Below are 124383 nucleotides of genomic sequence, written 5' to 3'. Positions count from 1 at the left end.
TTGATTTTTATAGATATATATATATATGTATAGTCTCGCATCGGTTATTAAATACTCATATATCCTCCAAAATGGATATTAAAGATTATTTCTGAATTAAACTTGAATAATTATTGAATCTTAGCCTTGAAGGTAAAGTGATCTCTTGATATATTATTGTATATATGTATGTTAATCGTTGTTGAAAGAAAAAAAAGTCGTAAGATTAATAGAGATTCAATTCATGACTGTTTCGGCCCTCCCACCAACCAAGATGTTTAAAAATGCAAAAGCCAACGGTCAATTATGGTAATTAGATGAATCAAGGGTCATCTCCTGAAAGAGTCCATTCAAAAACAAGACTCATGATCAAGTCAATCCAGTTTAAATATTTGAGCTATTCCCGGCCCCCTGTCGTTCCATATTATATCATGAACATTAATAGTAATGCATGCTCGATCTGCCCTTGTTCGACACATCATATATTATCATAAAAAAGGCCATTTTAATTAACAACTTAAGCTACTTCGACTTTATACATATAAAGATGTTGACTTATTCCAATTTCCTCGAAGCCAAGGATCATACACTCAAAAAAGAATAAAAGAAAAAGAAAAAAAAGTACTAGTTTACCTTTTTTACGTACATACCAGGCTGCCAACAAATTAGAAAAAATTCTATTTTCAAACCGATACGTAAAATACATGATTTAATAATGTATTTACAAGGAATAATTTGATTTGGAATATAAATTTAGAAATTTAAATTTTGCAAATTAAATCTGATTATTTAAATAATATGGATGATGTGTTCTAGATATTGACTCAATAATAGTATAAGTTGCAAATTAAACCGCTACTTAGTAATTTCAGCTTACATGTGAATGGCTCTTTCAAATTACTTAAGCTCCTTGGTCAAAACGTAAAATCCTAAAAGCCCACCGAAACCCCCAGCTCAGAAAAACGCGTACATTACAAAGCTTTAGCACTATATATATGTGCACCTACTCATACTTGATTCGTCACAAGTACATCCACAACTACAACCAGCAAAAGCTTTATTTCGAGTACGTACGTAGAAAAGTTCATACATTTCAGCAGTCTATAGCGCTTAATTCTGACGATGAATTGCAGAAAGATGTGCACTTTTTTAATCATATTTGTTGTGATCACTATGGCCATTTTAGGCAATGCAAGGGTTGAAGCAACCCGAGTGTTATCGGAGGATTTTGCCGGTGCTAATCACCTTGTCGACGTGCATTCTACTACCTACGAGAAGGCGAAGCAGACTATGGCGTCTTGGCTTGAACGGTTGCCGTCCGGACCCAGCGATAGAGGCGCCGGTCATTAGTTTGAGTCTTGAAATTAGGTACTCTTACACAAATATCACAGCTAGGATTGCGCCCAAGAAAACAATGATCATATATATATATATATATATATATATATATATATATATATACTCCGTGTGTATTTTTTTTTTTCAATTTGTCGAGTCATACGTATATATGTGAGTACTATACCACACAATTAATGTAAAAGAGAAATAAAATTCATTTATTTGATTAAATTATATATGTAGGCTATCACGATCTCCTCGTGTTCTTGACTTAATTATGTTTAATAAATCTCGGTCCTTCATCTGACAGTGAAATTAATTCATGATATTACCAACTCATCAATATTCCACTATTCTCGAAAAAGAAAGAAAAGTTACTAAAGAAAGAGCCATCGCCTTAAGTAGCCAACCATAATCTTTGAAATGGCACGCGACCACCCCAAAGGAATGGTTGGAGATCAGCCAGCCTTGCGCAGGGCCGGTGGCTAGAGTTCCCCAGGAGGAGTACTCATGCACCATGCAACCATGCATTGAGGCGTTTGGAGATCCACCTTGCACAAGCGGATTTCATATCCACACTGCATGCATGCGAAGGGTGAGCGCAGGTGGATATATATATATATATATACATGTATATATATATATATATATTGCCACCCTCGTGAATGGTAGTTACAAATACACCGGACCCTTGCGGGCAGTACTGGATCTAGTTAGCGACCTTAATCATATTGTACGTGAGTGGTTGGAGATGATCTGCAAGCTGGTGGTTTTTCGACCATCCTTGCATTACATTGGGTGAGTCTTGCCACCTATATATGCGGGGGTACTGGTCGACTAGCTATCTCAAGGTGATGTATTCATCTTTTTTTTTTTTTTTTTAAATAATTTTTTTATAACTATTTTTTAAGTGGATAGATTGTAGAATAACGATTGATCAGCATTAACAATATCAAAACCTTTCATTTTAATTTATTCATGAATGAATTAAGATTTGTTAAATATTAGGTTAAATATTAGGTCGAAAGAGAGATCATAGAAATTAGCAACAAATATACATGAATTAATTAGATTGGATTTCATATATATATATATATATATATCGGTCGCGTCCTTAATTTTCTCATTATGGGGGGAAAATTAATTAGATTGGATTTCATATACAAAATTAATTAATATTAATAATCAATGTAGATGATCAGCTAGGTTATATATATATGTGATCATGATAATTGTACGTACGTACGCATCATGCATGACAACAACATCTTTCTATAAATACATGCAACTGAATCCATCAAGTTACTTTGTCCACATGATATTTAATTGTGACAGCTAGCTCTTTCTCATTAATGTTCTGCTGTTCATGTAACAACAGATCTAGAAATTAAGTACTATAACATGTTGCAGCAAAAGTCTAGGCATCATCAAAGCATATATATCTTGTCATGCACGGTCCCCCCACCGACGAATTAATTAATTAACTAAGTGCCCAAGCCAAGGCACAAGGCTCCGATCTCTCACTCCCTGATCTGATTGTGAATAATATTATATATATATATATATATATCATGTTTTTCTGTACTCAGTCAAGAAAATTAAGAACCAATTTAATTAAGCATGGTACGGATCCATCAATTAATTAACATTAATTCTTCACAATTAATAATGGTAATTTACTGCATGGTTTAATTTATAACTTCTAGCTAGAAAGTCTCTACTTTAAACATGACTTATTATAACCTGTAAATTAAATATTTAGATGATATCAGTAGATCTGATCAATTGAGTTAAATTAAATACTATATATATATATATATATCGACGTGATTTGATCTGGCGACTCAATTGAGATTAATTAGTCGGAGATTATCCGAAATAATATTTTAACGGGTTATAATATTTATAAGTCTTGATCAAAGTATATATATTCATATATATATATATATATCTAGAGAGAGAGAGAGAGAGAGAGAGAGAGAGAGGGGGGGGGGGACGAACTATGGTTATCCATTTCTGACTAGGTTTATTTATGCCAATTAGTATATATGTGATTATTGAAAAAGAATAATTAATTACAGCCTACAAAAATATATATAATACTACATGAATATATATAAACACAGGTCAATATACATGTATATAAATCTTGAAATTTGAGATCAGAAAAATCTTCTCGATCTGTTCTTTTAAATATTTCCACGGTTTTTAATTAATTCTCTCTACTTTTTTTTCTTGCGAAAAATGATGATCTGATCAACGAGGTTGATCAACAAGCTGAAAGTGGCTGCTGGGCTGATCATTTTAGAAAAACTCAATTAATGGTAGTCATCTGGGTACGCATATAATTCTCCTAAATTTTTCTCATTTTCTGGCACCGCCCGTACGTCAGAAACAAGAACAAGATGTAGCTCGCAAACCAAGTCAATCGAGTTTTCCAAACTTTGGCCTCGACTAACAACGAAACTATATATATATAAAATTAATCTCACGAACGAACGAACAACTAGCTAGGCCCATTTTAACAATTAGTTCAAATATTAATATATATTCACACTCAATACTATATATATAGTCTTTATTTATAGATTATAGTAGCATGAGTTGACAGATTCAGACATAGAAATCTATGTATCCCATTTACCCAACAAAAAATCAACCTCCTGGCCAGCTCCTTGGTCAACACGTAAATCCTTGAAACCCACCAAACCCTCCCACTCAAAAGTCCTCCAAATACACAGCTACGTACAAATTAGCACTCTCGCTACCCCTATAAATATGTCCACCCATCTATACTTTTGTCACACACATCCATCAACAAGCAAACAGCACTCGCTAGCTAGCTTATATATTATATAGATCATCAGTATAAATTAGAATTTTATATATAACGTCAAAACCTCGATCTGATCATCTCACCAACCTAGCTATTTTGATCAGGAAAGAGCGAGGTTCATACAATCTGCGTTTCTGAAGATGATGATGAATTTCAGAAAGACGAGTAGTCCTTCCGGCCTTTTGATCATCTTTGTCATGATCTCTGTGGCCATCTTGATCGGCCATGGCGGCAGGGTCGAAGCAAGCAGAGTGTTAGCGGAGGCGGATTTTGCCAGTACGAATCACCTCGAGACATATTCGTTGTCTATCTACGAGAAGGCGAAACACAGCATGGCGTATTGGCTCGAAAGGCTGCCGTCCGGACCTAGCCCCAGTGGCCCTGGTCACTAGTCTATTCAATTTGTCAAAGCTGGTCTTATACAAATACGTACTACACGCCATGCGTACTGCGTGCACACAGAAATTACACAAGCAGCAAAAACACTGTATTTTCCTGTTTTTTTTCCCCCTCGACGGAGGATATATATAGTACTGTAACTCTTGCGACATGGAGTTCTACGAATTAAGCAAATAAAAATGAAAAATAAGCATTCATGATCTATTTAAACCAGCAAGATAGCTAATATTATTGTTTCTAATTCTCAGTTTTCGTTTTGTCCTTTTGTTTTGTATGCCTGCAGTACTACTGCATGCATGGACGTAAATTTCATGAAAGATTCGATCGGTATCACATGGCGCTGATCATCACCCTTATTGTGCATCTGCGAACACGACAAATATGATTCAATCCAAATAAAAAAGGACAATACATTAGTAAGAAGTATATCTTTTCTTTACCTAATTCTTTATATATATATATATATATATCCAAGATGACCAGTTTTTTTATTTTTTATTTTTATTTTCACACAATCCCTGTAAATGACGTTGGTTATGTTTTATGGCTAGTTTGTTTTCATAGATGAGATGAGATAAGCTGAGATAAAAGTTGAAAGTTTAATAAAATATTATTAGAATATGTATTTTTAATATTATTTTTGTTTTGAGATTTGAAAAAGTTGAATTGTTTATTTTATTTTATGTGAAAATTTAAAAAAATTATAATAATTAGATGATATGAGATGATCAAATGAGTTTGAGAAGTTTTGTAAAAGTATAAGTCTTATCTACATCATGAGATAGTAGAAACTGTTTTGGTGTAATTTTTCTTGACAGCACAGATCAGAATATTGTTTTTTTTTTTTTTTTTTTTTTTTCTGATTAAAAAATGCTTACCCTATGATATTATTGTATGCATTTGCAACCTATAATTAATCGATCGATCCATTAACTATATAATTTTGAAGTATCATTTTTGTAATCAATTTATCCACGTCAGCATCACTTAATTTATTTTTTTCTTAAAGTTTGATTTTTAGATCTTTATAACTAATTTCATTTTTGTATTTTTGTAAAAAGTATTCATCTGAAAAAAGTAAGGACAATCAATAAAAGTTTGGAGTTCCGTCTGGCCTCTTCCTTGCATAAAAGAAAAAAGCAAAAGCTAACGTCCAAAACGCCAAACAAATAAAAACATTTTAAATTAATCACCCCCATGACCCATTAATTAATTTACTACTCAAGCCAAAGGCACAAAGCAAATAAATGTTTCAAATCTCTGATATCTAATTAACTTTGATATCTATGGATCATATTGTTAGCAGGTATATATGTTTGCGAATATTTCATGATCATAGTGATCATAAAAGATAAAGAGTCATTCTACTCATCAATATTCTTAAAGCACACATCACATACATTTGATTTTTTATTTTGATTTTTTATTTTATTCTTGTTAAACTAAATGAATTATTCTACTCATCATTAATCATGCACCACACATTTGATAAGAGAAAAAAAATTAAAAAAATTAAAAAATCATATGTGATATATGGTGTAGGCCGTATGATGAGTAAAATTTTTCAAAGATATAAAAACTAAGTCCCAGACTTCAGTATGTATATATATATGAATCATACCCACAAACAGTACTTTTAGAAAAACATACGTATAATTTCCTGGCAAAAATGCTTGGAGTTTTCACATATGGTGAGTGGTAGTAGTGCTGGTAAATCAGGCATTAGCGAGCGTATATTTGTACAGCAAAAACTCGGAGAAAAATAAGTTAAGAGTCCCGAGAAAGTTTCTTAATTTGAATTATTTTGGTTAAGAAATTATTTAACAAGCTGCTGCATGCACTTGATCTGACGTACGGTTGATCAATAACTATTTAGTTTGGAACAAAGAAAGTATTGCATTGCGTAAGTTTAATCGATCACTTCATCCAAATTTCCTAGTTATCTTTGACTTGATCATCACCAGCATGACCACCCACCTTATAATCAAAGTTGGATTTCACACCTATATTTCTTTCTTTCTTTCTCCACGTGACTTTGCCAAAATCAGTACCCTCCGCCCGGCTAGTTGGATTATTGACTTGATGTCACGAGGAGCATGCATAAATGCAAGAACAATTTGATAAATTCAAAGTCTTCAAAATTTACTTTAATTGGAGTGAATTGATCTACATACTAAAACGTTTAATTAGTAGGCATGGAAATAGTGCAATGCTACGTACAGTTCTCATTTGAGGACTGCAATGCAAGTCTAGGTAATTCTATTTTTAAAATTTTTTAAAATTATAAAAATATTATTCTTCAAATGATATTTTTTCTCATTTAATAAATAACCTATACATGTAGTCTCTAAGTGGAGATTGTACATAAAATTTCTTATGAAAATATACCTATTTTGTATGGGCTTACGATAGTGCCATGTCAATGCTGGCGTGGCGTGCCACTTAGTACATGAAAAATTACTACACCTACGGCATAGCATGGTGCCACACTGATCGACCGGTTAGAGTTGATCGGGTAGACATGACATGCCACGTCAGCCTCGTAATGTAAAATGACCAGTAAGTAGGACCCTCCACCTATATATACTTCGATCATGGATGACATGTACATGAACACGAAATCCCAACTTAAGAAATTAAAATATTCTAAAATATATATAAAACAGGAGTTGACATATTCACGAATATTAAATGGTCAATGCATCCCTTTACCCAGCAAAATCCAAACGTCTTGGTCAACACGCAAGCGTAGACGCGCGGGTACAACGTCCATTAACTCATCTACCGCTATAAATACATCCACCCTTTTATACTTTTTTGTCAAACACATCCACAAGCACACAAGCACCCAGCTCTCCTTGTACTCTTCAAAGAAGATAACAAAACCTCTCACTCTCTCTCACCAACTTCCGATTATATTTTTAGCAAAAGAAACAGAAGTTTATAGATCGAATTCTAGGCGCTAATACTAATCAAGATCATGAATTCCAGAAAGGCGAGTACCCTTTTGATCATCTTTGTCATGATCTCTGTGGCCATCTTGAGCATTGCCGGCGGCGGGGTGGAAGCAAGCAGAGTGTTACCGGAGGATTTCGCCAGTGCTAATCACCTCGATACACCTTCGTCTATCTACGAGAAGGCGAAGCACACCATGGCGTATTGGTTCGAACGGTTGCCGTCAGGACCTAGCCCCAGTGGCCCTGGTCACTAATCAACGTACTCAAATTGTGAAAGCCCGTCTTTACACAAGTTTTATATATATATATATATATATACAGTGGGTATACACGGTACGATTACACACAAGATCAAATTAACAAGCATTATAAACTTTCTTTTTTTGTTTTCCGTGTTTGTTTTATTTATTTCTTTATTTTCTTCCCTCGAAGTAGTGGGGGAAGATCATATATTCATGTAACTTTACGACACAAATGGAAATGAAAAATAATTATTCATTTATTTAATCTAGTTACTATATATATATTGTTTCTGATTCCCCTTTTTGTTGTCTCTGTTTTTTTTTTTTTTTTTTGGTGCGCATCCATGGACGTTAATTTGCATGATCGTCAAACTACTGAGGCTCATGATCAATCTTAAACATTAATGAACGTGACAAAAAAGACATCGAACAGTACGATAAATGGGATTCATCAAAATAAAAGAAAAAACAACATATTTATATATATATGCATGTATAAGTACTTTGGGTGCGTATCTCGCGAATGTAATTAAGCTGCATGAGAACAATATATTTTACAACCGTTAAAGCCGTAAGGTCTCTGTCCATGTGGTAATATTTAATTAATGCATAGTCATGATATTGAACTCTCTCTGATCTGATCTCTCTCCATTAATCCTCATAAAAGTTACCCTAAAAGGCATGCAGATACAACCAATCGAGCATCGCTTACCTATTTACGACCTCAGCTAATAAAGTCCGAGGCATTCTAAAACATGCATTTATAATTATTAATCACCCCTACCAACTGATCATCCATCTCCTACCCGAACCAAAAGACAAATTAGCAATCATGCAAAATATCAGATCAATCTCTCTAGTACTAGTCTAATTATGTTCATGTTAGCATGCATGGGGTATTCACGAAGATGACGTACGTGAGAAGTAATATTGGGAACAGATAGAAGTCTTAAACATTCATGCTATCGATCAGATGAAGTCTTAAACCCAGCAAGTTAATTCACAAATTGAGACTTTTACTTTTCTGTTTAATGATCAGTAGTACTTGAGATCATGCAGCTTGCATGTACATGACCACATGTTATAGCCAAATAAACACTTTAGAGAGAGAGAGAGAGAGAGAGAGAGAGAGAGAGAGAGAGTACTTCCTATAAAACATTGACATATTTGTACATATCTAAATACCATCTTAAAACTAAGAAAATTAAGCCAATATCTTCAAATCAGTTCCTTGTGTGTTGATTTTATCTGAGGCTACGTCTTATATTATACATATTTTCTCTAATGATATATATACCTTTACTAATTTTTTTTTTCCGGAAGAAGAGATGAACAATGACTAATGCATAAATAAAAGCCAATCAGTACTGGTCATAATATTTTCAGAAAACAGAGCAGCAAGAAACCCCAAGCAAACAAAGTATTATTTCTTTGACTCTACTTGAATTAGTTTACCAGATATTAACAATTGATAAATATATTTGCAGTGAGTTAGCATTACTCATTTTTTTTTTTTTAAATTAATTTTTTAATAATAAATTTCACTTTTTTATAAAAAGAATGCACGACATTTATAGGACATAATTATATCTAGTATTAATAAAATTTCCAAACCTAAAATAGGAAACAACGAGGTATTTTCTCTTGCTTTATTTATTTATTTTAAATCTTTCACAGGTTTTGACCACAGTGGCATGCAGCTGGCAAATTGGGGAATTAGTCCTGAGAAAAACAAAGCCCACAAACAAACCAATTCTACTGTCAAAAATGCCCATCAACAGATTGGGAAAATCGATGGCCCTGGTTCCGTAAGTTCCTTTTCGTAGCAAGACAAGTAATCAATATTTCTTGATCTTTGACTTAATTAACAGAGCACCCAAAATCAAACTTAGGGTTTACACGCTACTCTTTGCTCACTTGACTAATCAAAGAAAGAAAATATTCATTTGAATGTATTGATACACCAAACAATACATTTAATTTTTGAATTTTTTTGAATTATTCGGCCTAGATTGGATAGTGAAACTATCTCAACTAATCTCATCTTATATCAACTAGGAAGTGATTTGCATTTAGAAATGAGTTGAGATGCGTTGAGATAGTTCGCGAATAGTAGAATAAAAGTTGAATTATTTATTATATTTTGTGTGAAAATTTGATAAAGTTGTTTTGATATTTGAAAAAGTTGAATTGTTTATTATATTTTGTGTAGAAATTTAAAAAAATTATAATAATGAGATAAAATGAGTTAAGGTGAATTTTGAATGCAAATGAGGTCTAATTATTACAACTTTTTCTAACTTCTAAATAAAATATAATAAACAATTCAACTTTTTTAAATCTCAAAAAAAAAAAATAATATTAAAAAAATATTTTATTTAATTTTTAACTCTCATTTCATTTCAATTGAAAGAATATATTTAATAATAAATTAGGTATTTACACCTAACTTGTAAGCTGTGGGACTCGGGATCACCAAAATAACTCTCCAACTGGATCAATATCCAAACATGCGTGGATGGATATATTTCCCAGGCTTTGAAACATTCAGCCCTTGAAATCCACGTACACACGTGAATATCCGTGAGCCTGCACAACCAAGTTGACCCTAGCCACTTCATAAAATATGAGAAAAGTTATTTTTGCAGCCTCAATAGCTCAGGAATTTGAATATTTAAATATTCTCATATTTAAATATGAGAATATCTGTGACAGATTGCTCAGGAATTTTTTTTTTAATTTTTATTTAGTGATTAAAAAAACAATTTTAAATGTATTGATAAATTTTTTTTATTTTTTTAAAATATTTAAATATATTAAAAAAAAAACAATTTGTCAATAGTGCAGAGTAACCCGACTCTTATAATATTTCAACCTCTATATATGAGTAAGTCAAAAGTCCTTGGCCAACACGTAAGCGCGCTCGATTCACAAAAAAAAGTCCATCAAGGCTCCTCAACGAACAACCCTACAGATTCTACGAATATATAATACTCTTCCTTCACCTTCATATATTTTTCATACCCATACTGCAATATACACACAAGCAACCGAAGCTAGCTAGCTTAGCTCTGCTCTGCTCTTCTCAAACAACACAAACTTTCTTTACTTCTTTCTTTGATCGTCAGGAAATTTCAAAGATGAGTTTTTTCCGAAAGAATAGTTGTACCATTTTGATGATGGTCGTCGTGTTGGTGGCCATCTTGTGCCAGTACTCAAGGGTCGAGGCAACCAGAGTACTACTGTTAAACGATCAAGCTTCTGACGTCCAGATATACTCAAGTGCCGGCCTTTACGAGAAGGCAAAACACACCATGGTTTATTGGCTCCAACGGTTGCCGTCAGGACCTAGTCCTAGCGGCCCTGGTCACTAGTTCTTCTACTACTTCGTTAATGGCGTTTGTACGTGAAATTCCTTGCACAACTTAATTAATTACAGAGGCCGCGGTTACACCCAAAAAAACACAAGCAGCTCATGCGTACTAGTGAGTGCTGTGACACTCGTGTAGGAGACATATATGCAAATACATATTGTAAATGAAAATAAAAATTCTTTGATGCTGTGATATTGATAATGATCAGTACTGGCTATTTTTTTTTTTTTTTTTAAATTTCATTGGAACTGATCCTTTGTCGTTTTGATAATATTAAATAAGTATGATCTGCATACTGGGTTGAAATGATGATTAATTGCTGTTTAATCATGATCATCTGTCTTTTTATTTATGATTTTTGCAACCATATATATTTGTTGTTATATATATATATATAATCATTGGTACATATATTAATCACGTCTCAGGTAGCTTAATTAACCTCGCCCACGTAAAAATAATAATATATTATATATTGATTGTAAAGAAGAGATTGAGGTACGGTACACATGATGATGAGTCACTAATTACCCGATGAGATCAAGCTAATTAATTTCTTGAACGTTTCGATTCACATCATGATAATGTCAGTATATCGAAAATTTGCTTGAAAACCTTCTACATGATGTTCATTTATGAGGCATGTGAGCTATTCTCTAAATCAAATCCAAATATTCGACTGATAATATATATATATATATATATATATATATATAATAGGTCCGTGTCATGCAAAAGTGAATAAATTATAAAATATTGTTGAATTAAGTTAATCTCTCGTTTTTTTGGGCTGGTGGGGGATCATGCATTATAAACATGACTTAGGAGGTTTACAAAGACATTTTGGATGGAAAGTAAATATATATATATATATATATATTTATACCTACCGTGCATATATATTATTGCATTCGTTGAAGAGATTCCTTGCATATTAGATATATGTAGCAAAACGTGGCCATGACATTTTGATCCTAGCCGGCGTACAACACGTTCAAGATCACAAACTAGTCATGCGCGCAGTCCATGCCAACTTTTCAAACTTTGAACATAAATGAATTATAATTAACGTGTGACACCCAAAATCAAATTGGACTTACACTAATTACTCATGTTGAACACTCTTGACACAAATAACCAAGTTAGCAGTAGAATATGAAACGTCGTCGTATATTTTCAAACCTGGAATTCCATGCATGCATCCCCTTTTCTCATGAGAACAAATTAATGTACATGCGCACGTGGCCCCTTAATTTTCTTTCCGTCTGCATTAAGTAATACTGATCGATCTTTAACAACACCTAATTAGTCAACACGTAGCCTCAAAAGCCCACAAAACATCAGGTGACCTAGAAGACTACTGCTACAACTCTTTCACTATAAGATCATCCATCCCCAGCTAGCTCCATGCTTTCTCATGCATACACATCCACAAGCACCCAATTTATAAAGCTCCTACTTAATTTTTGCATTTAATTTCCTCAGTTCTCTTTTTGGCAATTCAGGGGCACCAATTAATTCACAGATGACTTTTCGTTCTTTTTTGTTCATTTTTGTTGGCGTGAGCTATTAATAGAAACCAACTTAGGAAAGATACAACTGTAGACGCAAATATAGATTAGATGTTAATTAGAAACCAATTGAGGAAAGATATAGCTGTACACGTAAATATAAAATCATCGCAGACAAGTATGACATTATCTTTGGTCAGATATTTGTATAGCCAAAAATAGAATTGCAAGTTTCTATATATTTGTATTCTCTCAATGTAAAGCTGAGATAGTGTGAAATACGAAAGAAAAGAAAAGTGAAGTTTATCAATTTTTGTCATCACCAGCCCGGTGGCAATGATCTTGATCAGCTGCGCAATGGAGTCGAGGCAGCCAAGCTATTATATGAAGATTTTTCCAATATTGTGTTGTATTTATTATAAATTGTGATATTAAATATATGAATTTATTGAATGTGGGTTATGATTTATTTTCGTGAACCATTATCCCAGAGAAATGCATTGATTCGATGGTAATGATGTGTTGATTCAAATGAAAGGGTCGGAGTTTGAAACTCTACAAAGCCAGTTTTGCAATTCCATTGGACTATTTCCGTTGCAACATGTCCACGACATCAAAATTGCTGGAATTAAAGGTTTTTTGCTGCAATTTCATTTTTGTCAAACACAAAATCGCTACGAAAAACCATTTTTCTTGTAGTGAAGGGAAGTGTTGGATTTGGATAGACACAATACTTGGGCTGGCCAAGCCTTGCATGTGGGCCAAACAAAAAACAACACTTGGGTGGTTGCACATGGGTCGAATAGACACTTTAATAGGGTGCAATGCTTCAAAAATCAATTTAATTGAAAAGTGAAACATCTAGTGGTCCCACCAGTGTTCTCCTTTCCCAAAGGGAGGCACCTAACCACTAGGTTAGGCATACACTTTTGTCTGTAAGTGAAATATCATGACTTTTAAACCAATAATTGCCACTTGAAAAGTTACAAGTTAAGAGTTATAATCTTTCACATGGGTGTCACTTCATTCTCTATAAATAGAAGATGAGATCGACGAATTTTAACATTCTATTCTCCCATATTTTCAGTCATACGATTTTGTAGAGAAACTCTGAGGGAAAAAAATTTCAAAATTGCTATCTGCAGTCGGTGACTTTGTTGTATCATGGAGGTAAATTGCTTGTAACCTAATAGTAAACTCTTTCGAGTGGGGGTAATTATCACCTTAAAGATAGTATTCTACACGTCTCAAAGTCGTATTTATTTTTTTAAATTACTGAATCTGTACAATTTTCTTCGGAAAACTCTTGTGACAGGCGAATTCGAGGACCCATTGCGCACCGAACGCTGATGTGGAAAATGAAACGGAGTGTTTCATTGAATTCACCTACGTTCAACTTATCGATCAGCCAATGCTCCTTTTTGAATAAAACGCCATTTCTCTTTTCTCGGTCTTCCCACTCCCCGCCGAACTTCGCTATATATTTTCCCTCTTCTTCCAACTTATCTATTTCGATTTGTCTTTCATGGAGTCCTCCGCTGTTCTCCAATCTTTTTACTGTAACTCTCTCTCTCTCTCTCTCTATATATATATATACACACACACATACATCATCATCTAACATTGGAAGCAATGGTGTGAGCCCACCATTTCCAATTCATCAACGGGTTATGTGACTTTCTTCTCCAAAACATCCCAAGCTTCAGAAAGATAAGGCCTTGAGGTTGCAGATTCATCAACAACATCTTCTTCCTCATCTTTCTTTCCAAATCTTTGCAACCCAGGAACGACTGAAGCCAAGCTTGAATTCCTATCTTCTTATGAGAAAACAAAACCCAGATCCATAAATTTTAGCTCTTGAATTTGATGATCTATGTTTACTTCGAAATCCGATGAATTATGTACATTTGGGAGTTGTTTCTTGAAGATTTTGAGGCTGAACCAGTAAAAATCAAAGAGCTCCATGACCTCCTCTGGGTCCATCAATGGCGGCAATGAAGGATAAAATATAAGGATTTTTATAGTTTCGGTACAATAAGAACCTTGGTAAATGCATATATACTGGAAAAACTCTACTTAGAACAAATTCACCAAACACAAAGGGGAGGTGGAGGGGAGACGAAACTGGGTACAGGTACAACCGTACAAGTATGCAGTGAGTAGAGAAAAAGACGAGATGTTCTGAATTAGGTGATAAACTTTTGTTGTATTTTGTAGCTGCATTTAATGATGCAATAAATGAAAAGCCACGTAGTGTTAGGTGCACAATCGGTTCACGACATTGCTTGTACCTAGCAGGGCTGATTTTCTTCAACATATTGATCGTCCCAAGACAAACTTGTTAGTCCACCAAAAGGCAAAGTACACCATGGCCGAACTTTGGCCGGAACGATTGCATGAAGGGCCTAGTCATCATGGTGGCGGGATCAACTAGTTCTTAATCTGCATGAAGTTGTAAATGAACTTAATTACAAAAGTCAACCAGAAGCACTTTGTTAGTCCAATAAAAACATAAGAGGAAGGACATGACCAATACCCTCTTTCAGATTCAGAGTTAATTATAAAAAAATTATATTTTCAAGTCAGTGTATAAAATACACTCAATAAAATGCTTACATAACATAATTTGATTTGAAAATTAAATTTTAAAATTTAAATCTTACAAATCAAATCTTACCATTTAAATAATCATCATGTATTGGATGGTGTGCTCTTAATTATAATATACACGCATACTGCTTTTGGCTTGTTATTTTCCATACATTAGAGATTTACTTGACTACTTCAAATTATCAAGTCATTGCCTAGTAATTTTAGTCCATTTCTTATTGTCAACACTAGCACTTTTTAATTCTATAACTGTTTTTTTATTATTCTTTTTCCCATATATACTTGCAATAGCTAGCTAGATGGGAGTTTTTCAGGGACGTGTAAATTGCCGTGCTTTTGAATATTGTAATTGAAGAATTCTACTTATCATCCCACACTATACATTTTACATATTTTAATATTATTTTTTTTTATTTTTTTATTCTTATTAAACTAATTGAGTTGTTCTACTTATCATCCATACACCACATATATGTTATAGGAAAAAAAAATTAAAATATGTGTGGTGTGTGGGGATGATAAATACAATTATTCATAGTATATATGAGTCCTGCAAAACGGGATACGGGGTTGATATGAAATTTCAAAACAAAATTAAAAAAAAAAAAAAAAAACTTCTTCTCATCAGTTACTATTCATTACTCTACACCTCACACCTATGAAAAAAAGAAAAAAGAAAAGGCTGTCAAGTGTGGAGTGTAGGGGTGAATAGTGGCTAATGTATAGCATTCCCGATATAGGAAATACTCTTTTTTTATTTGTAAAAAGTTATTAAACAAAACTCTTCTTTTTATAAGCATTTTTAACACTGAAATTTGTCCACGACATGTGAAATTAGCATTTATCCCCTCTTCTCATAAAAAAATATTTGGAGGTTGCAATTGATCTCATACCAAACCCCCACCCCCCTCCCCCAAAAAAAATCAACTTCTGTGAATTTTCAAATATCATTCAAACACGAGAGACAAGAGTAATGTTAGATACAGTCATAGAATGTATAAATCTGTACACTCTTTTTAAAAAAAAAGTAGTCTACCGTAAAAAAATAAATAATTTTTTTATTTAAGTTTTAGACTTATCTAATTTTTTTAAAGAGAATGTATAAAACTTGCACATTTTAAAATTATAAATATGATTTCATATATAAGGTTGTAGATTAATTAATGCAGTTAAAATGGACGGAGTAGCCATGAAGCCGCGTGACGTGCCCCGGCCTGCTGAACCCAAATTTGGAGTTTGGGCTGAAGGTTTTAGCTTAGGAGACATATATATAGTATAGGTGCTGGGTGGGGCTGTTGTTTTAACTTTAAGGCCTAGACCCAAGCTAATTTACTCTTTTTTTCTTTTATAGAATTACCTTTTTGTCTCTACTTTTTCCTTTCCTTCTGAAAGACAATTCAGAGTACTCGAATCCAAGAGCTTAAAGAAGATTACATCTCAAGCAATTAAGGCTTAGATATTAAACTGGACTCTAATTTTTTATAAATAGTAATGAGTTGAGTAGTGAAATAAGTTATATTGAGTCTATTTAAAATGAGTTTAAAGTGTGTTTGAATGTTAATATGAGTTTAATATTTTTTTATGAGAAATTGAAAAAAATTATAGATCCCACGTATAAAAATGTTTTAAGTTAAAAAAAATTATGGGTCTCACGTGTAAGAAGGTTTTGAGTTAGGATGAATTTAATACTTTGAGAATTTGGTATTTGGATGTTAAACAAAACTTAAAATTAGATTGAATTCAATTGAGCTCAGTTGAATTTGAAAACCAAATACAGCCTTAAAGGTGTAAAATGCCTACAACAACACGAAAATAGGGAATACAGAATTTTCGGTCGGAAAGATGCACGAAAGAATGCACGCCCACATTGCCAAAATGAGCTTGCCGAAAACCAGAGCCCAAAGCTTTTGCTGGAGCCACTAGTTTTACTCAACCTTTGTTGACATCATGATCATGAGTTAGGCGCAAAGATAAACAATATGCAATATGCTGTTAATTTTATACACGTATCATATTCGTATAACCTAGTGAGGATGGCTTAGATTTGATTACCAAATACATATATTCCCTCATCACCGTTACAAACTCTCTAGTACTTATAATTGGGCCAATCTTCTTCATTTTGTATATGAACATCACCCAATGGAATATTGTTGCACAATTTTTTTTTTTTTTTTAACAACAGGGACCAATTAATTTCAAATAAGACTGAATTAATCCAAGCACCAATACAATAATTTCCCAAAAACCAACATATTTGGGCAAGATTAAAGATTTTAAACTTCAAATTCGGTTTCAAGGAAAAAGAGATCAATCTTCATAGATAAACTAAGCCAGAGCAAACTGGTATCCAAAAAATGAGATGTGTATACGTACTAACAACTGAGATTATCACCAGGAGCAATCCCAAGTAGATCGCAATACTTGATGTAATACCCAGTACGAGATTGGACTGCACTAGGGTTTCCACCGTTGCATTCAATTGCACCGTTAATGACTTGAATTGTTGCACCGAATCCTTCTTGACTTAGTCTTTGGTGTACATTGATCATCCAAAACCATAAGGCTGTCTTAAATGAAATAACAGGGTCTGTGGCTACAGTTTCAGGAGAGTTTAATCCATCAAATCCAATGCTATTTCCAGCAGCTCCATAGTTGTAATTCCAAGTTAACTGAAGTGGTCCACGACCAAAGTATTTCTTATCAGGGTTGCATGGATACTGTGTATTGGTCTCATCACAGTAGTCTTGCGAACCACCGTTTATCTCTTCTATGTAGCACAAAGCTGCCCAAATATAAACAGTTTACTTCAATTTTCAGGTTCATGTGGTTCTCTTTACATGAATGTACGCATGCAATAGCTCAATAACCGACTAAGAATGCTACAAATTAAGCTGATGTATGCCTAGCTATGATCAATGACATATGAAATTAATCATATATATATATATATATATTCTGTTGCATATTTAATTAAGGTTGTTTCAGTAAGTAGGATATGTACATAATTATATTTAAAGATCAGAGAGGGGGAGTAAGATCTTACATCCAGTCTCATGTGCAACATTGGCTAAGAAAGCTGCAACCGCACGCTTGGAATCATCAACAGAACCAGCGGCGAACTGTTTATACGCGCTAACAGCATCAAGAAAGGCTGCTCTAGTATAGAAGCTCTTCCCTGGACAGTCTCCATTACTGGTCTGATTAAGTATCCCATTAAAGAAATCATCCGTTACAAAATCAGCCACCGAAACATCGATAGAGCTACCAAAGAAGGGCAGACAGTAATATGTCTGGGGAAATGATGAAGTATTAGTACAGGGGCCTTCTTTGCACCCCGAGCCGCAGTAGTCATTGCCAGTGCCACAATACCCGAACTGGCTGCAGCATACGTTTGGTCCACAACCACAGTTTTGACCCTTCACATGAGTGCTGGGGAAGACAATTACTGCAACTAAGATTCCAAGTAGATTAAGCGTTAGTAAATCTTGCCTTGCACTAAAACCTGCCATTTTAGGTGGGTATCTTGCTCTATTTTCCATTTTCCTTCTCTTCTTCTTTGACTGAAAAAAAAAATGGAGAAGAAGAACGGGTGTCTATGGAGATGGCTTTAGGAAGAGGAAGTTTCGTTGAACGACCTGAGAAATTGCAGAGGAAGCGTAAATGGCGGGTCATTGACTGGACTTTGACTTTTCAACAGCAATACGAGCTGGACTTTGCCAGCTCGCCTTTTTTTTTTTTTTTTCAATGATTAATAAATAATTTTTAATGATATTATGAATTTTTAAAAAAATATATTTAAAAGTATTAAAAAAATACATATAAAAAAGCAAAAAAAAAAAAATCAAAATAATTAGCGGGGTATTGTGGACTTTGTTTTGTTTTTTAGAAATCTTTTAAAGAAAATGATATTTTCACTATTAGTTTTTAATCCTCGATATTATTGTTTGAATTTTTTATTTTATTTTTTAATTTTTTTAATTTAGTGATTAAAGAAATACTTTTTAATAGTATTGTGATTTTTTTTTATTTTTTAAAAAAACATTTAAAAATGTTTAAAAATACATGTAAAAAAAATAACAAAACAAAAAATCAATTATACCAAACAGAAGCTCTCAGCGAGATTCTATATATATATATATATATAGAAATGATTTCTATAAGTTTAAGGAAAAAGCTATTATGCCTCTCTATTTTGTCTATTCTATTTGATCGCTGGTTAAATTTTTTTTTTTTTTAAATAATTGAGGAAGTGATTTTAAGTATATTAATATATATTTTTTATTTTTTTAAAATATTTAAACGTATTAAAAAAATATGAAAAGATAAAAATAAAAAATAAAAAAATTTTACAACCCAACAGCCAAGTTGGGGCAGCATAGTAGCGCACCCTAAGTTTAAATGGACGATCTTCGCTTAAGCTTTGCAACAGTTTTGTGGCTTCCCTGCATATATGGTAACAGCTCAATGATCTTCACGAGACCAACGTATCATAAGTGTTACCCTGTTGCACATGGTGACACTTACGATTTTGTTTGGATCTTTGAAATCTGATCTCTCTGTATATAATTTGGCCCCTGTAGTTCAGATGCTACTACTTTAGATAAATGATATTTATAGTTGTGAAGTGCGTAAATATTGTATAATCTTTTTAAAAAAATTGAATAAATATGAGATATATATAAAAAAATAAAAATAAATTTTTTTTTTAAATAATTATATAATACTTACGTACTCTACTACTATACATTACTATTTAAGTTAAGTGTTAGTCTGACTGTTAATCACGATTGACTGCGAGATACCGATCGACCGTAAATATCAAACTGGTCATTATCAAATGATGCTCATGTGCAATGACTACGTATTATTTTAGGGCTTCCAAAATTTTAAAAAAATTATCATTTCTTATAAATTATTAAATATTACGGAATTCCGAGACATATATATAATTCTTTTATAACTCATTTACGATTCCATATTATAATTAATTAATATAAATATACCACTTTATTAAAATTACATAGTTGCCCGCCGTTTGCATCTAAAATTATGAAAAATATTACTTTGTTCGTTCATTTTGTCCTCTCTCATGTATTTTGATTTTTTTTTTAATTTTCTTTTACTTTATAAGTAAGGAATTGATTATTTGTGTATTAATTTTTTTTTTTATTTTTTAAAAATATTTTAAAATGATAAAAAAATATAAATTAAAAAATTAAAAAAATAAAATGTTGACTTTAGCGATCAGATTAAGCGGGTTGAGCGACAGGGTAATCCCACTCATTAATTATATATGTACAATTAATTTGTAAAAAAAAAAAAAAAAAAAAAATTTCATTAGTACTGAACCAAAATATATATACAACTAAGAATATTCTTAATGGATTAGTTAAAAGTTAAATTTATTGAATATTTAACTATTAGAGAGTAAAATATACTTATAATAGATTAGCTAAATTCTAATATTTAGAATTTAACTACAGTGACTTTTAAAATTTTTTTTAAATTTAAAGATTATTGTACATATATAAAATATATATTTTATTAATTATTTTTTTCTCTCTTTCTTTTTATCACATATTTGATTATAATTGGTATATTAATTTGAGTTAGTGATATATTAATTTAATAAGAATATGATTATTAATTAATATATAATAAGTAGAATAGTAAAATATGATAAAATAAAATAAATTAATAATTAAAAAATTAAATATTTTTAAAATTATTAGTTATTCATTATTATATAATGAATAAATAAATAATTTAATATAGAAATTTACTATAAATAATTAAAATTAAAATTATTTTATATTATTTTATTATTATATAATAAAAAAATAACTATTTCAATATAAAAATTTATATGAATAAAATAATTAAAAGTTAAATTTTTCTAATATTTATAAAAAATACTTTACTATAGCCGAAAAGGTTCTATCCAAGCAAAATGGATGGTCTTTATCTATTTATTTATGAAAAATTATTCGTATCAGTCTATAACCGTAGCATACAGTACACTGAGGTGTGCTGCGGTATTTAAAAAATAAAATAAAATAAAATAAAAATTTGTGTGATGCGCTCCGAGTACATGTTCATGCGTACAATTGTTCTTTATTTAGAGGGAGACACAAAGGGATCCCGATCCCACAATCTGACGTGTTACTTTCTCTCCCTACCCCGCGCCCCACTTCCCCTCCCGTCCCCAGCAAATAGCCGACGTCGTTCGTCGGAGCCAGTCCCAGGAAACCGCTAACGTCGTCTCTCCGCTCTCATTCCTCGTTGACAGTACGAACAGTTTTTTTTTTTTCCCACCATTTCTCCCTTCCCCTCCCTTTCGATGATCTGTTTTTGCAATTTCTTTCAGTTTCTCAACAACCAGACAGAGACAGTTGCAAATTCATTATTTTCCTTTCATTTTCTTTAATTTTCTTAACAGCCAAACAAAGAGAATCAAACAGAGAGCAAGTTGCAAATTCATTATTTTCCTTTCATTTTCTTAACAGCCAAACAAAGAGAGATTCATACCTGGCAGTTGCTTCCATTTCCTTTCAACTCCTTTCATTTTCTCAACAATCAAACAGAGATTCATACCTGACAGTAGAGGGCTGTCGGCGACGTCGTCTAGCTATCTGGGGGCTCCGGGAAAGGAAAGTGGGAGGAGGGGTACTGGGCGCTGGGTGAAGAGAGAGAGAGAGAGAGAGAGAGAGAGGCACGGGAAAGAGGGGGGAGAGAAGGAGACAAAAAAAAAAAAAAAAGGTGACATTATCAATGTTGTGGAATGCTTTTGTGAAATTTCTATCTATAATTTTTCCATTTATTTATGAGTCTCCATGAATACAGAGTCGTTGGAGATAGCTCTCCAATATTCAACCTTTTTCCTAGTACTAGGCTAACTAAATTGCATGGCACCAGCTTCGACAGCTTTATCTCTTTTTATTTCATACATAAAAGGAAAAAAAAAAAACGTAATTAATAAATGGTGATAACAAAATACATGATATCCCTGATCCTAGCAAGACAGATTATCGCCGGGTGCTACACCAAATTGTTGACAATATTGAGTGTATTTGTCGATACGGGACTGAACCTTCTCAGGTTCTTTACCGTTACATTCAACATCACCATTAATGGCCTTGATGGTTGCTCCAAACCCCTTGCTCACAGATTGTTGAACACTAGTCTTCCAATACCATAAAGCAGCCTTAAAAGACACAACTGCGTCTGTGGCAACAGTTTCAGGAGAGTTTAATCCATCAAATCCATTGTTGCTTCCGGCCTGAGCGTAGTTGTAGTTCCAGGTTAGTTGGAGTGGTCCTCGGCCGTAGTAACGCTTGCTAGGGTTGCATGGATATTGGGGGTAGTCTGTGTTGCAGTAATTCTGCGTGTCAGGAACATCCCTTTCTTCTATATAGCAGAAACCTATTATATTCAACAACAACAAAGACAACAACAAAAAAAATCAATTCTTTACACTGTAATACGTACACCTCATTCCCATGAGTACTCCAAATATTTATTTTGTCTCTGTTTCTGAATCTGTATCTTTATTTACAAACAGCATATATATCACATACAAAGATGCATTCTAGCTTGCAAGTAAATGGCCAAACTTGTAAGTTTCAGTTCTTGATCTAAGTTTGGGTTTGCTGATGCTGCTAAACATTTGATCCAAAAATTCAAGTATCTTTATCATGAGTTTGATTAATCTTGAACTTTCGATTTGCCATGAAAATATGTATATGTATGTATGTATGTGTGTGCATGTACTTGATAATGAAGTTCTAGAGAAAATTGAGATCTTACTTCCTGTCTCATGTGTGGCATGGGCGAAAAAAGCAGCGATCTCACGCTTAGAATCATCGGCAGACCCAACCCTGCCAAACTGTTCATAAGAATTAAGGGCATTAACGAATGCAGCTCTTGTGTAGAAGCTCTTCCCCGGACAATCTCCAACGGCCTGATTAAGTATCCCATTAAAGAAATCCTCCGTCACAATATCAGGCACCGAGACATCATTAGGGCCGTTGCAGGGGCCTTCTTTGCAACCCACACCACAAAATTCCTCGGTCTTACCGCAATAGCCGTATTGGCTGCAACATTCATCTGCTGCACAGCCACACGAGCCCTGACCCTTCACATACCCAGGCACCGCTCCGGCTAAGAATACTCCGACCAGAACAAGGGTTAGTAGATTTTTCTTTGGACTAAAAGCAGCCATCTTGGGTGGTGTTCGATCAGGTGAAAGATAAAATGTGTTGGGAGTAAAAGTGAGGTCGATTGGTTGATATTTATAGAGCAGCTGGTACATGTAAAGAGAAGGGTACGAAATTACGAATAGCTTTAAGGAAACTTCTTTGCACCTGAGAAATTGTAGAGAGAGCGCAACTCGCGGTTCTTTGACTAGACTTTTGACTTTTCAACACCATAAACTGCTCTTTGTCGGACGATGAATAAAATTACGTTAACGTGTGCAATCCGCCAATTTTTCTTTTAATGAGCAATGCTGTGTACGTAATTAATTTTATTTTTAAATTTTTTTAAAATTATAATAATATTCTTATTAAAATTATTATTTTTTATTTAATAAAGAGTTTGCATACACAATCTCCATTTGGAGATTACAAATTTCTATTTTTTTTTTCTTATTTATCGACGTGAACTGTAGGATGTACACGTAAATCTTACATTTATATAATGATAGAATTTAATTTAATACGTTAGATTTATTTTATAAAAAAAATTATAATCGGTGGATCATATTAATTAACAACTTTACGCGGCTTCTTTAAGCTCCCGAAGTCAAAGAAGAAATTCAAAAACACCTCGTAGTCGTAGTCGTAGTCGGACTTTCATTTACGTCATTATTTCAAATCTAAAAAACATAAAAAAGACAATGGAGACTTGAAATTAAAGAATATTAACTAATTTAAATATAAAAAATCTACTCTGAGCAACTCTATACCACACATCTATTTATAAGTTTTTATCTTTTTATCTTTTTTTTTTTTTTTTTTTTTCTTTCAATAAATATGCGATTCAAGATCGCAAGATTGCGTGGGCATTCCAACCTTTCCAAGTTTCCAAACCCCATGTACTGGACATTCAGTGGGGGTAAGAACCCAATTGCATTTTAGATGGATTTGGTTTTGGGAGCTGCCGCTGGCTCTCTAGTACGTGTTTTTTTATATATATTTTTTAATTCTTTTTTTTTATATAGATTTTTTTAAAAATTTTAAATATATTAAAAAAATAAAAAAATTTACAATATTATTAAAAAATACTTCTTTAATTACGAAGTAAAATAAAAAATTATTATTTCGTCATTAAGAAAATATTTTTTATAGATTTTTTTATTTATTTTATGATTAAGAAAGTATTTTTTAATAATATTTTAAATTTATTTCATTTTTTTAATATTTAAAAGCATTAAATTTTTTTTATAAAAAATAATTAAAAAAAACATATAAAAAAACATATACTAAATCCAGCGATAACTCTCAAAGGAAGCCACCAGCGGTGGCTCTAGCAGTACTCTTCCGGCTAAATCCTCGAGCTCAGTTAAGAAATGAATCCCGAAAACAGGACAGAGACCATTGTGCAATACAAGAAGATCGGATAAGCGATCCAAAGGCTCGTATTGTGGAGATGATCAGAGCAAACCCGGAGGTGGGTAGCCATCTCCCTTTTGCTCATAAGAGGCCCCATCGTGAAAAACATGCCAACAGGCCTACAAGAAGGATCTGCTCTTGTCAGAAGGGTTTCATCGAGAACTAGGAGGCGTGTTGCATTAAATGCACCAAAACGTCCACTCGAGGGCAGGTCTGTGATAGGCAAGAATGGTCTTAAGGCTCGTACGGGTTACCACATTACATAAATGCTTTGAGATTTGAATTTGAATCTGTGTCTCGTTCTATTTTACTTAATAGGTATTTTTTAATACTTTTTAATATTTTTTAATAATATTATAATTTTTTTAAAAATATTTATAATAATTAAAAAAATACATAAAATAAAGAAAATAAAATAAATCAGTAAAATACACTATTTGATAGATTTATTTAGACCACTTTTTCGATGGCTATAACAGAACTATACCACATTAACATGCTCGCTCAAAGAAGTACGACTGCCAGACTGTCGAAAGCAGTAGGTGAGACTCATTAGGAGCGACATACAAATAAGGAAAGAGCAAAGATCTACAGGTGCATTCATACTCTACTTTGGTTGATTTAGAGAAATAATTTTTGTGGCAGCTGACTTAGAGCATTTTTGTTAGCTTGGTTAAAGTTGGAGGATAGTTAAAATTTAGATAATCTATATGAAAAATCTTACATTAGATTGGACATCTTTAAAATAATTTAAATTTCAGCTACAGTGTTTCATCAAATATAACTAACTATAATTGATTCATCAAATATTAAAATATTAGTTTCTCACTCCAAGTAAACAAATTAAATTAATTAGAATATAATTAACATTTAACATTTAGAATATAATTATTATTAACATTTAATAGTAATTTTTTAATATTAATTTAATTAGAATGTTAATTATTATTAATTTCATATTTTTTTAATATTAATTTAACTAGAATATAATTATTATTAACATTTAATTGGTAGAACTACAAAATGTGATAAAAATAAATATTTGGAGTATTAAATTAATATTTGGGTGAAAAATGTAATAGATATTTGGAGTTGTAAATCCTTTTCTGTTTAATGAAAATGAACTTGTCAACACTTCTAATATTTTTAATATACATTATTGCTTATCACTTATGCTATTTTTTTCCTCTCTAGCCCTCTTTGCGCAGTGAGGTCTGAGTAGAGGGTTCCCTTTGCCTAGTGCATTTCTATTTTTTCTTTGGTTCGTTTTCTTGAAAGTGTACTGGGTGTAGACGACAACATGAATGATGATCTAGATGGGTTATATCAACAGTTATCTTTGACGGAACAAAAGGAGGAAGAAGTGGTGGTGGACTTTAGTGAGTTGGAAGAACTTTCTCTGTGTAAAGGAAAGGGTTTGATTCTGACTCTTTTTTCTGATAAACATTTTAATCGTGATGCGTTTAAGTTAACAATGAAGAGAGCATGGCTTCTGGTGCGTGGAATGTGTTTTCGTGATCTCAATGCAAATCTGTTTCTGGCAGAGTTTGAGGATATGCGTGATAAGGAGAGGGTGTTGAGAGAGGGCCCTTGGTCCTTTGATAAGCAGTTAATGTTGGTGTAGGAAGTTGATGGGAGTAAGCAGGTGCATCAGATCAAGATTCAGGAAGCTACTTTTTGGGTTTGGATTCATGACCTCCCATTGCGGGCTCGTAATGCATGTGTGGGGGGCTGTATTGGCGAGAAAATAGGGAGGGTTAAAGAAGTGGATTTGGCTAAGGGGAAAGTGGCTTGGGGGGAGTTTTTAAGAGTACGGATAACACTTGATGTACTGAAACCGCTGCTCAGGGGTACTAAGTTCACAATGGGGAATGGTGAATCGTGTTGGATCCGTTTCTCTTATGAGAGACTACCCAATTTCTATTTCTTGTGTGGTTGCCTGGGACATGGGGATAGGGACTGTGGGTTGAGGCAGCATGCAGCACAGGTTGACACTCTAGACTCATTTCCGTATGGAGCGTGGCTTTGGGCATCTAGCTATGGTGACTTTTTCGTGAAGGTCATTTATGGGAACGAAGAGACAGTCAAAGATCAGGACGAAGGGATATTCCATCCGAGGGCCGTTCAGGGGGATGGCGGTGGCCGGAAATATTGCTGTAACGTCTCCTAGGGCCTTGACACAAAAGCCGGGGATAGAGATTAATGAGTCTGATAGTTATGCAATGTCAAAGGAGCAAGTTTCAAAGGAACTTATGGAAGGGTAAGAGAAATCAGGGAAAGTAGCTGAAAGGAGCGAGATTCCAGGGACAGTTACGGAGAAGATGCTTGTTCTTCCAGGGGAATTCAAATTTCGAATACTGGGCCTCTTTTGGATGGGCTTGCTAAGACGAGTAACAATGTTGATATGGGCCCTGAAACTAAAAAGCGACCTGATGGGTATACTAGCAGAAAATGGAAACGTTTGTCGGTTATTTCTACCCCTTCTTCGATTGAAGCCCCTCAACAGTCTTTACTTTCTAAAAAGAGGAAGGTCGTAACCAGAGAGGACGAAGGTGACAGAAGGCCTACTAAGCGTGCAATTTCAGAAGATGGCCATGCAACGGAGGCAACCCAGAGTCAAAATATTAGATCGACGGTGGCTGTTGAACATCACCGCCATACCTAATGAAGATTATAAGTTGGAATGTCCGTGGGCTTGGGAACCCACGGGGCATTTGAACCCTCTACGATTTGGTGAAGAGGGAAGCTCCCGAAGTCCTTTTTTACAGGAAACACGTTTGAGGGCACATGAATTTGAGGTATATAAATTTAAATTAGAGTTTGCAAATTGTTTGGTGGTGGATTGTTGTGGGGACGGGATGTAAACTTGTCAATCATTAATTATTCCCAATGTCACATTGATGCGTTGATTGAAGATGTTCCTGGGATTGAGTCCTGGTTTTTAACTGGAATATATGGGTTTCCAGAAATTTCTCAGAGGTACAAAACTTGGGATTTGTTGCGAACGTTTGGCAGGCAAAATGGAGAAGCATGGTTGGTGATTGGTGATTTTAATGAACTTTTACATCATCATGAGAAATTGGGGGGGGGGGGGGGGAGATCAAGGTCAAATAGGCAAATTGCTGCTTTTTGGGATGTCGTGAATGATTGTGCATTACGGGATATGGAGTTTAAGGGGACCAAATTTACATGGAGTAATAGGAGGGGAGGGCCGTATGGTGTTAGTGAGAGATTGGATAGGGCACTGGCGAATGTTCCATGGTGGAATAAGTTTCTTAATGCTACTGTGACACATGGATTGGAGGCTTATTTCGATCATATTCCTATTTGGGTGAATACTGAAGGGGAATGGGGTTTTAAAAGAGGCAAAAAACAGTTCAGGTTTGAAGAGATGTGGATAAGGGAGCCAGCTTGTGAGGATATTATTAGGCAAGTATAGAGGAGGGGGCATGAGGAAAGTCGAATGCTTGATATTATGAACAAGATGAAGAAGTGTGGGCGTCAGTTACTTAGCTGGAATAAAAACTATTTTGGTAATGTTCAAAAGCAGCTACGATTGGCAAGACAAAACATAGAACTGTTGCATGTTTCTGACCCAGTAGGAGAACAAACTGAAGATCATAAGAGGGCTAGAGAGAAGGTACATAAGTGGATGGAAAGGGATGAGGTGATGTGGAGACAATGGTCCAAGGCTTTGTGGCTCAAAGATGGTGATCGAAATTCCAGCTATTTTCACATGAAGGCATCTCAGAGGAGGAGGAAAAATCAGTTGGCAAAAATACAGGATAGGAAAGGGGTATGGCAGTATGGTGAGCAGAGGGATAGAGTTTTCTTACAATACTTTGAGGATCTTTTTACAAGTTCCAATCCAAGTGGAAATTCTGACTTTCTTGAGTCTCTTGCTGATAGAGTTACACCAACCATGAATGAGGGATTGAGCGAGCGGTATACTGAAGCTAAAGTTTTGCTTGATTTGTCTGAAATGAATCCATCCAAAGCGTCTGATCCAGATGGGATGTCCCCGGCTTTTTTTCAAAAATATTGGCACGTGGTGGGCAATTCTGTCATTAAGGCTGTTTTACAGGCTTTAAATTCAGGTGATTTTCCTCAATCATTAAATCATACATTTATCACGCTCATTCCAAAGAAGAAATATTCTGTTGTGGTTTCTAATTATAGGCCCATTAGTGTTTGTAATGTGGCTTATAAATTGATCTATAAAGTTATTTCCAAATTCCAATAGATTGAAATCTGTTTTGCCTAGTATTATTGGTGAAAGTCAAAGTGCTTTTGTGCCGGGTCGTTTAATTACGGAAAATGTGCTTATTGCTTATGAGTTGGTCTATTTTTTAAAGCACAAAAAGAAGGGGAAAAGGGTTTATGTCTTTGAAGTTGGATATGAGTAAGGCATATGATAGAGTTGAGTAGAGTTTTATTAAAAAGGTGATCGAAGTGATGGGGTTTCAGCCATGCTTTGTTTCTTTGGTGATGCTATGTGTTCAAACAGTATCGTTTTCTGTTTTGGTTAATGGGGAGCTAAAAGGACCAATTATTCCTAGTAGGGGATTGCGACAAGGGGACTCTTTGTCCCCTTATCTTTTTCTTCTCTATACCGAAGGGCTCACTTCTTTGTTGAATGCAGCAGGTATAAGGAGGGATATTTCTGGGATTAAAATATGTAAGGGTGCTCCCAATATTAATCATTTGCTTTTCGCAGATGATAATGTCATCTTCTGTAAGGCTAAAGTTGAGGAGAATAAGAGAGTTCAAGCTGTCCTAGCAGTTTATGAGAGTGTGTCAGGGCAAAGAATTAATAAGGAGAAAACATCCATGGTTTTTAGTAGTAATGTGGGTAAGGATGAAAGAGAAGAGATTCGGTTGCTATGGGGTAATGGTGAGATACAGCAGTATGAGAAATATCTTGGGTTGCCTCCTATTGTTGGTCGATAAAAAACAAGGGCCTTTCAATCTATTAAGCAGCGGGTATGGCAGAAATTGTAAAGTTGGAAGGAAAAACTGTTATCTCAAGGAGGAAGGGAGATCTTACTTAAAGTTGTGGCTTTGTCCATTCCCACTTATTCTATGAGTTGTTTCCTCTTACCTACAACTTTCTGTTTAGAGTTAGAAGGTTTAATGTCTAAATTTTGGTGGGGCCAAAAGAAAGAAGAAAAAATGATTCATTGGGTTAGTTGGAACAATATGTGCGAGGGGAAGTTTAGGGGAGGTATGGGGTTTAAGAAGCTTAGATTGTTTAACCTTGCTCTTCTTGCAAAGCAAGGTTGGCGGTTGATGCAAAATGAGGATTTTGTGTTATATAAGATTTTCAAAACTAGGTATTTTTCTACAACAAATTTTTTGGAGTCTAGCTTGGGAAAATGCTCATCTTATACCTGGTGGGGTACTTGGGAGGCAAAGAAATGGTTGAGGGAGGGATGTAGGTGGCGGCTTGGAGATGGTAAGACTGCACATTTATGGACAGATCATTGGCTTCCAGGGCATAAGAATTTGGCTCAAGAGGTGGGGTTACAGATGCAAGATAGAGACGCTGTTGTAGCTTTTGTGATCGATGAGGAAACAAGGGGGTGGGACTTTCCAAAACTTAGAACTCTCTTCAATCCAATGGTTGTGGCAAAAATCAGCACAATTTTGATCTTTCCTAAAGGTACACCTGATAAATTGATATGGAGCCAGGAAATAAGTGGACAGTTCTTAGTGAAGAGTTGTTACAAGCTTATTTTGGCACAAATGGGATCCAATATAGCAGAGTCATCTTTGATGGGGAGACAGCAGAAGTTATGAAAATCTTTATGGAGGATGAAAGCCCCAAACAAGATTAAAGTCTTTGCTTGGCGTGTATGCAAATATAGTTTACCTTTTAAGGATAAACTGCTATGGAAAAAAGTGATTACAGAAGCTACTTGTAGTTTCTGTCAGCATCCAATGGAGGATCTGGTACATGGAGTTTTTAGTTGTTCTCATCTTCGGGACTTATAGTTGCAGTTTTTTCCTTCTTTAATAAATCTTATGACTCTTCATGTTACTGACTTGGTGTTACAGTTTGTGGAGGGGTCAGATTCTAGTAATTTGGCGCAATTATTTTGCTAGCTTGGGGGTTCTGGTATCGCAGAAACAAGTTTGAATTTGAAAAAAATCAGATTAAGTCCAAGGCATGTCACTAATCACTCTTTGGGTCTCTTGCATAGTTACAAAGCTGTTGCTGTCAGTTCCAAGATGCAGATAAAGGACCATTTCAGTTGGAGGCCTCCTCCTCAGGGAGTACTTAAGCTAAATACAGATGGTTCAATGTTTTCTAATCTACAAAAGGCTGGTATTGGTGTCATTCTATGGGATTCATCAGGGATGGTGGTAATGGTAGCTTCTAAATATGAACCAGAGGTGGAAGAACCAAAGGCCATTGAATTGTTGGCAGTTTTCAGAGGCATGCAGTTTTGTTCTACTATGGGCATTGCACAAATTGAAATAGAATCTGATTGTTTGTTGATGATTCAATCATTGCAGAAGGATGATATGTTGGATTCCATGCTTGGCAACTTGTTTTCTGAAATTAAAAAACTATGCAGTTGTTTTGAGAGTATTTCTTTTAAACATGTTTATAGAGAGGGTAATAGGACTACTCATGAGCTAGCTCGTTATGCTTGGAGAGTTAATGATCTTGAAATGTAGTGGGATAGTATTCCAGATTTTCTTTCTCAAACCTTATAGTTCGATAAATGTCTATAATTTTTTTTTTATCTCAATGATGAAGTTGGTATTTATCAAAAAAAAAAAAAAAAAAAAATCTTCAAATTGTCCATCAAGTAATTAGTTAATAATGCACAGTTAAAAGAAATCCATTCAATATAAGTATTTTAGAAGCGTTTATGTTTTGCATTAACTAATTCTTAGACAAAAGTTTAAAACTTTACAGTAAATTTCACAAATATAAAAAAAATCCCTATAATAGAATTTTATACGTACATCCCTTTTATGACATTAAGTAATTTTATACATCCCTTTTAATACATCCCTTTTACAATAGGATTTTTATTGTAAGTTCTCGGGGAAAAAAATCCCTTTTATGACATTAAGTAATTCTTTCACAATTTAAAAAAAAAAAAAAATCCCTATAAAAAACCCTTTTAGAGGTTTTATAGCTTGGGAAATTTATTTATTGTATTAAAAAAAAAAAAAAGCAGTTGTAACCCTTTATTAAAATTCAGCTCATTTGGTGCTCTCAACATAAAGATAAAGTTTTTTTTTTTTTTTTAATAGTTTGATGTTTAAAAATTGGAAAACATTTATGTAACCTGTAGACCTAACAAAGTATGACCAACCTGATATTTTTTTTAAAAAAAAAAAAAATACACAAAATGTAGTTAAATAAAATGTGTAAAAACAAAATTGATCAGGTCTAAAGAGAATTTTGGGTTATCTTTCTACGAATTAAAAGAAATATGCTTTTTTGATCGATCTCTTTTAATTGATCGGAGCTCAGGACTTTTATCAGAAATAAAAATATGTTTCTAATTGATGAAGATTTATGATATTTTCAAATTTTGACTTACGAAAACATCATTAAACATTTTTTTTTATCTAGCTTTTAAAAGTGTTTAAGGTATAGGTAGAACAAATTGAAAAGAAAAACACAACTATTCAAAGAAGAATTTTGATCTATCTTTCTGTATTAAAAAAAAATGTTTGCAGTGGTATAATAATTTATCTATTCAAACAATAATTTTAGTCTGTATGCACTATCAATGAATAAATGTATTTTATTATATTTCATCTTATTATCTTTTTGTGCATGTTTTTCTTTGTTACATTTTTTATACGTTTTGTTTTATTTATATTTATATAAATTTTTGTTATGAAAAAAAAAAAACTTACAATGGCTTTTGTATTCAAATAGGAATTATTGTCCGTACCAAGAGATCTAAACATAGAAAAGATTCTTCTCTATTGATTTTATATTTATATATTTCGTTGAGAAAAAAAAAAAAAATCGGAACTTAAAATATCAAATCGATACAAATTTGTTGTGATGCTTTTTGTTTGTAATTTTTTGTGGGGACTCGCTTTGAGGAATTGATTAATTTTAACGGATATTCAATTTATGAATTTTGACATGTGATATGGATTTATGGTTTTTATAAGTTCTTTTTTCATGGGCATTTTTCCTAATTTGTTGTGTTACTTTGTTTTGTTCAATTCATTGTTTATTTAGAGTATCAGTAATTAGATATTATGTATTGTTCAGCGTAGGATTCAATGAAGTTGTTTGTAACATTTAAAATGCTTTGTTGGATGCTTTGTAGCATTTTATAATGAAACAAACAGGTTTTATTGTGCTGATGAGATAATTTCCTTGATCACAAATGATATTTTTGATCAACTTTATAATCGGTTTACTTTCAACACAGTTGAATCTGCACATTTTAAGACCTATATTCGAACATATAATAACAAGTTTGCTTTTTATGTTTTTAGGAGTTAGATTTGATAGAGAGCTTTGAACAAGGAATAGAGGAATTTATACATTTTGATCTCAAGGACAGTTCTATCACTACATCAACAATTTACCCCATTTAGATAGTCATCCTTCTCACTTGCATGAATTAGAAAATCTCATTTTTTATTTAAGCAGAATGAATCCATAAATTATTGTCACTTAGAAAAGAATAGCATGGTTAGAGTAAATTTTTAATGTTGCCATTTGGCATTAAGCTATTAGGCCTGCAATTTTGTAATATTTTTTTCTTCAATTTTTGTAGCATTGAATAAAAAAAGAAATGATTTAATTATTTTGTACCGTGAATATTATTGCTACAAGTTACAAATCAGATAAAATGTCAGATCTATTATGTTATTGTCTGGTCGTTTATTCCAACAATTTGTGGTTGATATGCATGTTAAGATTGAGATGTCAAGGTTGAATTATTTTCGTAATAGACAACAACATATTCGATCCAAATTAATGCTTCTAAGATTAAAAAACGTATTATTATGCTTTCATCTTTTATTGGGGGTCCAAGAGACATGTGAACAAGATATATGGAAGCAATGCTTTTAGTTCAGCGTTATGGTAAACAAGACAGTTTCTTGACAATGACATGCAATCCAAACTGTGAAGAAATTTCAAATGAATTGACGCCGCATGAAAAGACACAAAATCGTCCTGATTTCATTTCTTAAATTTTTCATGCAAAGTTAGAGAAATTAAAGGATCAATTATTCAAACTGGAAATATTTGAAAAAGTTTCATCATATCTCTATGTTATTGAATAACAAAATAGAGGATTTCTGCATTAACATTTTTTAATTATATTACAGAGATATTGGAAATTCTATGCCCTTAAATTTTTTGACGAGATTGTATCAGCAGAAATACCTGATAGAAATAAGAATTTGCATCTACATAATATCATTCTTAGGCATGTGATGCATGGATTGTGTGGCAGGTTGAATCTGACAAATGTATGCATGAAAACAAATGGAAGATGCAAAAACCATTATCCAAAGAACTTTTCATCAAAGACAATTGTTGGAAACGACTGCTTTCCAGTATATAACCGTTCTCACAATGGAATTACTGTCAAGGTCGGAGGCCATAATTTGGATAAATGTTGGGTTGTTCCATATAATCCTTATTTGATTGCAATATTTGACTATGATATTAATGTGAAGATTTGTTCTACAATAAAGACAGTCAAATATATTTATAAGTATATTTACAAAAGTCACGATCATGTTACTTTTAATTTGGTTTCTAAACAAACCAAGTAACAAATTGATGAAATTAAACAATTCTAATTGGCCTAATGGATTGCTCCACCTGGAGTTATGTGGAGAATATATGGCTTTATTGTTAATGAAATGTACCCAATAATTTATAACTTATATTTACATCTTGAGAATTAACATCAAATGCCTTTTTGGGCACATGAAATCTTAACCCACGTTCTCAATTCTGATTTGTCTGCAAAATTGATGTTAACAGAATCCTTCGCAACAAATCGAGTAGATGAGAATGCCAGAAGATTGTTGTACAAAGAATTTCCAAAATTTTATGTTTGGGGCCAATAATACAACATGTGGACTCCTCGAAAAAAAAAAGTTCTTATAGGTCGAATTGTTACAGTAAATGTGTTTGAATGTGAGATGTATTATTTACGGATATTGCTAAATCATATAAGAGGTCGTTTGTCATTTAATGATCATAGAATAGTTCATGATATTGTGGCTCTAACATTTTATTAAGTAGCTACTATGCATGGTTTGTTAAGGAGAGAGAGTAGTTTAGAAGATTGTTTATATAAAACATCTTTATATCAAATACCGTTCAGCTTAAGATGGCTATTTGTAACAATATTGATTTATTACAATCCAATAAATCCTAGAGAGCTTTGAGAACGTTTTGAATAAGATATATCAGTTGATTTTAAGTTAGCTGAAAATTCTTCATTGAATGTAAGAACACAGGTTTTGCACTCTATCTCTTTTGCACTTGAATCAATAAAAAAAGACATTAATCTATGCAAATAAGTTCTTTAGGTTTTTATTAATCATGCAAAGCTTTACATATATATATATATATATATATATATTATACAGGAGCATTTGCCATATATAGAGAATGTTACAACACAAGCTTCACAAAAAGAGTGGATTGATGATTTATATTGCTGCAGAGCCTGATTGATTTAACGAGCAACAGCACAAAAACTTCGATGTCGTCTCAATTGATCCCATACAAAATAACTCAAAATGACGAATCATAGTAGAAAAACCAAAGAAGCCATATTTTGAACTAATTTTTTCTGCTAGACTTGTACCTAAACAGTTTCCTAAAACTATCAATATGATAAATATGTATTAGATTATGTTGAAGTTTGAACTAATGTTTTTGTTTTCTAATCTATCCAAACATGTAATTATTATACTTCACTTAACTATTATTATATAAAAATATTTCTTAGAGTTTACATTTTTTTCATATGCATTAAATTATTAATTGAGGTCATTTTTTTATGAAAAGCATATTATTTTTCTAAAATAACCATTTCAACCAATTAGACAAACGTGCTTTACACGTTGATCCTGTAATAATATATATATATATATATATATAGCCATATTATAATAATAATGTTCTAGAGAGATATTGCTGGGTAATAGATTTAATTATTAGCATTTCAAGTACGAGGCTAACTAGGTGTAGCCAAACGTAGTACTCATGATCATGTCCGTCCATGCACTAAATAACACAGGGAATTAAGGAAAATTATAGTAATCTTTATGTTTTCCATTGAATAATGGCCATGAAAGCTATGGGCTGAATTCAGTACATTATAAAAATGATAGATATATTTCATCCTTAAATATTTTTTAATTAGCTAGCTAGGATCGATCCGACTTGATCCCCGATTCTGCCAATTACATAATTTATTTGTTGGCACCTTGCAGCTAAGGTTATCAGCACCAGGAGCAACACCTGCCATTTTAGGTGGGTGTCTTGCTCTATTTTCCATTTTTTTTATTCACGTATAGCCCTCCTTAATTCTCTTCTTCTTTGAATGGAAAAAACAAGTGATTGATCACATGATTGAGTCAGAAATTTATAAGGTGTTTATCATATTAATTAATTAGCTAGTTGAAGTACTGAATTAATTTATTTGACCATTTCTACTTAATATATATACACAGTTTTGTGTGATAGTGCCTAATTATATACAATGTACAATACAAGACTGTTCATTATTCGACCTGATCAGAACCTGCTTGATTCTAATTTGATGATTCCAACTTGAATATATGTAAAAGTGAGATAGTAACGTGGTGCTATTCGGCCCCGCCCCCGACTCAAGGGATAACCATTACCTACCTAGCTAATATAAAATAACCTCAATTAGGAGTTGAATCATTCTATTCAAATTAACTATGTTAGTGTCACAACTATATATGGATGGTTCTTTATTGATCACCTTCGAAGACAAAATATTGCCGACTTCTTATGAAATGTGAATCAAACCGTTAAAGGTTAATTATTACGTAGCTGCTCAAAACAGAAGACCAAAAGACTTAAAACAAAAGTCGTTACTATTGTTGTTGTCATGCTAGCAACACACTATATATATGTCGGCTATACATATCAGCTGTAATCTCAATTGACTTGATCCAATCAAGTAATAGAAACTAGAAAGGTTCATGGAGCTTTCAAAATAAAGAAAAAGAAAAATAGAGAATTGATTTCTAAATGGGCTCCAACCTCTCCCAGCCCATGTAGGACCTTCCATGGATTGTAATGAGCTGGGTCAATCTAAGCCCAATCTTCTCCTCAAGTTCTTTAGAATGGAAAATTTTAGGTACGTATAACAAAAAAATTAAAACTATGGGGAATGGATTGTGACATAGAGAAATAATATTTATAGTTTTGAAGTGTACAGCTTCTTTATAAAGAAATGGGTAAATTTAAGATTTACGTAAAAAAAATATTTTTTAATAATGACCCCTACTTTTTCTTAAAATGAGCATGCGGGAACTGTATACTCCAAAACTATATATAAAGCTCAAGTTTAGCATATATGCTACCAATGGTAAATTGGAGCTTGTAATATTTGTAGTGATGGTACTAAGGGTATTTAATTTTCGTACTTAATTTGAGATTATTCAATAACCTGCATTCTAGTAAGATTCTCGATCGATTATTGGAGCCGACTGGTACTTTGCGACATTAATTGGGTGATCGGCAGTGGATTTTTCAATATATAATTCCTCATTTATGATCATGACCATAAAATAATTAATTATTAAGCAAGCTAGATCAGTACATGATATCCAAGAAAAGATCGAGACGCAGACATCATGATCCAGCTCGCTCCGGCTAGCAACTGAGATTATCACCGGGAGCAACACCGAGTTGGTTACAATATTGAGTGTAATATTGGATACGAGATTGGACAGCACCAGGGTTCCCACCATTGCATTCAATTGCACCGTTAATGGCTCGAATGGTTGCACCAAACCCTTGGTTTAGGACTTGGTGAACATTGGTCATCCAAAACCATAAGGCTGTCTTAAATGAAATAACAGGGTCTGTGGCTACAGTTTCAGGACAGTTTAATCCATCAAATCCAATGCTATTTCCAGCAGCTACATAGTTGTAATTCCGAGTTAACTGAAGTGGTCCACGACCAAAGTATTTCTTATCAGGGTTGCATGGATACTGTGTATTGGTTTCATCACAGTAGTCTTGCGAACCACCGTTTATCTCTTCTATGTAGCACAAAGCTGCCCAAATATAAACAATTTGCTTAATTTAATTTCAAGCTGTGAATATATTTTCTAATTAAAATCTAATATATATACATATTATATATATACCCCTAGTAATGGACAAGAATATATGCTACAAATTAACCTGTATATATATATATATATATATATATATATGATCTATGATTAGTGATTATATATGTATGTGAGCTTAAAAGTAAAAGATCATACACTTTCCAGTTAAATATTTTGTGAATTCATGCATAGAAAGTTAGTGTTTTCATTAAAATTTAAGAAAAAAACATATATAAATGTAAAGTTATATATGCAATATTATGTTAATTATAAGTTAGTTGCTCCAAATGATCATGACATCAATAAAATATCAATCGGATATCATGCATGCGATTGTTTTTGGTGCCTAAGGTTGTATTATTATGTACTGATCATGATATCCAACTCGTTATAAAAAGTCACAGAGATATATATATATATATATATATATATATGTAGAGAGAGAGAGAGAGAGTAGGATCTTACATTCTGTCTCATGTGCAACATTAGCGAAGAAAGCAGCAACCTCACGCTTGGACTCGTCAGCAGATCCAGACCTAAATTGATAATACGAACTAAGAGAACTAAGGAAGGCAGCTCTTGAGTAGAAGCTTTTTCCAGAACAATCTTCATTCGCCTGATTCAGTATCCCATTAAAGAAATCGTCCGTCACAATATCGACCACCGAACTACCACTAGTGCAAGGGCCTTCCTGGCACCCCGGGCCACAGTAGTCGTTGCTGGTGCAACAATAGCCATGCTGGCTGCAACATTCCTTAGCTTGGCAACTGTTAGTTTTAAACAAATAAACAAGCAGAGTAAAAATAGAGGAACTCTTAAGAAACCTCAATCCCTTAGTCACGGATTGATTTTGTTGTTCTTTTATTCATCTTTCATTGATCATGCTTTTATAAGCTTACATAGAGACTCACAAAATTCATTAAGACAGAAATACAACTTCCAACTCAGACTAATAATAGGAAAGCTTAATATAGTAAAATGGAAATATGAAGAGTTTCTAGGAAATAAATATCACAATAACTTATCTTCAATACTCCTTGATGTGATTTCCAGTTACACCAATCTGTGATCTGAGGAACTGAAACTTGTCTCTTGGGAGTGCTTTTGTGAATATATCAGCAAGTTGCTCTTCTGATCTACAAAACTTCAAAGCAATTTCACCATTTAATTCAACTTCACGCAAGAAATGATATTTAATTGCAATATGTTTAGTTCTACAATGCTGGATTGGATTTTTGGCAATTGCAATGACTGATTTATTATCACAGAAAATTTCAATAGATTCCAACTGTTTCTCCCCCATGTCTTCAAGTATTCTTCTCAACCAAATGGCTTGGTTTGCACAACTTGCAGCTGCCACATATTCTGCTTCAGCAGTTGATTGTGCCACATTGCCTTGCTTTTTCGAATTCCAGGAAAACATAGCAGATCCTAGACTAAAACAATAACCTGAAGTGCTCCTCAAATCATCACGTGAACCTGCCCAATCACTGTCTGTAAATCCTACCAGCTTTGTATTTGAAGTTTTCTTATACCAAAGCTGATAGTTCCCTACAAGTATCTCAAAATTCTCTTGGGTGTTCCAAGATATATTTGGCTAGGATATTGCATGAATCTTGAAAGTAAACTAGTGGTATACAAGATATCAGGTCTGGTGTTACACAGATACAACAAACTTCCTACCAAACTTCTATAAATCGAAGCATCTACCTTATTTCCACCATCTTCCTTTTTCAATTTCTCATTAGGAATTAATGGAGTTGCCACAGGTTTACAGCCTGACATATTGAATCTTCTTAAGAGATCTTTAGTGTACTTCCTTTGGGAACAGAAGAATCCTTCAGCTTCTTGACTTACTTCCATACCTAGGAAATAATGCATATTTCCTAAATCACTCATCTCAAAACTTTCCATAATTTTTTTTTTTTAAATTTTCAATCATTCCAACATTACTTCTTGTAAAAACCAGATCATCCACATAAAGAGATACAATGATCAAATCATTACTATTTTGAGACTTTACATACAAGGTAGGCTCACTCTTGCTCCTCTTGAAGCCTTGCTCAATAAAATATTGATCAATTCTCCCATACCAGGCCCTTGGTGCATGTTTTAATCCATACAAAGCCTTTTTCAATTTATAGACTTTGCCTTCTTCTTTCTCAAACCCCTCAGGTTGATCCCCAAAAACTTTTTCTTCCAACACCCCATTTAGGAATGCTAATTTCACATCCAATTGCAAAACTTTCCAACTTTTTTTAGCAGCAAGTGAAACTAAGGCTCTAATGGTCTCCATCCTTGCAACAAGAGCAAAGGTTTCATTGTAATCTATTCCATGTTGCTGCACATACCCCTTGACAACCAAACTTGCTTTATGCTTCAGGATAGAGCCATCCAGATTTAATTTATTCTTATAAATTCATTTTACTCCAATAACTTCTTTATTTGCTGGTAAAGAAACCAATTTCCAAGTTTCATTTTTCTCTATCATTCTAATTTCTTCTCTCATAGCTTTTTGCCAAACTTCCTCCTTTGAAGCTGATGCAAAGCTATTTGGCTCAAGTGTAGCATAATTACAATGCTCGTATACTTCACTAAGAAGTCTTGTTCTTCTTATTGGAGATTCAGGAGTTGACTCTTCTTCATTGTCATCAGAGAATACTTGAGTAGCTATAGGACTTTCTATGTGAGTTTGCCGAATATCACTTGTTTCTGCTTCAGCTTCTTCTTCTTCTTCTGTTAGTGACTCAACTGGTACCTCTACACTTTGTTTAATCACTTTCTTAGCTTCCCAATCCCAAGATGCATTTTCATTAAACCTCACATCTTGGCTCACAACTAGTTTTCTTGTTTTCAACTTGAAAATTCAAAAACCCTTCAAAATGTTGTTGAATCCCACAAATATCCCTCTTTATGCTTTCTCTTCCAGCTTAGTTCTCTTTTGAGATGGAACCTGAATATAGAAAATACAACCAAACACCCTTAAAAAACTTGTAGAGGGTTTAATTCCACTTCAAGCTTCAAAAGGTGTCTGACTTTCAACTACTTTTGTAGGCACATGATTGAGCAAGAACACAGCAGTGTTCACTGCTTCACCCCAGAATTCTTGGGGCAATTTTTTCTCAAGCAACATGCATCTTGCCATTTCCATGACTGTCCTATTCTTTCTCTCGGACACTCCATTCTGTTGTAGAGAATAGGCCACAGATAGCTAATGTTCTATCCCCTCAGCTTCACAAAATTTTTCAAATTCTTTGGAGTTATATTCACTGCCTCTATCACTCCTTAAAGATCTGATTTTATGGCCTAACTGCTTCTCAACTAGCAGTTTGAACTTCTTGAAAACTCCAAAAACTTTAGATTTTTCATGAAGAAAATAAACCCAAATCATTCTAGTAAAATCATCTATGAAAAGAATGAAATACCTGCTTTGATTGTGAGTTGAAGTCCTCATTGGTCCACATACATCAGTATGAACTAACTGTAATTTTTCTTTAGCTCTCCAATTTCTTTCTGAAGGGAATGGCAGTTTGTGTTGTTTTCCAACCATGCACCATTCACATACTTCGGTTTCTTTTTCCAGGAGAGGTAAGTCTCTCATCATCCCCTTCTAAGGCAATAATCTCAAAGAATTGAGATTGTAATGCCCAAATCTTTGGTGTCATAACATTGTCTCATCCACAGTTGCCACCATAGCCTTAGGAAAGCTCCGTTGAATGGGAAAATTTCTGCTTCTCCCCATTTTTACCTCAGCCAATTCCATTTTATTTTTTTCATCATAAATTTTGCACAAATCTTTCTCAAAACACAAGGAATAACCATTTTCCATCATTTGGCCGACACTTAACAAATTTTGATCAAGAGAAGGAACAAGTAATACATCTTTAATAAACTTAGTACCTTTCTTTGTTGAGATGGCCACTATGCCTTTTCCTCTAGATTCAACAAGTTCTCCATTTCCCATCTTGACTTTGGCTTTAATAGAGGTGTCCAGATCAGTGAAAATTGTTTTATCAGAAGCCATATGGTTGCTACAACCACTGTCAATAAACCAGAATTTTTCTTCTTGAGTGAGGGCTTGACATGCGAAAAATAAATGCTCATTCTCTTCCTTTTCTTCAGAATAATGAGCTTGGTGATTGTTTTTAAATCTACAATCTTTTTCCATGTGCCCAAACTTCTTACAATTCCAGCATTGAGGCTTCCCGACATAATAGCAATTTTTCTCCAAGTGGTTTGTTTTTTTGCAAATACCACGGGAGGGAATTCTCCCATCTTTCCTTTCAACTTACATTCTTTATAATCAGAATTCTTTTGATCTCTATGAGGCTTTTTCTTATAATCTTTTGTTTTCTTATTCTTCAGATTCACCTTGGATTAAAAAGCATGCTCCAAAGAACCATCATTCCTTCTAGCCAATCTTTGTTCATGGGCCTGAAGAGAACCCATTAACTCAGTAACTAATAGGGTCTGTAAGTCTTTAGATTCTTCAATAGCTGCTACTACAGGATCATATTTTTCGGGTAAACTAATCAAAATCTTTTGAACAATCCTTTGATCAGTCACTTCTTCACCATGGGCACGTATATGATTAACTAATTCAATTAATCTGGAACCATATTCTTTTACTACTTCAGATTCCTTCATTTTTAAGTTTTCAAACTCCCTTCTAAAGCCTTGAAGTTTGATAAGTTTTACCTTAGTATTTCCTTGAAATTCTGTCTGTAGAATCTCTCAAGCTACCTCTGAAGTTTCAGCCCTCATCAATCTTGGAAAGATTGATTCAGACACAGCCTGTTGTAGGATGAACAATGCCTTTGCATCTTTGGTAGTTTCTTGCTTGGATTGAGTTGAATCTGAAACTCCTACTGCTGGAACTGTCACCCCATTTTCCACTACATCCCACAAATCTTGAGAGATGAAAAAAGTCTTCATTTTGATGCTCTAATAATCATAGCTTTTGCCACTGAAGATAGGAATAGATGTTGATGCTCCAAAGGTAGCCATTTTCAACCCTCAGATGAACCTGGTTTGCTCTAATGCCAATTATTAGTTTTAAACAAATAAACAAGCAGAGGAAAAACAGAGGAACTCTTGAGAAACCTCAATCCCTTAGTCACGGATTGATTCTATTGTTCTACTATTCATCTTCCATTGATCATGCTTTTATAAGCTTACATAGAGACTCACAAAATTCATTTAAAACAGAAATACAACTTCCAACTCAAACTAATAATAGGAAAGCTTAATATAGTAAAATAGAAATATGAAGAGTTTCTAGGAAACAAACATCACAATAACTGATCTTCAATAACCACAATTTTGACCCTTCACATTGCCGGGGACAAGTGCTCCTGCTAAGATTACAACTAGAACGAGGGTTAGTAGATTCTTTTTCAAGCTGAGTCCAGCCATCTGGGGAAGGTTAGAAAGAAGAATATTGAACAAGCTGATTGTGTGGGATGAAATGGGAAGTACTTGTCTGGTTTTTATAGATAGTAGTAGTGCAGCTAGCTAGCTCGCATGCAGCAAGTTGATCGGTAAACCCTATAGCTTAGATAGTTTCATGAATTCAATGACATTGCTATGACTCCCAGAAGGCGTGTATGATATGCGTCTTGTTGCTGGACTTTGACTGATTCATCTAGAACTATAACAGCTAGGCCGTAATTTAATTTGTTTGAATCATATTGATCTTGTGAACAAATATTTCGTCAATCCCTTAATTAAAAGTTGTTCAAAAGTTTCGTACCCATCTATATATTAAAGGGTAGTGATAGGGTTACTACCCTATTACTATCCATCTACTACCCAAGTAGATTTCAAGTTTTTTTATTTTTTTATTATTATTTTTAAGTATTTTTTTAACATCCTTAATCACTAAGAAAAAATTTAAAAAATATATAACATTACTAATACTTACTTCCTTAATCATTAAGTAAAATAAATAATTAAAAAAATTCAAATACAAATTAAGTAGTAAATGGGTAGTAGTAAGGTAGTAACCCTATCATTATTCATATATATATTTATATATATATATATATATATATATCTCTATATATAAAGAGCCTATGAAACATAATTTTCTTGTTTTAACGGAATATGCTAGTTTTCATTAACTTTCCCTCTGTTTGCAATAATTACAGAACACAGGGATACAATTGTATTTTCTTATACATTCCGTTTGTGGCTACTTATGTGGTTTCTATCAGTTTCTATTCCATTATTAATATCTTTAAATCTGCTAATAAAACAGATTTATTATAATAATAAATTATGGATGCAATTTCCAATTTGAAAATACGTTATAATAGGAAAACAGATTTATGTCGGTTTGTCTTTTCGTATTCATTATAATAGGAAAATATTATAATAATTTACAATTTGAAAAAACTCAGCAATTGAATTTAAATAGGAATTCCCATTATCGTCTGTGTCCCAAGTACTGAATTTGTCAATCCATGCATTGGAATGGTAGCTGCAAATAGTAAAAATATTTTAGAAATTAGATAACATATTATATTGCATGCAGTATTAAATTTGTGGAGGCAAATTTTAATCACTTGTAATTTATAATCACATGAGGCAGCCGAATGGCCAGGTATTGTAGTAGTCAGGTTCAATGTTTGAACACCAAGAGACATATTTCGTAGGAAAGCTAGAGGCATTAAACTGTATTTAAGAAAACCCTTCTGTTACTTTCAGTGCATTGGTGCTAAGTTTTGAAAAGTGACTTCATTTTTTCTTTTGCCTTCTTTTTCAAATAACCCTTCCATTACAAGCAGTGCAGTGGTGCTACGTTTTCAAGGAAGATTGGAAAGTGAGTATAACTGCATTTTCTGTGTTTATAGTATAAGCTTATCTATGGATTACATATTTTTGTTCTTGTTTCTAAGAAATGAAGAAACTGATACCATAAAACCTAGAAATCCATAAAACTTATTAAAAAACCTATCAGAAAACTCAATTCTGAAAACTTAGTGAATACGAAAAGGTTAATTCAGAAAACTCAATCCTTATAAACTCAATTCTGTTTTCTCCCAAATCAGGTGTGTGGAAGCAGTGCAGTGGTCCTAAATTTGTAAGGAACATTGAAAAGGTCAGTGTAACTACCTTTTGTGTGTTTATAGTATATATTTGTATATAGTTTATCTATATGACATCTCAAATATTTGTTCAAAACATGGGTCCTACGTTGGCCATATGATTTCAGTGGGATTAGAACGTACGATAATTAGATGCATAGAATCCTACGTGAGCAAGAAATGCTATAAATGTTGATTATTACTAATTACATTTCAACTCCTCACTAACCAAATGTTGGCAGATTAGGTGATCAAAGTACGTAGGACCATTTAGGAATAAGTATAAAAATAGAACGAAAAAAAGGTCAGAAATTACCTAGAGAAGGTGGCCATTCTATAGTGATCAAAGCCTTTGCTACCATCCTACAAAATACACACAAGGCAGAATGCTTCCAGCACAAATTCACATATTAGTAAAGAAACAAATTAGCATGGTTCTTGCATAAACACAATCATCAACTTTAGAGCACCAAAGTAGAGAACATAAATGGGCATGCTTGAGTACACATATTTTATACAAGAGAGGTGCCAAAAACCCAAAATGACACATACCCACACAAATTCCACATGTAATCGGTGTAGTTCCAAAGTAGAGATTTGAGTAAAATAAAATGACCAAAAAACACACAAAATTAATGGAAAATCAAAGCATGTGTTCAATAAGACATTTCATCAAATACAGAGAATGCCCAATATGAAACTAAACATCAAAAGTGTGAACATTTACCATCAAGATCGATATTCCACAGCAAACCAGCAATCCTCCATAAATTTGTTTTTCAAGTTCATATAAAGGAGTGTAGTTTTGAACAGAAAATGTAGAATTTAATCACAACCACAAAAGAAGTCGGTCACCCCTTTCCTGGCTCTCTCTCCTCTTAGCTGTCCTTTAGTCGCAACCACAATCTTAGTGGGAAAGTCAATGAGGAGCCCCTGGCATATTTTGATCATCTTAACAGATCTCATTATTCTTCTTTGCCTGTCAGTTCAATAAAGTTTGAGGGTAAGGGGTGGTATCTGATTAATTCCCTTTATGATAAGTAATCGAATCAGAGAAAAATATAAAGGTTACCATGATCGTGGTTTACGGAGGTGTTGTCTTGTGCCTTCTTCGCAGTCAGTTTAACTGCCTCAGCTGTATTATGTTTCCCAAAAATAAATATCTTACATGGAAAAGGGTATAAGAAATAGAAAGGCCAACACCTAATGCGATAAATAGAGCAGTTTAAATTGGCAGTGTAAGGCCAGTGAGTACTCTAAGATAGCAGTCAATTTGACCCAACAAAGGGAGACAATATTGGAGTTTAGCATTCCAAAAGTCATAAATAGTTTAGTTTGATGCATAAACAGTTTAGTATTTAATAAACTACTAAAAGAATGCAAGACATTAATTGATTTCACACTGACACTTATCAAAGTGAAATACTAATAATGACATATTACATATTTAATATATGAATAAGTTATAATTTTTTCCTTTACAAATACGTATAATTATAGTACTTTGCCTATTATTATTACTCTTTAACAGTTATAATCAAACATGTATGCTATATATTACTTATTTGTAGAATGATAGTGAACCATGGGCACATCAGCATGATTATTAAGTAGTGCTCGATCCAGTGCAAGCTCCACAGATTGTTTACAGTTTTCGTCAAACTTATATATTACTTATATAACATACTTTTAAATTTTAAAATTGATTTAAGGTTAATAAATAAATTATATAATTCATAGGTAAATGATGCAATTTTTTTTTACAAAATTATACATCTTTATAAATCATTAAGAAATGCCGAAAGAGAAAAAAAATCTACAAACAATTACAGATTTGTACAAAAATATAGAAATAGACCTGAATATTCATAGAGGTTAAAAATAGAGTGAATAAAACACTGTGTAACATTAAAGTTCATATCTTTAAATGATTTATTTTCTTAAGAATTTCATGAAAAGTTACTATCATTTTCGGGAAAAAAAAATAAAGGTCATTTCTGAAACTTTTGACAGCTCCATGAATTTGTTCGACGAGAGAAAGAACAACAAAATACAAGGAAAAAATACAACAAATAATAGAAGCGAATAAAAATTTTAAAACAGATCTTCAAATCAAGAAAACAAACATCCAGGAAAAGAAATAGAATTAACAAAAATCATACCCACAGTTCCTCTTCAAAACAGTTGCCTTTCTCGGTACATCTTGCAAAAATCCTTTAAAAAGCTTCAATCTTTCTCATCCTTTCTCTGGAGTTTACTCAACAACCAAACAAAACTACAAAAAAAAAAAAAAAAAAAAAAGATTTTTTTCCCATTTTCTACCTCTTTGGGTCATAAACAAAAAGATTTCATATGAAAAAAAAATATGTAGTACAATATACTTGAAGAAGAACTGCATATAAACGGTGTACACTAAGTCAGAGCTAGTCTTCTCTAGCCATGAACGGTGGAGAGAGAGAGAGAGAGAGAGAGAGAGAGAGAGAGAACGGTCACTACAAGAAAAACGAGCTTTTCTGACCATTTAATTGCGACGAAAAGACTATTTGTGACCAAAACAGACTCATTTTGGTTGTAAATAGTCATTTCGCTGGAATTAACTAGCCACAAATAAGCAGTTTTCTTGTAGTGGGTGGGCGTAAAACTACCGAAAGTGAGAAGACACCGTGCGACAGCAAATCTGAGAGGCTGGTTGAGGGTTGAGATCCATGGTGGATCCGAGTGTTGAGCCAAATCCGTCGCTTCGAGGGCGGCGACATCGGTTGCAAAGGAGAGAGAGCTCAGGGTGGAATGCGGCAGAGGGGAAAGGAGGAAGTAGAGAAAAGATGAGAAAGAAGAAATAAAGAATAAAACTTTAGGATTTTAACAAACGTAAACACAATAACAACGAAATAAAAGGAAAAAATAAAACCAACATTGGAAAAATAAACCTAAACAAAGAAAACGAAGAAACGAAGACCAAAAGAAAGAAGATGAGAAGAAGTAGAATGGAGAGAAGACAAGAAAAAGTTTGCTTTCGGAGAGAAGAGGAAAGAGAAGTTGCAGAGGAAAGAGACGACGAAAGAGATAAGACTGAGAGATAAAAAAAAAAACACTGAAGCTACCGATGGATTTGTGTGGTTTAAAATTTCTCTGAAAAAATATTACAATTGAAAAACACTGAAGCTGCCAAGGGTCTGCAAATTACGGCATGTATTTTACAATTTTAATTTATAATCGATATCTAATTTAATTTAGAATTTAACAATATTTAAATTTAAAATAATATATTCAATGCATTTAAAGTGTTAGGGCATATGTTGAACTGGACGATAATACTAGAAAGATAGCTGTTATTATGTATGGTGAAGTAGCAGAAGAGGCATTTGGTTGTTCAGCAGTTGAGTTGATGGAATATTCTGGAAATGTATGTTTTAAAATTTTTATTCAAAAATTGAGTTTGGTTATAATGAGTTATTTAAAAACAAAATTGGGTTTTAATTAATTATGTAAAGCTATTCAATCTTTTTTTTTTTTTTTGTAGGAACATCAACCATAAATTAAAAGCGTTGTGGATAAATTATCAAGAAAAATTTGGAAGATTCAAGTTTATGCAAATCCAGAGAAACTGAAGGAAAAAAAACATAAGCATTATAATGTCCTCTTTATTGAGATAATGCAAGTTGAGAAAAATGTTGGATCATCATCCTAAAATCAAAATTATCTCAAATAACTTTCATAAGACTATAGACGACGTTTATTTACAAGACCATGTTATAACTTCTATTAATGCTCTTCTTTTACTTGTGATGTTAATTTATACGATATAAACATTACATCGTTATTTAATTAAGCCAAAAAATTATGTCCTTATTAATATAAAAAATTAATTCTTAAAAAAAAAAAAATATATATATATATATATATAAACTAAGCAAACGTGCATTGCACGTTACTTTTACCTAGTGTATATATATATATATATATATATATATATATATATGCAATTCAGATCAAGAATAGTCAAACATCCATATAATATGTATCAAAAACTACGTATAGATCCAACCCTTTTTATAACTATCTATACAACGATTTCCTATAAAAATAAATAAATAAAAATAAATAAAAATAAAAACTATCTATACAACTATGTTTTAAATGATCAGATATATTTTTATAACTTAATAATATGGGTGGTATATAATATGTGACACAACCCATGAATCCAACATGAATTCAACATAAAATTAGTTAGTTTGTATTTGATATAAATGTGTTTAGATCAAAACGGACTGATCCGTTAAGACACGATTAATCAACGGGTAAATAACGGGTCAACCCACTTAATTAACCCAAAATCAACCCGTAATAACCCATTATACTTCAAAATTACAATTTTATTATTGTTGAGTTGTAATATTAGTATTTCTCAATATACTTATATTTTAATTGTTAAGATTGTAATTCTGGATATATGCTTATATTTGTTATTGTAGGGTTGTAATATTGGTTTTATTATATGTTAAAATTTGACAAATATTGATGTTTTTTGTTAGTAAGTAGTCTTATTATTATTTTTAGATATTGTGGCTACTAATAAATATAGATTTTAAATTGTATGTGAATTATGTTAATCATGATGTCAAATGGGTTATGCATGTTAGTTCAACTCATTTACGTGAAACGGGTTGAAATGAGTCGTGTCATGTTGAGTTATTTCTAATTAATTATTGAGTAATGGTAGTGTAGTGTATAGAATTTTTCTTAATTATTAAACGGTCAAAATGAGTGACACGACACGACTCGACACGACCCATTATTTAAATGGGTCGGGTTAGGGTTTGACACGTTTGAGATGTTTAGCTTAACGAGTTGGGTTCGGATTGACCTACTACTATATAATCAAATGTCCATGACTTGATACGAACACGATCCGAAAATACCACCACCCTTAATTAATAACGTACAAAAATAAAGTTATTTTACATATATACATATATACACCTTCATTTTAAAAAGTGGTTATAAAAAATATTGTAAAAAAGGTTGTGCATATATTATTACTCGTATGTATACCTAAAAGTATATATAAATAAATTTAAAAATTAGAACTTGTAAGTTGTAACCTTGTTATTATATATTCAAGTCTCAAATTACCAAGCTGTCGTAATTAGTTGAAGTGGTCCATTTTCAAAGGGTCACGTCGATCATTGTCCCTTCCTTTCTAATAATTAATTACCATATTAATTCGATCCTAATTAATTAAGTAGTACTCGATGCCCCAAAAAGTAATGCATCTTTCTTAAGTTTTTCGAAAGAAGTCATGGCCAGCACGGCAGCTCAAGACCCAGTGACTCCAGTATCGTCTTGACCAACTGATTGGCTCCTTCCCAGAGTGCACCAGTGTTTTCCTTTTATGCTTTTCTCAATTTTGTTGTTTTTTGTTTTCTGTATTTTCAATTTTATGTCGGTGTGTTTTGTTAGTGTTTGTTTGCTGAATTTTTGTTTGTAGGAAAAATAAAATAAAATAGACTATTGGACTTATGTCCATAGCAGTGGTTGTTCCTTCCTCCTCCGGTTTCGAAGATGGGTGTAATGTTTACTTCTCCTCCATTGGAGGATGGAGTGTGGATGAGGGTTGGTTTTACCTTTGTTTTGTATAGAGATTGATACTCTCTTTTGAAAGTTTTTTTAAATTTAGACAATGTTCGTCGCAAAAATATTTGTGTACGGGAAAGCTTACAACAAAAGTTAGTTTAGCTTGTAACTTGAGTCATAGATGTAACTTCCTTATAAAATGAAATGATCTCTATTTTCTATATATATATATATATTAAAAAAAATGTCATGGCCTTCCTAAGTCACACCCATGCAGCTCCATGCATTACTGATTTCTTCTCTTTTTCCAGCCGCCCCGGCCCCAAAAGTCAGAGTTTCGATTGGTTTCTACTCAACCAATTAATTACTAGCTAGTCGTGCTTTAACGTTTAGGGAATTGACATTAGGTAAGCTAAATGAAATCCTTAGTTAAAATTTAGATAAAACTTCCTCCTTATGTCCTCGATCGCCTTGGATTAATTATCTTAGAAAAAGATAAATTATTCATTACGGAGAAGTTTTTAGGACTTTTTCCTCTCTTAGGCGATAGGTTTGAGTAGAGGCTGGTTCTACTGTCTTCGTGCATTTTTTTGTTTACAATCAGTTTACGTGATTCTGTGGTGTGGAAAAGGGCATGGCTGAAAGTCTGGATGGGTTGCGTGGTCAGCGTTTGTCGTTGACGGAACAAGAGGATACAATAGTGATTATGGATTCTAGTAGGTTGGAAGATCTAACTCTGTGTAGAGGAAAGGGTTTGCTGATGACCCTGCTGATTGATAAACATTTCAATCGAGAGGCTTTCAAGTTGACAATGAAGCGTGCATGGCGGCCAGAGCAAGGGGTTCGTTTTCGTGATCTTAGCCTGACATTGAGTCTGGTTGAGCTCGATGATTTGCACGACAAAGAAAGAGTGCAGCGAGATAACCTGTGGTCTTTTCACAAGCAATTAGTAATGATGCAAGAGATAGACGAAAGCAAGTAGGTGCATCAAATAAAGATTCATGAAGCCACTTTCTGGGTTCAAATTCATGATCTCCCGTTGCGGGCGAGGAATAAGTATGTTGGGACTCTAGTTGGAAAGAAATTGAGATGGTTGAAGAAGTGGATTTGGATAAGGGGGAGTTGGCATGAGGGGAGTTTTTGCGTGTTAGGGTGACTTTTCATATATTCAAACCTCTGTTAAAAGGCACAAAACTTGCTGTGGGGGATGGCAATACAGTCTGGGTTAGATTTTCCTACGAGAGACTCTCAAATTTTCGCTACTAGTGTGGCTATTTAGGGCATGGAGATAAGAAGTGTGGATTAAAGAAAAATGTTTCACAGGTGGATGGTGAAGAATTTTTCCCGTATGGTGATTGGTTGAGGGCAACCAGCTATGGTGATCAATTAGTAGATGGTAGAATGTGGGAAAGAAGGGATACTCAGAGTAGGGCTCAACGAGTCTCTCCGGTGAAGTCTATAGGTTCGGAGGAGATGCCGACGGTGGACAATGAAGTTGAATGGGTCCCTGATTCTTCAACTAGATCAATGGAGAAAGTGATAGAGGAACCTCATAATACGGAACGTGCTGCGGAGAAAAAGACAGAACTAGTTGACGGTGGGGGGGGGGGGGGGGGAATCTGTATCCATTATAGATGGGGTATATTTGAATTCTGGAAATGAAGTTTCAGCGGGAAAGAAAGTGTTTTATACGGGGTCGTTTCAGGTTATGAATGAATTTGGGTCTCAGAGGCTGGTTGAATCGGGCTCGATTAATGAGGAAGTGCAAATGGGCCAAGTGGGGAAAGACCAACCCGATGGGCTCACAAGCCGAAAGTGGAAAAGGCTTTCGGTTTTATCCAGATCTCCTAATATTGCAAGTGACGAAGCACAACGGTTAGTAAGTTCTAAAAATAGAAAGGGTTTAGTTCGTGATGACGAAGGTGAAAGCAGACCTACAAAAAGGGGCAACTCCGGTGATGTTCATGCGACGGATGCTACTCAGAGTACAATTATTGAAGCAGCGTCGGTTGTTGACCAACCCTGCCGAAACCAATGAAAATATTAAGCTAGAATGCCCGTGGGCTTACAAGGTTTTTTTGGTCTGTTTGTTCGTTTTGCATATCCATTTGGATTTGGGATATATTTTCATTTTGCTATATTTTCGTTGTTCATTTTTGCATCTGAATGTGGTATATTATTTCGTTGGTCTTCAAAGTGCCATTTGTGTATGTCATTTTGGTTCTTATTTTTTCCCTTTTTGTGAGATCTGGATCCTATTTTGTGCCTTCTGTTGTATTTTTGTTATTCATTTTTTTATCTATATTTGGATCTAAAGGTTTTACTCGCATCTTTTCATTTTATTGTATTTTTTTGTTTAATTTTTGGATGTGCAAAACTTATTATTAGAAAAAAATTATGATATTAGCAAAAATGTTATGATTTTTTTTGTATTATTGTATTTTTTATTTTTATATTTTCATTAAGTTGTGTTTATTTCGCTGAGTAGATTTTGAGATGACCTATATAGATAGTAATGTTGTCAATATTCTTATCTGTTCTGATCCTCTGTATAATCCATTTTTTCATTCTTAGAAAAATATCTGCATTCAGTCTCTTAACTGAGATCTACGACATTTCCTTATCAACTGCAGTTCCATTTTTGTCGTCTCTATGATAAGAAAAGCATGTATATACAAAAATCGCCCAACAAACAGGTTTGGGCTGTTTGCCTTGAGGGTTGGCCTATTTCGTTTAAAATTTGTATGAATGTGAAGTTGGGTGATGTGCAGTTTTTTTTTTTGCATGCTGTTGTTGTGTGACATATTTGTCTGAGGTATTTGTTCTTTACTTTTTTTTGTATGATTATGGTTATTCTTTTCACTTTTATATTTATAAATATAAAGTTTTTCCCTGTTTGAATAATTTATATATTAACGTCAGATTAATGTCAGATTTTAGTCAAGTTTGCAGTTTGGATTTTTATATTTGCGTTTTTCCTACAAAATTAAGTTCCTTTGGTATAAATAAAATTTTTTCAAGTCCATTGTATAAAATTTAATCACACGTTTGAAGCAAATTTACCGCTTGAGTTGTATATGTATAAATTTTTGTAAATTCTTTCTCAGAAAAAAATTAAGGGATTTGTAGATTGAGAACTTTATTACATTATTGATAAGAAAATAACTTATATTGTACTGGTAAAATTAAAAAGAGAGAGAGAGAGAGAGAGAGAGAGAGAGAGAGAGAGAGAGAGAATAATTTAAAAGATTGTTCTAAAATAATAAAAAATTGTCAGAAATTTTTTTAGATTTTTTTACATTTGTCAGAAATTAAAAAAAAATCCATTCAATATAAGTTTTTTAGAAGCGTTTTTGTTTTCCATTAACTAATTCTTAGACAAAATTTTAAAACTTTACAGTAAATTTCACAAATAAACTATTCTTGGTAAATCTGAATGTAGGCTTAACATATGATGAAATTTCATTTATGCAACTTCTTGTTATTCTGGTGATTGGTCGCTCAATTAAATTCTTTTTCATAAAAAATTAAAAGTTTATAATTTGAAAATTTTATTGCATTATCTACAAAAAAAAAAAAACAAAGCAAAACACCTATTGTCTCCAGAAAGGAACACAAAGAAATAAATTTTTTTGTCCTGGAACCATTTTGCATTGTAGAATTTATCCAAGTTTTTTACCATTTATTTCCTTTTCTTTGGGCACAAGAGGAATGTTATTGGTGTTTTTGTTTTGTATAATAATATACTTTTTTTTTTTTTTGTGAGAATGTAATAAATATTTTAAATTGTAAATCTTTTTTCTCAAAATGAAAAAGAATCTGTCGACGCATCATAATTAAAAATAAAACAGGCAGTTGCATATTTATTGAAATTAAACCTATTTAGTACCCTCAACGTAGAGATTCCGTTGGTACTTTTCAAATGTGATTTTGTGATCGATGCCATTTTCAAGTTTCTTGATAGTTTTATGTTTTAGAAATGCTCTCAACAGATTAAACAATCTGTTGTTATTTTCCTAAACAAAGTTTTTCCAGTTAAACATCAAACCATCAAAAACCTTAAAAATGGTCTTGGTGCTATTGTCACGTTTGGATTTTTATTGTAAGTTCTTGGGAAAAAGATCTCTTTTATGACATTAAGTAATTCTTCCACAATTTTAAAAAAATCCCTATAAAAAACCTTTTTAGAGGTTTTATAGTTTGGGAAATTTATTTATTGTATTAAAAAAAACATGCAAACTGTAACCCCTTAAAGATGATTAAAGTTTTTTTATAGTTTGATGTTTAAAAATGGTCCCAGCAGAATTTTTGACCAAAAAAAACTCAAAAAAAAAAAATTATGCAACCTGTAGACCTAACAAAGTATGACCAACCTGATTTTTTTAATTTTTTTTTAAATGTACAAAATGTAGATAAATAAAATGTGTAAAAAAAATTGATCCGGTCTAAAGAGAATTTTGGGCTATCTTCCTAAGAATTAAAAGAAATAAGTTTTTTTGATTGATCGAAGCTTAGGGTTTTTATCAGAAATAAAGATATGTTTCTAATTGATGAAGATCAAAGGAATGTGGAAACATCCAAAATATTTGTTCTGCCAGGAAGATCTCTTTTGTATCTTTTGCTTTGGAAGATCATTATCTCTAATCATTAAGGGAGCAAGGATTTGTTGGAATTTTCTAAATCCCCTTCTAGGCATGTTGCAGATCGTATTAGATGCCTAAATTGTGACTGCCTTTATTTTCTATAAGAGGTTGGATTCTAAAATTAGTTGGCCTGCAGGTTGATAAAAATAAATCTTTGGGCAGGTGGGACATCCAACATGGTAGAGTTGATAAATTATAAAGTGTTAATTAAATATATTAATAGATAGGGTCTTTCTATTGTAAATTCCACCCTAACTGCATTTGAAGGTGGTTGGATAAAAGCATGGCCTAATATTGTGGGTTCTTTATTTAAGTTGCAACCATAAAATGCATACATGAAGTACTTGACTTTAGTTAAAATATACGTATGGTGTAAATACTAAGCAATGTTTGTGGTGAGACCATAAAACATGACATGAAGTAGAAAAGGAGTCTGACATTTGAGAATTTTGGGTTTTATCATTTTCTCATAGTTTCACTGGAAGTTTGGTGTGATGATTTTGCAGGATAAGACTAATGCATGGCCGAAATGAAGAATGTTGCTCATATACAAGCTCAAATAGAGAAAGTTGGGGATGATGCTCATGTTTAGGAGGCACTGATGAAGAATCTTTTGCAGCCTGTACAATTGCTGGTAATGGCCATCAGCTCTCTCTCTCTCTCTCTCTCTCTCTCTCTCTCATGCATGTGTTGGCATACATTTCTTGGCGGACTTTTGTTATTTTATTTGTTGTTTTTTCTCCTGAGTTGAGGGGTGTACTTTGCCATTCTATTTTTGCTTTGCTATTATTATACTTGACATATTTTTCTTGGAATGCAAACTTTTCTTTTTGATGCATGACATACATGATAGGGATCGTTAAGGGTGAATTTCACAACCCTGGAGTGGCTTTGGGAGACAACTCCAGCAACTTATGGAATTCCCAATACAATTACTATATTTCCCATGGCTTCTTACAAAATTTGGCTTTGATATTGTATATTGCAGTTGCAGTTAGCATGTAATGGTCTTAGCTATAGAGGTTTAGATCAATAGGTCTTGTAGAGCATACTAATTCTAAAAGCAAAATCACACAAGGGGATTAGGGTAAATACTAAATAGTGTGTATTGGAGAGAACGGCTATCAAGCAGAATACTTTCTATGGTTGGTTAGAAACTGTATATTGTAAAACACAGTCGATGCCAATTTTGGTCATATTAGTAGCTCAAACTTTGGATCTTTTTTTAGTATGTAAATAGAATATTATTGCAATCCATAGTGTAAGGTAAAATTGTGAAGCCTGCAAAACTTGGCTGTGTATAATATTTTTCTGTATTTTGTTTTGTGCATTTTTTTTTAATTTTCTAAAACACCTTTTCCGGCAAGTAAAATTTGCTGGAAATAATATTTTAATAGTATAAACATATTTGCAGCAATTTCATGTCGCCACAAATAGTCTTTTGCGGCGAAACTTACCGGCTGAAAATACTAATGACGACGATAATTTAAAATCGTTGGAAAAAATAATGAGGTTTTTGCGGCGATTTATTAACTTTTGCGATGATACATATTGCCGGAAATTACTTTTCTCAACGATTTTAATGGTAAACGGAAAGGCTATTTCCGTCGATTTTTGGGACATTTGAGACAGACTAAAATCGCCGAAAATAGTAGTTTTTTGTGACGATTTTTGCCTATTGCTAAAATTCATCAAAAGTGGCACTTTAATTTCGTCGAACATGCAGCGATTTCAAAATCGCAGAAGATGATCAAATACAGCGATTATTGAGGGTATTTGCGACGATTTTGAGCGCTGGAAAATGCCTCATTTCTTGTAGTTAATTTCCTCAGTACTCTTTTTGGCAAATTTAGGGGCACCAATTTCACAGATGAATTTTCATTCTTTTTTGTTCGTTTTTGTCATCACCAGCCCGATGGCAATGATCTTGATTAGCTGCAACGCAGCCAGGCTATTATATGAGGATTTTTCCAATATTGATCGTCCCGAGACAAACTCACGCGTTAGTCCACCCGAAGGCAAAGTACACCATGGCCGGATTTTGGCCAGAATGATTGCATGAGGGGCCTAGTCATCATGGTGGCAGGAACTAGTTAATCTGCAAGAAGTTGTAAACAAATTTAATTATAGAAGTCAACCAGAAGCACTTTGTTAGTCCAATAAAAAAAAAATTAAGAGGAATGACATATAATACCCTCTTTCAGATTAGAGTTAGTTATAGAAAAAATATATTTTCAAGTCAGTATGTAAAATATATTTATTGAAGTGTTTATATGCATGACATAATTTGATTTAAAAGATAAATTTTAAAATTTAAATTTTACAAATCAAATATTATCATTTAATTGATCATGTGGATGATGTGCTCTACATGTACACCAGCTAGTTATTTTGGCTTGTTATACACGAGCGCATATAACAAGCCAAAATAACTCTTAATTATAATATACACACGTACTCCTTTTGGCTTGTTATTTTCCATCCATTAGAGATTTACTTGACTACTTCAAATTCTTAAGTCATCGCCTAGTGATTTTAGTCCATCTCTTGTAAACGCTAGCACTTTTTAACTCCATAATATTTATAATAGTTTTTCATTTACTTTCCAACTACTGAAGGCAGTAAAGCAGAAAAAGTGAAGGACAGCTTTGGTCACCGAGAGAGACTCGCATAAAGGAGGAGCGGTCCACAGTTGGGGGGGGGGGGGAAGGGGATTCGCACTGAAGAGGAGCGGCTCACAAGCATGGTAAAAGTGTACGGGAAAAGGGTGGGGGAAGGACGCCGAGTGGGCTGGGGGGGGGGGGGCGGTGGAATCGAATAGAAGAAAAAAAAATACTGGTTTTTAGGCAGAAAAAGAAAAGCAAACCACGTCAGCCAAGGAGTGCGATGTAGGAAAGAACGGGGGAAGCTGAGTAGAATTACTTTATATATATATATATATATATATATATATATATATATATATACACACACACACTTGCATTAATAGATAGGAGTTAGATAGGAGTTACTCAGGGTGTAAATCGGCATGCTTTTGAATATTGTAATTTGTGCACCCTAACAGGCTATTCATGTATGAACACGTGCGGTATACATAGGCGATTCCGGTATATATGGTACTATGAGTTCTGCAGATAAGAATATGGGGTTTAAAAAATGAATAAAAAATACATTTTTATGAGCCCAAACAGCCTTGAAATCACTCGTGTACAAAGCATTGTAGATGTAAGAAATGAGAAAATATTCTATCAAGCTATTAAAGGGTTGAAAACAACGTCCAATAATTTTTTTCCAAGTAGCCCATCCATCACTACAACAAATTTAACTTTTAGGGATGAATTTTTTTTTTCGTCCCTAAAAGTCACTTTTAAGGATGAAATTCAAATCTTGTCTAAAAAACAACCCGAATTGTAATTACCGTTCAAACGGTAAGTTATCATACGAACAGTAACATTTAGGGATGAATGATTTCGTCCCTAAAATTGGTTATCCGTTTGAACAGACTAGCATATTCGCTCGAACTGAGTTAATTCGATTCGAATGGTACCAAACTCATTCAAACACTAATAATTTGTTCAAACTAGAATAATTTCCATTTGAACTAGAATAGTGTCTGTTCGAAAGGAAATAGTGTCCATTCGAACGGAAATAAAGTCTATTTGAACGGTAAAATTTCAGTGAAATTTTGTCGAGATTTGAAACGCGTTAATTTTTTGAGATTTTACCGTTCGAACAGTAGTAATTTGTTCAAACTAGAATAGTGTCTATTCGAACGAGAATTGTGTACATTCGAACAGAAATAGAGTCTGTTCGAATGAGAATAGTTTTAGTTCAAACGGTTAAATTTCAGTGAAATTTGACCGGGATTTGGAACTCGCTAATTTTTTAAAATTTTATCGTTCGAATGTTTTTTTACTTGTTCAAACAGTCAACAATGTTCTAAAAAGTATAAAGTGCCCCAAACTTTAAGAACTCTGGGATATTTTATAGCTCCTAGAGAGAGAGAGAGACTAGCATACCAAAGATGGAGAAATTTTGGGGATATTTTCGTGAAAAAGGGAATGAGAAGTTATTTTTCTTTCCAACATATAAGAAACTTTTTTTTTTTTTTGTAGTTTGAATATGCATTTCTTTCTATACTCTACTAATGTTGTTTCTCTTTTTTGTCCTTATAGGGAATGCTTAGTGCTCAAAAATTACTTTTTTGGTTTGTATTTTAGGTATACTTACATTGATTTTATTCTTGTTTTCAATTTTCTTGAAATATATAAAAAGCTTGTTGTTTGCTATAAATGTTGTTTTTGTGGTTTTGGTACCTTACTTTGTTTTTTATTGTTATAATATTATTTATTACAAATTTTGGATGCTTGGTGTATGCTTGATGTTTATATTTTGTAGGTTTTGTTGTTGGGAATATTTTGTAGGCTAATATTATTATTGTTCTTGAAAATTTTAGGGATTGTTCTTGACTACAAGGAAAGATAAAAAGTTCAAGACTTGAATATCCTTGAGTTGAACATATTTGGGAAGAACAAAAGAACTAAAGTTTCAAACTTGGTCCGTTTCGTTATTTTGTATTTTTTGCATGTTCAAGGCTGTGTAATGAGTTATGTAAACACTGTCAATTAATTTGTTATGGTTAAGAATTTGAGGAGATTTTGTAATGAAGAGTTTTTTGTAGCTTTTATATTAATTTTCTTGATTTTGTAAGACTATCTGCTACAAGGTGAAGGCAACAAATGCTTATATTTTTTTTTTTAATTTTACATAAAAATATTTCCTGAGAGATCAGTTCGCTACAATTGACACTTTTAGTCACAAACAACATTTCCTGCGAGATAATTTCACCGGAAAAATATTTTTGCGGCCAATATTTTCACCACAAATAGTTATTTGTGACTTTTAATCATGGCAAACGAGTATTTGCCACAATTTCTCCAAAAAAAAAAAAAAAACAACCATTCTATTATGACTATTAGGGATGAAATTTTCTTTTTGTCTCAAATAAAATCTATTCAAACGGTATTTTTTGCGTTCAAACGATATTAGGGACAAAATTTTTCATCCAAAAAAAAATCCATTTGAACGCTTTCGAATGGAAATGACGAATTTCGTCTCAAAAAATATTTTTTTGGACAAATTTGAATTTCATCCCAAAAAACCTTTTGAGACAAATTAGAGACAAAAAAAATTTTTCTAAAAAAACTTTTAGAGACGAAATGGAAACATTTTGAGACAAAAATTTTCGTCCCTAAAAAGTAAATTTGTTGTAGTGCATGGGACTATAACAATGGAACCGCGGATCATGGTTAGGACTCCCCATTGAAGTGAAAAAAGCTCTCGCCATGAGATCAAAACCCTATCCTCTCTCTCATCTCCTTTCTCCACAAGCGCTTTCTCAATCCTAAACTCCAATTCTTCGTCGGTCTCTCTAGACAGACACACACGGTAGCAACAACAATTCTAGAGAGAGATAGAGAGACAACGAGTAGCTCAAACTCACGAAAACTCATTCTCTTAATGAGAGAGAAAAAAGATAAAGAAACCAAAAGAGCTAGTCTGCTAGATTTGAGAAAGAGGGCAAAAGAGAAGCAAATCAAGTTGCTCTCTAGAACTTTGTATGCTTCTGATTATCGTGTTCTTCGACTCTATTTACCGTTGAAATTCAAAAGTTTCGTCAGTTTATTGGTTCTTTTGTTCTTCTTTTAGTTCGTTGGCTCTATATTTCAACAAGATTGATTTTGTTAGTAATTATGTTAGGATCATCTATTACACCGATATTTCTATTATAAAGCTTTGGATTTTGTTTTCATGGAAATTTTTTTAGGCAAAGTATATGGCTCAAACTATGTTGCAAAGTCATTTCTGTTTTCTCACATGCAATGAGGAGAGAGAGAGAGAGAGAGCTTGAGGAGAGGAAGAGCTTGAGAACAATGGGAAGAGAGCTTGACAACGAGCTCCAGAAATTGGGTTTTCCATTTGTTCTGCTTCGCCAGACTTTCCTCTCCCTCACCCCTCTCCTCTCTCCCATCGACGCCAGAGTACTCTTGATTCTACCACTTTTTTATCTTTTTTGTACCAAAAATCTATCCATGTTAACACTACAGCACACAAAGTAGCCACTCCAATACAATAAATATGATATAGATCTCAGTAATCTACTATGAAAATACAGTCTATAATTGTAGAATATAATGATTGAAGAGAAATATAGGATTTAGAAGATGAAGTGTAATGGAACAATTGAAAATCAAATATGTACGGGTGAGTTCGAGGCCACCCAATTCCGCCATATAGTTCTTGCTTCAAGCAAAATGTCCAAATCCTTACAGTGAATTCTCATTTCCCTCATATCCTCGTAGGAATAACTACCAAACAAATGACAAAATGACACATAACAAGTGAAATAACTAACTTCAGAATTAAAATGACTACAAGGAAATGAAATGTAAATGTCCCAGGTCGTGAAACACTGCGTTGCAACATAGGTTCATATCGTTCATCCACAAATGACATCGCTATAGTCAGGTTCATAACAAATGCCCTCCCTTTAAAGAACCTTGTCCTCAAGGTTTAGAGTAGTGATTATTCTCCTAACTCACCAGAGAGCTTGAAAGCATTAAGGAAAGAGTTGGGCCTTGAGAAAGAAGGTGCAAGAGGGATGGTACGAGACAACACATCCTTCTTTCGAAAATGTGGCCTAGGCATAAGGGATCCTTCAAGCGTGCCGAGACCATCATTGATGCATTCATCATATATGGAAAAAGATGCAAAAACGTAGCAAAGCCCTAACTAAATGGAGGACTCCTGATAAACAACCACCCTTACATAAGAACCAAGAAAGATACTGCCTGCCATGGAGCTTAACACTGCCCCAACTACAGCCAATGGCCAGAGTAGGATATCAAAACCAGCAAAAGGTACACATATTGTCTCCGAGAAAGGGCCTTCATTACCAATAAGTCTAGAAACAAACGGTGTCATCCCTTTAAGAGCATGTAAGGTCCTTTGCAAATAGCAATGAGTGAGATTAAGGAAAAATCAATGATGAAACCAAGAACTCCAACCATAACTACAACAGGAAGATAAAGCAATCTAATATCATAATAGTACACATCTGGAGGCCCCTTTTTTCGAAGGTCATCCATAGACGAGAACTAGAAATGGTAACAAACATGCCCAAAATCTATGACAATAGTGAGGCTCCCTTCAATAGTTCCCCAAGTCCCATTATAAAAACAATGGAATAGTTTATTAGTCTTTCCTTTTGCCACAACAACAAAGGTAGCAAATGTTGGTGGTATGCTCCACCTATGATACTCGCAATAATGCCAACCACTGGCCACAAAATCAAGAACGAAGGTAGAACACCTATGCAGAGAACTATTTTGCTATGAAGTTGTCTTCCTCTATCAAAAGGATAAAAAACCCCTCGAAATTCACTTTCAAATTCCCTATAATATTCATAAGCACATAGAACCACTCATATGTCTTTCCGCGCAAGACCGAGATTCCCCTCCATCTATGAAAGCAAATATGCCCACGGATTCCCACTTTCTTCAGCTGCTTCCCAGCCATTCTCACTAGAATCGATCGTGACCTGCCTGCGACCACCACCAGATGCAATATGTGCATCGTCGACATTATAGCTGCCAAGCTAATTATTAGCAAGCATGCAATAGCAACTAATATATTTCGAAGAAATATTGTCTTAGAAAATGTAGTTGAAATCCATTGTTGTTCAAAGCCCTTCTTCGTAAGTCCAATCTTGACCCTAATATCATATGTCACTTCAACCAGATAATCTCTTCCTTTATCAAATGGTTCAAAAACACCCTTATGTGGCCATTAATCCAACAACTTAGACACCATTCCTTGTACGTACACTGGAACCAAAGCATTCCTAAACCCCACACCTCTCTGAGGCTTTTTCTCGAACAACTCCCTCGCATCAACTAAACAACCAATTACTCTTCTGCACTCAAAATTCATCCATGGGAACCACTGGAAGAGAAGAGAACCACTGCCCAAAACACATACTACTAACAACGAAAAACTCAAAGGGACGTAGATGGGTGCAACATAACACCGAAATGACTCACCAGTTTCCTAAGCTCTTCTCCCTGAGACGTAGCAGTGGGCACTGCACCAGGATGTCTATAAAGAACTTCTTATCATCTCAAAGATCAAGCTTGATTCAAACAAGAATTATTGGAACACCCATAAAGTGATAAATATGCACAACATTAACAATTGCCCTGCATATTAAAGCAGCATTCGTCACCTCTTCACAACACCTAATGTCGAGAGCCTCTAGGTTTACACATTGATTGAGGATGTAGCTTGATGCAAATTCGGAGATATTTGTACCCCAATCCAACCGTAAGTTCTTCAGACTATTTTTATAAGAAGCAACAAGTAATTTTAAAGACTTATCAGATATGTCCCGGCAGCCACCTTGGATCTCAGAATAATCAGCGGGCAAATGGTCCTCATTGTAAGTCTGGCCTGTCAAAATGCCATGGAGGTCACTATCCTCACTGGCGACGTCTATGATCTCTACCACAGGTTCACCAATTGCAACCTTATGTGGAAGCCAGCTCGGAGAAGAAAATCGACCATGGCAGATGTTCCTTCGAGCTTGGTTCTCTTGTTGACATTGAAGAAGTCATTGCAAGCTTTGTTCACGTCGCTCGGGAAGGTTCTGGAGGTGTAGATTTACAACCGCTAGCTACTCCACCACGCACTGCTTCGCCATGACTAGGGTTTGGTCCTCCTCGTTCTGCCTTTCGTTGGCATGAGAAGCTGCTGGTCGGGGGAGATGCCCTTTTTTGTCTTGGTCCTCAGCCTTCACATGGCCAATGGTATTGATGGTATTTTTGTCTTCCTCCTTCTGTTGAGCATCAAGCTTATAGCCCTGTCTTGATTCGACCTAGAGTGAGGTGTGGGAAGAGGTGGAAAGCATCTTTACCGATGATTGCATAGGCATTGATTTTTCTATGACGGTATTCTAATTATGAAGATTGTACTGATTTGAAAGGTAAGTCCTCACCATCTCCATCAAATGATTCAAGCGGTCATTGATCTCAAGAAGACTCTTCCCATGAGCATCTATCTGCCGCTTTAAGAGCTCATGTTGTTGCACAAAAAGTGTGTCATCCTTCATGGATCGTCGGCTCGCTGATACCACTCGTTATAGATCTCAGTAAGCTACTACGGAAATACACTCAGTAATTGTAGAATATAATGATTGAAGAGAAATATAGGATTTAGAAGATGAAGAGTAATAGAACAATTGAAATTCAGATACGCATGGGTGAGTTCGAGGCCACCCAATTCCTCCATATAGTTTCCAACTTGAAGCAAATTGTCCATATCCTTACAATGAATTCCCATTTCTCTCATTTCCTCGCAGGAATAACTACCAAAACAAATAAAAAATTGACACATAGCAAGTGAAATAACAAACTTCAGAATTAAAATGATTACAAGGAAATGAAATGCAAACGTCCCAGGTCGTGAAACGCTGCGTTGCAACATAGGTTCATATCAGTCATCCACAAATGACACATTTATAGTCAGGTTCATAACTAAAGGCATACACCTCCTAAAAGCATAAAGCAAAAGCCAGTATTGGCTCTAGCGTTGACGGTTGGATTTCAAGAATTGTATCTAGAAGGAAAAGAAGAAGGCATCAACATGAGTGATTATGACCAAAAAAACTCAAACGTAGGATTATGCGTTGCACTGGGTGTCTGCGTTCGACTGGCTGGCGACGGACTGGCTGCGTTGGTCTGCTGGCGGCATCAAGATTCAACGGGTGGTGGAAGCAAGAGGCACAAAACATCGGGTAGCAGAGGAAAGGGAAAAACAATTCCTTGCATCGGGTTTTTAATTTAATTCTAGGTAGAAATCACATGTGATGATCCTCGTAGTTTTAATTTATGTAGTACTGAGATGTCATGTTCTCATTTGATGCTGTTAAAGGGTTGAAACCAACCTAACCGTTCCAAAGTGGTTCTGATAAGAAATACTCTTCTTTTTTTTTTTATTAAAAAAAAAATCAACTTGATCTGTGATCTTCCTAATACGAGTCAAATGTGAGAGACATATATATATATATATATGTATGTATGTTTATCTATCATGTGTGTGTGTGTGTGTATATATATATATATATAGAGAGAGAGAGAGAGAGAGAGAGAGAGTTGGACCCAAATGTGGAGTTTGGGCTGAGGGTTTTAGCTTACGAGACATGCATAGTATAGTTGCTGGGTTGGGCTCTTGTTTAATTTTAAGGACTCGACCTAAACTTTTCTCATTATTTCTCTACTTTTTCCTTTTGAAAAACAATTCAGAGTGCTCGAATCCAAGATCTTAAATAAGAAAACATCTTAAGCAATTAAGTTGTAAGATGCTTGGCTACGACAGCACGAAAATAGGGAATAAAGAATTTTCTGTCGGAAATTAGATGCGTAAAAAGGACTGGACCTTTACAAACATATATATACTTGCCCTCGATGCCAAAAACCAGAGCCCAAGGTTTTGTTTGGTCGAGCTGGAGCCACTACTTTTACTTCACCTTTGTTGAGGAGTAATACTAGAGAGAAGCTACTGTAACAGTGCATACTTTGCACTCACTACATGATTGCTTTTAGTTCTCTATTTTTTTATTTTAGACTTGAGAGATGTGTGGTCTAGATGATGTCACATCATGTGTACAAAATGGTTGCTCCCAACAATGACTTCTATCTATATTTATTCTATAATATTACGGCAGATGTAGATCATATTCGTACGTACCAATTGGGGATGGCATGCAGCTTTGATTTGATTACCAAATACATTCCCTCATCACTGTTACATACTCTACTTATAATTGGGCCAATCTTCCTCATTTTGTATATGGACATTATAACCGGCCCATGGATTCTTGTACATTTTTTTTTTTTTTTTTTAAACAAGTAGGACCAATTTGAGATTATAAGAGTACTGAATCCAAGAACCAATACAATAATTTCTTCCCAAAAACCAACATATTTGATCAAGATTAAAGATTAGATTTTAAAACTTCAAATTCGGTTTCAAGGAAAAAGATCTTGATAGACTAATTAAGCCCGAGCAAGCAAAGTATCCAAAAAACGAGATGTGTATCCTAACAAGTGAGATTATGATCACCAGGTGCAACCCCAAGTAAATCGCAATACTGGATGTACTACCCAATAAGAGATCGGACTTCACTAGGGTTTCCACCGTTGCATTCAATTGCACCGTTCATGGCTTGAATTGTTGCAGCGAATCCTCCTTTATGACTTAGTTTTTGGTGTACATTGGTCATCCAATACCACAAGGCGGTTTTAAAAGAAATAATAGGGTCTTCCGCCACGAGTTCAGGATAGTTTAATACGTCGAATCCAATGTTATTTCCAGCTGCTCCATAATTATAATTCCAAGTTAACTGAAGGGGTCCACGACCATAGTATTTCTTGTTAGATTTACATGGATATCGCGTGTTGGTCTCGTCACAGTAGTAGTCCCGCGAAGCACCATCTGTCTCTTCTATATAGCACAAAGCTGCCCAAAGACAATTAAACAGTCTACTTCAATTTTCAGGTTGTGGTTCTCTTTACATGAATGTACTGATTAGGGGTGTAAATTTAAACTGAGAAATTGGAAAACCGGTCCGAACCGGTTGGACCGGTTTTTGAATTATGCAAACCAGCCAGAACCGGTCCAGGTCTAGTTCCAGTTCTATGATTTTCGAAACCGGACCGGACCGGTTGGGGAAAAAAATATAAAAATTAATATTTTATATATAATATATATAATTATATATCATATATGAAATAATTTCATATTATAATTTATAAATTATAACATAAAATGTTAATCTTAAATATGAACATTTGTAATTTTTTTGATTATATGTTATTAATATAATTATATATAAGATGATGTTATTATAATTTATAAAATAAAATTTTAATCTTAAAGATGAAAATTTAATTGATCATATGCTTTAAACATAAAATATATATTAAATTATATTATATATAGTCTAATATATTATATAGCTATACTAATATGTAAGTTTATGACTAATACTAATATATAACTATACTAATAGTATAATATTATTACTATTATATAGTCTAATATATTATATAGCTATACTAATATATAAGTTTATAACTAATACTAATTTTTTTACTAAAACAAATTTTTTTTACTAAAACAGATTTTTTGAAGCAGTTTTTTTTTTTATTATTATTAACAAATTTTTATTTTTTAATGATAAACTTACATTTTAAAAAACTGAAAAATCAGACCGGACCAGACCGGAAACCGGTAAAACCGGAAATACCGGTTTATGAGGGTAACCGGTGCGTAATCGGTTTTGGAAAATACAAAACCGGTACATACCGGTTCGGTCCTAAATTTTGTCCAAAACTGGACCGGACCGGACCGGTTACACCCCTAGTACTGATCAATAGCTCAATAATCGACTAAGAATGCTACAAATTAGCTGTATGCCTATGATCAATGATTGTACGCCTGACTAATTAAGTAAAAGATACACATCCCCTTACATGTGCGCATCATGCAAACCTATGTATATATGTTTTCTCATGCCAGAATTACAACCTCAGATTTTATCCTAAGGGTCATGGACTCATGTAATAATTAAGGAATATTATTGTTATGATCTATATGTTGCGATCGAGTGAAAGTTAGTTGCTAAATCAAATGACACATGAAATTAATTAGACATATAAATGTTCTGTTGCGCGCATATATAAGGTTGTTTTAGTATGTAAGTAGGATATATATGTACCGAATTATAAAGATCAGAGAGGGAGTAAGATCTTACATTCAGTCAAAATACCAACATTGGCGAAGAAAGCTGCAATCTCACGCTTGGAATCATCAACAGAACCGGCGGCGAACTGATTTTTATACGCGCTAACAGCATCAAGAAAGGCTGCTCTAGTATAGAAGCTCTTCCCTGGACAGTGTCTGGTACCGGCCTCATTAAGTATCCCATTAAAGAAATCTTCCGTCACAAAATCAGCCACCGAAACATCGATAGAGCTAGCAAAGAAGGGCAGACAGTAATATGTCTGGGGAAATGATGAAGTATTAGTACAGGGGCCTTCTTTGCACCCCGAGCCGCAGTAGTCATTGCCAGTGCCACAATACCCGAACTGGCTGCAGCATAAGTTTGGTCCACAACCACAGTTTTGACCCTTCACATGAGTGCTAGGGAAGACAAGTACTGCAGCTAAGATTCCAAGTAGAATAAGGATTAGTAAATCTTGCCTTGCACTAAAACCTGCCATTTTAGGTGGGTATCTTGCTCTATTTTTCATTTCCTTTCTCTTCTTCTTTAACTGAAAAAAAAAAATGGAGAGAATTAAGAACGGCTGTCCATGGAGATGGCTTTAGGAATAGGAAGTTGTTGGTGCGAAAGGGGCTGCAAAACAATAAATAGTGAGAAAAAAGTTTGCTTCAAGGCACATTACGAATGTCGCTTTTCTTAAAACAATATTCGCCCCCACCAATAATGGTATGCACATGAGTTATAAGCGAATTTGCCTCCAAGATACAATGAAGCCCAGAACAAGTCTGTTTATCTAACTGCATTATGCACACACGAAATTAGACCCCGAATACCCTCAGATTTTGCTATTCAACCAAAAGATTATAAATTTGTTCTCTGCAGAATGAACAAATCATAATAACAAGTTTTGAAGAAATGAAAACTTTTAGGAGAGTGAGAATTTCGAAATTGCATACTTTCCTTCTATATTCTATATAATATGTTTAAATTCATAAGCCAATAGGTCTATTTATAGAGAGCCAAAAGATGTGACTGAAAAGTTGTAAGTTTTCATTTTTCTGAATCTGTTCCGAATGGGTATATATATCTATACCTGTTACCAAATGACACAATTGTTGGACCCCGTTGGGTCCAACGGTCATGTTGCTTCCTTCCCAAATAGACTGTATGGGTTCGATCCCAAACACCTTCAACTTTTGCAATTCATTTTCCAAGAATTGTGGCCTTTGAGCGCCAGGCGGTAGCGCCCCTTTCATGCATCACAACGCATGAGCCATGCGGCCTACGTAGAGCACACTCAACAAAACACCGCTCCTTTGAGGGAGGCGTGACTCGAGAACCCAGTCACATGGGGTAAATTCAGAAACTCTATACCACTAAGTCAGGTAATATAGACCCAAAGCATTATAACCATAAGCTATGCTTAATCTCTCTTTCCAAAATAATTCATAACTTCCAAAATAAATCCCTAAAATATTATTAATAATAAATATTATATATTTTATTTTAAAAATATTTCCAACAGAAGTTTCATTGAACGACCTGAGAAATTGCAGAGGAAGCGTAAATGGCGGGTCATTGACTGGACTTTGTCTTTTCAATAGCAGTACGAGCTGGACTTTATGAGATTAAGGTTGCGTTGGATGTTGAGCTAAACTCAGTTAAGTTGAGTTCTTTATGAATAGTAGTGAGTTGAGTAGTGGAGAGAGTTATGTAAGGTCTATCTAAACTGAGTTTAAAGTGTGTTTGGATGTTAAGATGAGTTTAGTACTTTTTATGGGAAATAGAAAAGGTTGTAGATCTCACGTATAAAAATGTTTTAAGTTGAAAAAGGTTATGGATCCCACATGTAAGAATGTTTTGAGTTGAGATGAGTTTAGTAATTTAAAAGTTGGGTGTTTGGATGTTAGACTCAACTTAAAGTTAGACTGAGCTGAGCAGTTAAGCTCAGCTGAGTTTGGGAACCAAACACAACTAATAATGCTAGTTCTACCGATTCCAGCTATCGCTCATTTTTTTTTTATTATGTTTTTATTTAAAAGTGTTAAAAATACATATAAAAAAAAACACATCAAAATAACTAACGGTAGCTTCCAAAGAGCTACCATCGGTGGCTATAGTGCCTTATTTTTCTATAATCTTTTAAGGAAAATGATATTCTCATTATTAATTTTTATTGTTCGGTTTTTATTGTTCGGTGTTATCGTTGGATATTGCTAAATCATATAAGAGGTCATTTGTCAGTTGATGATCATAGGACAGTTGATGATGTTGTGGCTTTAACATTTTATTAAGTAGCTATTATGCATGGTTTGTTAGGGAGAGATAGCAATTTAGAAGATTGTTTATACGAAGCATCTTTGTATCAAATACCGTTCAGCTTAAGATGATTATTTGCAACAATATTGATTTATTACAATCCAAAAACTTTGAGAGAGCTTTGGGAATGTTTTGAACAAAATATCTCAATTGATTTTAAGTCAACTAAAAATTCTTCATTGAATATAAGAACACAAGTTTTGTGCTCTATCTCTTCTGCACTTGAATCAATGAGAAAAGACATTAATCCGTGCAAATAAGTTCTTTAGGTTTTTATTAATCATGCAAAACTATTACATATTTATTATGCATGAGCATTTGTTATATATTGAGAATGTTACAACACAAGCTTCACAAAAAGAATGGATGATTCAAATTGCTACAGAGCCTGATCAATTCAACCAGCAGCAGCACAAATACTCAGATGTCGTCTTAATTGATCTCATAAAAGATGACTCAAAATGACGAATCACAATAGAAAAACCAAAGAAGCCACATTTTGAACTAATGTTTTCTGTTAGACTTGTACCTAAACAGTTTCCTAAAACTATAATATGATAAATATGTATTAGACTATGTTGATGTTGGAGCTAATGTTTTTGTTTTCTAATCTATCCAAACATGTAATTATTATACTCCACTTAACTATTATTATACAAAAATACTTTTTAGAATTTACATTTTTTCCATATGCATTAAATTATTGATTGAGTTCATTTTTTTTTATAAAAAGTATATTATTTTTCTAAAATAACCATTTCACCCAACTAAACAAACGTGCCTTACACGTTGCTCCTGTAATAGTATATATATATATAGCCATATTATAATAATAATGTTCTAGAGAGATATTGCTGGGTAATAGATTTAATTATTAGCATTTCAAGTACGAGGCTAACTAGGTGTAGCCAAAAGTAGTATTCATGATCATGTCCGTCCATGCACTAAATAACATAGGGATTAGGGAAAATTATAATAATCTTTATGTTTTCCATTGAATAATGGTCATGAAAGCTATGGGCTGAATTCAGTACATTATAAAAATGATAGATATATTTCATCCTTAAATATTTTTTAATTAGCTAGCTAGGATCGATCCGACTTGATGCCCGAATCTGCCAATTACATAATTTATTTGTTGGCACCTTGCAGCTAAGGTTATCAGCACCAGGAGCAACACCTGCCATTTTAGGTGGGTGTCTTGCTCTATTTTCCATTTTTTTTATTCACGTATAGCCCTCCTTAATTCTCTTCTTCTTTGACTGAAAAAAACAAGTGATTGATCGCATGATTGAGTCAGAAATTTATAAGGTGTCTATCATATTAATTAATTAGCTAGTTGAAGTACTGAATTAATTTATTTGACCATTTCTGCTTAATATATATACACGGTTTTGTGTGGTAGTGCCTAATTATATACAATGTACAGTACAAGACTGTTCATTATTCGATCTGATCCAAACCTGCTTGATCCTAGTTTGACAATTCCAACTTGAATATATGTAAAAGTGAGACGGTAATGTGGTGCTATTCAACCCCACCCCCGACTCAAGGGATAACCATTACCTACCTAGCTAATATAAAATAACCTCAATTAGGAGTTGAATCATTCTGTTCAAATTAACTATGTTAGTGTCACAACTATATATGGTTGGTTCTTTATTGATCACCTTCGAAGACAAAATAGTGCCGACTTCCTATGAAATGTGAATCAAACCATTAACGGTTAATTACTGCATACCTGCTCAAAACATAAGACCAAAAAACTAAAAACTAAAAACAAAAGTCGTTACTGTTGTTGTTGTGTCGGCTATACTTACCAGCTGTAAACTCAATTGACTTGATCCAATCCAGTAATAGAAACTAGAAAAAATTCATGTCGCTATCAAAAAAAAAAAGAAAAAAAAAACAGAGAATTGATTTCTAAATGGGCTCCAACCTCTCCGAGCCCATGCAGACTTTCATGGGTTGTAATGAGCTGGGTCAATCTAAGCCCAATCTTCTTCTCAAGATTTTTAGAAAGGAAAATTTTAGGTACGTATAACGAAAGAAATTAAAAGTATGGGGTATGGATTGTGTAAGAGAAATAATATTTGCAGTTTTGAAATGTACAACTTTTGTATAAGGAAGTGGATAAATTTAAGATTCATATGAAAAATTATTTTTTAATAATGACCTCTATTTTTTTAAAAAAAAAAGAGTATGCAGGAATTGTATATTCCAAGACTATGATTGGACCATAGCTCAAGTTCTACATATATGCTACCAATAGTAAATTGGAGCTTGTAATATTTGTAGTGATGGTACTAAGGGTATTTAATTTTCGTACTTAATTTGAGATTATTTAATAACCTGCATTCTAGTATATATATATATATATATATATAAGATTCTCGATCGATTATTGAAACCAACTGGTTTGCGACATTAATTGGGTGATCGACAGTGGATTTTTCAATGTCTAATTCCTCATTAATTATGATCATGACCATAAAATTAAGACTAACAAATGCAGAGGAATTAAATATTAATTGAAGCAAAATAATAATAATAATAATAATAATAATAATAATAATACTCTTTAATTAATTATATATTTTGCCAACTTAACTAGTTGGCACTCTTTATTTCATTTTATTGTATACATTATTTAAGTTTACTAGCTAATTAATTATTAAGCAAGCTAGATCAGTACATGATATCCAAGATCAAAAGATCGAGACGCAGACATGATCATGATCCAGCAGCTCGATCCGGCTAGCAACTGAGATTATCACCGGGAGCAACACCGAGTTGGTTGCAATATTGAGTGTAATATTGGATACGAGATTGGACAGCACCAGGGTTCCCACCATTGCATTCAATTGCACCGTTAATGGCTCGAATGGTTGCACCAAACCCTTGGTTTAGGACTTGGTGAACATTGGTCATCCAAAACCATAAGGCTGTCTTAAATGAAATAACAGGGTCTGTGGCTACAGTTTCAGGAGAGTTTAATCCATCAAATCCAATGCTATTTCCAGCAGCTCCATAGTTGTAATTCCAAGTTAACTGAAGTGGTCCACGACCATAGTATTTCTTATCAGGGTTGCATGGATACTGTGTATTGGTCTCATCACAGTAGTCTTGCGAAGCACCGTTTATCTCTTCTATGTAGCACAAAGCTGCCCAAATATAAACAATTTGCTTAATTTAATTTCAGGCTGTGAATATATTTTCTAATTAAAATCTAATATATATACATATTATATATATACCCCTAGTAATGGACAAGAATATATATATGCTACTAATTAACCTGTATATATATATATATATGATCTATGATTAATGATTATATATGTATGTGAGCTTAAAAGTAAAAGATCATACGTACACTTCCCATTTAAATATTTTGTGAATTCATGCTTAGAAAGTTAGTACTGTTTTCATTAAAATTTAAGAAAAAAACATATAATATAAATGTAAAGTTATATATGAAATTATATATGCTATATTATGTTAATTATAAGTTAGGTGAACTTATACTCCAAATGATCATGACATCAAATATCAATCGGATATCATGCATGCGGTTGTTTTTGGTGCATAAGGTTGTATTATTATGTAATCATGATATCCAACTCGTTATAAAAAGTCTCACAGAGAGAGAGAGAGAGAGTAGGATCTTACATCCTGTCTCATGTGCAACATTAGCGAAGAAAGCAGCAACCTCACGCTTGGACTCGTCAGCAGAACCAGACCCGAATTCATTATACGAACTAAGAGCACTAAGGAAGGCAGCTCTCGTGTAAAAGCTCTTTCCTGGACAATCTCCACTCGCCTGATTCAGTATCCCATTAAAGAAATCGTCCGTCACAATATCGGCCACCGAATTTTGACCCTTCACGTTGCCGGGGACAAGTACTAGTGCTAAGATTACAACTGGAATGAGGGTTAGTAGATTCTTTTTCAAGCCGAGTGCAGCCATCTGGGGAAGGTTATAAGAAAGAAGAATATTGAACAAGCTGATTGTGTGGGATGAATTAATGGGAAGTACTTGTTAGGTATTTATAGATAGTAGTAGTGCAGCTAGCTAGCTCGCTTAGATTGTTTCAATTCAATGATATCGTTATGACTACCAGAAGGCGTGTCATGATTTGAGTCTTGTTAATGCTGGACTTTGACTGATTGATCATCTAGAACTATAACAGCTAGGCCTTAATTTAATTTGTGAATCATATTCTTGTGAACAAATATTTCGCCAATCCCTTAATTTTTTTTGGGGGAGGGGGGCCAATCCCTTAATTAAAAGTAAGTTTCGTACCCATCTTTATATATATATGGTTATCATTTCTCTAGCTTTCTAGTTGGTGGTCCGTGCATGCATGGCCGGCCATAAATTAAAACTGAAGCAACATACTCTATTATAATAAGTGGCTATTTAACTGTGAATAGTAACTTTTGTTATTTTTCTATTAACTTTTCTTATTTTTTCGTTAAGTTTGTTAAGTCTTGTTTTACCAAAAGACTCTTAAAACCCTTGATCATTTGACGTGTAGCTCCCTTGTAGAATTTAATGAAGAATCTTGTTTTATCAAAAGATCTTTAAAACCCTTGACCATTTGATATATAGCTCTTTTGTAGAATTTAATGAAGAATCATATTTTACCAAAAGACCCTTAATAAAATATAATTATTATTAATATTTTAATTAGTAGAACTATAAAATGTGATAAAAATAAAAATTAAATTAATTATTAAATTAATAATATTTTATTATTATATAGAGAGTAAATAGATAATTCAATATGGATGTAGACCAATACTAATACTTTGTTGAAATTTAGATTTTTTTTAATCTTGATTTTTTATTTTTCTTTAATCTTGTATTTCCTTTTTTCAGACAAATAAGCTACTAATTTTTTTACTTTTTTTTTTATTTAAATCATTGTATCAGGTGCAGCCCTGAACTAATGCACACGAGATCATTCCCTAGTGTGTGTGTGTGTGTATATATATATATATATATATATATATATATGCAATTAGATCAAGAATAGTCAAACATCTATAAAATATGTATCAAAAATTACGTATAGATACAACCCTTTTTATAACTATCTATACAACTATGTTTTAAATGAGATATATTTTTATAACTTAATAATATGGGTGGTATATAATATATGGCATGACTTATGAATCTAATACGAATACAACATAAAATTAGTTGGTTTGTGTTCAATATAAATGAGTTTGGGTTAAAATGGACTAATTCGTTAAGACACGATTAATTAACAGGTAAATAACGGGTTAACCCGCTTAACCCAAAATCAACTGTTATAACCCATTTAAATTTACTTCAAAATTATAATTGTATTATTGTTGAGTTGTAATATTGGTATTTCTCAATATACTTATTTTTATTATTATGATTGTAATTCTGGACATATGCTTATATTTGTTATTGTAGGGTTGTAATATTTATTATAGGTGTTAAAATTTGGTAAATATTGATATTTTTTGTTACTAAGTAGTCTTATTATTTTTTTAGATATTGTGGCTACTATTAAATATAGATTTTAAATTGTATATGAATTATGTTAATCATGATGTCAAATGGGCTATGCATGTTAGTTCAACTCATTTACATGAAACGGGTTGAAATGAGTCGTGTCGTGTTGAGTTATTTCTAATTAATTATTGAGTAATGTTATACACCACACTACTATCCTATTTTCATCTCACTATATAAGATATTACACATTTATTACCATTAAATGATAAAGAAATTGTGATAAGTGTCACATCTTACATAATGAGATCAAAATATGATGGTAGTATAATGTATAAAATTTTCCCTAATTATTAAACGGTTAAAACGAGTGACACAACACGACCCGTTATTTAAATGGATCGGGCTAGGGTTTGATATGTTTGGCATGTTTAGCTTAATGGGTAGGGTTCGGATTGACCTATTATTATATAGTCGAATGTCTATAACTTGACATGAACACTATTAGAAAATACAAACTGCCACCCCTAATTAATAACGTGCAAAAATAAAGTTATTTTACATACATACATATGTATATACCTTCATTTTAAAATATGATTATAAAAAATATTGTGTGTATATTATTATTCTTACGTATGCTTAAAAGTATATATAAATAAATTTAAAAATTAGAACTTTTAATGTTGTTATTATATATTCAAGTCCCAAATTACCAAGTCGTAATCATGAGTTAAAGTGGTCATTTTTCAAAGGGTCACGTCGAACATTGTCCCTAATTACCTTCTAAAAATTAATTACCATATTAATTCGATCCTAATTAATTAAGTAGTACTCGATGCCCCAAAAAGTAATGCATCTTTTTAAGTTTTTCACAAGAAGTCGTGGCCTTCCTCAGTCCCACACATCCAGCTCCTCCATGCATTACTGATTTCTTCTCTCTTTCCAGCAGCCCCTCAAAAGTCAGAGTTTCGATTGGTTTCTACTCATCCAATTAATTAGTAGCTAGTCATGCTTTTAACGTTTAGGGAATTGACTTTAGGTACGTAAGCTAAAATGAATTCCTTGGTTAAAATTTAGATAGAACTTCCTCTTTATGTCCTCAATCGTCTTGGATTAATTATATGCAATTAGGAAAAGAATGCATTTGAGCTATGCAGGTGATCTCTGTTGAGTGCATTATTTCAACTAATATTGGCTTAGCCAAATTAATAGAAAGACTAGCCTCCTTACCCAAATTTTGAAGTTACTACAATAAAATATATATATATATATATATATATATATAAATGTTTGATTCACGAAAGAATCTCGTAACAGTAAACTTATAAACTGATTAGATTTATATAAATATATTTTATCGTAAAATAAATCTTAGCATTGCTAATATCGATGGCAAATTCCCTCCTCCATCAACGCCAAAATAGACTAGTGCTAATTAATTAATTTTCACGAATTTAGCATATTTTTATATAATATGCATGCAAGATATATATATATATATATATACATGTTACTGCTGATCATGAAGTCTTGATATATTCAGATACATTCAATATTAATCATGAATATATGAAATTAAATTCCCGTAACTCGCGGGGTGAAAAGTATTCCTAATCTTTAATAGTCAACATGATTAACGCCATTCCTAAGACGCAGATGGAAAACCGTGGCCGGCCTGCAGGCTGCTGGCTAGCTAGTCCAAGATCAAGACGACTACTACTGATCACATACAAGATGAATGCATGCTAATCTTTGTTTCTGACGTGGCTACTTTCATCATGTCCCAACTCTCAATTAACCATGCATGCATGTACCTAGCAGCTAGCTTGCTTGCTAGCTTTAAATTTCTCCACAAACGCAAACTCAGAAGACTGGGAGATGATCATATCCCACCCAAGACGTCGGCTGATCTCGATCGTTTCCCAGTCAACAAAAAAAAAAAAAAAAAAAAGAACAATTGAGTGGGAAGTTGGGGACGGAAAAGAAAACGTACAGAATAATTAATGAGTCCTGCCGCCGCCCAGCTTTGTCGGTGGCGTGCCCGCTAGCACGAGATTATATTTTTATTTTTATTATTTTTATATTTTTTAAATATTTTTAAAAAATAAAAAATTATATATCAATATGTTAAAAAATATTTTTTTATTTATTGAATAAAAAAATTTTAAAAAAAATTAAATATATAAACAGTCATAATAAAAAGATAAATTCAAACAATATATTAAAATTTTTTAATTATGAAAACATCGACGGGGTTTGTAAAAATCATTTTCAAGAAAAAAACCAAACCATGCACTAAAATTCATGATCACTAATATCAACGTACAGAAAAATTAATGAGTCGTACCTCCAGCTTTGGCGTGTCTGTTAGCATAAAATTACATTTTTTATATATTTTTAATATATTTAAATATTTTAAAAAAATAAAAAATTATATATTAATATATTAAAAATTATTTTTTTAATTATTAAATAAAAAAATAAATATATGAACAATTAAAATAAGGAAACAATATCAAACGACGTACTAATATTTTTCATAATTAATTATAAAAATATCGACGGGGATTGTAAAAATCATTTTCAAGAAAAAAACCAAATCATGCACTAAAATCCATGATCATTAATATCAACGTACAGAATAATTAATGAGTCGTGCCACCCAACTTTAGCGTGTCCGTAAGCATAAAATCATATTTTTATTTTTATTTTTAAATATTTTTAAAAAATAAAAAAATTATATATCAATACATTAAAATTAATTTTTTAATCTTTTTTAATCATTAAATTAAAAAATTAAATATAGATCAAAATGAGAGGACAAATTTAACCGATATATTAACATTTTTCATAATTAATTATGGAAATATCGACGGGGTTTGTAAAAATCATTTTCAAGAAAAAAACCGAATGATGCACTAAAATTCATGGTCATTAATATCAACGTCGACTGAGGAAAATCCTGTTTGACACATCCACTCTTCAAAGGCCATGTGCAAGCTTAATTTGGTTATGATCATGTAGAAGACTTTCACTTGTATTCAAATATCTAATTGGAAGTAGCTGCTAGTCTCCGACTTTTAATTCATGACTAGGGATATTGCATATGCAGCAATGAGCTTAATTTTTCCGAGTTGATCTTATCCATGTCAATCTGTATCATGTGTTGAGATTATTCTCAATAGTGCTTGCAACGTACGTCTACGATATTAACCTTTTGTGGAACAGGCTGAATAACTTCGGATGACTCTAGTAGAGGCCTGATGCTTTTTCGATGATTAGATGCGGTTTGAATAATGAGTTAGAATGAGATGAGTGGATATGAAAGTTGAATAAAATATTATTAGAATATTATTTTTTAATATTATTATTGTTTTAAAATTTGAAAATGTTAAATTGTTTATTATATTTTGTATAAAAATTTAAAAAAATATTAAAATTAGGAGATGAAATGAAATATTTATTGTATCCAAATTGAGCCGAAAAAGATTGAAGTCTCTAAATGATCATAGATTCAGAAAATGTCAAACATCATCAAGGTTGTCGCATGTCATATGAAATTTTCAAGGTTAATGAATTCTGCGAAGCTCTTAGAAGAAATGCTACTCTTTATTTTAAATTTTGTGATCATCTCTAGTTTGCATATGTTGGTGCGGGACAATTTAAATGGCTCTTCATTTAGTGTAAGGCTTCTATGCCGCCCAGCGTTTACTGTTGGGCGTGCTATCCAAGAATTTTTTATTTCTTTTTTTTTCATATTTTTTTTAATATGTTTAAGTATTTTTTTTTAAATTTAAAAAATATACCAATACACTTAAAATCACTTTTTTAATCACTAAAGAAAAAAAAATACCAACCGTCAACTGGGGCAGTCAAACATAGGCGACAAATAAACTTTTTCCCTACATTTAGGTAGCAGCTATATAGACAGAATAACTTAAAACGTGTTGTATCATCAAACAAGATTAGAGATGATCATAACAAAGTTCAGAATGAAGAACCCTATCTCTCTTGAAACAAATGTACTAAAACCAAGCTGGGGAGATACATACTCAACTATATATTTCACATCAATTCCAAACAGCTCAACTTGATTGCAGCCATACCTTCACCGAACCATGAACCAATTTGAGTTCAAGTACTTTCAAGATATAATTTCAGCATTAGCACTGCGCTGAAAGTAACAGTATTATCACTTTTGGTTTCCTATGCATACTTCTAACAAATTTAAGAGTAACGGAGAATTAACTAACAAATCAAACCAATATATATGGGAATCACAGATATCAAACCAAAATTTAGAGTAATAAAAGCAAAAAAATACGAGATTTTGGTCACATGAAAAACTTTTGAAGAACTCTTCAAAAGAAAATCAACTTCGGATTCTCAGTTATCACTGGCCTTGATCAAATATGCTATAGAATTAACTGATTGCAATCAGATTTAGACAGTCACAAAATTTTTGTTGCAGTCTCACGAGTGACTTGCTCGATCTCTGAAACAATGGCAGTTTTGGAAACCCTTTCGGCAAATGAATATGTCCAAACCAATGAACTCAACAGCATCAACTCAAGAACAAAGTGATAACAAAGATCAACATAGTGATGTTCTGTATATAGGAGAGCAGACTGTTTGGCTTTTAGGCTTGGTATCTCACTAGGATTTTCTCTCGGGGACAATAAATCTATAAAATAATGCTCAAGTCCCGAATAAAAATTGTGCCTCATTATCCTTTTTCAAATCTGGATTACAAAGCAATATTCAACTTAGATTTTGTTACATTCACTTGATGAGTTGTTTTGAACCAGTAAGCATTAGAATTGGAGTAAAGAGTGAAGCTGTAGGACTTCGAATGAGCTTTCTAAAGCCACCAAGATCACCTTCATCCGATTTTGGATTCAAAAGTTATGGTTGTTTTATTTCGTCGTTTAGATATAGAATCCATCTCATCTCATCATTTCATCAATATAACTTTTTTAAATTTTCACACAATTTAATAAACAATTCAACTTTTTTAAATCTCAAAATAATAATAATATTATATTCTAACAATATTTTATTCAACTCATTTAAAATTATCTCTTCTCACCTCACTATCCAAACGAGACTATCTCACTAAATCTGATAAAATTGTTATTTCTACGAATTTTGTCCAACTTCACCCAACATATTTACAAGTCAACTAAACTAAGTTTTGTCAAAACAATTATTTTGCATTAACAATTTCAATTTCTGTTCCCGTGTAAAAATGGGTCCTGTCTGAAGAATTTCTCATAAACATTTCAATAGGCCATTATGCCATCTCGCCATTTTTACATGGATTTTTAGCCGAAAGAAACTCATGTAAAATCAAATAAACTAATAAATCTGAGATCTTGAAGCAGGTTATCTCATGTGATTCACAATAAAATCCTCAAAACAACGAAAAACAAGAACAAACCCAGTTCCCATCCTAAAACTTGCAAATTACAAAAATGAAGACAAACCACCCTGACAGGATGATCAGGTTGCACCAGGTTTCGCGAATGCTCTCAAATAAGATTGATACAGATGTTCCATGGCTGACAAATGTATTTTAAGTAGGAAAAAAGCAACCTCTCAGGTTCATCGAAAATGATGAGTAACCGTTTGCCAGATCCGGTAGTTTGCCGAGGTTCATAACCCTCCTCCTGGGAGATTTGCAGCATATGATCTTTCCCCTGACATCCGGGAGAGCCAGCTTAAGAACCTGCTTCTCAAGCTTTGACCCATCTTGGGGCTCATAATCCCTTTTTCTTTTTCCCCCGTGTTCCTCATAATTCCACCTGTCTATTTTTTCTCATCATCATATCCTGATGCCCTCCCACTCCTCCCAATTAAATACGGTTCCGGCAAGGAATTGTCATAATGCATATCCAGACCTTGGTAAGATCGAGCTGCAAAATACTCTGGCCCAGATCTAGCTGTACTTTTTTTTAAAGAGTTTGGGTTATCACGCAATTGCAGAACCTTCTCCATTGCATTGGCTAAGGCAAGAGTTCCCTTGTCTTCCTTATCATTTTCTTTTCCTGTAAAGAACAAAACAAAAAAACTCAAAAATATATCAAAGAAAGTAACTTGTCAACACCAGATGTTATCTGTTTCCTTAATTGAGTCAAGGAACTTATCAACTGCATAGATCCATCCAACATTTCTAAGTCTAACATTGCTTTAAAGTTTTAAACCAAAAACAATGTAGAAGACAGAGAATATAATAATGATGCAAACATCATTCATTAAAAAAAATCTTAATCGGTTTGAAGAAGCTTTCAATTTATATACCACTCGACAAAGAGGAAACCTTCTAGTGGATCTTATTTAATTTGTAATTTTTATTCTATCATTCTATATTAATCTAGAAGACTTCAACTGAAATATAAATACAGTGGAAGTAGTCTCTAACATGTCTAGCCGTCTAAAAACATTTTTTTTTAATAAGTAAAAATGTATTAATATCAATAGGCATAACCAAGTACACTGGGTGTATATAGGAGAAAACACCTAGCCGTCTAATAACATATGCGAGCATTTTCTGACTTCTCATGCATGTTCAACAGAAAAATATCTATCACCTATCCAAAGTCCTCCATCCACTTACCACTTGACGATATCACTCCCATTGCAACAAATTGAACCAAAGGAAAGAGATAACTACCTTGCAGATCAACATCTTCTACATATCCACCAGACAAAAATGAAAACCTTGCTTCTTCTGACTCCTTAACTTCCACTAGAGACGAATTGATCAAATCCCGGAACTCCATCACAAACGCTCCTGTCCATTGACTTCCCCTGAGGCATGGACATAGTGAACTTTAAACAAGGATGAAAAAAAAGTACCAAATGCTGGAATAAACTAGTTAAATATAAAATCACTAATTGCTGATATTTTCCTCATATACATCCGTCTTAGCTTTCTTTCTTTTTTTGGTTCTTTCCCATATCCAAAAGAATTTACTTCACTCTTAGTCTTTCCTTACTAAATTAGTGTTAGGACAGCTTTAAACTTGACAAGTCTTGACATCCTTAGTGTCAATGGCCTCTTTTCCCAATGAAGCATTTAATTGGGCCCCAAAAAATGATCTGACTATGCTCATTTGGATGTTGAGATCACTCAAATACAAACATTTTTCAATTTCAAATCTTCAACTTTTTCATCTAATCATTAGTTAATCATTATAACTTTCTCAAACTTCCAAACAAAAGAAAAAAAAATCAACTTTTTCAAATTCCAAAACAAAAATTATATTAAAAAATTATATTCTAAAAATATTTTAACTTTCTAATATTTTCACTCAATTTTTTCTCTCTCATTTCCCAAAATCTCATAAAACATCCTAGCTCAAATCATTTCACTACTATTCACAAACAATTTCACTACTATTTACAGATTTTTCATCTCATCTCAACATCCAAATGAGGCATGATACCATTCAGACTTCACAACATTACAAACAAAACAAAATTCAGCTGCGGCAAAAAGACCAGGACAAAAAGAAGAGACATAGAGCTACTACACAGTATATAAACCACAAAAATAAAGGGTAAAAAAAGTTCAAAACTAGGAATTTAAGATCTAACCACAAAGAATGTTTTATCCAGTACCTGTTGAAAGCAAGCATGGCTTCAAATGGAGTGATAACGGGAGCTAGATACTCATTGCTATCCAGAAGGGCAGTTTGGGCACAAGACACATAAATGAAAACATCGCACTGCACAATTCGAAAACTTTTAATGAACATGCATATTCTGAAATCGACTTGCACCTATCTCAGTTTACCTCGGGAAAGTTGGCAAGTTTTGCAGGGTTTGGTCTTCCAACAACAAGAGTATAGACCTTTTTCCCAGCTCCTGTGATCAGGTCTTTCATCTGGTGAATCATGTGAAGGTAACCAGCTGCATCAACAGTTGTAGAATTAATTAGACATCTAGCTGAGTAGGATAAATTTTTTGATTGGAAAAAAAAAATTGGTGATACACATGAATCTCATCATAATCAAATTGTCTCAAAACTATAAAACTTTTTTTTTATAAGTAAACAATTATATTGATATGAATAGGCATAGCCCAAGTACACAAGATGGTATACAAAAGGTCACACCTATTTAGAGCGAAGTAGAAACAAGAAAATCATGAAAATCGAGGCCAAGAAAATCTACAGCTGTGGCCCAAAGAAAAATAGTGCTAACAAAAAATAATATAAGTTCTACTAGCGAGCGCTCCTTATCTTCAAATGTCCGGTCATTTCGCTCCTTCCACAGGCACCACATGATACATCGGAACCATTTTCTACACCATTGCGATTTGTGGGAGACCTCGTTGATTTATCCAGCTAACCATAAGCTCTGTCACTGTGGCAGGCATAGCCCAAGCTAAGTCCATTCTATTAAACACTTCATTCCATAATGTTCCAACCACCTCACAATGCAACAGTAAATGATCCACAGTTTTCCTATTTTTCCTACACATGCAACACCAATCTACTATGATCACCTTACGTCTTCGTAGATTATCCGTCGTCAAGATCTTACCTAGTGATGTTGTCCACACAAAAAATGCCGCTTTAGGAGGCGCCTTGTTTCTCCATATCTTTCTCCATGGGAATTTCGTATTCTGTGGTTGTGTAAGAGACATATAGAAGGAGCGGACTGAGAATGTACCTTTACCGGTATGAATCCACCACATCTTGTCTGCTCTTTGGATTCTCGGCATCATGGAGTATAGAAAAGCAAAGAACTCCTCAATGCTGCCAACTTCCCAATCTTGGGCAGCTTTAGTGAAATTCACATTCCACTGGACTAGGTACCCAAAATAACTCCATACAATTAGCCATTAATGCATCTTTCTCACCTGCGATCCTAAAGACTGGTGGAAATGAATCCCTTAAGGCTTGGTCTCCACACCATAGGTCAATCCAGAATTTTATTCTAGATCCATCGCCCAACACCATTCTAGTATGCCGATTAAAGATCCCCCACCCCCTTCAAATGTGTTTCCAAACTCCCATTCCATAAACCCCGTGAATCTCCCTAGTGCACCCCCCCCCCCCCCCCAAATGCCCCATATTTGCAATCGATCACTGACTTCCATAGGACTTCCAATTCTATATTATATCTCCACAACCACTTCCCAAGCAAGGTTCAATTGAAGATCATCAAATTTCTAATGCCCAACCCACCCGAAGATATTGGAGAACATATCTTATCCCACTTGACTAGATGATACTTGAATTCTTCTCCTATCCCACCCTAGAGAAAGTCACGATACAGCTTCTCAATACGGTTCGCCACACTTCCTAGAATTGGGAATGGAGATAAAAAATACGTTGGTAGGTTAGAAAGAGTACTTTTGATAAAGGTGATCCTACCGCCTTTCGAGAGATATAATCTGTTCCAACCTATCAATCTGCGTTCAATCTTCTCCACCACTGAATCCCAAATCGATATAGATCTTGCAACTGCCCCCAAAGGAAGACCAAGGTAGTTCATGGGAAGAAAGGAAACCTTACATCCAAGGATACTAGCCAATTGCCTGATGTTACAAACATTGCCCACTAACACCAATTCTGATTTATCAAAGTTCACTTTCAAACCGGATGCCGCTTCAAAACAAAGTAATAATGCCCTCAATGTTTGAACTTGGTTTTGCTTTGCCTCACAAAAAATAAGTGTATCATCTGCAAACAATAAATAAGATAGGTTAATAGTGCCCCTATTAGGATCACCCACCAAGAATCCCTCAATAAAGCCATTGTTCACCAAGGCTAGAATCATTTTGCTAAATGCCTCCATGACAAGAACAAATAGGAGTGGGACAAAGGATCTCCTTGTCTGAGGCCCCGAGAGCTATTAAAGAAATCATTTGGGCAACCATTCACCAATACTAAAAACCTCACCGTAGAAATACACCATCTAATCCACGAGCACCATTTCTCTCCAAAACCGCACTTTCCAAGCACATATAGTAAGAGCTCCCAGTTTACATGATCATACGCCTTCTCCATATCTAGCTTGCATAAGATTCCCAATTGGCCAGATTTTAGTCTAATGTCTAGGCGTTAATTAGCAATGAGAACTGAATCCAGAATTTGCCTATCTTTAACAAAAGCATTTTGGGGTTTTGTAATGATCCTCGCCAAAACCTCTCCTAGACGATTGGCAAGCACCTTAGAAATAATCTTATATATCTCATTCACAAGACTGATAAGCCGGAAATCCTTCACCTCGAAGACCCAATCTTCTTAGGAATTAGTGCTATAAATGTGGCATTGAAGCTCTCCTCAAATTTCTCGACTAAAAAGAATTCTTAGAACACTTTCATTAAATCTGCCCTCACCACATCCCAACAAGTTTGAAAAAATCTCATGGCAAAGCCGTCGAGGCCAGGTGCTTTATCTTTGACCATTCTCCATATCATGATGTGGACCTCTAACTCCTCAAAGGGCCGCTCCAGCTACAAAACCTGATGTAGATCTATGGACTCTAAAGGCTAGTCCATCAAGTGTTGGCCACCATCCCACCTGTTCAGAAAGTAAGCGTTCATAAAATCCCACAGCATGCTCCCTAATCACCGGAGCCTCCATACATTCCACTCCATCTATTTTTAGCATCTCAATAGTATTAGTTCTCCTATGGGAGTTGGCCACTCTATGAAAGAACTTTGTGTTGCAGTCTCCTTCTTTCAACCATAAAGCTTTTGATTTTTGATGCCAAGAGATCTCCAATAACACCACCCTTTCTAATTTTGCCTTTAACTCAGCCTTCCGAGATGCTTCCTCCATAGATAGAACCCACCCCTCTTGTGTCCTCCCTACCTCTTGAAGCTCCTCTAGCATAGTCTTTTTATGATCTCCTATATCACCAAAAGATTGAATATTCCATAGCTTTAAATCATTTTTTAGAGCTTTCGATTTACTTGCATAAATTGAAGTTCGGAGTGCCATTAAACTGATAAGAATCCCACCAATGTCTAACTCTTTCCACAAAACCTTCAGTTTTAAGCCACATATTTTCAAACTTAAAATACTGACGCCCACCTTGAATACCTCCACAATCTAGTAATAACGGAAAATGATCCAAACATAGACGAGCAACCTCTTTTGACAAAGCTCCGGATAATAAGTTTCCCACTCCGATGATACTAAAAATTTGTCCAATCTAGACCACATATGATTATTGGATCATGTATAAGTACCACCCATGAGAGGAATATCCATCAAACCCAAGTCGAAAATACACTCCGAAAATTTTGTCATCGCTAGTCGTAATCTGCTTCATTGGAACGTTCACTAGGAAATCTTGTAACATTCAAATCACCACTAGGAAAACTATAAAACTATGACAGATAATGTTGAAAACAGTACAAGAAAAATAACATTCGGACTTTCAGCACCCAGATTGTGCTGCTGCATCAAACTAAGAAAGAAGCATGAAGAGATCTCAGCAAACTTTCCATTTAATTCTCAAGATTTACATAATCATACACCAAACAAGGAGTTAAGAGAAATAAAATAACTACACACATAAAAGATACTAATACAACTTAAATCCTTGTCAGTATGACATCCCCATAAGTATATAATTATCAATGGTTTATGAACTGACAAGAATAAGAAATTAAATGAATCATTTCAAATAACAACATAGTTCAACACAGAACAGACTCGTACAAATTGATAGCTCAAGGGGAACTAACCTACACCAAGAGTTCCCACCAAAATCCCAACAATGTTAGCATCCTTTGCCTTTTCGACTAGGTAATATCTGCAAGGAAAAAAATTTTTTTGATCGGTAAACAAAATTTTATTAATCAAAAGAGAGACAGAGAGCGTCCAAGTAAAAATTGCCACAGAAAATAACGCAGAAGAAGTACTGGACACTATAACGGACAGAATTCCATGCCACAAGTGAATCAATACACTTTTAAGAAGAAAAGGATATCAAAGGTGAAATGCAGAAAGGGGGGGGGGGGGGGGGGGGGGGGGGGGGGGGGGGGGGGGGGGGGGGGAGAAAGATTATGTTACATAATACCGGCGCTTAAGAATCCTTTTCTGCTGAGACACATCTGTCACCAAACGGTTCTCTTTTGGATTGTATCTGACTAAAACCAACATTACAAAATATTCTTGATGAGTTAAACAACACCAATTATAAACAAAATCAATTTAAAAATATTAGATGACACGCAAAACAACTAGCTGTTATGTGTACGCATGAGCAACTACTTTATTTTAGCATGTTCAAAAGAATCAAATTGTATCTGACTAAAACCAACATTAAAAAATATTCTTGATGAGTAAAACAAGACCAATTATAAACAAAATCAATTTAAAAATATTAGATGACACGCAAAACAACTAGCTTTTATGTGTACGCATGAGCAACTACTTTATTTTAGCATGTTCAAAAGAATCAAAAGGGACATCGCAAATGCTGAATTGTCAACACAACAGACAGACACCTATCAAAAACACAACAGACAGACATATAAGGGATATAGTAATTTCTCTACCTATATCACAGCCATTAAATGTCAGTACAACAATCGCAAATTCCGGGTTGTCAGAACCAATCCAAAAAAGCAAGTAGTCCTCCATTTTGTGTCCTTTAGGTAAAGTCCAGACCAAGCCCCCAATCTTATATCTATTATCAGGTGCCATCCCATAAGCGTTATCATCGGTACAAACACCAGCTGGTTCCACAAGTCCAGTGGAGCTTCTATGATCATCAGATGAATTCATAACTGAACAACTAACATCGGCAAAACAGACTTCTAATTTGGATTTGGACTCGGATAACTTTGATGCCTCTACCAATGCTTCTCTTATATGCTTTATCGAATAAGCATATTCCAGCCCATAAAGGACCTGCACTAGGAAAGTTCGGTAAACAATGTTTAAAACAAATTTATGTAACGGTTCCTGCCACCAATGTGCAAAAGTAAATAGTTTAATTATTAAATAATAGAGAAAAAAAATGTGTGAGAAAGTAGCTTGGAGAGATGGTTCCAGTGGGTGTGGTGCCTAGTATCAATAGCTTGGCGAGTTTCTTGGGTTGTAAAGTGGCTTCCTTGCCTATGAAATATTTGGGTCTTCTATTAGGGGCAACATTTAAGGCTAGAGCCATTTGGGATAGGGTTGTTGAGAAAGTAGAGAAAATGTTGGCTAGTTGGTAACGGATGTATTTATCGAAAGGGGGTAGACTCACATTAATTAAGGGTACTTTATCCAACCTCCCCACTTATTTTTTATCTTTATTTCCTTTGCCCGCAGGGGTGGCTAATAGGATTGAGAACTTATTTCAGACTTTCTTGTGGGGTGGAGTGGGGGATGAAACAAAGTTTTATCTTGTCAATTGAAATAAAGTTTGTTCTTCAATCTCTTATGGAGGCTTGGGGGTGCGCAACTTGAGGACATTCAATAAAACCCTATTGGGGAAATGGTTATGGAGGTAACATTTGGAGGGGGGTTTTCTTTGGAAGGAGGTTATTGATCATAGACATGGAAGTGCTTGGGGGGTTGGTGTACTAACGAAGTGAAGGGGGGTAGGGTGTGGGCTTATGGAAATTTATTAGGAGGGGTTGGAAGAGTTTTATCACTTATATCTGTTTTGTTGCTGGTGAGGGCTCTAGAATCAGATTTTGGCACTACGTTTGGTGTGAAGACTGCACTCTCTATAGGGCTTTTCCAGCTCTGCATTGTTGTCAATAGAGATGCTTATGTGTCAGATATGATGGCATTTTCCCATGGTTCGCACCAGTGGGATGTTCAATTTAATAGGGATATTCATGATTGGGAAATGGATAATGTTTCAGAATTTTTCAGTTTGATATATTCCACGGGAAGTCTAATGGCACATGGGGATAGAATGCAGTGGAGGCCTAACGGGAGCAAGCAGTTTACAGTGAGATCGTATTACAAGATGTATCATCACATGGTAATGTTCCTTTCCCATGGAAGAGTATTTGGAGGTCTTGTGTGCCTCCCAAAGTAGCTTTGTTCATATGGACTGCCTCTCTTGGGAAGATTTTGACCACGGACAATTTGAGAAAGTGGGGTCTCATTGTTATGTATTGGTGTTATTTGTGCAAGAAGAATGGAGAATCAGTGGATCACTTATTACTGCATTATGAGGTGATAAGAGTGTTGTAGGATGAGATATTTAGAAGAGTTGGTGTGGCTTGGGTTATGCCTTTGAGGGTGGTGGATTTAATAGCTTGTTGGAAGGAGATTCAAGGCTATCCCCAAGTAGCAGCAGTTTGGAAGATGATTTCTTTGTACATTATGTTGTGTATTTGGATGGAAATGAATGTTGGGTGCTTTGAAGATAGGGAACGTACAATGGAGGAACTTCAGAACTTTTTTGTACACACATTATTGCTATGGTTTTCAGCCATTGTGCTTAACAGAACTAGTGTTCATGATTTTCTATTCTTAATTTCTGATTCCTAGAATGTATTTAGGTGTTCTTTTGTATACTTCTTATGTACACAGGCTTTGCCTACTTCATTCGTATCAATAAAACTTTCATCGTACTTATAGAAAAAAAAAAAGTGTGAGATGTAAAGGAAAATGCAACCAGAAAGAGAATCATTCCCATTATCAAAGTAGTGAACAATTCCAAACTACAAACAGGATGGCAATGCCACCAAGCAAGATGTCCTATCAATACTGTGGTTTCCTTGGCATTGTAATTGAGTTGGTAGTATATCACAAAGGAATCTTTCTTTGATTTTTTGATTAAGTAAAAGAAGGCATAGTTAAAGAAATGAAAAGAGTGTACAGTAAATAGCCACGTTTCCATTGTCAACATCCATTTATTGTGAAGTTGGCAGTCTAGAAATCAAAAAAAATTATTTCAAGTAGATTTCCATACTAGGATACGCTTGTCATTGATCAAAGCATAACTTGAAAGACTTTCGATGCAGTTGGGTACGCTAACAGCAGCCTTTCCAATGACAAAGAATGCAGGAAGAGTTGTTGTCCTGCAAACAAAAATGGGGCCTTCAATAGAATGGCACATGAAGTACACAGAAAAGTACTACAGTAGCAGAGAAAACCACACAGTTAAAACCAATTCTGGTGTTACACTCATTAATTAAAACTCCAATGACTAGAAAGGAAGGCACAACATTACAACAAACTAAGAGATAAGCTAAGTTAAATATCCTAAACTAAAAGTAATAAAGACAAAAGATTAAACCTAAACTCAAGACAACTATATCATATTCGAGTTCCGTAATATCAAAGACCCCAAAGCAATACTGCCCTGAAGGGTTAATGGCCTTTACCAACCTATGAGAACTAAGATTCTTGTAAGTTAATATGTCACAATGTAGAAGTCATTAGATATGATGGTCTCTATTACACCCAACCACTTTCTTCCCTGGGCCTTAAATCCTTCCCAAACTACCAGTAATATAGTTTTTTCAAGAAGTTTTGGATTTAATTTTCAAAACCTCTCAGGCAATCAAATGATGGTGCTAAATGCTGGCAGGGAAATGCTCTAGAACACATTTAACGTGTTTTAAGAACAAAAGTGCCCGAAAGACTCAAGACAAAAGATTGTAGAGACCTGCAAGATATGAACTTCAACATCAGAGCTATGAAAAAGGTGGGACTTAGCAGCAGGCACTCCTTCAATCTACTAATCATAGACCCCGCAAGGAATTTTGAATTAAGGTAGAATGATAGGGTTAGGTGCATCTGTGGAACATAGAACTTCCATTTTTTACAAGTAAATCAGTATTCCAAAAGAACACCACGTAAAACTAATATTAAGGATTATTTATCATGGGAATCCTTTTTTAAGAAAAATGCAAAAATGTAGTTGCTAGGTGTTCTTTTCCCTAGAGCTAATTGAGATGCGCGTATCAGAGAAAAGAAACAGGCGTATGGTAGAAGCATAACTTATTTTCTCCCAGTATTTGAGACATGGGCATTCAAAATAAACATTGAAAAGTTTATATATTTCCAACAACTGTTCTGCTCAAAGGGCTTAATATTTCCGTATTCAATGTTTCTTTGTCTCTCTAAACATTGAATGGCTTAATATTTCCGTATTCAATGTTTCTTTGTCTCTCTAAACATTGAATGACTTGACGGAATAAGGTACAGTATGTATACAACTCTTTTGCCTAAACACTAAAATGCAAAGCACATCCACAGCAATTAGCATTTAGATCACCGAAAGTTTCAACAAGTACTCACGGGCTGAGACAAGTGTGCCCATAATGTACAACACACTCGGCATTAACGTGCAACGCTCCAACCTCGTCAACGCAGCAACTGCCGTATGTTGTGTCCGCCATCACAAACAATCTAACATCTTTGTTGCCTCCATTTTGTTCGGCGCCACATTTTCTCAGTGACCGAAGTTGGTCGCGCAGAGCTCTCACCACTCTCGTGGAATCCTTCAATAGTTCATCTGGGAACTGAAATTCGAGAAAAACAGAGTTTGATTTCGATTAACGAGCAATGAAATTAAGCCCTAAATCTCTCTTTGATCATTGACATAACTGAAATAAATCCAGGTATACTTATCAGAATAAATTCATAGAGTTGGATTTCCATAGATAGTCCTTGAAAACAATAGCAACTCCAACCCAAGAAATCCATGGCATCTAAATTTTCACCAAAACAATCAACCCTTTTCCTTTCCATCTCCTTCAGTTTCTCGGCAACCAAACAGAGGATAAAGATAAGGACTAGTGGAAGGTTTTAAGGCTATATAAGAATTCAATTTATTTGGTTTTTGTTCTCTGTGAATTGCTTCTCTCTCTTTTTTTTTACTTCCAGAACAAAGGGACTAGAGATTCTCTTCTCGTTTTATCAGAAACAAAAACACAGAGCTTCCAAACATAAGAGGGTTTTTCTAGGGTTTTCAGGAAGTTAACCTGTAAAGCGACTCTGGTGAAGTTCCGAGAGAGGAGAAACTTGGCGGTGCGGGCAATCTCGTAATTAGATTCGAAATCCATGGGCGGAGTGGAAACTTGAAAGCGAGCAGCTCGGCTAGCTGGTGAAGTCATGAAGAGAATTTATACGAGGGCAGATTTTTTTATTGGGCTTTGATTTCTAAGCCCACTAATTTTGGGCCACCTTGCTAACTGTTCCACAATAAGATAAAACCCAGATTAGTCCATCACAGCCCAATACATATCAAACCTGGCCGGCCACCCAAAACCTCTTCCAGACTCTTCCTCACCTGTTCGTCACGTTATCTTCTCTCTTTCTTCATTTCTTCTCCTTCTGCGGCAGCACCCGACTGTCTTCGGTGAACCCAAAGGTCCAGAACGAACGGTGAGCTCTCTCTCTCCTACTAGCATTTCCATTAGGCACTTGAAATTTGGCTTGTGAACTTACTTTTGATTTTTATTCTTCGTCTTTCGTTTTTGAAACCCGTTGAACAGTTTAGCAACCTGAACCCCAGGCTGTTGTGCAGACATATACCCGTGTAAATTTGTGTATATGTATTTTTCTTATTATTCTCAATTTTAGTTTTTTTATTGATTTGATTGTGTTCCGGGAGCTTTCTGGTCGGTTCGTCAAGTAGCATTATCATTAACTTTTACGGATATTAATGATCTTATTTGAAAGTGAGTTAAATGAGTAAGCTTCTTATATTTCGGTGAAGTTATTTAACTTTCTCGGACTATAGAACCCTTTTGGTTGTATGAAGGAAAAGTTTAATCTTTTTATTTTCAACTGGAAAAATGATACTTGTACCATATCATAGTTAATAGCATATGGATGTATGCCTGCTATGATGTTAGGAATTTAAATGCACTTATCGGGGGGAAATTGTTGTTCAATGATGTTTGAAGCATGGTGGTATAGGTGTTGGAGCTTGATGTGTGATTTAGAAAAGCAGCTGAGCTCTTTATTGAAGGATGAGCACCACGCAGATAACTGCCTGCAGGCCAAAACCCTATGTTAGAATTATTTCTCAATCCCACCACTTACCTTCGAATAGATGCATTTTAGCCATCCGTGATAATTGTCGTCCAAGAACTTCCTTGAGGCTATCCACCAATGCATCATACCACCAGCAATGCATGGCTGTGTCAAATTACCAGCAAAGCATGCCCGTTTGCTCGTTAGGAGGTGAAGGAAACAAGGAAGGTGGCAATGGGGTAAGAGGCATTTTTGTCTGATTTTCTATATCGTTATTGGATTGTTGTTAATAGTTGCTATTTGTTTACTGTGAATATCACTGGAAGCTTTACTCCCGGTACACTTTGGGCTCCATTCCATTTGGGCCCTACGGAATAAACGAAAAATTATCTCTGAACCTAATCATTTTAATTTTCTTAATCATAGTGGGTCTTCTGCTGTTTTCTGAGGCCTTTATTTTAACGAGTATCATAATTTTCCCCTTTTTGTGGACCTTGTCATTTTTTTCTGAAGCCTTTATGTTTAGATTTGTGTGCTATGTTATATAGTTAGTTCTTGCTAAATAAAGTCCATGAAAATTTTTTCTGGTCATGGTGAAGGGCATTGTAAGGATGTATTATCATGTTTCAGTCGTCTATAGTAGAGTATTGGACCTGTTATCTAAGCAAAAGGAAAGAGTGAGTTTTTAATAATATTTTATCAGGGAAACTGTATACATTTCTCTCAACTTCACATATTCCATCAGGGTTCTCCATGGAAAGCTATTCAGAATGTTATCGGAAGGTTCAAGGGAAAGTCTTTAGAAGATGAATTACGGCAGCGGATTGAGAAGAAAGGATACTATGATGATAGTGGCGGTGACGGAATACGTCCACCAGGTGGTGGAGGTGGTGGTGGTGGGGATGCTTCTGGTGGATCAGAGGATGAAGGCCTTGCTGGAATAGTTGATGAAACTCTGCAAGTGATTTTAGCAACTATTGGTTTTATTTTTATGGTATTCATCTCTCTCTCTCACTCACACTCGCACACCCATGTTAAGAAGCGCTTGGTAACTTCCTTATGACTGCAATGGGTTAGTTTCAAGCATATCCTTCTATTGAGAGTGATAACTGAAATGAATATGCCAAGATGAAGGTAAAAGAGGGAAAGATGTGCAAAATTGAACATAATTTTTCACGTCTAGCGCGAAAAACAAGCTAAGAGCTTAACTAAATTGTATAAACTAGCATGTTGGAATGAAGGAACCAGCACCCACTACACTCTCTCTTAGGCTGCACGCCTTCCGGTATTGAAAAATTCATTGATTCCTGATGCCGAGCTACTATTTGTAGAGTTTCAATCTTAACCATGGTGTACGTAAGCTTAGAAAAGCTGGACAAAGCCGGTGGTTAGGCAGACGCCCCATTGCTCTTGGTGTTGCAATGAATCCATTGGATCATCCTCATGGAGGAGGTGATGGGCATGCAGTAATGTTGGCTTGGAGTTTCATGCATGAAGAATGAAAACTCTTAATATGTAGTAAAAGAGTGACCTGATCTCATGAATTGGTTTTAGTAATTAGATTAATTGCGTATGTTGCTTAAATAAACGCCATGTAGGGGCTCTACTAGAGTTGAATTCCTGAATTATCTATCATCCATGTAATGTTAATAATGATGCGTTCTCTGTAGAACAAGCATAACTGGAAGAGAGAACTTGGAAGGAATCCAGTTTCTGCTGGTTTTCTGTAGGCTCTATTGGGTAACACTGCTCTTTTTTTTTTCTTTTTTTTTCTTTTTTTTTTTTTCTTTTTTTTTTTTGCAGTATGTTTACATCATCAACGGTGAGGAGATGACCCGGCTGGCAAAGGACTACATCAAGTATTTATTTGGTGGAAATAAGAGTGCTCGTTTACGGCGTGCCATGTACAAGTGGGGAAGGTTCTACAAGAAGCTGACTCGGAAGAAGAAGACTGATCCGCTTTGGTTGGAAAAGTCAATTATCAACACCACAACTTGGTGGGACAGCCCCGAAAAATACCGTCATCTCATTAGGGCTTTAGAATCAAATTCTGATCAGGAATAATGAATTGAGTTGTATCATCCTGCCTTCTGTTCAGATTATTGCATTTCCTTGTTGGTGTTGCAAGATGGTCTCAGTTTTTGGTAAAATTTACGTGAACGAGGTTTTATTATTTAGACATGTTGAGAGTCTTATGTGGCTGAACTTCGTGATTACAAGTAGTGAAAAGCAATTAAAATCTAGGATAGAAATTTGATGTTACCCACTATACTTGGTGCGGGGAAGAACTTCCTATGCTTTGCCTGATCATTCCTGCCACAGCTTTGCACTCTGCATTAGTTGGTGCTGTCAACGATTTAAATGATGAAGGTTGAAGAAAAGGATGTAATATGAAGGTTTGCAGTTGCTTTGTTAAAATAATATTGAGGTGGCCTCCAGCCGAAATTACTATGATTCTGATGACTTGCTATCTTAACTTGCAAGGGATTTTTTTAACAAATACCACCCTTGAACGGTAGTGTCAATTCGGTTCGTACACTTCCAATTTGAGCAATTTAATCACTGTATTCGTAAGTTAAAGGTATCTTCTATGCATTGAACCTTAAATGGTTGATCAAATGGCATGAAGTTTGATATATGTGTCATCGCATTGAAAAAGAGTGCATCCACGATTAAAAAATGAATTTTTTTCATGTAGGTTTCATGTTTTATTTACTTTTTTCAAAGTTATTATGCGGTGGTTGTACAATTCACAGTTGCAAATATCTTTTCTGTTGATATATTTGAAAGTCTCATAAAATATATAGTCAGCAACTTATCATTCTAGTCCACTTTACGACTTATCAGTTTCAGTTTCTGCAAACAACTACAACAGATTACTGACACTATGTGCTATTGTTTTCCTATATTTTCTTTTTTATTTTAGATCAACAATATAGGCAAAACCCAGTTCGAGCTCATATGTGCATGTACATTTTTTGGGTAAAAAATGTTTTCATACATAAACAGGAACTCCGGGAACTTCATATCTGGTGAAGTGAGGGCCAAAACAAGCCAAATCTGTCCAAAAAGATAAGATCGTCATTGTAAACTATTAACCATTTTGGTCTGGTCTGGAAAAAAAACTGGAAATTATCAGAGACGAAACAGGCAATGGCCGGTCGTTCATCAAAAATAGATGAAGCATATCCATATTGGACCCATGCCATCAGTCCAACATTAACGAGAAAGCAAAGTTTTAAATGATAATGAAGTTTCTGTAAAAACATCATTCTGCATTGCTCAGGTATATGTAAATCCGAAACAACATACTACTCTCACTTATCTTTTGAAGCAGAAGAGCATGAACAATGTATGTTTTGATGTTGGCCACCAGGAAATTTGTAAACGCAATTCATTATACCATGCAACAAGCTGAAACCAAAACATCCAAATAAATCTTTCTCATTCATTCAAACACAAGTTATAAATGACTCCATGCAAAGTCTTTCAAATTCTCAATGCAATCAAATCACGAGATTATCGTCAATTACAGGGTAACTTCTAAAAAAAGGGCAATTAAACAAAAACCCGTATTCTTCAATCCCTGTACTTGCTCAATGTTGACACAATTTTTGTTCTTGATTAATTTTTTCCCTCTGTTTTTAAGAAATGAGGAGACTACAAAGGTAAAGGGGGAGTTATTTACACCCTCTTGGGCTTCTTCGCAACCCCTTCTTTCTTATCACTCTCTGCAGCCTTTTTCTTATCCTTTCTCTCCCTCTTCTTTAGAGCTGTCATGTGGGCCTTGAGTATAGTTGCATACGAAGCTTGAAAACGCTGATGATCCTTTGCTCCAACCTTTCCAATGAAAACCAGTAAAAACTGTTTAGCCAGGGACTAAAAAGAAATGCGCACTAACATCTATTTTTTGGTAAGTAAAGCAAATGCAATGGACACTAATATCTACAAGCAAAATGACTGACCATGTCCATCAACTTGGTCCAATCTAGGAAAAAGGTCAACAATGGGACCTATTTGGTACAATTGTCGACTATATAAAAGTAAGCCCATCTGGCTCAGTTGGCAGAGCACAAGGCTCTTAACCTTGTGGCCATGGGTTCGAGCCCCACGGTGGGCACGATCTAACTTATCTCAAAATACAGGAAAAAAAAAAAAAAAAAAGAGGCTAAAAAATGCATATTCCAAAGACCAAATGAACCATCACCTCTGAAATAAATCACAGACCCAGACAGTATCAAGTTTTCTTAACGCAAAGACCCACTTACCAACAATTATCTATCATTAAATAGAAGAGACGAAAGCTCCCACAACCATGCAGCAGCAACTTTGATTTTAGAATGACGATATTTAAAAGCATTAGGCGTCTTCAATTCCTTTTTTCTTTTGTGCCCCCAAGAACCTTTGATTTTAATTTAAAAAAAAAGTGCACAATCCAAGCATCAGTTTTCTGAATTAGAATAGCCAAAACATACTTTTCATGGGAAAAGTAAATGTCAAATGTATAGAGTGCGTATCTCAGCATTCCTTATAGTATTCAGTATCATGCCATCCAAAACATATGGGCTAGTTCCTCAATCACAATATATGGAACAATGTCTTCATATTCTAATCAACCTTTTATCTTGAACCAAGGTTTCCACAGGCTCCCTACTCCACGAAAATATGACAACACAAACTATCACAAACTAACCGTTGACAAATTCCTCGAAGATGTAAGACGCACCCTGGAGAATTAATCACTCATATTTCCTTAAATCAAGCAACAAAAGTTTCACCCACTTACCTACCCAAATCTACAATCTCATCCTTTCCTCATCAATCTATTGATCTTTCCAAGAAATTCCATTCTAACTAATTCTTATGAGTCTCCAACTATCATTTTACAGCATTTACAAAAACCTTCCTTCAAATCAAGGGGAAAAATCAACCACCTAACTTTTCCTAAATTAACACCAGGACTGCAGTTTACTATCTTCTCCAAATCCGATGCTTCAAAGAACAGTCTCTAAAATAAAAGGTCCTTCAAACCTCCACAAAGCACTATCATTCCTAAGATACAAAAAATTACAAATACAACAAATGAATATGAATGGATCATATTGGTCACATAAAAAGGAGAATGATTCACATAAAAAGGAGAACGATGCATCATTCAGATCTCAGATCTAAAACTAGAACCCAAATTCCAATAACAGAATTCATCAAACCCCTAAAGAAACAAAAAAGAAATCGCAACACTCAAAACCACATAACAAGTGCAAAATTTCCTATGGTGAAAGAGAAAAAAAAAAAGGCAAACAGTTATACATGACCCAATTCCAGAACATGCCTAGAATCTCAACTCTGAAAAATAAAGGTCAATAATGGAAGAGCATGCAACTAATACTAATTGTCAGGACTACATACTGAAGTCGAAATCGTCTTTTTCCCATCAGTAGCACGGATAAGGCATCTATACTCAATCGTTTCACCAGCAGTTGCCATTTTATTCCTCTGAACCTTAGACTTCAAGGATGCTGAGAGATCACAAGAATGAAAAGCATTGATTAGAATACCAAGCAGACCACCCAAAAATTCATCAGCCTGATTAAAACAAATGGAATTAAAAGGAAAGACTGACACATACATCGCTTAAGGGTAACCCAAACAGAGCCCTTCTCAGTGCTGCGCTCAAACATGCTAGTGAGTTCATTGAGGAATGGGTCTAGCTGTAAAAGAACCTGAAAAAATATTTCAAGTGGACAGGAAAGAAAGAAAAGTCTGCTTTAGAATCTAGCCCAATCACAAAAAGGAATCAAAGCATGCACAAAAGCAACTGCAAATGGAGCTACCTAGAAATAGGCTATCTTCGCCATAAAACAACGATGGAATTATAATTTAACCCATAAAACACAGAATCATTCAGGGAGCAAGCATTTGAACCACTAGGGGTTGGCTTAAGTGGTAAAAGCCTTGGCACACTCTAAGTTTAAAGTTCGAATCAGCTTGGGTGCAAACAATTTCTAGGGCCATCAGACTGGGGAACTTCTCCCTGAATTACCCAAGGTACACTTACGGAAACTCTTTGCCAAGGACCTGTGCACCCCGGATTAGTCGGGACTTTGTTTTCGGACACCCGGTGCCAATCAAAAAAAAAAAAAAACAAGCATTTGAATAAATCCAAACCCTGGTTCATAATATATAGAACCATTTCATTTATAATCAACGAAAAAGCAATAATACAATAATTTCCCAATTTGGTCTGTGGAATTGAAAACCACGCATACGTGACAAAATAATAATAATAATAATAAGGTTACAGTCCCGAATAGCTGAGTGACGAGTTCGAGCATTGCAAATAAATACAATCTAGACATGCATGCGCAAATACAGACTTATACCCATACGTATACAATCCATAAACAATAATATTATCGCCTAAATTATTTAGTACTCTACATTTGAACAACGAATCCTATTGCTCGCAGTGATGATATTGGAGAACAGGATCAGCAATAACAGAACATCCATTAAAAAAAAAAAATCCAACAGGAAAAATTCTTAGATTAACAAAATGCCGTATGGAAAAAAGGCAGAGGAACAGAAAGAAGAGAATAATAACCATGATGAAGGTTGTGGTTGAGATCTAATCGCCGACCCAAATCCCTAGCAGTCTCTTTCTCTCAAATTCAGCGAGAGAAGCAAAACCCTTTCGCCGTTGAATCGAGAATTATAATTTCACAGGGACGCGTTGATTGAGTACTTGTAAGTTTGCGTCTCGATCAATCAAGGATTTGACTGAGCCTGAACGGGAGATATGACGGTTTCTCTACAATTTTATGTCTCTCTGTAACGCCAGTCATAGGGGCTGGTTTGGGCACGAAGAGGTGAGATGATGAATGGAACGAAATATTATTAAAATATTATTTTTTTAATAAAATATTATTATTATTTTAAAATTTAAAAAAATTAAATTATTTATTATATTTTATACGAAAATTTAAAAAAATTATAATAATAAGTGTAACCAAGCTATATATCCCATCGAGGCCAAATACTTTAGATTGGTGAATACAGTTCTCTCTCTAATTGGTGTACAACTAATAAAGAAGTCAGCCATATTAAGTAAATATTTATGTTTATTTGTTTGAAATATATCTAGTAATATTTTGAATAATACTGTTGGGTAATTTGAAATTTACCGTTAATGACTCTTTTGACGTGACACTGTATTGTCGTGTGATTTATTGAAAACACAAGCACAAAGTATGCAAGGGATCTAGATTTTAGGTCGGATTCTAAACTCATCTTAATTTATTTTTATTCATCTTATCTTATTATTATAATTTTTTTAAATTTTTATATAAAATATAATAAATATTTTAATTTTTTTTATATTTTCAAACGTCCTTTTATTTTAAATATGTTCATTTTTTAATAAATTACGTAATTACATGGTGGTTTGGTGTCAAAAAAAAAACATCTGAACAGTAATTTTCAAACAACCCAATAGTAATAGTCTAATATTTTAGTAAGAGTCGGGCTAGCTCGCTCAAGTTGACTTTTTTTAATTTTTTGGTTTTTTTTTACGTTTTTTTAATATATTTAAATATTAAAAAAAATAAAAAAAAAATATTTCAATACACTTAAAATTATTTTTTTAATCACTAAATAAAAAAAAAATCAAACGATCAAATTGAACTGTACAATTGAGAAGCAAAGTAATTTTTTCCTTTTAGTAAACCAAACGGTGCAAACATGCCATTTTTGTATAAAATGGTATAAGTAGTGAGAGACAACCTTAGTTTTATGAAAGGCAATGCGAAATTGTATGTCCATTAATACTTCAGCGTTCAATTCCACTTCACACTATCTTCTTCGACTATCTAGTAATCTAAACTCTAAAAATAGAATTTGGATCGGATTCAGGTTTATCTAGTAATTGAGGTTTTGGAAACCATTTCAATATGTGGGCATTGGTGTAAAAAAAAAAAAAGCTATACACCACAATATCATCATTTATTGAATGATTTTTTTTAATATTTATTATCCAATAGTATAAATATATCACATCTTACATAATAGAATAAAAATGAGATAAAAGTATAATATATAACATTATTCTTAAAAAATCATATTATTAACTGCAACGTGGCACGACACGGACACATAAATAAGTAATGTATTTATAAACCTACTTGCGAGTAACGGAACTCTCTGATTTAATTAGGATTGGGTTAGAATCGGATTTTGTTGAGGTAATTAATGTATTAATTATTCTTGATTATGAGCATATAAGTTTACCTTAATCAATTATGGGTTTCCAATCTCAAAAGAATAAGTTGCGCATAGAATCGAGCTTATGAAAAACTTAAGAGCACAATCAAATTTGGGTCAAATTCGAGTTGTTCGGGTTTACTCCGTTTGGATGTACAAAGCAGTTGAGTGTATTTCACTTTTAAGCTGAACATCCAAACACACAAATGAGTATAGTTCAACTTAAACTCGTTGTTAGGGCCCCACGTAAATAGCATCGGCAACTATCGAAAGGGACTTTATGGTTCCCCCAGACATGAGCTGACAATTGACATCGGCTAGACGATGAATTTCAAGTGCATTTCTCATTGACATGTGTTGTTGGGTCTCACAACTCAAATCCACAGTATGACATTTGTTCTTGAATCCTTGCGCCATAATGAAGTGTAGAAAACTTTTTTTTTTTTGCGGGTTTGGCGCATTGTGGGAAGACAATAATGTCAATAAATAGTAGATATTTACGGTGGGTTCCAATAATTGTACAGCTTCTCATAAATATACATCCAAACACATTTTAAACTTGTCTTAAGTGAGTCCTATAAAACTCGCTCAACCATTTCAACTCACGACTATTCATAAAGAACTCAACTCAGCTCAACGTCTAAATGCAGTCTTAGGGTTTGTTTGGACATTAGGCCTTGTTTGTGTACACATATTTTCAGGAATTCTCATTTCTTCCCAAATACCACTCAAATACAAAACACTTTTTACTTTCAAATTCTCAATTTTTTTCATTTAACTATTTCAATTTTACCAAATTTCCAAACAAAACATTGAAAAAAATACATTTTTTTTCAAATTTTAAAAAATAATAATGTTAAAAAATAATATTTAAACAAAAATTTAACTTTATAATATTTTTATTCAATTTTTTCGGGTTAATAGTCTTTTAACTGAGTCGATGTACCCGTTCCCTTCCTTTTCATGTTTTCTTAATCAAGGTTTACATGATTGATTACAGCGAATAATATATAGTTGGTAGAAATATGCTCTGTGAATACTTATGGAAGGAAAGGAATCTACTTGTTTAATGTTTTTTTTATTGGGTCCCAAAACAAATTATCAGTTAATCCGGGGAAGGAATCTACTTAAACATATACACAATCTGTGAGAGAAATCAAAGTTCACATGATATTTCAGTTCGCTTCTTGAAGCTGAATGACTGCATCAAAGCTGAATTTTTCACCTGCCTCGAATGTTACTTCGAGATCTTCGAAGCTTTGCTCTACCCTCAAGTCTTTGCCGACCTTTAATCCTTCCTGAAACGATTTAAAACAGCAAGGAACTAAATTTAGGCTCCACCACATTTGTATGTTTACAAAGTGAAGTAGGATTTCTTCTCTACTTCTCTTCTCTTTTCTGCTTCCCTAATATTGTTCGTCTATCATCCCAACCATTTTGCATGTACTTGACCTACATTGATGCTGAACTGCATTCCTAGCAGTGGATCATCCAGGAACATGATTACCTACTCTATTGAGGATTGAGTTCTCTAGAATATATATCACAAATCAACAATACCCTAAAACTTGATGGATATTTAGTAAGAGAAATGTTACTATGCCGCACCAGTTATACCGCTCACTTTGCTCCATTAATGTGACACCATATAGCTTATTAAAAATACAAACATAAGAGGGGTAGAGGGAACTTGGGTTTCAATCTTCCTTTTTTTGTGTTTGCAGACACCATTTTGCTTTGAATATATTTTTTTAATAAGCCACCTGGTGCTACGTCAATGAAGCTAAATGAGCGATATAACTAGAACAACATGGTAACGATACTCTTAGTAAAACCAATAATTACATGTTTGATTTCTTTTTTGGACACAAGTGATTTAAATGAGAGATAGCGGGCCATGATGATGTGTGTCATTGGAAATTCACTTTAGGTTAGAAATATTAGGCATTCACTGAGAATACCTTATCTTGCCAAAAATTATTGTTACTTGAATACCAATCAACTGGTCGATCATTCATATACAGGCATTGCATTTCTATTCTGCAAAAATTGCTTTTTCACTGAAACACAGGATTTTTTTTATACGTTATATGCATAACCTTTTAAACAAAAATGCTGGAAATCAATATTACATGCCCCAATTTTCAGAAATTCTCATATACTTTTGCTCCAACTATTAAATGCATGAATATTAGAAAGAAGATGCCCATTTTTCTCTACTAAACAGAGTTCTTTGTAGCACTGAAGAAATCTATTCCCACCATAACAACGGCAATTATAAATGAGCACAGTGGCAACATGGTGAACATTTACTGCATATCTATAGTATAGCTATCTATCATCAGTGACATTGACCACCCCCTCATAGATCATTAATTTCTCATACAGTTACCACTTTAAGATGCACTAGTGCTTGACTGTCTACAATAACACAGGAACTATGATATTGGAAAGGTCAAATTTGGCTAAACATTTCTAAGGTTTAATATTTATCATAAATAAAAATTATCACTAAGTTTTTACAAACTGAAAATTTAAAATTCATAACATCCAGTACAAGCATTTGAATACACTTCAAAGAATTTGCCTACTAATATTAGAGCATGACTAATATAATGACAATAAATCAAAGTGGCCAGCAACAATTATTTAGATAAAGCAACTAAGACAAATTATTCTAATATGTATTTCAAAAAAATATGTAGTAAATAGAAATAATTCAATACATATTACCTTTTCTACATATTCAGCAATGGTAGAGTTGATTACTTCCATGATTACTTGCTTGTAAACTTTAGAAGGTCCAAGAACTTCTAACAGAATGTCTCTTGGTATCTGCTAAAAAAAAAAGAGAGTAATGCAACCCTCTCCAGTCTCCACGGAACAAAATTAGGAAACCACAATGCTTGTGTGTCTGCTATATCTCTCTCTCACGCACAAAAACACAGAGACATACACTTGAATGCATGGATGTCTGTGTTTGTCGAAGTATCTGCACATAAATGCATCTCTGTGGGGTGGTTTGGATGGGTGTTTGATCAATAAGATGCATGCATCAAGTGTGGCTGGTAAGGGTTAGGGTGGACGGTGTGCCAAGAATGCCCCAGCAAGACATTCACTTAGCTTCCACTTGAAAACCATTTGTCAATTAAATTACCAACGACAGTAAGTTAAACAAGTAGGCAGCGGGCAGCAGCACAATTAAAGGAAACAGATACTTACATTTGGTGTTTTTCCTGATGATCCTCAAATTGTTGGTCAGAGACAAAATAGCCAAGGAGAGAAATCAAAAAAAATGTTAGCATTGAGAGTAGGACATGACAAAATAAAATTCAAGGAGGAAAATGAAAAAGAAAAGAAATTACAAAAATATGCTCTTTGTGTAGAACAAAAGAGATGTAGAACAATCATTAGTTCTCATTTTAACAATCTACACTACAGTCAATTTAACAAAGCATTCCAGCTTGCAGAAATAGAAGAGCCCAGCATTTGGAAAGGGAGTATAATCAACCAAAGACAGCAACAGAGGACACTGCTACCACAAATTCTCAATGGACGCAGCTATGCTGTGAAGCTATCACTTTGAAATTCTTTCCCCTTTGTGGGGTTGTCCCCTATATCAGTCAATCAACTTATTTTTTCTTCTTTTAATGTAGGGGGATATCCACTCTCTGACTTATAATCCTTATCATATATTATATATAAGGAGCATTTAGTTCATTTTTCACAGATCTGTTACATAACAGTTCCAAGTTTCATGAGTTATATCAAATAATAAAACCCATGCCACAAAAGTAACACGTGATCACCAAAAGCAATGGTGAATGTGACAATACCAAAAATAGAAGCCACCAATGTCATGGCATCATAATTACCTACCAGAATGTTATGTCAAATACTACAGGCAAATACGTGCACAGGAGTGGTGGCAAAAAGTGCATGGTCCGAGCATGTTGAGGTCCCTACACTCAAAACCACTTTGGTTCTCCTCCATACTAGCCAACCTTAAGAGGCCGCTTAAACACTAAGGCCTCGTTTGTTTTCACAACTACTTTCAACTCATCTCATCTTATCTAATCATTACAACTTTCCTAAATTCGCACATAAAATAAAATAAACAATTCAACTTTTTCAAATCTCAAAACAATAATATTATTAAACAAATATATTCTAACAATATTTTATTCACCTTTTAACTTTAATTTCAACTCATCTCATTTACGAAAACAAACGAGGCCGAAAGCCACTTCACGGACCATGGTGACTCTTCATAGATGACCCATATGGGCCATATGCAGTTGAAGAGAGATATTTAAAGAAATGAGCCTTTCCATTATAAGATGTCCCCTGAATTGAATGTTCCTACCTCCTTTTACTCTTCTAAAGCCAGGGATCGGCTGGGCTGCAGCGACCATTTTTTCAAAAACACTCTCAAAAATTGCTTTAGTTCTGGCACCAAAGACCTCAACACTTATCTGGCAACAAAAAGTTACAAATACAAATTGCAGTCGAAATCCATAATAATAAAGACTAATTATGAACATCTCTGTAACACAGATCATTTTAATAACAATAAAGGCCTAGATGTCCTGGATTACCATTAGTTCTCTAGCATCACTGACCCTCGATCTAGTGACAGAGAAATCATCCAATTGAGAAGAAACTTCAACATCTTCCACATCTAAGAAAGTAACTCAAAGCATTACATGGCAGAATATTAAACAATATATGGTAACTATAAGAAACTCCAACATCTTCCACACCTAAGAAAGTAACTCAAATCATTATTTTGCAGAATATTAAACAATAGCATGATATGGTAACCAGAGGTGCTCCTTGAAAGAGAATGAGTGGGAAGTCACACCTGATAATATGGCACAAACAGGAGGAAGATGTTCATGACTTATCCTGAAAAATAAAAGGGAAACATGAAACAAAACAACGAACTAAATGCAAACATCCCGAAAGTCTTGCACTTCTAAAAAAAATCCTGAAAGTCTTGCGCATTATATGAACTCATTCTCCAAAAAAAGGTGACCCACTTTATGAAGGAACTAAAAAATGATGCCCTTTAAATGAGAAACATTAATGAATTCCAATAAATGACCTCAATCCCAATTCTTATAGTGATCCCTTCTGTATTGGAATCTACCAACTTCTTTGTTCAAAAGTTATCTAAACCGAAATAGATTGAAAGCTTTCCACAATTTCCTCCAAGGTCAAAGCAAAATTATGATGGAAATTCTGAGAGTCGCTTAGCTAGCATGTCAAAACAAACACCAACATACCACAAGCTCAGTTCCAATTAACCTTCTAACGATTTCCCATACTACACTTTAAACAGTCAATATGCTGTTTAAACATGGCCAAAAAGAAAGAAAAATTCCTCATTGTTTGTTAAAATATTCAAAGAATGACCATTCCCATGCCCTATCCAGGCTATCCTGCTCAACTTCGAATTTCACTAGTCATGCTTGAGCATTTCTGTTAACTTTTGAAAAAATGGGAAAGAAACAAGTTTAAGAAATATGTACATAAATTAGCACAAACTATGATAGTTAAACTTGTGAGTCTTCAGAGTGCACGGATACCCTGCGCGAAATTCTCGAGAATCGAATCTGAAATGACGTGAAAAATCAGAGCTTCCGCAAGTAAGTTTTGGAGCATTGCCACCCACGAGCTTCTTGCGATTTACTATCATCTACACAAAATTCCATTTTGTTGCAAAAGAAAAATCTACCATGTCACTAAAAATCTTTAAACGCTTGAAGGAAAGGAAAATAAACTTAGGAGTGATAACCTTTGGACTCGAACTGAAGAAGAGGACAGCTATATCCATTGTTCCTTTTTCTTCCTCCCTATGTTATGCTCTTTTAGAACTGACTATTGAGAACACCCAACCTCCCACGTTCTAACGATGCGAATTGACAAAGCTCGGGCGTGGTCCGGCAACAACGAAGATGAGATGGAATGAATTGAAATAAAATTAAAAGTTAAATAAAATATTATTAAAATATATAATTTTAATATTATTTTTATTTTTAGAATTTGAAAGAATTAAATTGTTTATTTTATTTTATATAAAAATTTAAAAAAATTATAATGATTAAATTAGATAAGATGAAAAAGTAAAATTTCATGGGAAAAATGATAATTAACCCCCTCAATTCTACTATTCAATATTACCGCTTTGGTATTTTAATTTTTTCTTAATGATTAAAAAAATGATTATTAGGTCTTGTTTGATTACACATAGGAAATGAAAAATTTATAAATTGTAGTAAAATAATTTGTAAATAATAATAAAATAGTTTGAGTTAAGATATTTTATGGAATTTAGGAAAAGAAAAGAGAAAAAAATTAAATAAAAAAGAATAAAATTAAAAGAGAGATAAATTATTTTTTAATATTATTTTTATTTTAGAATTTGAAAAAGTTAAATTATTTTTTGTGTTTTGTTTGAAAATTTGTGAAAGTTATAATGATTAAATAATAATTATATGAAAAATTTTAAATTTTAAAAATTTGAAATTGAAAAATGTTTGTATTTGAATGGTGTTTGGATATTCAATGAGATAATATGAGATGAGATAGTTTTAAAATATTTTTGAAACCAAACTAGGCCTTAGTGAACTTGTATTTTTTTTTTCATAATGCTTAAGGATGTTAAAAATATATATACTTTTAATAACAGTTTCATTAGTAAAAATAGAAGAATGATAAACCATATAATTACACATCAGCATCTAATAAGACTCTAGACTGAATAAAATGTGGACATTGTAACCACCGAATTGTATCATCCACAAAAATAGCATGCCCTGCAAGTAAATGAGTTGCTTCATTATCTTATCTCCCAATATGAAGTACATTAGAGTTCTCAAAAAAAGAAAAAAGTATCTAGATCTCATATATTATTTTTCTGTCTGGAATAGTTAGATTCCTCAGAGACAATTTAGGTTCTTTGGAAACAATAGGTTCAATCACAGACAAATAATCTCCTTCCAATAACAAACTGGAGAAACCCAAATGTAAGATCATTTGTAAACACCTCAAAACAGTCAAAGCCTCAATGTCATCCACTTCAAACAGCCCAACTTCTTTTTGACAGAAAGGAAATAAAACATCTCATTTCTCATTCCTTAAACAGCCCCCACACCCTCATATTCAAAAAAATGAAACAAAACACCATCAAAATTAAGCTTTACCATACCTTGCAAATGAGGTTTTCAAGAAAGAATGATATTCTTACATACAATCGATTGATGCAATTTACTCCTCAACATTTTCTAAACAATTATCAACCACATCATTAATTATACCGTTAGAATTCTAAAATAAATTCATATTCCTATATTTTCCAAACACCCCAAGAAATAGTAATAAAATGTAAAACTCAAGTTATATCATATTACATCAAAACTCCTACCAAATCAGAATAAGAACTCATAGTCTCCAGAAAAGGCATAACAAAAGCACAACGTATAGGCATCAATTTCTTCACATCTAGATAGCCCCAAAAAATATGATAACAATCTTCCACTACCAATGAACAAAGAGAACAATTCACATTAAAAATAACACCCCTTTGTAGCATATTCAATTTTGTACAAATACTATACTTACATGGTCTCCACCCAAAATTCTTAACTTTGTTCATAATATTTAAATTCTAGAATTGACACCAAAAGAATGAAGAACTCTGGAAATCAAAGCTACCCGTACTAAAAATAAAATAAAATCACGTAACAGCAAGATGATATAGAGACTTTAATGAATTCAAGCCATTTTTAATACTTGTCCATACAACCTCATCATCCCAATTCCTTGAAAATAAAGGAAGTTGTACAACAGCATTAGCAACAAAATGATGAAATATAGATTGAATCAAACCCACATCTCAATAACCATTAGGCTGATGCATAAATATATTAACTTTTGAATAATCATAAATGACATAATTTGGTGGACGAGACTCAGTTAACCAAAAAATTGAGAGCTATTTATCTTGAGTTATCCTTACATCAGCACCCTTCCTTATCTTCCAAATACCCCTAGCTAGCAAAAGTGATTTAGCAGCACAAATACTTCTCCATACATATGACAGCTTACTACCCAAAAGTGAATGAAAAAAGTCCATGGAAGGGAAATACTTAACTTTATAAATCAGAGACATTAGGGAATTAGGATTTTGAATCAACCGCTAATCTTGTTTTGCTAACAAAGCCAAATTAAAAAGTTCAAGATTCTTAAAACTTATGCCACCTCGAATCTTTGAAGAACACATCTTTAACCAACTAAGCCAATGTATCTTCCTTTCAGATTGACGTTATCCCCACCAGAATTTAGCAAACAATCCTTCTAAATTTTACAAAAAGACTTTAGTACTAAAAAACAACTTTAAAAACTTAAAGGAAATGAAAATAAAATTAGGAGGGATAATCTTTGGACTCAAATCCAAGAAGAGGGTATTAACAATTATATCCATCGTTTGATTCTTCTTCCTCCCTCTAGAATTTGGCTCTTTTAGAACTAATTACTGAGAACACCAAGACTCCCACATTCTAATGATGTGAATAGATAAAGTTCGGTTGCGGCAACGACGTCATTGTAATGCGAGTGTATACGTTTGCATAGAGATTGCCGTTTGAGTAATCACATATCTAAATTTCGAGTGTATCGTTAACCCCCTTAATTCTACCGTTCAATAATACCACATAGGTATTTTTTTAATGATTAAGTAAGTGATTACTGATGATGTTATTTTTTGTTCTTAATGGTTATTGATGTTAAAAAAATATTTTTTAGAACAATTTCATTCATAAGAATAGAAGAAACATTGCAATGATAAAGCATGTAATTACACATCAACATCTAATAAGACTCTAGACTGAATAAAATCTGGACATTATGACCACCACTAAACTGTATCATCCATAAGTAAGGGTGTAAATTCAAATCAGAAAATCAGTCCAGACCGAACCGGACCAGACCAGTTTTACCGATTTTGAACCGGTCCGGTCCGGTTCCGGCTTTAGGATTTTTCAGACCGGACCGGACGGTTGATAAAAAATATATATATATATATATAAAATAATATTTGTATTATTGTATATATAAGTTTTATACAAAATATTATATATATTAATATATATAAGTTTTATATATTATGTATAACTATAAATTTTTATGTGAAATTTTTATATATAATATATATAATTATATATATTCATATATGAAATAATTTATTATTATAATTTATAAATTATTACATAAAATGTTAATACTAATATATAAGTTTATAGCTAATACTACAAGTTTTTACTAAAAGTTTATAACTAATACTAATATTAAATATATAGACATATAGTTTATAACTAATACTAATTTATAACTTATAACTATACCAATAGTCTAATATTAATACTATTATATAGTCTAATATATTATTTAGCTATACTAATATATAAGTCTATAACTATTTAACTAATACTAATAGTGTAATATAGACTATAGACCATAGTTATACTTATAATTAATACTAAAAGTTTATAATTAATACTAATATTAAATATATATTTTATAACTAATACTAATATATAACTATACTAATAGTCTAATATTAATACTATTATATGGTCTAATATATTATTTAACTATACTAATATATAAGTCCATAACTATTTAACTAATACTAATAGTCTAATATAGACTATAGTTATACTTATACTAATATAGCTATACTAAATCACTAAAAGTTTATAACTAATACTAATATATAGTTTATAACTAATACTAATATATAACTATACCAATAGGCTAATATTAATACTATTATATAATCTAATATATTATATAGCTATACTAATATACAAGTCTATAACTATTTAACTAATAGTCTAATACTAATAGTTTAATATAGACTATAGACTATAGTTATACTAATATAGTTACACTAAATCACTATAACTAATACTAATATATAAGTTCATAACTATACTAATAGGCTAATATTAATACTATTATATAGTCTAATATATTATATAGCTATACTAATATATAAGTCTATAACTATTTAACTAATATTAATAGTTTAATATAGACTATAGTTATAGTAATACTAATATAGTTATACTAAATTATCATAACTAATACTAATATATAACTATACTAGTAGGCTAATATTAATACCATTAGACTAGTCTAATATATTATATAGTTATACTAATATATAAGTCTATAACTATTTAACTAATACTAATAGTTTAATATAGACTATAGACTATAGGCTATAGTTATACTTATACTAATATAGTTATATTAAATCACTATAACTAATACTAATATATAACTATACTAATAGGCTAATATTAATACTATTAGACTATGGTATATTAAATGTATTACAAATATATATATATTATATAGTCTAATATATAATATATTTGACTATAGTATATTAAATGTATTACAAATACATATATATTATATAGTTATATTAAATCACTATAATCACTATAGTTTATTAAATGTATTACAAATATATATAAATTTTAATTATCATTTAAAAAAAACACATTGAAAATAATCAAATATTAATTAAATAGTAAAGGCCAAACGGCACCGTTTTCGGCTACAACGAAACCCTAAATCATGTCTCTTTCATCTTTCCGCAATTCTGCCTCTCGTCTCTCACTGACTTGAGAGAGACTACACTGCAGCACTACTACTTCACTCAGCACTATGCTCTCGCCTCTCTCTCTCTCGTGTCGTCTTGCGGCTCACTTACTCATGACTCACCAGTCGTCTGTGAGTCTGTGACTCTACTCTCGTCTCTCACACTCTCGTCTCTCACTCTCAGTCTCAACTCTCTCGTCTCTCACTCTCAACTCTCCCGTGTCTCACTCTCTCGTCGAGTCGTCTCTCAATCTCTCTTCTCTCAACTCTCTCGGCCCCTATCTCTCTACCGATTGGCCCCCACGGTAAGTTTTTTTTTTTTTTTTTTGAAATTACATACTAGCCTACTAGGATTTTTGTGATTGGGTTTTGTGATATTAGGGTTTTTGTGATTGTGTTTTGTGATATTGAGTTGATTGCCGATTGGGTTGTGTAATATTAGGGTTTTTGTGATTTTGTTTTGTGATATTGAGATTTTTGTGAATCTGTGATTGCTGATTGGGTTGATTGGGTTTTATAATATTAGGGTTTTTGAATCCAAAATTTAGGATTTTTTATTATTGTGTTTATTATTGTGTTTGTGATATTAGGATTTTGTGATTGAGTTTGTGAAATTGATTAGAATGTAGTATTATTATGCCCATGATAAACATGCCGTATTATTAGAATGTAGTGATATTAGGGTTTTGTGATTGGGTTTATAAAATTACACTGATAGGGTTTTGTAATTTTTATACTTGAATAACATCTGTGTAGTGTGGTTTGAAATTAATGGTTATCAATTGGGGTTGATGATTTGAATAAACAGTGAAGGCTTAACAATTAATGTTTATTTTTGTTACTACAGAATCACATATAGATCATTCAAATGAAACAGAAACACATGGCAATATTCAACCTACAATGGAAATGAGTCAAAGGACTATGGAATCAATGGCGACTAATGATCCGTTTTCTCCCAAATCTAATGTAAGTAAGCCATCTATTGGTAGGAAAAGATTAGTAGTTTGAGATTATTTTACAAAGATTTATACTGAGGATAAGTTAAAACCTAGGGCTTCATGTAACCTTTATGGGATGACTTATGCTTGTGATTCTAATATAAATGGCACAAAATCAATATTGGGGCACTTGGAAAAAACATATAAGAAGTCTCTACTTAGGAAAATAGATAGAAACCAATCTATATTGAGTTTTCAGTCTGGATCAAGCAGTGAGGAGCTTGTACCTATTGCTTTTAGTGTTGAGGCGTGTAAAGAAGCTTTAGCAGAAATGTTGGTTATTGATAAGCTTCCTTTTAAATATGTGGAAGAGGAGGAGTTTAAGAAATTCATGTCTGTTGTGCAACCTAGATGGAATGCGATTCCATCACGTGTAACGGTTGCAAAAGATATTTATAAACTTTATTTGAGAGAGAAAGACAAGCTTAAAAGTGTTCTTAAGGGGCAGCGCATTTGTCTAACCACGGATACATGGACATCCGTGTAAAATTTTAACTACATGTGTCTCACTGCACATTTTATTGATGAAAATTGGAATATGCACAAAAAAATTAACAATTTTTACAAGGTTAAAAACCATAAAAGTGAGACACTAGGTAAACAAATTGAAATGTGTTTACTTGAATTGGGGAGGCCCAAAATATTTACAATTACACTTGATAATGTAAGTTCAAATAATGGGGCAATTTCATATCTCAAAAGAAAGACAAAGAATATAAGGGATACTATTTTAGAACATGAGTTCTTGCATATGAAATGTTGTGCTCATATCTTGAACTTGATTGTTCAGGATGGGTTGAAGGAATATGATCAATCAATTGCAAGAATTAGAGGAGCTGTGAAGTATGTAAAATCATCTTCACAAAAGTGGAACACATTTAAGCAATGTTGTGACAGTGAAGACATTACTTGTAAAAGTGGTGTATGCTTAAATGTAACAACTCGTTGGAACTCCACTTATATAATGTTGGATAGGGCTAAAAAGTTTCAAAAAGTATTTCAACGGCTAGTGGATGAAGATCCGGGATATGTTAAGAGTGTTGAGGATGATGATGGTGTTAGTGAGTTGGGTAAGGGAAAGGCATCCAAGTTAGGGCCTCCAACCATAAATGATTGGGATAAGAGTAGGTTGTTTGTAAAAAAATTTAAAACTTTTTTACGATGCAACCTTGCGTTTCTCGAGGACCAATTATGTCACTTGCAACAGTTTTGTATTTGAGCTAGCAATAATTTAAGGGGCAATTAATTTGGATTGTGTGGAAGAGCCTTATAATTTGAGGACAATGACATTTAATATGAAATCTAAATGTGAGAAGTATTGGAAAAATATTGAAAAAATGAATAATTTATTGTATGTTGGATTGGTTCTTGATCCTCGGTATAAAATACACTGTCTAACATATATTTTTGAAGGAATATATGAGAATAATAGTTCAAAAGTTCTTATGTTGGTGGATTGGGTTCAAGATGCTTTGACTCGTTTATATGATGGTTATTGTGAAAATGATGGAAGTAATGTTGGGGTACAAGATCAAACTATGAGTCAATCAAGAGAGAGGGGCTAGTGGTACAAGTTCAACTGCTGGGGTAGGTCAAGGTGATTTCAGATCATTAATCCATGCATAAATTAAAAAGCGTTTGAAGTTGTAGAACTCTTTGGAGACTAAATATGAATTAGAGAGATATTTTATGTGAAAAATGTGAAGAAAATGATGTGAAATTTGATTTGTTGACTTGGTGGAAGGTCAACTCCATTAGATATCGCGTGCTTTCAAGAGTTGCGCGGGATGTTCTTGCAGTTTTGATATCTACAGTGGCCTCTGAGTCAGCTTTTAGCACAGCAGGTCGAGTACTTGATCCTTTCCGCAGTAGCCTATGTCCACTTATGATAGAAACCCTTATTTGTACACAAAATTGGCCCCGTTCTTCTGTCCCGATTAACATTCGCACTTTAATAGATGATGTTGATGAATTTGAGAAAATTGATATAGGTATGTAGCATCATTCACCTTTTCTTTAACTATATCTAAAGTGTAAATCATATTAGTAATTTGTTTTAATTATTATGTTTATTTTTTTTCCTTTTGTCAAGACCTAGAAAGTTCTTCAAGACCTACTTCTTTGGCTGGAGATAATTAAATTTAAGGTAGGTCAACTTGTATAACATATTTCTTTAATTTTTTTTATTATTTAATGTAATTACTAACTTTTTATTAGAATTAATTACTTGATTTATTTTTATACAATTGCAAGGATTGTTGAGGAGACTATTGGAGTTGATGGCTTGGTGCATAATTATTGAAGTTTTTTGTTGGATGTTCTAAGTTATTGTAATTTGGACTTGTAATTTGTTGGACTTTTAGAGTTGTAATTCAGACTTTTAAGTGTTTGGACTTGTAATTTGTTGGACTTTTAAACTTGTAATTTGTTAGACTTTTGGACTTCTAATTTAAACTTTTGAACTTATTTTATTCCATACTTATTGATGTCCATTCTTGAACCATTGGTCATAGATTCATAGCAGATAAAACAGTTTATTGCAGATTTTTTTTTTTTTGTTTTTGTAGTAGTTATATTTATAAGTTTGTAGTAGATTTCTTTTAGTAAAGTAGTTTTTTGGAAAGCAGTTTTTACTAAAACAGATTTTAGTTAATCAGATTTTTTGTAGTAAAGTAGATTTTTTATTGAAGTAGTTTTTAGTAAAGCAAATTTTTTTAGTAAAAGTTAAAACAGATTTTTTTAATAAAAGTATAAAACAGAATTTTTTAAATCAGTTTTTTTTTAATATATATAAACAAATTTTTAATGACAAACTATAAAACTTACATTTTAAAAAAATTGAAAAACCGGACCGGACTAGACCAAAAATCGGTAAAACCGGAAGTATCGGTTTAGGAGGGTAACCGGTACGTAATCAGTTTTAGAAAATACAAAATCGGTACATACCGGTTCGGTCCTAGATTTTGTCTAAAACTGAACCGGTTACACCCCTATCCACAAGACGAGCATTTCTTGCAAGTAAATGTGTTACTTCATTATTTTGTCTCCAACATGAAGTACATTAGAGTTCTCAAAAGAAGAAAGAAGTTTTTGGATCTCAGATAATATTTTTTTTATCTGGAATAGTTAGGTTCTTTAGAGACAATAGGTTGAATCACAAACAAAGAATTTCCTTCCAATAACAAACTATAAAAACCCAAATGTAAGATCATATGTAAACACCTCAAAGTAGTAAAAGGCTCATTGTCATCTACTTCAAACAACCCAACTTCTTTTCGACAGAAAGCAAATAAAACAATCCCTTTATCATTCCTTAAAACAGCCCCCACGCTCCCAGCTTCAAAAGAATGAAACAAAGCATCATCAAAATTAAGCTTTACTTTACCTTGCAAATGATGTTTCCAAAAAAAGAATGATATCCTTACGTACAATCAATTGATGCAATTTACCCATCGGCATATGCCAAACAATTATCAAATACATCATTAAGCCTATAGTTAGAATTATGAAATAACTTCATATTCCTATATTTTCCAAACACACCAAGAAATAGTAATAAAACGTGAAATTGAAGTTATATCATATTGCATCAAAACCTCAATCAAATCAGAATAAAAACTCACAGTTTCTAGAAAAGGCATAACAAAAGGACAACACACAGGCATCAATATTTTCACATCAGGACAACTCCAAAAGATATGACAACAATCTTCCACTACTAATGAGCAAAGAGAACAATCCACATTAGAAATAATCAGGGGTGTAAGGAGTTCGGTTTGGATTGGAAAAACCGACTGGACCGAACCATTCGATTAGAACTGGGGCAGACCGAACTTCAGACCGGTCGATCTCAATCCCATAAGTTGTGGACCGAAAAAATTCGGTCTATAAATTTTAGACTGGACCGAACCGGACTAGACTAGACCGAACTCCTATATATTTTTTAAAAATACTTTTAATAATTTAATATATTATTTTTATATAGTAACTATATAAGTTAATGATTTAATTTTGATTTAATTTATTATCATTGACCATATAAAATATTATTTTTAGTGAGTTAGTTACATAATCTACATTAATAATTCACTTAATTTTAATTTAGTATTTTAAATAATTTTTTTTATTAATTTATTTGAAAAAAAAGAAGAAAAATATAAAAAAAATAATTGGGCCAGACCGATTGCTACCGGTCCGGTCCGATACCTATGGTCCAGGAAAAATGATGGACCAAAAGTTTCGATCAATCACCCCTGGACTGGACTGGACAGACCGATTTATACCCCTAGGAATAACACCTCTCTGTAGCAAATTCAGTTTTGTACAAAAACTACCTTTACATGCTCTCCATCGAAAATCAAAATAAAAACTCATAGTCTCCGAGAAAGGAAAAGAAAATTTTGAGGGATAACCTTTGGTCTCAAACCCAAGAAGAGGATATTAACAACTATATGAATTGTTTACTTCTGCTTCCTCCCATTGGTATTTGACTCTTTTAGAACTGACTACTGAGAACACCCAGTCTCCCACATTTGAATGATGCAAATAGACAAAACTCGATCGCGACAACGACAACGTTGTGATGCGAGTGTATACGTATGCATAGAGATTGCCATTTAGATCACATGTCTAAATTTTGAGTGTAAAATGATAATTAACCCCCTTAATTCTATTGTTCAATATTACCGTTTGAGTATTTTAATTTTTTTTAATGATTAAGAAAGTGATTATTTGTGAATTTTTTTTCTTAACGGTTAAAGACATTAAAAAAGTGTTTTTTATAACACTTTCATTCATAAGAATAGAAGAAACATTACAATGATGAACCATGTAATTACACATCAATATCTAGTAAGATTCTAAACTAAAAAAAAAATATATATGGATATTGTGCCCTCCACTGAACTATATCATCCATAAGACGAGCATACCCCTCAAGCAAAATGGGTTGTTTCGTTATCTTGTCTCCCAACATGAAGTACATCAGAGTCCTCAAAAGAAGAAAGAAATCTTTAGATCTCATATATTATTTTTCTCTGTCTAGAATAGTTAGGTTCCTTAAAGACAATAGGTTCAATTACAGATAAAGAATCTCTTTCCAATAACAATATGGAAAATCCAAATGCAAGATCATTTGTAAAGCCCTCAAAGAAACCAAAGTCTCAATGTCATCCACTTCAAACAACCAAACTTCTTTCCGACAAAAAACAAATAAAACAACCTCTTTATAATTTTTTAAAATAGCCCCCACACCCCAGATTTTGAAAAGTGAAACAAAGTACAATCAAAATTAAGATTTATTATACCTTGCAAAAAAGGTTTCGAAAAAAGAATGATATCCTTACGTACAATCGATTGATGCAATTTAATGGTACTGTACCTATTGACATATGCTAAACAATGATCAACCACATCATTAAACATATAGTTAGAATATTGAAATAACTTCATATTCCTAAATTTGCCAAACACCCCAAGAAATAGTAATAAAACGCGAAATAGAAGTTAAATTATATTGCAACAAAACCCCAACCAAATCAAAATAAAAACTCACAGTTTCCAGAAAAGGCACAACAAAATGACAATGTACATGCTGCAATTTCAATTTGTACAAACACTATCCTTACATGCTCTCCACCTAAAGTTCTTAACTTTGTTCAGAAGATTTAGATTCCAGAATCGATGCCAAAAGGATAAGGAACTTAGGAAATCAAAGCTACCCGCACTAACAGTAGAATCAAATAATGTAACAGCAAGATGACATCCAAACTTTGCTAAATACAAGTAATTTTTAGTACCAGGCCATACAAACTTATAATCTCAATCACTTAGCAATAAAGGAAATTGTACAATAGCATTACCAACAAAGGGAGGAAATATAGATTGAATTAAATTCATAGCTCAATAACCATTAGGCTAATGCATAAGCATATTAACTTTCGAATCATCATGAATAACATAATTAGGTGGAAGAGACTCAGGTAACTAGAAAATTGGGAGTCATTTATCTTGAGTTATCCTTACATCAACACCCTTCCTTATTCTCCAAATACCCAACCTAGTAGTAGAAATTTTACAAAACGAATACTTCTTAATACCCAAACGTGAATAAAAAAATCTGTGAAAGGAAAATTCTTAGCTTTATAAACCCGAGACAACAAAGAATTAGAATTTTAAATCAACCACAACTTTGTTTTGCTAACAAAGCCAAATTAAAAAGTTCAAGGTTCTTAAAATCCATACCACATCACATCTTGGAAGAACACATATTTGACCAACTAAGCCAATGTATCTTCCTTTCAAATTGATGTTGTCTCCACCAAAATTTAGCAAACAATCATTCCAACTCTTTACAGAAAGACTTCGATAATAAAAAATAACTCATGGTGTAGGTAGGTAATGCCTGTACAACCACCTTTATTAATACTTCTCTACCCTCTTGTTAAAGCAACTTCTCATTCCAACCTTGTAACTTATTCCAAATCTTATATTTTAAATCCTTTAAAGTATTACATTTCGACCGCCCAATAAAAGAAGGAAGCCTCAAATAGTGATAATGAGATTGTAAATTATGTACATCTTAAGTAGCCGTAATTGCATCAACTTCCTCAGCCTTTGTGTTAGGACTTATCAAAAATTCATATTTATTCATAAATCTACAAGGCTATTCGTTCCCAAAATGAAAATCTAAAACAGTTATTACAAGTTTATGGGTTGGCAGGAGCTTTAGGACAAATTTGGACCCAACTGATCAATTTTTTATGTTCAGCAGCCTGAAGTAGAGACGACAACCCCTTCACACATAGAACAAACAAAGTACGATAATAAAAGACCATCCTGATGCAACCCCTGAGTTGCAACAAATGAATAAGTAGGCGCCCCATTAATAACCACCTTATAAGAGACTAAATTAATGCAAGATAATAAAAGAGCCACCCATCTTCGATTGAAACCAAGTTTCAACATGATGTTCTCAAGAAAAATCCATTTGTCCCGATCATAGGTTTACTCATATCCAACTTCAATGACATCACACCACAACTCCCCCTCTTCCTTTTACGGATACAATGCACAGTTTCAAATGCCACAAGAATATTATCCGTTATAAGCCTACCCAGATCAAAAACACTGACTATTTGACACCACTAGGGGTAAAATGGTTTTCAACCTATTAACAATAACTTTTGCAATGATCTTATATATCACATTGTATACGTTAATAGGCCTAAATTCTTGGATTTTTTCAGGTCTATTCTTCTTTAATTTGGTATAAGAACAATAAAAGTCTCATTTAAAGCATGTGGAACTAAACCATGATTTAAAAAGTCTAAGACTGTCCGTATAACCAAACTTCCTACAATGTGCCAATATTTTTGGAAAAACATTGGACACAAACCATCAGGCCCAATACCTTTAGAGGGTGCATCTAAAATAAAGTATAGCATAACTCATTAGCTGAATATGGCTTCAAGAGATCATCATTCATTGCTATTGTGACCTTTAAATTGACAGCCTCAATCAAGTCTTCATATATGTTGGATTAAAAATTGTATGTAAGTGTTGGAAATATGATAACACCGAAGAATCTAAAGCACGACCTCCAGTCCAACAGCCAGAGTTATCTTTAAGCTATGATATAAATTTTATTGAATGCAATTGTGAAGCTTTCCGATGAAAGAATTTAGAATTATGATCCCCCGAGTGTAACCATAAAGCCTTAGACATTTGTTTCCACATCAACTCCTCACATTGTAGTAAAATATTAATATCATGTCTAAAGGAGTTCAAACTAGATCTGGAAAATAAAGATGAAGGGCTCTCTACTAAGAGAGTTAATTCCATTTTCTTTGATCATAGCTGAGATTGCAAATTACCAAACTGATTACCCTACCAAAGTTTAAATGTTGACTACATGAAAAGATAGCACTCAACAATTCTGAAAAAACATCAACATGTTCTGATGATTGCCAAGACGTCTTAATAATGTTCTCACACCCTTTAGACCCCACCCATATAGCCTCAAATCGGAAAGGTTTAGAATCACGTCTCCAAGAACCAACTGAACTAATGGTATTGAGGATCAAACAAGTATGATCAGAATAAGAAGTAATAAAATTTCTAATCCAGGATCCTGGGAATAAAGACAGCCAATCTATATTAGCTAGGAATTGATCTAGTCGTTCTTGAATATTAGCTACCCCATCCCGCATATTAGACTAGGTAAACAAAGATCCATTAGTACCAAGGCCATTAAAACCACAATAATCAACAACCTCTTTAAAAATATTCAACTGTCCAACCTTACGATTATAGTCTCCTTGCTTTTCACATTAAACCAAACTCTCATTAATGTCCCCAAAACACAACCATGGACCCATAACTGAAGTACAAATAAATTTCAACAATTTGCACACCTCACAACATTTTCCAGCTTTAGGATGCCCATATACTACTGTTAGTCGCCACTTTAACCCCGATACCCCATTAATCACCCAAGCATCAGATTGATGCTTTGAATAAGACACTTGATCCAGATTAGCACCTCGACGTCAGAACAATCCCAACCCACCATTATGACCATCGTAGCTAACTGCTAAACATCCAAAAAATTCCAACCCAAATTTCAACTTTTCTAAATTATGAACTAATAATTTGGTTTCCATAATAAAACCAGATTAGGATCTTCTTTTCGAATTAAGTCCTAGAGGACTTGAATTTCCTGTAGATTCCCAAGCCCTCGTGAGTTCCAACTAAAGACCTATATAATCGTCGGTGGGACTGAACCTTAGCCTCCGTCGAAACCACCCCCACATCAAAAAGAAAACCATCCTGAGATTTAACCCTTTTTGTATCTCCAGAGTTAACAAGACTAAAGGAAGAACTGACATAAACAAGTCTTTTTGAGGGAGTTAACACTAACTAACCTGTGTCGTCGTGCCTCAAGGTCTTCCCTTTCTGGTGTTGTCGTCTCTGCATGCAAGCAATGTGCGAGATCGGAGCCCTATCAGCCACTGCCTTCCTTGTGTCCCCAAACTCCGACAGAATAGACTCCTTAGAATTATTCCTTAGCAGAAAAGACCATAACTCTGATGGGCCAGAAACATAGTTAAAACCCAAGCCCATATTAGTCTTTAGCCCACACCCTTGGGAAGACATCACCCCAGGTTGCAGCGCAAATGCCTTATTCTTCAACCATGCCCCATTATCTTGAGCCCCCACAACCATCACTCCAAGTCCAGTTAGGCCCAAACAAGAAACAAAACCCAAGCATGTATTTTAGACTTTGACTCACGTCCATGTGAAGAAGACACCTTAGGAATCTTTACCATGGCGTTACCAACTGACGAATCCCCTTCCTCTATAATAGTGGCCCTAGAACCAGAACCCCATTTTCAGACTCAATTCACCATTCAGACAATTATCCTCATTCTGGGTACCCTCATTGTTATTATCTGCATGGTCTCTTTTCGCCAAAATATTTTTCTGGAAACTAGAGCCACCACCCGAAGCCCACAACCACGCACCAAACGGAAACTCGTTTTTCTCATAATCAGATCAATTAGCCCCCTACAAAACACAATCTTGATTTTCATGATCCAATTTGCCACAACAATAACAAAGATTGAGCAATTTTTCATACTTGAAACATACTCATACAACATGAGAATCACCCAGTACCACTTGCTTTACTCAAGGTAATAGCTTGTTAATATCCAGAGAAATATGAACTCACAAAAAAATCCCCCACTCCAGAGAATTTGTCGACAAGTCAATATCTTCAACAGTGCCAATAGAAGCACCAATCCATTTAACAATTTCACCCGTCATTCATTTTAATGGTAAATCATAAATTCGAACCCAAAACGAGGCAAAATCCATTTTAATATTAGATGGTTTAAGATCCCCTTTATAATGTAGAAGAAGGATTAAACTCTTATCAAAAGTCCAAGGACTATTACGAAGAACCTTTTCTTGATCACCCAAATCAAATAATTGTGCCAAGAAGAGATTTTCACCCAAGTCAAAAAAATGTTACTCTTTGCATTAGATTCCAAACTTTTCGCATCATTGATTTAAAGGCCTCTTTGTTGTAAAATGTTAAAAAAATATTTAAAAGAAAATGAAAGAAAAAAAATTCAAATATACTAGGGACATACCAAACGGTACATACTTGGCAATCCCTAGACGTGTCCATTTTGCGTACTTCTTTAATAAAAAAAAATAATTTCAATTGTTAAAATAATATTTTTTTATTTAATTTTTAAATTTGTTCATTTTTTTTCAAAAAAATACTTACAAGTCATTCATATCTTACAACTATACAAATTATTTCCTTCATCATTTCAAACAAGATGAGATTAAT

The 124383-nt window shown here is 33.6% G+C and overlaps 7 protein-coding genes, 1 non-coding gene and 1 pseudogene across 13 annotated transcripts; 2 read left to right on the top strand and 7 right to left on the bottom strand.

The window, feature by feature from the left end:
- Positions 1-17438: 17438 nt before the first annotated feature.
- LOC121246205 lies at positions 17439-23532 on the bottom strand (annotated as a pseudogene).
- A 14127-nt stretch (positions 23533-37659) lies between these two features.
- LOC121246204 (endochitinase EP3-like) lies at positions 37660-43751 on the bottom strand. Of its 2 annotated transcripts, none has more exons than XM_041144261.1 (3): positions 43522-43751; positions 38673-38974; positions 37660-38147 (listed from the first exon to the last, which is right to left on the bottom strand). In XM_041144261.1, the coding sequence occupies exons 1-3, from the start codon at positions 43620-43622 to the stop codon at positions 37741-37743; spliced, it is 810 nt and encodes a 269-aa protein (XP_041000195.1). In that variant the 5' UTR covers positions 43623-43751; the 3' UTR covers positions 37660-37740. The 2 variants fall into 2 exon arrangements, with proteins under 2 accessions (XP_041000195.1, XP_041000196.1); XM_041144262.1 differs by having other exon boundaries at positions 38673-38875; positions 43528-43690.
- A 22979-nt stretch (positions 43752-66730) lies between these two features.
- Positions 66731-68897, bottom strand: LOC121246203 (endochitinase EP3-like). The gene is made up of 2 exons (XM_041144260.1): positions 68387-68897; positions 66731-67089 (listed from the first exon to the last, which is right to left on the bottom strand). Exons 1-2 carry the CDS (start codon positions 68883-68885, stop codon positions 66731-66733), a joined length of 858 nt encoding a protein of 285 aa, XP_041000194.1. The 5' UTR covers positions 68886-68897.
- A 4335-nt stretch (positions 68898-73232) lies between these two features.
- LOC121247668 (endochitinase EP3-like) lies at positions 73233-74713 on the bottom strand. Its single transcript, XM_041146070.1, has 2 exons — positions 74348-74713; positions 73233-73839 (listed from the first exon to the last, which is right to left on the bottom strand). Exons 1-2 carry the CDS (start codon positions 74643-74645, stop codon positions 73433-73435), a joined length of 705 nt encoding a protein of 234 aa, XP_041002004.1. The 5' UTR covers positions 74646-74713; the 3' UTR covers positions 73233-73432.
- Positions 74714-81514: 6801 nt separating this feature from the next.
- On the bottom strand, positions 81515-93227 carry LOC121245905 (2-(3-amino-3-carboxypropyl)histidine synthase subunit 2). Its single transcript, XM_041143812.1, has 10 exons — positions 93087-93227; positions 92401-92624; positions 91067-91175; positions 88704-89058; positions 88223-88292; positions 87888-87955; positions 83974-84089; positions 83799-83905; positions 82849-82985; positions 81515-82222 (listed from the first exon to the last, which is right to left on the bottom strand). The coding sequence occupies exons 1-10, from the start codon at positions 93216-93218 to the stop codon at positions 81984-81986; spliced, it is 1557 nt and encodes a 518-aa protein (XP_040999746.1). The 5' UTR covers positions 93219-93227; the 3' UTR covers positions 81515-81983.
- A 125-nt stretch (positions 93228-93352) lies between these two features.
- LOC121245906 lies at positions 93353-96345 on the top strand. Of its 2 annotated transcripts, none has more exons than XM_041143813.1 (4): positions 93353-93489; positions 94027-94322; positions 94829-95077; positions 95887-96345. In XM_041143813.1, the coding sequence occupies exons 2-4, from the start codon at positions 94080-94082 to the stop codon at positions 96145-96147; spliced, it is 753 nt and encodes a 250-aa protein (XP_040999747.1). In that variant the 5' UTR covers positions 93353-93489; positions 94027-94079; the 3' UTR covers positions 96148-96345. The 2 variants fall into 2 exon arrangements, with proteins under 2 accessions (XP_040999747.1, XP_040999748.1); XM_041143814.1 differs by having other exon boundaries at positions 93364-93489; positions 94014-94322.
- A 1165-nt stretch (positions 96346-97510) lies between these two features.
- Positions 97511-100942, bottom strand: LOC121245907 (signal recognition particle 14 kDa protein-like). The gene is made up of 4 exons (XM_041143815.1): positions 100688-100942; positions 99713-99806; positions 99493-99602; positions 97511-97923 (listed from the first exon to the last, which is right to left on the bottom strand). Exons 1-4 carry the CDS (start codon positions 100688-100690, stop codon positions 97768-97770), a joined length of 363 nt encoding a protein of 120 aa, XP_040999749.1. The 5' UTR covers positions 100691-100942; the 3' UTR covers positions 97511-97767.
- On the top strand, positions 98131-98203 carry TRNAK-CUU. The gene has a single exon. It is a non-coding gene; the product is annotated as a tRNA-Lys (tRNA).
- Positions 100943-103401: 2459 nt separating the features above from the next.
- On the bottom strand, positions 103402-118551 carry LOC121247566 (trigger factor-like). 4 transcript variants are annotated; one of them, XM_041145928.1, is made up of 9 exons: positions 118530-118551; positions 108143-108253; positions 107907-108043; positions 107207-107250; positions 106941-107023; positions 106709-106817; positions 105565-105578; positions 105076-105177; positions 103402-103640 (listed from the first exon to the last, which is right to left on the bottom strand). In XM_041145928.1, the coding sequence occupies exons 2-9, from the start codon at positions 108179-108181 to the stop codon at positions 103518-103520; spliced, it is 651 nt and encodes a 216-aa protein (XP_041001862.1). In that variant the 5' UTR covers positions 108182-108253; positions 118530-118551; the 3' UTR covers positions 103402-103517. The 4 variants fall into 4 exon arrangements, with proteins under 4 accessions (XP_041001862.1, XP_041001863.1, XP_041001861.1 ...); XM_041145929.1 differs by lacking the exon at positions 118530-118551 and adding an exon at positions 110883-110901; XM_041145927.1 differs by lacking the exon at positions 118530-118551 and having other exon boundaries at positions 108143-108307.
- Positions 118552-124383: the final 5832 nt, after the last annotated feature.

Source organism: Juglans microcarpa x Juglans regia, chromosome 1S, assembly GCF_004785595.1.
Source record: "Juglans microcarpa x Juglans regia isolate MS1-56 chromosome 1S, Jm3101_v1.0, whole genome shotgun sequence".
Lineage (NCBI taxonomy): Eukaryota > Viridiplantae > Streptophyta > Magnoliopsida > Fagales > Juglandaceae > Juglans > Juglans microcarpa x Juglans regia.
This window is presented reverse-complemented; position numbering and strand designations above follow the sequence as displayed.

What these genes read in the sequence shown, in the direction of transcription:
- LOC121245907 (XM_041143815.1), bottom strand. An exon ending in TTGGGTTACCCTTAAGCGAT is followed by an intron (nt 99,603 to 99,712) that starts GTATGTGTCAGT and finishes GTGATCTCTCAG; the next exon opens with CATCCTTGAAGTCTAAGGTT. An exon ending in AAAAGACGATTTCGACTTCA is followed by an intron (nt 97,924 to 99,492) that starts GTATGTAGTCCT and finishes TTCATTGGAAAG; the next exon opens with GTTGGAGCAAAGGATCATCA.
- LOC121245905 (XM_041143812.1), bottom strand. Translation starts at nt 93,218, where the DNA reads ATGACTTCACCAGCTAGCCGAGCTGCTCGCTTTCAAGTTTCCACTCCG. An exon ending in TCACCAGAGTCGCTTTACAG is followed by an intron (nt 92,625 to 93,086) that starts GTTAACTTCCTG and finishes CTCGAATTTCAG; the next exon opens with TTCCCAGATGAACTATTGAA. An exon ending in AACTTGCCAACTTTCCCGAG is followed by an intron (nt 83,906 to 83,973) that starts GTAAACTGAGAT and finishes CGAATTGTGCAG; the next exon opens with TGCGATGTTTTCATTTATGT.
- LOC121247566 (XM_041145928.1), bottom strand. Translation starts at nt 108,181, where the DNA reads ATGGATATAGCTGTCCTCTTCTTCAGTTCGAGTCCAAAG. An exon ending in TGCACTCTGAAGACTCACAA is followed by an intron (nt 107,251 to 107,906) that starts GTTTAACTATCA and finishes TTTATTTTTCAG; the next exon opens with GATAAGTCATGAACATCTTC. An exon ending in GTGATGCTAGAGAACTAATG is followed by an intron (nt 106,818 to 106,940) that starts GTAATCCAGGAC and finishes TTTTGTTGCCAG; the next exon opens with ATAAGTGTTGAGGTCTTTGG.
- LOC121246203 (XM_041144260.1), bottom strand. Translation starts at nt 68,885, where the DNA reads ATGAAAAATAGAGCAAGATACCCACCTAAAATGGCAGGTTTTAGTGCA. An exon ending in TGTTGGTATTTTGACTGAAT is followed by an intron (nt 67,090 to 68,386) that starts GTAAGATCTTAC and finishes GTCTTTGGGCAG; the next exon opens with CTTTGTGCTATATAGAAGAG.
- LOC121245906 (XM_041143813.1), top strand. Translation starts at nt 94,080, where the DNA reads ATGAGCACCACGCAGATAACTGCCTGCAGGCCAAAACCCTATGTTAGA. An exon ending in ACAAGGAAGGTGGCAATGGG is followed by an intron (nt 94,323 to 94,828) that starts GTAAGAGGCATT and finishes ATATTCCATCAG; the next exon opens with GGTTCTCCATGGAAAGCTAT. An exon ending in CTATTGGTTTTATTTTTATG is followed by an intron (nt 95,078 to 95,886) that starts GTATTCATCTCT and finishes TTTTTTTTGCAG; the next exon opens with TATGTTTACATCATCAACGG.
- LOC121247668 (XM_041146070.1), bottom strand. Translation starts at nt 74,645, where the DNA reads ATGGCTGCACTCGGCTTGAAAAAGAATCTACTAACCCTCATTCCAGTT. An exon ending in TGTTGCACATGAGACAGGAT is followed by an intron (nt 73,840 to 74,347) that starts GTAAGATCCTAC and finishes ATATTTGGGCAG; the next exon opens with CTTTGTGCTACATAGAAGAG.
- LOC121246204 (XM_041144261.1), bottom strand. Translation starts at nt 43,622, where the DNA reads ATGGCTGGACTCAGCTTGAAAAAGAATCTACTAACCCTCGTTCTAGTT. An exon ending in GTGAAGGGTCAAAATTGTGG is followed by an intron (nt 38,975 to 43,521) that starts TTATTGAAGATC and finishes TAAAACTAACAG; the next exon opens with TTGCCAAGCTAAGGAATGTT. An exon ending in TGTTGCACATGAGACAGAAT is followed by an intron (nt 38,148 to 38,672) that starts GTAAGATCCTAC and finishes ATATTTGGGCAG; the next exon opens with CTTTGTGCTACATAGAAGAG.